The sequence below is a fragment of the Monodon monoceros genome, unplaced genomic scaffold (genome assembly GCF_005190385.1).
Source record: "Monodon monoceros isolate NGI ecotype Baffin Bay Population unplaced genomic scaffold, NGI_Narwhal_1 Super_Scaffold_2, whole genome shotgun sequence".
Taxonomy (NCBI): domain Eukaryota; kingdom Metazoa; phylum Chordata; class Mammalia; order Artiodactyla; family Monodontidae; genus Monodon; species Monodon monoceros.
In genome coordinates, this window is record NW_021703776.1 from 38,686,217 (window position 1) to 38,822,272 (window position 136,056).

The 136,056-nt window shown below is 36.9% G+C and overlaps 1 protein-coding gene across 7 annotated transcripts; it reads left to right on the forward strand.

The window, feature by feature from the left end:
* The first annotated feature begins 27,090 nt into the window (after window positions 1-27,090).
* On the forward strand, window positions 27,091-121,561 carry ETV1 (ETS variant 1). Of its 7 annotated transcripts, XM_029234226.1 has the most exons (14): window positions 27,511-27,545; window positions 27,644-27,840; window positions 27,949-28,107; window positions 28,920-29,007; window positions 30,377-30,424; window positions 39,721-39,774; window positions 77,904-78,033; window positions 81,612-81,800; window positions 86,104-86,351; window positions 103,639-103,707; window positions 105,297-105,365; window positions 108,859-109,028; window positions 114,707-114,808; window positions 119,652-120,107. In XM_029234226.1, exons 3-14 carry the CDS (start codon window positions 28,063-28,065, stop codon window positions 119,871-119,873), a joined length of 1,434 nt encoding a protein of 477 aa, XP_029090059.1. In that variant the 5' UTR covers window positions 27,511-27,545; window positions 27,644-27,840; window positions 27,949-28,062; the 3' UTR covers window positions 119,874-120,107. The 7 variants fall into 7 exon arrangements, with proteins under 7 accessions (XP_029090062.1, XP_029090060.1, XP_029090059.1 ...); XM_029234227.1 differs by lacking the exon at window positions 27,644-27,840 and having other exon boundaries at window positions 27,453-27,545; window positions 27,976-28,107; XM_029234228.1 differs by lacking the exon at window positions 27,511-27,545 and having other exon boundaries at window positions 27,829-27,840; window positions 27,976-28,107.
* Window positions 121,562-136,056: the final 14,495 nt, after the last annotated feature.

Sequence of the window (136,056 nt, forward strand, 5' to 3'; positions counted from 1 at the left end):
ACCCATGCTTATATGAACAATTAATCTAGGACAAAAGTGGCAAGAATATATAATGGGGAAAAGACAGCGTCTTCAATAAATGGTGCTGGGAAAACTGGACAGCTATGTGCAAAAGAATCAAGCAGGACTACTTTCTCACACCATGCACAAAAATAAATTCAAAATAGATTAAAGACTTAAATATAAGCCCTGAAACCATAAAAATTCTAGAAGAAAACATACGTAGTAACTTCTCTGACATCAGTTACAGTAATATATTTTTGGATTTATCTCCTCAGGCAAGAAAAAACAAAAATAAACAAGTGGGATTAAGTAAACTAAACAAACAAATGGGACATCAAACTAAAAAGCTTTTGCACAGTGAACAAAAAAAAAGTCCGCCTACACCTTAAAAGTACACAGAGCTGTAGTCAATTATATCTCAGTAAAACTGGAGGAAAAAATTAAATTAAAATGCCTGTTACCCCCCCACTCACCTTAGCTCAGGCCCATTGAAAACTGCTTCCAACTCCCCTTGTGTCTTCCTCATCTCTTTTCTTCCTGCATATAACCCATAGGAACTTTCTAGCACTCACTATGCACACTTCAAAATTTTTAGTTGTTAATCATCCTGTACATGATAAAGTCTAAGCTTCTGAACATAGAAATCAAAATCCTCAAAATATATCCCCTACCTCTCTTTTAAGCCATATATCTGCCCTGTCCCTGACACAGTATACTCTACTGAAAGAAAAGCAAAAGAAAAAACACCCTCAGCATTTCAAATAAATAGTTCTGCCCTGTTTCAATGCCCTTCCTTCAGTCAACAAATGACTTAAAATTTCTTCCCGTTGAAATCATGTCCACCAAGATCCAGTGTGAATGGCACTTCCTCCCAAGAGCTTTTCCTAATCTCTTCAGCTGCAAGAGATTACCTTCTTAAAGCCCTTAGTTTGTAATATTCTTAAAACACTTAGATTTTTCTTTTTTGTATTATGTCACCTGTTAGGTTTTTCACTTCTTACAGACCAAAAAACACATCATTATCTCTTTCTCTTCATCCCTTGTTGTGCTTGGCATAAATACTGGACTCAGGATGGTTGTTTCAAAGGAACCACTGAATGAATTAATGATCGTAACACGTAACTTGCAATAATAGTTTTCTAGAGACGCTCAACTTATGAAATATTTATCTTTGGCACTTTTTATTACTCTTGGAATGCAAGAGTGTTCTTGCTTTATCGACTGTATATGGACCTTAAAAACTACCCCATCCAACACTAGCACGACAGTTGAGAAATATGAGTAACACAATGACTTGCCCAAATCATACTGTTAAGGATGACACTGAGTCCAGAAGTATATTGGACTAATTCTCTGTTCAGATGATTTATACACTTATTTCATTTGTATATATGTACACTTATACATCAGTATATTTATTTTTCACATTTCTATAAGTGTCCTGTATAAGCTTATTCTATTGTTTCAACAATGCTGTATAATCATCACAGTTCTACTGGCATACAGCAAGAAGCATCGATCCTCATGTTTAGGAGATTGATGTCCACTGTTCTTCAGCTGAACTACACTGAATTCTGCATTAGGCTACAATTCAGCTGGGCTTAGCTACAGACTGATGGTTGGGTTCAGGTTTTCTTCATGTGTCTTCTTTCTGATGGGAAGCGAAAGGGGCAGCAGCTACCTAGGGCATGCTGTTTTGCGTTTTTCTGATTTGTCAAACTATCATTTCTGCCCACATTCCATTGGCCAAAGGAAGTAATTTTTATTATGTTTACATTTATATTTAATATCTGAAATATGTATATATGTCAAAATGGTTTAACTTCTAAAGATACAATTCTAGATATTCCTTGTAATAAGTGCAACTTGTAAGAAAATAAATGAAAATTAACCAATATAGAAATTTAGTTTCTGTATCTCCATTATGAAACTGAAAAAAATATATATATATATTCAGTTTTGTCTTCATACTTGACAAAATGTTTATATGACTGGCCTATACTGATTATTTTTGATTATTCATATTTCTACTAGTGTGAGAAATTACAGTGACTTCATTTAAATGCTAGCAATTTTTTTTTTTTTTTTGCTGTACGCGGGCCTCTCACTGTCGCGGCCTCTCCTGCCGTGGAGCACAGGCTCCGGATGTGCAGGCTCAGCAGCCATGGCTCACGGGCCCAGCCTCTCCGCGTCATGTGGGATCTTCCCGGACCGGGGCACGAACCCGTGTTCCCTGCATCAGCAGGCGGACTCTCAACCGCTGCGCCACCAGGGAAGCCCCAATGCTAGCAATTTAAATGAGTAAAACTATGTTTTAAAATATTGAGGGATTTGGATTTTGTTTTCTGTTTGCACCAAAGAGAAGAATGAAAAGGTATAATTTTTAATCTGCAGTAATAAAATTCATGAGAAAATTGCTTAAGATCTGAACTTTTAACAATTACTCAGATTAATTCTGGTACACGTCACCCAAAATCAGTTTCAGTCAACCCTTCTTTAAAAGGGAAACCTCATGAATCATGTTTATATAGATACACTCCAGAATATTTTACACATTTAAATTGACTTCCATGTGAAAATGTCATCATTAAACAAAATATCCAGCATTTATTAATTTTACCAAAACTTTGCCTCCCTGAGTGATTGCTAGTGATTGCCTGTAGTCTAATCAAAATATTATATGAGAAGCAAAATACTATATATCATACAATTTTATTTCAAAATTCCTACTACTTTGCCATGATACTTAGTAAGATCTACCACTATACATTTAGCTATATTTTTCATTAATAATACTGAAATGGTCAAACCCTTAAATTGCTTTTAAACCCCTTATATACAAGATGGAACCATTTTAGAAAGCTCAAAATAATGAGAATTTAGGGATTAACTGTTCTTTTTCCCCTTGGAAATTAACATGCAGCTAGTAATTATTGTACAACACTCACACTGAAGACCTGGGGTCTGAGAACTGAAAATATAAAGTTGTTTAAATGGTGTTACTGTAACTTAAAGATTCAGTACTGAAATTTCTCTCTCAGTTATTTTACATTTGTTTGGGTTGGCTATCCAACCCAGAAATCCTTTGCCCAGTTTTATTAGAAATTTCATGTCAAAATGGGCCTAACAATTCTGACTTTTTTTTCCCCCACAGTTTAATAATTGCTGTTCTCTCTCTCTCTCTCTTGTTTTTATAAGGAACTCTGAAGAGGGTAACCCATCAAGTATGTTATTTGCGCCCAGTTGCCATGGTTAGAGAAAAGGTAAGGCAGATTCCATAAGAAAGTGGGGCCCCCAAACTATCATTACATCATTAAAGAGGAAACACAACCACCGGTACTACCTATAAATGTGTTCATAATTCAGCTGCAGTAAAGGGATTTACTAGATGACAGTGTAAAAGTGGTTATTTTCTATTCCTATCTGTATTTTTTGAAAGACCTGGATTTTTGTGACCTATACTGTATGAATATTTGTTTCAATTAAAAGGTGCTTTCTCTTTCAAAAAAAAAAAGAGGAAACAAACAAAAAAATTCATTTTTTCATGCCTATTCGTGTTGATTTTCTGCTTTCTCTATAAGGTGGGGTGGAGAGGCAGGAAGAATGTTCTAATTTGAAGTAATTTGTAATGAAAATTAATTGTATATTTCTATGCATTTATTCAATGTTTTATTGATTGATTTTAACTAGAGTTTAAGTCTATATCAGGGAAGAGCTATGTGCAAATTACTCTGAAACTATTGTCAAGTTTGGCAGTGTTGGTGCTTTAAGAAATTCTTTGGTTTTCATTGGAGTCGTTTATTCCTATTGGTAAGGAAAAGTGTTTGAATTTCTCTAATAAAAAGTTGCTGCACTGGGAGTTAATACTAACTTTACCAAAGTATATGATGGTAAGAATGAAGATGTCTCCCTCTGGATCTTAGTTTCATTTCCTATAAAATGGGGAATTGATACTGTATCAGCTTCAGAGTCCCTTCTGATGATAGGATACTGGAGTAGTAAAGAATTGTGCTTAACCATTATTTTTATATACCAGTGTTTATAATGATCAAAATACAATGTACATTCATGGCAGAATGTGTGATAGGATTATTTATTGAAATATTAATTTGTGTTTCATTTTCACTGCTATGGAAGGATCAGAAAGAACAAGAATTATTTTTATTTTGACATTTCTATTACATTCCCGTCCTCATTCCAGTAAGTGACCAGAATTTGTGTTCCTTTTGTTATCTGAAGATAAACTCACTCCCCAGCTTTTGTTTTCAGTTTACTGAGGAGTTATACTAGAGATTGGAGAGACAGAGAGAGAGAGAGACAGAGAGAGAGAGGAATGGAGAAAGATGCAAGGTAGAGGAAGCATTAAAGGAAGGGAATGGATCCAGGCCTCAGGCCTTGCAGAAACCCCAAGAGTACGGAAGAAGCTGGGGGAGGTTGGTTGAGTACACGGGACTTCTAGGGAGGTTGCTCTTGAAGGACTTAACAAAGATTCCTTTCACTGGCACTACCTACCTTCAAGAAGAAGTGGATGGGGAGGGAGACGCAAGAGGGAAGACATATGGGAACATATGTATATGTATAACTGATTCACTTTGTTGTAAAGCAGAAACTAACACACCATTGTAAAGCAATTATACCCCAATAAAGATGTTAAAAAAAAAAAAAGAAGAAGTGGGTGGGTGGGAGGGAGGGAGACGCAAGAGGGAAGAGATATGGGAACATATGTATATGTATAACTGATTCACTTTGTTATAAAGCAGAAAGTAACACACCATTGTAAAGCAATTATACTCAAAGATGTAAAAAAAAAAAAAAAAAACAGAAGTGGGCTTGGTCACTAAATCATAAAAGAAGAAAGCAAGAGAAGAAGAAAGGAACAGAGAGGAACTTCAAAAACAGCCAGAAACAATTAACAAAATGGCAGTAAGCATAAATTGATCAATAGTTATTTCAAATGTAAATAGATGAAATTCTCCAATCAAAAGCCGCAGAGTGGCTGAATGGATTTAAAACAAAAACAAAAGCAAAACCCATCTATATGCTGCCTACAAGTGACTCACTTAGATGTAAGGAAACACACAGACTGAAAGTGAAGAGATGGAAAAAGTTATTCCATACAACTGGAAACAAAAAGAAAGCTGGAATAGCCATATTTAATCAGACAAACTACATTTTAAAACAAATACTATAATAAGAGACAAAGAAGAGCATTACATAATGATAAAGGAGTCAATCCACCAAGAAGATATAACATTTGTAAATATTTATTCACCCAACATAGTAGCAACTAAATATATAGAGCAAATATTAACAGACCTAAAGAGAGAAATAGACATCAATACAGTAATAATAGGGGACTATAATATCCCACTTACATCGATGGATAGATCATCCAGACAGAAAATCTATAAAGAAACATCAGCCTTAAATGATATAGACCTAATAGGTACTTACAGAACATTCCATACAAAACCAAGAGAATACAGTTGATCCTTATACAACATGAGTTGAACTGCTTGGATCCACTTATATATAGATTCTTTTTAATAAAGATATTGGAAAATCTTTTGGAGATTTGAAACAATTTGAAAAACTCACAGGTGAACTGCATAGCCTAGAAATATCAAAAAAATAAGAAAAAGGTATGTTATGAATGAATAAAAATGTAGATATACAAAATATAGGTCAATCATTTGTTTATGTTATCACTAAAGCTTCTGATCAACAGTAGGTTATTAAGTTTCTGGAAAGTCAAAAGTTGTATAGGAATTTTTGGCTGCACCAAAGGGTCAGCACCCCTAACCACTGTATTGTTCAAGGGTCAATTGTATATGTTCTTCTCAAGGGCACATGGAAAATTTTCCAAGATAGATCATATGTTATGCCATAAAACAAGTCTTAGTAAATTTAAGAGGATTGAGATAATATTAAGCATCATTTCTGACCACAGTGTTATGAAACTAGAAATTAATTACACAAGGAAAATTGGAAAATTCATAAGTATGAGGAGATTAAGCAACACGCTACTGAACAACCAATGGGTCAAAGACGAAATCAAAGAATACCCTGAGACAAATGGAAATAGAAAATTAACATACCAACATTTATGGCATGCAGCAAAAGCAGTTCCAGGAGGGAAGTTCATAAAGATAAATGCTTACCTCAAGAAACAAGAAAGGGGCTTCCCTGGTGGCACAGTGGTTAAGAATCTGCCTGCCAATGCAGGGGACACGGGTTCGAGCCCTGGCCTGGAAAGATCCCACATGCCACGGAACAACTAGGCCCATGAGCCACAACTACTGAGCCTGTGCTCTAGGGCCCACAAGCCATAACTACTGAGCCTGCATGCCACAACTACTGGATCCCACGCACCTAGTGCCCATGCTCCACAACAAGAGAAGCCACCGAAACAACAAAGAGTAGCCCCCACTCGCCACAACTAGAGAAAGCCTGTGCACAGCAACGAAGACCCAACACAGCCAAAAATAAATAAAAGAAAGAAAGAAAGAAAGAAAGAAAGAAAGAAAGAAACAAGAAAGGTCTCAAATAAACAACCTAACATTACAACTCAAGGAACTAGAAAAAGAAGAAGAAAGCCCAAAGTTAGTGGAAGGAAGGAAATAAAATGTCAGAGCAGAAATAAATGAATTTGCAGACTAAAAAGAAAATAGAAAAGATCAATGAAACTAGGAGCTGGTTCTTTGAAAAGGTAAACGAAATTGACAAACCTTTAGCTAGACTCACCAATAAAAAAGAGACTCAAATTAAAAAAATCAAAAATGAAAGACATATTATAACTGATACCACAGAAATACAAAGGATCATAAGAGACTACCATGAATAATCACTTACAAATTGGACAACCTAAAGAAATGGATAAATTCCTAGAAACTTACAACCTACCAACACTGAATCATGATACAATAGAAAATCTGAATATATGTTGATTATTAGTAAGGAAATTGAATCAGTAATCAAAAACCTCCCAACAAACAAAAATCCAGGACCAGACTGCTTCACTGGTAACTTTTATTAAACATTCAAAGAACACCAATCCTTCCAAACTATTCCAAGAAAAATTGAAGTGGAAGGAGCTCTTCCAAACTCATTTTACAAGTCCAGCATGACCCTGATACCAAAACCAAACAAACCACAAGAAAAAAAATTACAGGCCAATACCCCTGAGGATCACAGATGCAAAAATCCTCAACAAAATATTAGCAAACTGAATTCAAAAATACGTTAAAAGGATCATACGCCACCACAACCAAGTGAGATTTATTCCAGGGATGCAAGAATAAACCAACATCCACAAATCAGTCAATGTGATACACCACATTAACAAATTGAAGAATAAAAGTCATAGGATCATCTCAGTAGGTGCATAAAAAGCATTTGACAAGGTTCAATATCCATTTGTGATCAAAGCTCTCAACAAAGTGAGTAGAGAGAGAACATACCTCAACGTAATAAAGTCCATGTATGGCAAGCCCCCAGCTAACATCATACTCAGTGGTTACAAGCTGAAAGCTATTCCTCTGAGATCAGGAATAACACAAAGATGCCCACTCTTGCCACTTTTATTCAACATAGTTTTAGATGTCCTAGCCAGAACGATTAGGCAGGAAAAAGTAACTCACCCATGGAAGGGAAGAAGGAAAAGTGTCACTACCTGCAGCTGACCTGATGTCATGTATAAAAAAACTTGAGAGACTCCATTAAAAACCTGTTAGAACTAATAAAAAATTGAGTAAAGTTGTAGTTATAAATCAGTACACAAATCTGTTGTGTTTCTCTACACTAATAATGAACAATCAAGGAAATTAAGAAAACAGTGCCATTTACAAATGCCTCAAAAAGAACAAAATATCTAGGAATAAATGTAATTAAAGAGGTGAAAGACCTGTATATTAAAAATTATAAGACATCAGTGAAAAAAAATGAAAGAAGACCAAATAAATGGAAAGATATTCCATGCTCATGGATTGGAAGAATTAATATTGTTAAAATGTCCATACTACCCAAAGCAATATACAGATTCAATGCAATCCCTGTCAAAATTCCAATGCCATTTTTCACAGAACTAGAACAAAAAAATCTTAAAATTTGTGTGGAACCATAAAAGACCCCAAACAGCCAAAGCAATCCTGAAAAAAAGAACAAGGCTGGAGGCATCACGCTACCTGATTTCAAAGTATTACAAAGGTATAGTAATTAAAACAGTACGGTATTGGCATAAAAGCAGACACATAGATCAATGGAACAGAATAAACCCATACATATATGGTCAATTAATTTATGACAAGGAGCCAAGAATAAACAATGGGCAAAGGAGAGTATTTTCAATGTGTGGTATTGGGAAAATTGGACAGCCACAAGCAAAAGAATGAAACTGGAATACTATTTTATACTATATACAAAAACTAACTCAAAATGGATTAAAGACTTACAGACTGTAAGACCTGAAACCATAAAACTCCTAGTAGGAAACATAGGCAGTAAACTCCTTGACATAGGTCTTGTTGATGATTTTTGAATCTGACACCAAAAGCAAAAGCAGCAAAAGCAACAAAAGCAAAAATAAACAAGTGGGACTACATCAAACTAAAAAGCTCTGTACAGCAAAGGAAACTATCAACAAAATGAAAAGGTAACCTACTGAGAGAAAATATTTGCAAATCATGTATCTGATAAGGGACTAGTATGCAAAATATATAAAGAACTCATACAACTCAAGCAAACAAAAACAATTTTTAAAATGGCAGAAAAAATGAATAGACTTTTTTCCATAGAAGACATGCAGATAGCCAACAGGTACATGAAAAGATGCTCAACGTCATTAATCATCAAGGAAATGCAAATCAAAACCACAATGAGATACCACTTCATACTTGTTAGAATGGATATTATAAAAAAGACTAGAAGTAACAAGTGTTGGCGAGGATGTGAGAAGAAGGGAACCATTGTGTATTGTTGGTGGAAATGTAAATTGGTACAGCCACTATGGAAAACACTATCTCAAAAATTAAAAATAGGACTACTATATGTTCCAGCAGTTCTGCTGGGCATTTATTTAAAGAACACCAAAACACTACTTGAGAAAGATATGTAGCCTCATGTTCATTGAAGCATTATTTACAATAGCTCAGATATAGAAGCAACTTAAGTGTCCATCAATGGATGAATGAATATAGAAGAGGTGGTGTGTGTATACACACACTCACACACACACACACAATGGAATATTACTCAGCCGTAAAATACAATGAAATCATGCTATCTGCAACAACATGGATGGAACTCAAGGACCTTATGCTAAGTGAAATAAGTCAGATAGAGAAAGACAAATACTATATATGTGTGTGTGTGTTAGTGCATAAAAAAGAATAAAACTAAGTTTATAGGTCCAAAAACAGAGTAGTGGTTGCCAGAGCTGGGGATGGGAATGGGATAAATGAAAGAACTGTTTGTTTGTTTTTAGTTTAAATAAGTTGACTAAAAAATAAAATTAGAATATAATTTATTTTTTAGGAAAAAAACTGGGGTTGGATATTGAGCATATCACTAAAGTCATATTTGACTAAAGAACTGAGGCCTTCTTCCATGTTCCAGTCTTCCTATTAAATACGTGGATTTCTGTGTGGTCCTAGAGAGGCAGATGGATGTTGCCAAAATGACTGAATTTGGATCTCTTACCAGCCAAACAAGGAGAGGCTTGGAGTCAGATGCAATTTGATTTAACGACAAGAAAGATAATGTGACATTTCTTGCTCATGTACTTAGAAACTGAAAATTATAATGGCTGCAAGTATTGAGCAATAAAAATTCCTTTGAAAATTAACTATAAACATAACTGAATAATTAAATTAGAATTACTTTCCTCTGCTATAAACATCAAAAGGCAAAGTTCAAACTATATATATCAAATAAACATATATGATCCAACAGAATGAAAGTAGTGTTCTGTTTGTTAGAATGCATCATCGTAGGTAAAAACTCTCTAGGACCTTCCAATGCACAGAAAAATTTAAAGCTCTCAAATTTGTTTTTACAAGCTGAAGGGGTGAGACCTAACATAAAAAAAAATACAGCATTCTTTAGCCCTTATCTGTGTACATCATTACACATTCAAGAGATTTGCCTCTACAAAGCTTTGTTATTTTGAGAGACAGCCCAGTGAACTTGTCACCATTCATGATGCAGTGGTGCGAAAAAAACTCTACTGTGTGTCAGGTATCCTAACTCTAGTCCCAGTTTCTGATTTTACATCTGTGGACTTGGTTAAATTGCTTAACTCTTCTGATTCTCAAAAGTATCCTCTGTAAGTTAAAAAGATTGTGATAAGAGGCTCCAAAGCTTCAGCCAACTTGAATTTTCTATTATAATGGTAATTTTTTCCAAATACTTTGTTTCCCTGGCCTTTAGCCCAATATCCTAAGAACTGCCATCTTAACTGCCATTCATGTATTAATGTTGAAAGTTAAAGGAGTCACTACAATGATTCTCTCATCAGCTAACAGTTTTGGAATTCCCTTTTCTTATTGTCTTCAGAGTCCATCTGAGTTACACAACAGAGTGAGTCTCAATACTAGTACGTTAAACTCACATCAGTGTTTGAACAAAAGCAACATTACCCACTTTGTTTTGTTTTGTTTTGTTTTGCGGTACGCGGGCCTCTCACTGTTGTGGCCTCTCCCGTTGCGGAGCACAGGCTCCGGACACGCAGGCTCAGCGGCCATGGCTCACGGGCCCAGCCGCTCCGCGGCACGTGGGATCTTCCCGGACCCGGGCACGAACCTGTGTCCCCTGCATCGGCAGGCGGACTCTCAACCACTGCGCCACCAGGGAAGCCCCTGCATCGGCAGGCGGACTCTCAACCACTGCGCCACCAGGGAAGCCCCCACTTTGTTTTATTCACAAGATGCCCTCCAAAAGGTTTTAGTTGTTTCAAAGAAAATCCATACTCAAAGACTCCCTTATGTTAAAATTATTCAATAAGAATATCCTGCCAGCATTGATGCCAGCTACAAAGGATGAAATCTGAAAGTGCTTTAGGTGATGGCGGTGTCTTTGAAATAAACATCATCCTTTAGTCTATATATTGTATTCAACTCACTAAATATAAGGAATGTATAATTTGCCTTATTTATGATTTTCTTCAAGAAATGCCCTTTTCTAGAAGCATCTGTTAGGCATATGCCCACTGCTAACCAAAGAGCCAAAATATCAAAGCGCCAGCATTCTTTTGAATTGAAAGATCTAGAATGTCTGCTGGAAATCAGCTCAATAATGACACAATCACAATATGCATACATATTTTTTGTACATTAGCCTTTATCAATGGGAACTGTTTGCAATACTTTAACGAGACTAAAACAAGGGCATTCATTTGAACTCAATACTCAGAGGAGTCCACAGGATTTGAGGGCAGGAAAGAAAGCAGAGAAGGTAGTAATTCCATTTTATAGTTGGGAAAACTGAAGCAGAGGCATAATTGAGTTCCAAAACTTATGGAGGAGGTGATGTTAAATCTAGAACATAAAGAATTATTTTTCAAGTCATAGGCAGTTTTATTGCAAAAGGACCCTGTATACATTTATCAGTTCTAGTACCTTAATAGCTACCCAACGAGTCATTTTTTTGAAAAATATATAACTAATAAAGACATTTAAATTAACATAGCTCTAATATTGACTATGGCCTCTTTTTTCTTCTCTTTCTATCTGAGTTGAATATCAGTGTCCCAAGACACCTTAAATAAAATCTATGTAAGAACAGTAAACTTGTGAGGCAAATGCAACTGCCATGTTCCACTGCCCTTCCTCTCAGCCAGGACAGATTATTGTCTGGTTGTTGTCTCAAATCCTCCCATTAAAACATTCTGGAGCCCCTTTCATGTATCAGGACCAAAATATGAGACTCCGAGAAATCAAGAGCAATCAATGTGGACTTCAGTTAGCATGTGACATCAACAGAACTGCTGAAATTTTCAATGGAAAATCCACAAAAATGTACAGCAACAATACTTCCATTAAAAAAAAAAAAAGAATCGTAAGCCATTTATCTTACATTGGATGAAAAGAAATAAAGTTAGATTAAGTCTCGCAGTAAAACTTTCTGGCTATACTTTGTACTTACTGAAGTACAAGAATATTTAGCCAATAAGGTGTTTTTGCCCATTCCCTAAAGGAAAATTATACGACTAACTAACACAAAATAGATAATACGGGGGTGGGGGGGGAATGCAGTCTGTCTTGTGAAGTGTGTATGAAATTTTTACATCTAAACAGCAAAGAAATCATATCTTTGGTTTCTTTAACCCACAGAAAATAAGCAGTCAAATTGTAGAAACTTGTATGAATAGACAAATGTCATAAATATTTTTCTTTCTCCCCATATTTAAAAAATGTCTTTATATTTGTATATTTATCTATGCATACATAGACTTACCCTAAAGTACCCATATTTTCAATTTGTGATTTAAAATTCTCACCTCATGGGGACTGCCCTGCAGTCCAGTGGATAAGACTTTGCCTTCTAATGCAGGGGTGAAGGTTCGATCCCTGGTCAGGGAGCTAAGCTCCCACATGCCTTGGGGTCAAAAAAACAAAACATGAAACAGAAGCAATATTGTCACAAACTCAATAAGGACTTTAAAAATTGTCCACGTCAAAAAATCTTTAAAAAAATAAATAAAATTCACAACTCTTTTTTTTAAAGACTTAAAAATTATGTCTGTATGTATGACATTATTTGGAAAACAAATCTTTTGTAATAGTATATAACTACCTCCTGACAATATTAGCAGTCACTTCCTAAATTCTATATATTCACTTTACCAAATAGGAAATGCAAATTGCCCTTCTTTGTTATTCTTCCATTAAAGATATGCCATTTCATTGAATTAAAGACTTGTTGAACGTAAGCCAACCATTAGAATGAGGTTATGAATACCAAATGTACACATACGTGTCGTATGCCTTTTCATTCTTAAAAGTGTGGAAGAATAGAAGGGAATAGAAGAGACTTATGAAGCATCCAAGTAGTACTGTCCTTAGACAAGAGGGGACTCATACTTGACAAGGGTCCCACACTTATATAGGCCTTCACATGAATTTTTATCCCCAAATATAATTTTGCCCTGAAAAGATTGACTAGCTTGCATTTAAACGTCATTTCAGCCGCTCTTGGTAATGATCATACCTCAGAGATTCTTCTTTAGAACCAATCATGTATACAGTAAATGTCATTGGAAGTTACACTTAATATTTCCCTCTTACATCCTCATTCCTCACACTCCACCACTTTTGTACTTTAGTAATGGCTAAATTGATAATACAAATCAAAAAAGGATTTGTGCTTGTGGAGATCGGTGAGAAAATGGAGACAAAGAATTTTTTAATGACAAAAAGTTTGTATTTATACTGTAAAATTTCCTTAGTTTCATAGTTCCTTACACACTTTGGATCAAGGAAGCTACTCTAGGCTCCCCAACTACAGCTACTGCTGTCACTCCATAGAGTTGAGGCCAACACTCTGGATTCCAAGGAAAGGTGGAAGTAATAAGGGAGAACTAAAGTGCAAAACAGCTGGTAGAAAGTTAAGAAATAAAAATAATTGTTGGGCTTCCCTGGTGGCGCAGTGGTTGAGAGTCTGCCTGCTGATGCAAGGGACATGGTTCGTGCCCCGGTCTGGGAAGATCCCACAGCCCGCGGAGCGGCTGGGCCCGTGAGCCATGGCCGCTGAGCCTGCGCGTCCGGAGCCTGTGCTCCGCAGCGGGAGAGGCCACAACAGTGAGAGGCCCGCGTACTGCAAAGAAAAAATAAATAAATAAAATAAGTGTTGATAGTATGTAGCTGTTATTATAAGTATATCATAAACTGGTCATTTCAATTAACAAAGACCTTATAAACTGGATACTATTTTTATCTGCATTTCAAAAATGTAGAAACAGGGCTTAGAGAGATTAAGCAACCTGCCCAGGATCACACAGCTATTAAATGGCTGAAGCAAGTTTGGAATCAGGCAATGTAGCCCCAGGAATTCATCCTTCTCAATGTCCACCTCCCCTCCCATCTTTTCTCAGCTGAATGCAACACATTTCTTTATTATTATTTGTCTTCCTGGGCAAGGAGAAGCCTGTTTCTATTCAAAAGAACTTCAACTCCAATATCAGCTATTTTTAATTTGATAAAATAAATTGGTATAACCTACTAGAAAGTGAATGTGCCAAGCATTGATCTAAGCACTTGACAAGAGATAATTCCTTTTATCAGCTCTGTGATGGAGGTATTTAATTATCCCCATTTTGCAGAAGAACAAATAAAGGCACAGAAAAGTAAAATAACTTGCCCGAGGTCACACAGCTGCTAAGTAGAAAAGCTAGGATTTGCAACATGGCAGTCTGGCTTCAGAACCTACATTCTTAAGCAGGGCTGATTTCTCATTAGGCACATAGACATAGAGCCAAGGGCCTGCCATATTTTAGTGGACCATTAAAAATGTTTCAATTTAAGTTTCTTTTAAAATCAAAAGCAAAAAATGAATTTAATAATAACAAGTAGATAATAAGTATAATATCAAGTGTATAATATAACCAATATCATAACACTGAATATATAATTTCAGATTTCTTATGCCAAGACAGTCTTAAAATATAACAATATAATTTTATAGTTTTACTATTAATTTCTTTTTTTTTTTTTTGCGGTACGCGGGCCTCTCACTGCTGTGGCCTCTCCCGTTGTGGAGCACAGGCTCCGGACACGCAGGCTCAGCGGCCATGGCTCACGGGCCCAGCCACTCCACGGCATGTGGGATCTTCCCCGACCGGGGCACGAACCCGTGTCCCCTGCATCAGCAGGCGGACTCTCAACCACTGCGCCACCAGGGAAGCCCTACTATTAATTTTTAATGGAGGAAGGAGCCCATGAAAGCAAAGATATTCAGGGTTCGAAGAAGTCAAGTCTAGCCATGTTCTTAACCATTGTGCTATGCTGCCTCTCATTAAAAACTAAAGTTCACAGTCAACCACTCTTAAGTTTTGTTGTAGAAATAACTTTCCCCAAAAGTTATCTGCCTATTATTTAGCATCCTTCATATTTCCCAGGCAATGGCATGCTATTATCTTTTCCCAACCAAAACAAATTAAGAAATAAGAATCATCCTTTTCGTGCAAATATCACTTATAACTTTTAAACCTATACTGACAATCATAAGGAAAAGTAGACACAATAAAAGGTAGCTGAGGTCAATTTCACAAAGCCTAGGACTCAAGTCAAACAAGTTCATTCTCTAAGTCTGTGAGCCTGTTTCTCTTTTGTAAATAAGTTCATTTGTATCATTCTTTAAATTTAGATTCTGCATGTAAGTGATATCAGTGATATTTGTCTTTGTCTGACTTACTTCACTTAGTATGATGACCTCCAGGTCCATCCAAGTTGCTGCAAATGTCATTATTTCATTCTTTTTAGTGGCTGAGTAATGTTCCCTTGTATATATGTACCACATCTTCTTTATCCATTCTTCTGTCGATGGACATTTAGGTTGCTTCCATGTCTTGGCGATTGTAAACAATGCTGCAGTGAACATTGGGGTGCATGTATCCTTTTGAACCATGTTTTTCTCCACATGTATGCCCGGGAGTGGGATTGCTGGATCATATGGTAGCTCTACTTTTAGTTTTTTAAGGAACCTCCATACTGGTCTCCATAGTGGCTGTGCCAATTTACATTCCCACCAACAGTGTAGGAGCATTCGAAAAGGGCATCTTTTGTGTTCACGTGGTAATATTGAATCAGTATAATTAGCAGCCCTCATTGTAAACTCCTTCAGAATTGCTGCTTTTTTTTTGCTCTAATAATTTACGCAAGTATTTTACAAACTGTAACCCATAGGGCTTTAGTCCTAAAAATGTTCTAAGAGGGAAAAATGTTAGATGATCAACTACTTCTGGAAATTTTATTGTACTGTCTCAATCCAGGTCCCCACCTTCCCCATCTCTAGGGGGCTCTAAACCACCACCATGGAGATTTAATTCACCCAGAGCATTAGTGCGTTGAGGGTTCTGATAAGTGCCAAAGGGTTATTTGCTTTCTTTTGTTTTGTCATAAATTGATTTGTGTTCCCTTCAGGATTTCTCAAACTTTCAAATCTACCCTGGCAACTTTTTCCTCTCCAGATATCTATTAGTATTTCAAGATCAAGTCCTTCCCTCAAGAAAAACTTTGGGGAACTCTGTTCTGTTTATTGTGTAGTCACATTTGTCCCGACTACACATTAGAAAGTGCTTCAAACCAGACTTGAGCAATTATTCAGCAGCCAATTATTCATGGTCTTGAGGTGCCTGGGAGTCATATGAGCTGAGGTTTGCAGTTCTGTTCCTCCACTTGATGGCTCTGTGACTTCGGGTGATTCCTTTTCCTTTTTTTTTTATCAGTTTCCTAGACTGTAAAATGGGACACCAGTACCACTGTTGCAGTATTGTTCTGAAGATCTAGTGAGAGAAATCGTGCAGTATATAATATGCCCACTGCACAGCTTAGCACAGAGCAGAACTCAATGTTTTTTTTTTTCACAAATAAACAGTTAAATATTAACCAAAAATAATTCTGATTAAAAAAAGCCTTTCCCATCCCAGTTTTATAAATTCCTAGGTAATGGTTAATTTACTTATTTGCGTTAGTGGGCTACCTGGCAATTTCCATGACTACTGAAAAATAATTTTACATGAGACTAATTATAAAGCAGATCAATTTTTAGAACAAATGTCCTTGAAAACATCTCTTTAATTTCCATTTAATTTGAACAGATTCATCTGCAACCCTTATTGATGCAAAACTCCCATTGATGTCACTTCATTCCAAACTAAATTAGGTGATCCAAAGATGAAGTAGAATCACTGAACAGACACGAGAATATTGTGCTTGTACTGTGGCTCCAAAGCTTAAAAAGCCAGAAGAAGAGGACGGAGTGAAGGGAAAAAACAATGATCAAAATATTGAAAGGCCAGAACTTAAGTGAAAGCGTAAATGAACAAAGTAGAATTTTAGGCCTTGTCATGCACAGTTTGAGACAGGATTTATAGAAAAGCGTAACAGATCCCATCTTGCCTTGAACGTACCTCTAGTTAACTGTATTCATTCAGTGTGTATTTGGTGAACGCTTCGCTTGAGCTCAGTCCAATTCCAGGCAGGTTTGTAAATAAAATAATCAACAAGACCACCAGGATCCACCCAACTTTCCTGGAGTTACATCTTGTAGTGGGTAAGGAAGAGTCAGGGAACAAACAAAAACCAGGACCTGTATGTAAACAAGTGGGAATATTTTAAACAAGCTAAATCCTACGATGAATAAAGCAGATTAATACGTCGGAGAAACAGTGAGTTAGGGGAAACACGGGGTGAGTCACGGAGGGCCCCTCTAAAAGGCTGCTTGGCTGGGATATCTCTCCTTCTAGCTTACGTTTTTCATCTATTGGGGATGCTATGTTGTTTGTGTCTTCCTCATATAACACAGTGCCTGGTATGCTGTGATGATGAGTGCTGAGACCTGCAGCTGCACTTCTTCATTTGCTGAACAGAGAATTTAATAAGAGGAAATAAGTTTCCACTTCAGCATAAGGGATTTAGTTTAGCTATTACTAAGCACATCCCAATCCTGTAGCGGTAAATTCCTAAATGGCGTTGTAATTTGAAGTTCTTGTAGTTTTCTCGGGCTGCCACAACAAAATACCACAGACTGGCTTAACGATGGAAATTTATCTTCTCACAGTTGCGAAGATTGGAAATCCAGGATCTGGGTGCCAGCATGGTCATGTTCTGGTGAGAGCTCTCTTCCTGGCTTGGCTTTTCACTGTGCTCAAGAAGCTGTGAGTGGAGAGGGAGGGAGGGAAGGGATTTGAGAGAGAGAGAATGGGAGTTCCTCTATCTTTTCCTCCTCCTTCTTCTTATGAGGCCACTAAACCCATCGTGAGGGCCCTACCCCCATGAACTAATCTAACCCTAATTACCTCCCAATACCATCAGAATGGGGGTTAGAGCTTCAACATAAGAATTTGGGGAGGAGGGACACAAACATTCAGTCCACACACGCATCTTTAACAAGAGGATGTGTTTAATAAGTCCTTTAACAGTCATCCCTCAGAGATGACTGAGGTGATAGGAATACAGCCATGAGTAACATGAAGTCCCTGTTCCCTTGGAGCCTTGGGTCTAATTGTGGAAGCCACTTTGCATAAATTAAAATGGCAAGTAAATCTGTGTTCAATCTGTGATAGATTGGACATTTGAAAAGAAAAAAGTTCTTATAGTCAGCCTCTAAGATTGCCACCAGTGATCCCAGCTTCCTAATATTCACACCTTTGTGCCATCTCTCTCTCACATTGTATTAGTCTGTATGACCAGTAGTCTATGGCAGAACTGATGGTTTGTCACTTCCGAGATTAGGTTGTAAAAGACTGATTTCCATCTTGAGCTGTCTCTCTTGGATTATTGGTACTTGAAAGCCTTGTCATCAGCAGCCCTATGGAGAAACACACATGGTGAAAAACTGAGCTATGTGACCAATAGTCACAAGAAATTGAGAGCACCAGCCACCACATGAGTGAGCCTGGCAGCAGATTTCCTAGCTCCAGATCACAGCTTGACTACAGCCTCGGGAGAGACCCTGAGCCAGAAATACCCAGCTAGGTTTTTCTTAGATTCCTGATTCACAGAAATAGTGAGATAATAAATGTGGAGTAACTTAAGCCATTAAATTTGGAGATAGTTTGTAACTCAGTAATGGATAACTAACGCTGGTCTTTCACTGCAGATAATTTGAGAGACAGTGATCTAGAATGTTCTTGATCAGTGATCAGATATGGAAGGCTTAAGTAAGAATTGATAAGCTCTAAATAAGTATGGCTCTATGTGTTGGAAAATAAGAAGAGTAGTGATGGCATTGATAACAAACTTGATGAGCTACTGATGCCCCTTTGAGCTATAAGACTGAATTATCTAGAAACCAAGCACGGATATCTCACATTACGTCACGAATGAGTCAAATAACAAGAGCTATTTGTAATGAATGTCATGGCCTTTTCCTCTGTTTTAACTGATAACACTTATTATTTAAAGAATTCTGATATTTCAGTAGGAGTGGGTGTGAGAATATGTATAGGAAAGAATATCTTTGTTTGAACTCTGAATGCAAAATTATTTTTAGGTCTCATCCATATACATACCTGCTTCCTTCCATACATACATACCTGAATGCCTTTCTGATAATGCCTTCCTTTATGGACTCAAATGATGTCAAGAGTGTCAGATACAAATCTTTCCTAACAAAGGTAAGACTCTCATCATAAATAACTTATTTTTCTGGGTGGACTATGTTGCTCCAAGATATATTTGATAAACTTATGAGCATTGATATTATTTGACACAAGAGAAATAGGGAGTAATTTCAATTTAGAATATAAAAGTGAACCAAGAATAAAAACCTGAGTTGTATTTAGAGTGTGTCATACAGATACAAAGAAGATTTGTAGCTTTCTTTGATGTGCTCACATGAAATGCCTGTAGTCAAAGGGCTATTTTTAAACTTGAGAAGAAATTCAGGACAAAAGGAACATTTTAAATATAAAAGAGAATTCAGGAAGATCACAAAGAAGTGAAATCACTATTACAAAGTTCAAAGACACATTGTTCTTCAAATACCAAGAAACTGACTTAAGGATCATTGGTGACCCTCATTCAGGGAAGACTCTCTAGGTATTAAGGAAGTGAGGGACACGAGGCTCTTCTTTTCCCCCTTTGCAGATTTGGACAACTTTTCTGTTTTACTTTCTTGAGACTAATTCCTCTGTTGTGCACTGCCGTCAAGCAGCATTTTCTCTCTCCTTCAGCTACCGTGCTAGAGTTTTGAACTCAGCAAGGAGATCTTAACTGCAAGATAATTGGCATGTGGTGTCAGGCGTCACGTTGGCTGATCACTAGAGACCAGGGAGAGGAATCTGATGTGTCAGTCCCCTGCCTGAGCAGGATAAGTATTGGAGACCAGGAATTGACCTCCACATTGATAGGAAGCTAGAAAATTATTTTAAACATGGACAGGAAGTCCATGACAGGAAGTCAGGCTGACTGTTCTTAGGTATTAAGGACAGTTCTAAAAGTCATCTGGAAGGTCACAGGGATAGATCTGTGACATTAGGCCAAGGAGGACTGACCCAGAGAGGAGAAATCTTTTGTCTTATGTCAGAGAAAATCTCTAACACACAGGACAAGAAAGGCAACTTCTATGAGTACCAACTCTGTGAGGCAATTTAAATACATTAGCTCATTTCTTCCTCAGCAATTTTGGAAAAGAGGTTTTATATCCATTATATAGCTGTGGAAACTGAGACTCAGAGACGTGACATAATTTAGCCTGTGTTGGACCGGCATTCAGATCTATGACCATCTGATACAAAATCCTCTTTCCACTACACCACTGTTTTTTTTCCTCTGAGTGACTTTATCACAGTCATTGACTAAAAATAAGATAGGAGACTTCTTTCATAAGGGATCTCAAGGGTATCTATTACAAACCCTTCATTTAATACATTTAAAAAAGAAAGAAAGATTACATTGGTACAAGTTATGATTCTGAATTATGTACTTCAGATACTTTGCTGTCAGTCACAAATATCAGATCCTGAGAAATCACAAAGAATGTTTCTCTGTGTCAAAAAAAAAATGAAAGAAATCTATACATAGGAGAAATATATTTAGCTCAAGGCAGCTTTTAATTTTCTTTTCAGTAATAATTCAAGAACAAACTTTTATCAAAAAGCCATTTGTACTCAGGTAAATCGGCCCTTTTCAGTTGTCCAGCAAATTTTTATTTGTTTTCAGAACAGTCATTGCCTACAACATTGCTTAGTTAATATTTGAAATGTGTTTATATTTGTAGAGTGAGGCAGTTCAGTAGTAGGCTATCCATTCACTGATTCATTCATCCTACAACAAGCATTAAACACCTTCTATATGCCAGTGGCTAAGATACTTGTAATCAGGTCCTAAGTACTGAATGAAGGACAGTTATTAACATTTACACAGAATTTAGAGCTATGAAAAAATGCCAGCTCTGAGAGGCCACAAGAAGAAATTCTCCTAAAGCTACCTTGGGATTCAGAACTGGGGAAAACAAACTATTTCCAGGAGGACCACCCAGAGGAGGTACTTTGGGAAGCCAGCCTGGAAATAGTCCTCCCAATGTGTAATACACATAAAAGATTAACTTTATTGTTGGTGATTTAGATTGTTCTAAATCAAGTTGTGTCCCAGGAGAATAAAATTCCATTTCTAAAGTGGACTTTTAGAATCATTTTTTCCCTTTGTTACTAACCTCTCTTTTACATGAGGAAAGCACCTCCACCAAACCTGCATCTCTCACAGTGGTCCAGAAAACAACTACAAGGGTAGAGATTGGTGAACTCCGCTGGTGTCTTACTGTTTAATGTTACCAATGCCGTGCCTTCAAATGCAAGTAGTCCTCTTTCCAAAGAAAGGTAAAAGATTTGTTTTGTTCCTTGTTCATTATTTATTCTAAAATTTACAAATCACTCAAAGTTAAGATCCATGACTATCTAGATATATTGTTATTCTATAAATGAAAATTTCTATGGTTCTTACAAAATTAACTCTAAATTACTAATGTGTTCACCCTTTAAATGGATTAAAAAATGACTGATACATGCATGTTGTAACAAACCATTCCACGTGCTAAAAGAAAAATATGATTATCTTTTTTTATAAATTTCTTTGTTTGGTTTTTTTTTTTTTGGTTGTGTTGGGTCTTTGTTGCTGTGTGCAGGCTTTCTCTAGTTGCTGCGAGTGGCGGCTACTCTTCATTGCGGTGCACGGGCTTCTCTTGTTGCGGAGCACAGGCTGTAGGCACGCAGGCTTCAGTAGTTGTGGCACGTGGGGTCAGTAGTTGTGGCTTGCGGGCTCTAGAACACAGGCTCAGTAGTTGTGGCACACGGGCTTAGTTGCTCCACGGCACGTGGGATCTTCCCAGGCCAGGGCTCGAACCCATGTCCCTTGTATTGGCAGGCAGATTCTTAACCACTGCGCCACCAGGGAAGCCCCCATGATTATCTTTTACCTCACACCTCCAATCAGACCTACTAGAGGTACCTGTAACTAATAATAAGAGATGGATGTGCATTCTTTGGGATGATAAAAATCAATATTTTTAGCTAAATATAGTACCTATAGAAAGAGAAAAGTAAAGGTCTATATTATACATTCTCAATGGGGGTGATATTGCCCCCAAGTGTTGAAAATTGGTTCTTGGAGGGATAAATGTTAGATATTACACTAATTTGTGACCTTCCAAAGGATTAAGGATATAAACAAATATATAGTATATCTGTAGTATTAAAATTTAATGGGAGGGGGGCAATTAGAAATAAAAAATGTCCACAAAGCCTCTTTGGGGAGGCAGTAATGAAAAATTGTTGACAAACACTGGTGTATAGGTATATATACACATATGTCTCCTATATGTATATACAGGCACCTTCATGCACACTATTTTTTCTTTTGAACAAAAACAGAATATATGATACTCTATATTCTGTCCCTTGCTTTTATTAACATGCTATGCCACGTGTAATTCGGGATTGACACATGCAAATGCTTACAGGGGTCAGGTGGATAACATAAATAACATAACATAAATAAGAAAAACAGGGATTAGGGAAGAGTGTGGGCCATGGCAAAACTGAAACCCATGCTCCTTCACAAGAGCTTCACAAGCTCCAGCTGATGGTTGCTATTTGGGAATTTAGTCTCAGTGTTATCATATTCTCTGATTTGTCAAGCAATAGTGGAAATCGAAATTTTACGTGTTGATGATGAAATTTCCAAGCATGTCAACATTATGTGGGCCAAGCAAAACATGTCCAAACTAGTAAACCTTGCAGGTCTCCCTTTGGATTTCTGGTAGAGGTCCAACCCAGGTTTTCCCCAGAAAGATTCAGAGGCCAACTACAACAAAATCCTCTGCAACAGAATTTTCATGTGATGTGCTTGCTGGGCCCAAGTTCAGGTCTACTGAATCGGAAACTCTGTGGGTCCACGCAGGAATCTGAAGTTTTAACAAGGAGTTTCTTAAGTAATCTCAAGTTTGAGAACCAAGAACACAGCATACTTTTTAACAGCTATATAAGCACCATAATTGAATTCCAAAGTATGAAATGATCATACTATGTTAAAAACCATGTCCTTATTGGTGGGTATTGAAGTTGCTTCTAAATTTCCCCCTCTATACATAATACTTCAGTAAATGTCCTTATGCACATTGCTTTTATTTTTATAGAACAGATTTCCCAAATCAGGATTATTGGGTCTAATTAAGGTCTAATAGATACTGTACATTTTGGGGTCTAGTAGATACTGGCTTCATACTTACTTTAGACATTTTAGGGTCTAGTAGATACTTGCTTTATAAAGGTTGCAGAAAGTCACATTCCAACCAGCAATACATGTGAGTGCCCTTATCCCAACACTAACATCCCTGGACATTAGAATTTTTTTCCAATTTGATGGGATAAAGATGTTTTAAATTTTTTTAATGAATAATGTACTGACTTCCAGTGCAGTTAACAATTTTTTAAATCACATTTCCTCTACAAGGGAATATTGGAGATATTCCCCTGCTGAGAATGGCAGGGTTAGAGTGGGAGCTAACACCTTGTACACAGTGTCAACTTTCTTGATACCCTTACTTTCTTCCTAGGGTCTACCCTCCTCTCAAATCCCTGCTTCTCTTCCCACAGGGAGCCCACTATAGCCACTCATTATCTTTCACTATTCTGGCAGGTTTCTAAGTTTTCCTTTAAAATTATATTCACCTGTTCATTCCTATGCCCACTTGTCTATTTAATGGTCTGTCTTTTCCTTATCTATTTGATGTAGCTCTGTGCAAACTAGGCCATTAACAGTTTGCTTATAAAGAATTCAAAAAATTATACAGGTTACTCTTTTACTTAATAATCAACCCAATTTGAACAAATTTCATTTAATTTTAATCATATTAACCATTTCAAACTATCAGTAGTACCATTTTAGTTTGTTTCTGCTGCTTTTAGAAATGTGCTTTAACATCAGGCATTTTCAGTATAATGCTATAATAAGTTAACTGCAGAAAAGCCACTAATGAATTTCATTTTATTAAATAACAGCAAAGGAACTATAAAGATTTAAATAGCTTTTTGTGCAAGTTAAAAACTTTCCAAACTCAGAAATGGATTTTTATGGGGGGCGGAGGGGGGGAGGTGGCCTTTCTCTCAAGAGCTCTAATTTCAAAACCCAAATGGAATTTCAAAATACAAGTAAATAAATGTCAAAGCCTCTTGGCCTCTGCTCTGCCATTCTATGCCTGAAATCCTGCCAAAATGAAATTTTCCATTCAAGAAGGACTGGCGTTTACTAAGCTGATTTTTAAAGACTCACTTTCAAAAGTAGTGGAAACTTTGTGCAACTTTTGACGTTCCTCTCTGTGGATAGAACAGCTGCCTCTGTAGACATTTTCCACAATGGTAACAATTTCTGAAAAACGAATTTTTAGCCCTTCCAATGCCTTCTACTAGGTCTACTGGTTTTTCCCAGCGCCAAGCAGAGAAGATAAACAGAAGCCAAACTAAAAGCTAGCGTCTCACTAAGTATCACGGCACAAAAAGGACGGAAAGAGAAAGGACAGAAGAGAAAGTGGGAGGGAGGAGGGAGCGTGGTCCGATAGTCCACTTGCTAGAGGGAAACATTAATCTCAAAACTGTGTGCTGTTTCAACAAAACTGAGCTGTAGTGAGACTGGCTTGTCTGCTTATTCACATATTATCATATTCAGTTACTGTTAAGATCAAATAGTTAGAAAAGCTGAGTTCGTTTAAAGAATACAAAGGGAAAATATGGAGCCCCTGCAATACGTAGTCAAATCGGAGGATTAAGGCTCAGCTTCTCTTGGTCAGTCCAGCGTAGGTGGGAAGTAGGGGTAGTGCTTTTGGGGGCCGGTGAAAGAGTGAAGTCTTGGCAAATGGAAACTAAAACTGTCAGCCAGTGAAAACCTGCAGTGTGCCTAAAAGAAGCTTTAAAAAGTTAACAAACTATGGGATAAATCTAAGGTAGGAATGAAAATTAGAATGTTGTGAGAAAACTGAAATCCATTTACTCTTTGACAGTCTAAAAGCAATGACTTGAAGCAGCAAGCCTAAGTTCCTAGTTTGTCCTTAAGGCTTTCTCCCCACTCCTTTATTCTCTTCCTTTCCTCTTTCGCAGCTTTTCTCATATGCAGTGTATGTACCCCGTAATTATCTCCCTGTGAGTCTTCCTTTAATTTCGGACTTATTTTTTTTCCCCCGTCTTTGTTGCTCCCAGACCCAAGCCTCCTTTTCCTCATATTCTAGTATTTGTTCGTTGACGGAACAGAGAGGGGGGTAGCGAGGCAGAAAAGTTTTGCGGTTTGGAAAACTTGGGCCTTTGTTGTGTCATTTCCCCTGCCCCGTCACGCCCCCAACCACGTGACCAAGAAAGGCCGGAATTTTGTGAATGGAGCCGAAAGGTGGCTGCAGGGCGGGAGAGGCTCCGCCTCTTTTCCTAAAGCGGCCAATCTCCTAGCGGAGCGCTGCGGGGTCAGCAATAAACAACAATGGGCTGGGAACAGACGGTAAATTATTGGCTACCGAGAGAACCTCGCGGGGGCTGAGTCTGAAGCTCCGCCCCCTCCCGGTTACCATCGTTACCCGTCAGGCTCCAGCCGCAGAGGTCTTTGGAAACTGTTGGTCAGGTTACGGGGGCTGGGTTATCCCGGGAGTGCTGGGCGGCGGGACACACTTGCCGCCTGACTGCACCCTCAGAAAGTACCCTAGAGCCTCACGATGCCAGCCTCGAGGCCAGGCTGCGCCCGAACCCCTCCCCGACTCGGGTAAATGTGCAGTTCCCGCTCAAAATACTTGTAGGTGCGCGCCTTAGGACGGGCTAACTGATTTACTACTTTCAGGGAACGCACGGTGTGTGTCCTTGCTGTCCACAGTTACTGGGTGTTTCCCCAGTAATAAGTTTTTTTTTAATATTAAAAAAATTTTTGACCCATGACCTCCATGGGTCCGGAATTGAGCCTTGTGCGCTCACACTCCTGTTTAATACGGCTCCATAACGTTCTATTTAAGGAAGGAAACTTTAAGTTAGAAATAAAGAACTGCAGCACGTTTCTCCAAGGGCTGAACAGCTGCCGGAAACATCCTTTGGTCTCTAGCTCTGGTCGCCATCAGGATCACAAATGAATTTCAACACCATTGAGTCCCTGGTCCCATCCCCGAGGCCTCTCATCCCCGGTTGGGCCGAGGCTTCTTAAGTGACTCTTTACAGCTCTAAGCCCCGTAGGAGGGTCAGGGCAAGTGGTTTCAGAATTGCAGCCCTCACTTTTTAACGTCCTAGTCATTGTCCTTGAAACCCGACCCCCCTCGCCTCTCTCCCCCAACTCCCGGCTCTGGCTGTTTAAAAGCTGGAGAGGAAGTGAAAGCTTCAAGTACAGTAAGTGATACCCTCCGCCTCCGTGTATACATAACAAAAGCTCAGGAAACGTGCGGGTCCCTAGGATATCCGAGCCACCCCAACCTATCCCTGCTCCTCCCCACCTCCACCAGGGACTGGAAACACCTTGTCCCAGTGCACACGTGGGACAAATTTTATTTTAATACTTTACCTCACCTAGATCGCTCTGTAGTTCTCCCTTCCAACGCAACCACTCCTGAAGCAATTCCTCTGCTTCTCCCAGGTGCTTTCCCCATAGATTTTACTGTCCCATGAAAGATTTACTTGAGGATGACGTTAAAAAAATAATGTTTTTGATGCCATAATGGTTATGGTGGGTGTTGAAAAATGGGAAGAGAACCTGGGCCAAAAACTTAGTGGGAGCGAGGCTATAGTGTGAGGTGGGCTCCTTATCAGGTTCAAAGTAGAGGGGCTGGAGATCTTGAGGGAGGGGTGGTGGGAGACTAAGGAGGCACGGTCTTGGTGGATCGCACTTCAGAGTATATATCTGACCCGAACGAATGTGCTTTAGGAAATCAGCCCAATTAGTGGACCAAACACACCAGTAAGGAGAACTGGCGACTCGAAACACATGGCTTCGGTGTCCCCGGGCGCCTTAACAATAAGCAGCGGGTTAGGACGGCAGTCGATTTGCTCTGTGGCGTTTCCAGGCTGTGGTCACCGCGCCAGCCGGCGGAGCACGGGTATGGGCAGAGGGGCGCGGGAGATTCACGAGCAGGGGCAGCAAGCCTCCTGATTGACAGCCCGAAATCCGATCTTGTGAAAGAGACGCGGAGCCAATGGGAGGCAGCGATCCATCAGTTTGGATTGGAGGCCCCTGGAGGAGAAGTAGAGGAAAAACCACCGAATTGAGCTCTGTCAGAGGCGCTTTCGGCTTCCAAGGGGGAAGTGCTGGGCAATAATTAATGTTTTTATTAAAATTGGAGGGAATTTTTTGCAGCCGTTCGCCTAGCGTGGCCTTCAGGTGGGTCTTTCCAACAACTTTTTATGTCTCTCCAGATAATTGCATGGTTGTGGGTTGCAAAAACTATCCTTATGAAAGAGGTGTCTCCGTCTCTTTAGTCCCGTTAGGTGCAAAGCAAGTCTCGTTGATCGCCATTGCTAGTTTTGCACACGTTTGCGAATCAGAGCTGCCCGGGGTACACCGACCGCGCAGGGAAACATCGAGAGTGTAAATAAATACATCGCCTCTGGTTCGGATTTTTGCTACTGCCGAAAATATGTAAATTGTGAACTCTCTTGTCTCTCTTTGGATCCAGGTGAAGGAGGCGGTGTAGGGAGGGTTATTTTTGTGAATGGGACTGTCGGAGGGTAATTAGCTATGCAAATTCAAGAGCTTCATTCATGATTTTTTTTTTTTTTTGTAGCCTAAAAGCCATCTTGTTCCCCTCTAGGTTGATAGAAGTCCAGATCCTGAGGAAATCTCCAGCTAAATGCTCAAAATATAAAATACTGAGCTGAGATTTGCGAAGAGCAGCAGAATGGATGGATTTTATGACCAGCAAGTGCCTTACATGGTCACCAATGTGAGTGATCAGTTCGAAAGTTGCTGTTTATAAACTTGACTCCGACGGAGGGGGTGGGGTGGGGAGGAGGGAGAGAATGAGGAGGGAGGGGGCAAGGGGGCTGGGATTGCAGATACTTTATCTGCTTTGTTGCCACTGTAGGGCGACTCTGCTTCTAGAAGCCCAATCTTCAAAATGAGCTTACCTTTCAGTGATTTGGATAAGGCATAGTTTTGTTTTTAAGACTCCTTTTTCTGATTAAAGTGCTCAAGATGAGTGGAAGAGGAGATGGGGGGCAGCAGCAGCCGCTGCTCTCAAAGTTTTTGGCTGGGTTTGTCTGCCACATTGAAAAGAATGAAGTTGAGACAAATGCTGACACTTTTTGTTTATATGGGGTGTTTATTTTTTTCTTTTTTTTTTTCATTGTCTCTCTTACGTTTTTCATTTCACCACTCTGTTTTTGTTCTTTTTTTAGGGGTGTTTCAGGGAGAATAAAATTCACTGCGTTTTAATCTAGCGTTGATCCAGCCTAAAACGACTTTAAGTGTAATTGCTTAATGTTGTTTTGATGTTGAGATACCATGAATATATGACTGATAAATAGTGTATTACCATCGGCACAGGAGAGCAACTCTCTCTGGCTGTTGAGTTCTCAGCATAAGCTTTCACTGTCAAATGAACACAGAAAATGATTATTGGAATTGATACGATGGACTTTTATTTTTCTATTTAGGGAGAAGATCCAGTAGACTTTTGTATGCATGTGTGTTTCTATGTGTGTGTGCCATGTGAGGTTTACATTCTTTTAAAGGATTTTATCTTTCCCTTTGTAGAATCAGCGTGGGAGAAATTGTAACGAGAAACCAACAAATGTCAGGAAAAGAAAATTCATTAACAGAGATCTGGCTCATGATTCAGAAGGTGAGGTTTGATTTTGGGCTGAATCCCCCCTCTTTACCTATACTTCCCACCCTCATAAAGAAGAGAAGCGCTTCAGTCTTACCTTAAGAATAATACACTTTCAAATTGCTGCATTTAACCAAGACTTTTATTTGGAGCAATTAACATGATGTGACAGTTTGCGTTGAGAGATATTTTATGGCTCTGTCACAAACTAATGCAAGAAGGAAATAAAAACAGTGACAACCTTCTTTTAATCATTCTTTTGTGTTTAAATACCTTTGTCCATATGGCATACAAGTAATCCCATACACTAAGGTAACAATTTTGAAATATCCAACACAGTGGGACAAATTAGGCAGCTGTGCACACTGCTTAATTTCTCTTTTCTCCTGTGCTAGAAGTTGAGCAATGTAAGTGATTGTTTGATTTCCCATCCCCTTACACTAAAACCATATACTGTTATCAAACTTTTCATTGATGATTTTGATGACCACATGGTGAGGCCTTAAAATGTTCAATGAATCATAATCAAGGTCTAATTAGTAATTATAATACCTATTTGGGAAGTTGGGTCACAGATTCTTTTTATGAACTGTTGGTAGGAGGTCAATATATTATAAATTATTCCAGCCCTATGCAGGCATTCATAATAAACTTACCATACTTAGATTTAATTACCAAAGTTCAGTTTGCCATTTAGATTAGGTATATTGGATTCTGAAACATCCTCAAATCTTCATATAAGTATAAATAAGTTACACATGCCTCTCCCTCCCCACTATGACAGAATACACAGCTTTGGACTTGATAATAATCAGATACCAGAGAATTATCTCTCTGACTTTTGTAAACCTATTCCTGTAGAAATTTTCTTCCAAAATCTTGTATTTAAAAGTTGTCCCTTTTAGTTTTGAGGCGTTGAACTTCAAAACATATAGTACTTTGAGAATTATACAATGTACTGTTACATGTTTTATATAAGATCCGGAAGATAGAAATAAAACGTTTTTCAGTCGTTCTGATTTTTCCCCTACTACTGTTTTAGCAAGAGTTGAATATATTTAAGAAAGGTTTCTGTGGATAGACATGCCTTTACCTCAGCCTTTTTGAGTTCTAGTGTATGCGTGTTGTTTGAGGTCCCTAAGCTTATTTATCAAGCTAACTGTTAAAAAGGGGAAAAAAAAGATATTGAGAAGTATTGCTTAATAGGCATCAAAATGGGCAGGATTATTGATATAATTAAGTTATAAATCCTGATTTCTTTTTATATTGACGCCCCTCCCCAAATTAAATTGATCTATAGTACTAATTTCATGACAAACATTTCCATTTAATGTAGGCTAAAGGTTTGCAAATCTTTTGTTTATGTCTTTGACTTGTTTTTTAGAACTCTTTCAAGATCTAAGTCAATTACAGGAAACATGGCTTGCAGAAGGTAAGGCAAAAAAATTGCTTTCAAAGGAGGGGAAAAGCAACTCTAGAAGGGGAGGGAAAAAAAGTCCTGAACTTGCTGTCTTAATGTTCAGCCCAATTAATTGAGCTCTAAAAGAGCCACCTCATGTGTCATGCATACATTAGAGCCTCTGATGAGTTTGTCTTCGGGGAATCTGGGACTGCACTACCCAGTGTCATCACAAATTACCAGGAGAAATTGCTTCCAGCTCACAATCACATCTGCTTTTGGCAAGAACTAATGCACCAAGACTTCAAGTTCTAAGCCTCTGTTCAGATTTTAATTGCAATTGATCAGGTTTATATTATTGTACCTCGAGAGACCTCCTAGAGCCAGAACTCGGCTTGCTGTTTCCTTTAGAGCAGCGCATATCATTATTTGGTGTTCTGGCGGAGGACTTTTCTGATGGCAGAAATTAGTTTCTCTGGGTTCATCAGGACGGGATGCTTCAAGATTTAAGTGCAAGTGTCTTCTTTCCACCTTGTTCACAACACAGAACGTTAGGTGTGTATCCAATGCTAAGGAAATCCATGGCTTTAAAATAAATCTTGGGGGGATTGGAGGATTTTAAAAATGTTTTCTGTTTGTTACTATGATGTGATGTTTGTTGAAATTGACCTTTGCTATTATAACAATTTTATTAGGATTTATTTAATATAGCAAGGAGATATTTAAAGGCATTACTTTTATTTTTGATTGCTTTTGATTGCTTTTTGATAAAATTTTGTGTTGCAGTCTATTGTATCTTTTTTTGTGAAACTTTATTTTATAGGAACAAGGAGCTATTGCGTTAGTACAGCTTTATACAACTTGAGAAATGTCTAATGTTGAGGGACTTTTGTTGGCGTCTATAATTTGAAATTTTTCTTTTGGATTTGGTACACTAAATGTGAAATAATAATTTTATCCTACGATGTGTTCTGTGGGAAATACAAAGAGAAAATTATAGATATTTAGGTATTGAGTATAGTTGTGTTATTTCTGTCTTTGCATTACATGGGAAACATGCAATTTTTGCAACAGATTTTTAAGATGGTTCAAAGAAGAGAGAGGGTCTCTTTAAATGGAACCCAAGCATTGCTGTTGCTACTTTGAGGCAGACTGCTGTGTTTTTTCTAGTGGTCTTGCTTGCAGTTGATCAAGTTGCTGTTAGCATGTAAAATAAGTTTCTTTGTTTTGCTGATATTCTAGTTCTTCCAAAGGGCTTCTGCAATCTTTAGAAAGCTTTTAAGTTAAATAGCTTTTCCAGTATCCCTTTGCAAGGGTGATTGTATTTGTATGTTAATGAAAGGTAAGTATTAATGAAAGTTTTAGTTACATTTAAAGGTCATTTTGCTTGTCACTGTAAATGAAACTTATTGCAATAGATTACTTATTATTGCAACATAAGCCATATATTCAAATGTAACTTTCTCAAGAAAAATCTGCACAGAGGCTCTTGCATGAATTTTATCTGTTAGTTTTGCAAAGTTAAATGTTGTGAGAACATTATGTTTATGAGGGAATTTATTCGCTTATCCAGAATACCTTCAGATATCTATTTTAATTGTTCTGGAAGGTTTGTTGGTTCTTAAGATGTTTAAGTCTTATTGATTCCAAGTCAGTGCACTTGCTGGCAGATTTTGAATGTGCACAGCAACTCTGTTCCTGGAATTAAAAAATGTGGAATCTGTGACAGACTCTTACCATTTTATAATCAGTTTCAGTGCAGTGTTTTACTTTTGACTTGTTTTGTTTCTTTGTCCCTCAGATAAGGGATTTGGTAATTTATCCAAGTTTATTTTAAAACTCTGCACTGAATATTCTTACCCATGATAATTAACTTACCTGTAAATCAGATCTGAAGATTTAGCTTTATATAAAATAAACCTAGAAAATGATTGATGTATTTGAAAGAACATGGACTTTTACTTAGAAAAGAATTTATAAGCTTAAATAAGTTCAGGAATTAATCCTCGGAGTGTTTTATTGAATACCCAGGTGGGCTCCTATTTACAAACCATGAGTAAGATTGCATTTGAGGATAATTTAAACATTTGTTCAGAATACTTTACGTTAATTTATCCTGTCATGATACAAGCATAACAATTAATTTTATTTTTAAAACTCTAAGAGTAAGAAGAGAGGTGGGTTTTTAAAATTATCTGTTAATGAACTGCACATTTATTTTTAGCAATTTTATATAATTATGCTATTTGCATTAGCATGTTAACTTACCCCACATCTTGAACAATATTAGCTAAGAAGAGATCTCAAAATTATACTAGTTTATTTGTAGCTAGATCTGTTCATTTATGTTCTTCTGGTCATCCAGAAATTAAAACATTGCCAAACTGGCAGACTATAAACTGTTTACATATTTCTTTTCATAATTCTTTATCGCCAAGGAAGGGACCATGGAATTTTAAGGCATCTTGACCCTTTTTAAAAAGACCATTGGCAATTAACCAAGTTTCTCCCATAAGAATCCCACTGGGAAGTTAAACAGGTCTAAAAATGTTACTAGGCAGGAGAGTCAAGGTACTTGTAATGTGTCATATGAATTTTTAAAAAATTATCGAAGTCCCTAAATACTTGGGAAATAATATATTGTTTCAGGTTTAATTTATTTTTTTCCTGTAAAAATTTTTATAAGGTAGACCCGAAGTGTAACATGGATTGGTCAGAGGTAAATTATTATAGATTATGAAATGTGTTTTATGTCCAAGGAAAAATTTGGATAGATAAGGTAGGACTTATTTGAGGGTGGGGTTGGAACCAGTATTTTCAATTCACTAAAGTCCTCTCCAAAAAATATGCTTCCATTCTTCCTCCAAATTTCTAAACAGGGATCAAAAATATGTTTTTGAAGAATATAACTTTATATTAGTATCAGTTTTGAAGTACTAACACTGCAATTTTAAGGTTTTTTAACATATACACCACAATTTTAAAAAATCACATCTTATTCTGAAGAAAATTGAAAAGGTAATGTTTTCAGTGACCAGAGTAGCAGTTAAAAAAGTGAAGAATGTGCTTATTTTAAATTTTGCCATAGCCACTTTATATTGTCATTTTACTGTGTACAATGCTTTATTTATTGATTCTTTGACTTTTGAATTAGATTGCCACTGACAGAAAGGCAATTCCAATTATTTGATCCCATGAAATAATGAGTTCAAATATCAATTCTATCAACATCCTGGTAACGTCCTGTTTTTTTAAGTGGTGCTTTAAGGAAGGGCGTCCTAGAAATTCATAGTTAAAATGGAACCTTTTGTGTGGGGGGGACAGAAATGGAAGGATGTAAAATTGAGTTAAAAGAGGATCACGTTCTTTTAAAGTTGCTTGTTAAAGTTTACCTTTAACACAACTTAAAGAAAAATAATACATTTCATATGTATCTAATATAAATACATAGCAACTTTTGAGTGTTATTTTTGATGTCGGTCTAGATGTCCTTGAGGTTTCTTTTCATCAGTAATATTAAGGAAAATTGTCGATAGTGATTCGCTGCCATCAGGGTAGAATGTTTTTCAATTGTGTGGTAAGTCAAGTTTCATGATGCCAGGACGCTTTAGTCAAAGTTGTGCCTCCAAGAATAACCTTTCTACACTAAAGATTATTATTACCTCATGCCCTCATGCTGATAAGCTTTTTTCCTTTTGTTTTATGTGACCTTCTATTAATAGTCAGGTTTGCTGAAAAGTAGAGATGTCATTCTATCTCCTCAGTTCACTTTAGTGGCTGATACTAAATTTATAATCAAAATCATTTATTATGAATTTCATCAAATAATATGTGCTCTTGTTACTCAATATACATAATGCCACCCATAATACACAGTAGTCATAATGTACTCATTTTTATTTTTTAAAAACTAGACTGTTTCTTTTTGAAACGGAACATAAATTGGGTATGTACTCACGATTTTTTTTTAAATGTGAGGCAGTAAGGAGAAAAAGCTTTAAAAACGACACTATTTTGTGTGGTTTAAATAAAAAAGGAATTGAGAGTTAGGCATTAAATTACAGAAGTCCATACTATTTCTTAGAGTTGAGCAAGAGTCATTGTATGGGGGGAGGGGGGAGCTACTATCCATCTTTTTCTTGTACCAGGAAATACTCTAAACTATGAAACAAAGACTTCTTGTTTGGACTTCATTAAAGGATAGCAGGTAGAGTAGATGTATTCTGTTTCTCAACATTTATTGGAAGTATATAAATGCATTTTCATCTAGGGTCTATTTGCAAAATAGAAAAATTTGTTAAAAATAGAATTCGGATTTGATGTAGCCTAGATGTCGGTTTTCCAGAGGGTCCTAATACATGTTAATGAAATATTGCTGAACTTTTCTAATTCAGTTACAGAAAATGTATAATTTCTTGAATTTCATAATATAACTTTATTTCCTTTGATCTGTGCACAGCATTGTAATTAAAATAATAATAATGATAATAATAATAGAAGTCAGACCTCAGTAGCATTAGAGAAAATATATGGATAATAACAACAGCTCTGAGCTACGCTTAAGTTTTCAAGCCTCTCTATAGGTTAGTTAGGAAATTGAAGTTGATTTGAGACTAAAGACAACTAAAACTTACTGTTTTCTTTCTTTTAGAGCATACAGAAAGAATGCCTTTATCAATATTAAAGATGTTTTTGTCATGGGGAAAATGGCCCCCCTTTTTTCATCTGTTTCAATGTATTTATACTTCTGCATTAATTAATGTTTATACATTGGTACAATCATTTTAATGTTAAAAGCGATGTGGTATAAAACCAGGCTTAGCGGCCTCATGATTATTTTCTTCCATGGCCTGAAGCTTCATTTTAGGATTAAACAAAATATGACTGTGTGAAGGTTGATTTTCTTGTTGTTTTACTCTTATTTAAAAGAAAATTTAAATTTCTTTAGAGAAACTTGTTTCTTAACCCTGTGAGAGTGAAATGCTACTAAGTTCAGCAATAAACTATTATAATCTTAAGATAAAAAGAGCATTTGAATAATAAGCAAGAAAAATAAGGTATTTCTTTAATGGTTTGGCTTTTTTTCCCCCTTCCTTCTTTCCTTCCTTCCTTCCATCCACCCATCCATCCATCCATCCATCCATCCATCCGTCCGTCTATCTTTACCTCTTTTCTTTTTTCCTTCTTAGTTTTATACATTCAAGTTTCTGTGACAAATTACCCTATAAAGCAGGATGGGTTAAACATATGTAAATATATATATGGATTTAATTTTGTCATTTATTTAAACGTGTACCTTAATGGATTTGAGCTGTATTTGAGACAGAGCAATAAAACTGGTATGTTTATACTGCAAGTTCAAGTTGACTTGCTTTAGCTCTCTGGAAGGGTGTGACATGAAAAGATTGCGGTTGGGCCCCATGGCTCATGCTGGACTGTGTTTTTGTGAATGGAGGCGGAACTCCAGCTCTGCCTGCTTGTCTGGAGGAATTGCTGAGGAGATCAGCTGTCTCATTCACTGGCAGAAAGAATGACTCATACATCTTCCGCCTTGTTTGGCTCCAGGTCATTGTTACAGTGGATAGAACTGGTTTTAATTAAATATTAACCCCTTTTCAACTTGACATTTGTTTCAGTTGTAATTTTCCCACTTTTTCCCTAGCTTTAAAAGAAAACCTGACAGGCGCCTAGTTTGTAAGAAAAAGGGGGTTTTTACTTGTTTGCAGCCAAACTTGGAAAATATTTCAACACTCACCTTTCCTTAAGTAATGATTATTACTTTATTTGAAGGTTTAAAATAAGCACAAAAGACAGACAAACTCTGTTTAAAAATTGTCCACTCCCCACCCCAGCCCCGCCCAAGAAATGTTAGTTAAGAAAGTATATTAAAATTCAAAATAAGGGTTAGTGATTCTGTGACATCAAGATTGTGATTAATATTTTCATGGGTTTCTTTCTCATAATATGTATTGCGATGTAGTAGAACTAGAGAGAGAGAGAGAGGGAGGGGGAGGGGGAGGAGGAACAACTTTGGATAATAATGTAGGTAAATGGCTGAGAGTGCAAATACTTCCCTTATAAAGGCGAAGTCCTGAGACTTGATGGCAACTTGTCTATTAATGTGTGATGAACTGATAGAAGCGCTCCAGCTATTACCAGTAAAATCCACATGCTTCATCTTCTTGAAAGCCTTTTATTGGTCTTTTGGTATATACTTTCTCTTCTCCTTTCTTACTCTTTCCCCTTCCTCTTTAATTACAGAGGGTGGGGAAACATTTTCATTCCCCAAAGGTGATTATTCCAAGCATAGTTTATTATAGATAGCAGTGAAAAAACCAATCTATTTTTAGGTTGGCCTCTATTGTTAATTTTCCACTTTGGAGTTGGTATGGCTTGCCGCAAATTTTCAGGAAGCTGTAGTTTGCTACTTCACAGAATTCCCCGTGAATGGAGGAAAAAAAGGAAATGTACGATACGAGTGTGGCAATACTTTGTCATATTTTCCTTGCCCAGATCCAACTTGTGTTTTTCGTTAGCTGCTTTCCTTTGACTCTAACTTCAAGTTAGAGGTAGACTTCAGCTTTTGTCCATTTAAGTAGCATGCTGCTTCATTTGGTCTATTCAGTTTCTTAAGATTAGCTTCTGTGAAAATGTGAGTCATATGTTTTTTGTTAAAATTCTGGAATATGTTCAGGCATAAGTGTGAAGTATTTATTCAGTATGTTAAGGAGTTAGAACAGAAATAGCAGTTCTTATTCTTTTTACAAAATTGTTGGTATGTAGCTATTTTCTGTATTTGTGAGGTATAACTTTTGGTTTCTTCTCCTCCTGAAGTTTTCCCTCCCCAGCTCCCATCTCCCAACATACGCTGCTTATCCATCAGCGATTTTTACGCCTTTCTTGCAGTGATATATATCATTGAATTGCAACTTTGTCTTCTGATAGTAAGAAAAAAAAAGTCTGGCCTTTGGGACAGTCATACCAGCATATTCTGTTACAAATACATTTTTGTTACTCACCCGCTATTTTTAACTATTCCTGTAAAGGGATATTACGTTTTTATTAGATTCTTGTAAATGTTGGCTTTTTAAAAGCATAGTAATTGCCGTGGTTGGTAATTTTGCATCTCAGTAGTTATCTGGGTTTAGCTGTTAATTTCAAAGGAAAACCAAAACCTGTGGATATGGTGGGAAAAATGTGTAGGATTTGATTCTGTCTGCCTGCTGTTATTTATTAAATAGATATTAAAAACACTTTTTGTAATTTTTTTGGTGAAAAGACTTATTTCAGTGGTTACTCCTCCACTTATAATTTGTGAGTCTTTGAGAAAAATCAGGTTTACTGTACTGTCAAAAGAATGTTTATAGCTAAGAGAATGCTAATGTACAAATTTTAGCTGCGATTTTTATCCGTCTCCAATATAATTCATTAGAAGTAAAGATATTAAACTTGCATTGTAATGATTTGAGTAGTACTTCGTGTGTGAATTGAAAAAAAGGGATGGGTGGTGGAGGTTTGGAAAGAAGAATATAAGTAATGTTTCTTGAGTATCTGATATTGTGTCTGGCGTTGTGTTTAGACTATTCCATTTAATCCTCATGAAAAACCTGTATTATCACTATTAAACTGTTGAGTAAAATGGAGTTCAAAGAGGTTAAATAATGTTACACAGTTTACACAGCGTAACATAGAACAATGATTTGAAGGTTGCTGGCCTTTAGTTAACCTTGGTATCAGGTATTAGTGGAATCGGAAGAAAAAAGTACCTCTTCCTCCAGTACAGGCTGATCAAATAGGTATCAGTTCTAATTTGGAAAAAAGCGCTTAATTTGTTTGGTTTTCTTAAGTGGCAGAGGATGGAATTTGTCTTCAATAACCTAAGTATTGGTGTACAGAAGAAAGTTGTTAGAAAATAATTGAATGTCAAACTGCATATGTCTTGGTAATAGGCAAGATTATCGTTTGTTCCGCTCTTAATAATATAACATAAATTTTATTCAACCAAATATTTGTTTTTTTAAATCCTATTAAATAAGCTGACACAACAGACATTTTAATTCTATGTATGTTGTGTTCCTTTTTTATACAGAATTTTTAAAATGTAGAATTACTTTTTATATGAATTTTTTTTCTTAATTACCAACACAAAACTTTTTCAACAAAGACTGATTATGTTAATAAGAATTCCCCATACAGAATAGGCACTTTTAAAAAAATTAATTGACATCTGTTTTAGTATGACTTGATTGGATAAAAAGTTTCACTCTCAGATAATACTAGTAAAGTAATACTAACTAATCAGGTTATAGCTAAAGTTAATTAGGATTATAACTCATTATAAACCCAGCTTTTATGTAGCTTGTATGTCGGTAAGTGTGCATATTTGTGTGTGCAGATGAAAACTCATTTTTTTAATATGTCAATTTGGAATAGGTTATTTTGACATCTAAATTAACTGTGATGAAAATATTCTAGAAGTGAAAAATATACTTGTGTTTTGACTGCCGAATACATTAAGTTCTTGCTCTTTAGAATTTTTTTCCTTTACTAAAAATAGGGTAGTCATTTGACATTAGGACTGATGAAATAGTGATATTCTTTTGTTAGTACTAAATAGTCACCTGGAAAATATTTTGCATGAAAAGATGGAGTTTGTTTTTATTATTTATTATTTTTATTATTGTGACCATAATCATTGAGATATAATATTTTATTATATATGACCAAAATCAATGATAATCTTTTCATGTAAAAAACTTTGTCACATATTTTGGCCAAATTTCGGGCAAACACTTTTAATTATGGTAGTCTAATTGGCAGTAGACCGAACATATCAAAAGCAGATATTTCTAAAAAGCAGAGGGATATGTGTAGTAATTACACACCATGTGGAAAAATTGTGTGGTTAATTTAAATGGGCCGCTTAAGCACCGGCAGTAGGTGAATTGAAATACTTCTTACTCCATTCTTGCAAAAACAAAAAACAAAAAATACCCCACTGCATCTAATGGAATTCCTGTAGCTTCTTTTATTTTGCATGTTTCTTTTATTTCCACGTGGCAGGTGAAATTCAGAGGGACTACAACTTCCACCATTTTATTTCTGACATACGTGTTTTCTGGGTGACATTGATGATGGCTTCTATTTCTCCTCCCAAATATTGCTGTCAATGCCATTTTAAATATGAGCTCATTGGCAAATAATCATAGATTTGGTCTCAGTCTAAAAAGCTCTTCCATGAGAGATCTTACTTGACATTCTTTATGGCAGTTTCTCTCTTAATTTTGGCAGTTTCTCTCTTAATTTTGTTTTCATTTTTTTTTTCTCAGCTCAGGTACCTGACAATGATGAGCAGTTTGTGCCAGACTATCAGGCTGAAAGTTGTAAGTATACTATGACTCATCTCTTGAACTTTTCTTTGTCTTTGTTTCCTGTTTTTATCCTTTCTCTTTGGTTGGTCTCCACTTCCAGTGTCTTTTCTTGCATTGTGTCCATGCCTTTTTAGCTTACAGTCATGAGGTGATTGTATTTGTCAGGTTGTGACCTCAGTAGAACCCCTGTAGGATCTGAAAAGAGCTTAGGAAAACTGATTGGATTGAAAGAGGGTCCTGTTCTCTATTTCGTTAATATCCTTGGAGAAGAAACAGGGTGTGATCCATGAACATGCAAGTGTTTACTTCCAGCTTTTCAGTATGTCCAGCAGGAAAAGTGTGTGTGCTGATGGGAGACGGTCAGTAGTTCAAATCCTCATGAGATTTATTGTATAACATAAAAATCTTAGACCACACATCCTCTGGCTTATTGTATTATTTTACACTCATGAACTTTCACCTGCTTGGATTTAATTTTTAGCCTCATTATCTGCTTCCCGGTTGCAGTCACACAAATGCAAGTAGCCATCGGCTTCTCTTAGGATCCCTTCTGTGTTTCTTTCCCCGAGCCTTGCTCCAGGGCTTGTCATAGCATGCGAGAGGAGTGATTCAGGGGTTCTCCCCTCCTCTAATCAAAGAATGAGCATTTTGCCTGTATCAACATGGTTGCCTCGGGGTTTGCTTCCGATATTTATGGTTTGCCTCTATCAGCAAACTGCAGCTATTGACCTGAGGTGTGAATAGTAAAGATAAGGGTATAAATGCCATCCTGATTATAAAACTGACCTAATACATTCTTGTTCTTTTAGCACCAATTAAAGCTCTCACTTGTTTCATTTTTCCAGGCCATTGACGGTTTCACAGGAGGCAGTAGCAACAGCAACAACAGATGCTTTTAATACCTTACAACTTATCAAACCCATATTTTCACACCTAATATCATAAATCTAACACAAATACCTACGTTACTTTGAGTAACAGATGTTCGTGTGCAATGTTTTCAGCTTTTATGTTTGCTATCTTACATTTCCCAGGTGTCAAGGGTTGTAAGAGGTTTCTTCCAGATTCTCTCCCGTGTTACATATTTTAGTTCGGCGTCATTACAGTTTTTTTTCATTTGTGGTAAAATATATATTACAGAAATTGTATCATTTGAATCATTTTTAAGTGTGCAGTTCAATGGCAGTCACGTTGTTGTGCAAACATCAACACCATCCATTTCCAGAACTTTCTTATCATCCCTACTGAAAGTCTGTACTTACTAAAAACTAACTCCCCACTTACCCTGCCCCCAGCACCTGGTAACTGCTGTTGTGTCAGCTTGATTTTTGATCTGAGAAGAGAATTTTCTGTACTGTTTGATATATTTATTAGACATAGGACTTCAAGAAACCTGTTCAGCTAAGGTTTAGACCTTGATTAGAGACTCTTAGAAATTCCCGGAAGGATGATGGCTAAGGATGACAGCTAGGCAAGGTCTCCCTTTCTTCGGTGAAGTGTGGGAAGAGAATGGTCACATTTCCACATGTCCCTTCCTGTGAGGCACTGGAGTTCTTTCTAAAAACTAAACCTGTCATCTGAGTGGGAGAGTTAGTCTCATGGAGTCATTTTATATCTGAAGAAATTGGTAATGATTTTAATACTCTACCAAATGCCTAAAGGTAATTTTTTATTCCTTTTCTTATTTGCCGTCTTTTTGTTTTTTCGTATTCTTGATTAATTCGTCTCCTTGAACTCACTTCTCTAGGTTCACAGCATATGATTTTCTCTTTCTTTCTTTATTCCTTTGATTACTCCTTCTCAAGTCACTCATCTACTTTCTCTGTCTTTCCCAGGGTTCTGTCCCCAGACCTTTCCTCTTCTTTTTCTTATGCCGTGCCAGCACAGTCCCACAGAACTTTCTGCGATGATGGGAATAACCTATGTCTGTACCGTTCAGTATAGGAGCCACTAACCACATTCCTCATTGAGCACTTGAACTGTGGCTAATGGGACTGAAGAAATTAATTTTTAATTTATTTATTTTTTATGACTTTAAATGTATGTGAACACATGTGGCTATCAGCTACTGTGGTCAGCATGCTTCTGTTGAGCTATGTCTCCTACGTCGTTCTCTCTAGTGCGGGTCTCCAGTCTGTCCCCGTCTACTGAACATCTGGTGCCCCTGATCCACCACTGAGGTCCTGGTGCAAATTAGAAAAACGCAGCACCTCTGCACTCACCCCCTCCGCCCTCAGCTGAGCATCAGCATAAAACACCATTTACATAGCACCCCCAGTTTTCAATGTGATTCTCCACTGACAGTACACTCTCAGTAAGGCCAACGGTGAAATCTTTACTTTTTTTCTGCCCAGCATCTCTCTTCAACTTCTGTTGCCCTTCTAAGTTGATGGCATCACCAGTCCAAGCTGAAAACCTTTACCTTCAGTCCGTCCCAGTTCTTTACCATTAACCTCCCTTTGCTTACCAAGTTGTTAATTCTGCGTCTCAAAAGTGTCGTAATTTCATGGCTTCGACTCCATTTCTAATATTTCACTGCCTTAGTTCACACCCACTTTCTGCCTCCACGGAACTTGTGAATCAGCCTTTCTGTTGGTGTTCTTGCCTTCGGTTTCCCTCCTGCCAGTCTGCTCTCTGCAATGATATTAACACACAGCCATGTGACCTTGTTAATTTTCTCTTTAAACATCTTTCAGGACAAAGTCCTAATTCTTTAGCTGTACAGAACATTGTTCTATAACCTGGGCCTTGGCTATCTTTTCAGTTTTAACTCTTGCTATCCCAGCACCCTGTGTCTCTCCATTCTCTAAACTTGAGCCTTTCTAATTTTTCAGTCCCCCAAACAGAGTGAGCTCTCTTATGCCTCTTTACCTTTGCACGTGTTCATTTTGCTTTAAAATTTTTAAAAATTTTGCTTTGCAGTCTGGTGTACCTCCAACTCCAGACTCAGCTGCGCGTTCACCGCACTGAGGTCTTTCTTGACCTTTCTTTGCATCCTTACCCTGCAGAGTTAGACTCTATAACATCTTGTATCTTCTGTTTATTATAATATTGTAGATACATGTCAGTAAGACGGTGAACTTATTGAGGATTAGGAGCATGTCATAGTCAGTATGCCTGGCATGTTTCAGAAGCACAATAAGTAAAATTGTTGTCATAACCATGATCAGCTTCTTAGTGCTGATTTTCTCCTAAGTATTTTCGAAGTCCTAATTCCCTTCTTAAGGTAGAAACATCTGATCATGCCTTAAGGCATTATATATAGTGTCCTTCTGGAAAAACATGCTAAAACCATGAATGTTTAGCCAAGCACTTTCAGAATGCTGAAATTTTATTTTACTTCAATGAGTATTTACAGTTTAACAAATATGGCTCTAGGACTTGTGAATAAAACACCTAATTATAAAGGGAAACCTATAAACACACGTAAAAATAAATCTGAAATAGTCTAATAAGAAGAAAGTGGAGATATGATTTATTTTAAGTTTCACTGACTTAAAGGACTATTGTTTGGATGATGGTGACCAGCTAATTTCAGTCTTCACTGAGGATGGAGAAAGAGGGAAATAATTTAAATAGAGGAATAGGGCATATGGATTAGACTCTAAAGAGCATTTCTGGATGGAGAAGGTTATCAAATATTGGAATTGAAAGGCCATCTTGTCTCCTAAATGCCCTTTGCAAATGTTTGATACTTGTCTGTCTGGAAAAGCTTAGTGGGGCAGAGGGATCCTATCTCTAGGAACAGAAGGAAACTCCATCCCCTCTGTGTGGCCCGTCTATAACTTCTATGGGGCTATTTTTTTCCAATGGGAATAATCAGATTTCCTTACATACCTCAATCGAATAAAATGCTTCTGTTTTTGCTTTTATTGCTTTAGCCCTTTGGTAAATGTAGGTTAGGAGAATGAATGGCAAGTTTCTGCCCAGCACTGTATTACAGAACATACATTCGCGTGTAACGTGTATAAACATACGTAGAAGAGTAGTGAACAGAGCATTCAAAAAATCTGAAAAATGAAATTAAACCATAACACTGGGGTATTGCCTAAAAATTTTCCTGAGCACCTCTTATTATTTATAAAGTTTTTCTGTTGGAAACCTGGAATCTTAATGATGTCATGCTATAGTTTGGTAACCTTTGAAGGATGCTGACGTTTGAAGCATGTATAGACATTAAAAACAAATGAAAACAAACAAAAACATCATACAAGCCCATCCTAGGAATTGAATGGAGGTTAAGGAAAACAATTATGTGGCTCAAACATACTGTTTCTTAGAAATGAATCTTTTCAGAATTCAGGCACTGTGGAAAAAGATAGAATAACTTTAGGATACGCTTTAGTCCAGAGGAAGTAGAATTATATCTCTTCAGAAAAGAGAATTAAAAGAGTATTTAGAATAATAGATGAGCCTTATCTTTCCAAAGTAGATACAAATTTGTGTATAGACTGAATTTTTGTAAATCATGTGTTTTAAATTCAGTACATCAATAATCTTATAAGTCATATACTTTATATTTAGTTATATCACTAGTCTTTTAAAATCTACCACCCCTCATTTTCTTCATTTACAAAGTTGTGTGTTACTATTTTTCTAACTTGTTCGTTTCCATTTGATTACATTAGTTCCTTTCCATGTTTCCTCTACAGTGATTCACATGATAGATGATATTCACATTTACATTTTATGTTCTCCCAGAACATTCCCAGGGGTTTAGCCAGGGTTATGCAAAATTCCCAGTAGGATAGATCCTTGTAACTCTACACCTTTCTTTCACACCCGAGAAAGAACACTGGAATGCAAATCAATTAGAATGATGTCATTAAAGGAATAATAACCTTGACTCTTCTCTGATATATTTATGAAAGTAAATATAAAAAGTTTGCAAATTTCTCTACTTTAACTGAAGTTTGTAACACAATACTAGTGACCCATTCTGAAAATAATCAAGACAAACCAGTGTGTGCGGACTCAACTGTTTAAAGCCATTATTACACGGGTGATACGTTGTCTATGTAAATGGAAGTCCTAGCTGCACTTCATCTTCGTAGGAATTTGAAAAAAAAAAATAGCACTTGGGGTGCTTTTTGCGGTGAAGTGGAGAAAAAAAATACCTTAACAGATTCATGTTACAAATCTGCTTCTGAAAAAAGCTGAAGTTAGGTCTATGCAGACCCTGACTGAATAATTCCTTTTATATTAACATGCGTTTGTCCTGGGTTGGAAAGTTCCACTTAGTGTTTGTGTTTCTTAATTTTCTTCCTTTCTACTAAGCTACCTTCCTGCATTCTGTTCCTTTCTACACAGACAGTGAGTACTTTATAAAATTTACTTTTTGTTACTAATTTTGAAACCTTTCTTACCTGATTCATGTTTTGGATGTGACTGGTGAGGAAGATTTTGTCTTTTATTTCTCTAACTGCTTTTACCAGAAGGTGAGCACACATTCACAGAGGAATTCCGTTTCTGAGATTTGAGGAAATGAGTTTGTTACTGTGTTTTGTCTTCTTTTTAAACATTTTTGGAGGTAAATTTAAGCATGTCACCGTCATCAGACTTAAACTATCCATTTCAAGGATGAAGTGTCTTCTGCCTTTCTCACCTGCGATCATACATATGTGTACGATCTCAGCCATTGCCAGCCCTTGAAGGTTGATTCCTTTGTGTATGGTTTTTGTTGTTTTTGGCCTGTTTGTTGCTTTGGGTTATTTTATTGTTTTTTTTTTTTTTTACAGTTTAAATATTTTATCAAAGCAATATATTGATAGAGTAGGAAAACACAAGTAAGATCATTCCCCATTTTTCACAGTTCTCTTCTCTAGAGGCAACCATTTTTTTTTCCTTTGTAGTTGGCTCACATACTAAATAATGTAATTGTACTGCAACTTATTGATTTATCAGTTTTAGGGTTTTTTTGTTTGTCCTGTTCAGATAGATAATCATTTTGGGTAGGTTTAAATTATTTTCCTGAAAGTCATCAGCTATGTAATTTTACATGAGTCCAGTAACCTTATTCACACTTGAGTGTGAATATGAGTTATTTGGGAAGTTTATTCAAATGCAGCTTTATGGTCCCTATCTGTGAGAGTTTGACCATTTAGGTCTGGAATTGGGCCCTGTAATTTCTAACGAGCTGTTAGGTGATTCTGATGCAGGCCTTCCAAGGAGCACAACGTTAGAAATTTTACTATCCTGTTATTTACTTATTTGTAGAATAAAGATAGCAGCATCAATTTTTTGCAATTAAGTTGTAAGATGGACTTGGCTATTCATACACAATTCATTAAGTAATAGATACAGTTTCTGAAGATGTTATTAAGTAATATATTGTCATCTAATTGAAATATACTAGGGAATTAAATCTATATAAAAATGATACCGTTGAAGTGGTTTCTTCATTTTTATCATTTTTACTTGAGTTACTTGTGTTTTCCAATTGCAAAGACTATTTTCTACTTATTTTCTCTTACCTTTAGCTATAAGAAAGTCATGGCTCATTGTAGATCCCTGTCATCCTTCAATCAATTCTACTTTAGAAGGCTACCTAGTAAATTGTGAATTTTCCCAATCTGGTTAGAGAGAACCAAGCATTGGGGGCCCCATCCTTTTCCAAGTACATTCATTAGGGATTCTTGTTATTAGATAGTTTACTCTTCCATTGGTAGTGCACATCTGCCCTATCTATGCCAGTTTTAAGTCCAGCAGCCACATTTTCAGCAAAAAAAAATTTAATTTGGTGCTTGATTGTTTCACAAGGAACGTATTTTTCAAACCAAAATAGAAACCCAGTGAAAAATAAGCTGCATCTTGCAATAATTTTCATTTTAGATAACCTCCCAGGAATCCACGAAGTTTTAGAGAAGAAAGAAAATCTAAATAATACACCTTGGGCCTGTTTCTTAATCTTTATTTACTTATCCGTAAAATGACAAAGAAATAATCTCTCAGACCCAGGCCACGTTGTGATTGTGACTCTTTTTCCACGCTCAAGGGAAAGAAGGAAGGGTAACATCTAAATATGGTAAATGCTTGCTTGAATTTGACTTTAGAAAAACATAATGGGGAAGTGTATAAATAGAAATTACAATAAATTACTATGTACTTATAAGTAAACAGTTGGTTCAATTTTATTAAGATCTGCTCTAGGAGAGAGATCCCTTTCACAAATTTTGGTTCTACCGGTTTATTCTTCATAAGGTAGATAGTTCAGACTCAGTGCCAAAGTGAAAACCAAAAGACAAAGGAAAACAACCCCACCTTCCAAAAAAAATTGGAGTTTGTTTTTTCCTTATAGCTGAAAGCTAAAATTACGTATCTCAACCCAAAATTTTAGCTTTTTGTTTCCTATTTTCTTTATCGTTCTTTAATTTTGCCTTTAGTATAACAAATTATCCTAGAAATTAACTTCAGAAACATGCTCAAAGGGAGTACGTCAACAAATGCTTTCCACTTAGCCTGCCTATAATTAGTAACAAATTATTTTGAGAAAAGTGATCTGTGCCTTCTTTGGCTGAACGTTACTCAGTATTAAATAAGTATATCGTTATGCAGTAACTGGATTTATTAGTCTGAAAGCCAAACAGTATTTATTGGAAAATTTAGGTAAGGGATGAAGGTGGAAAAGTATTTGCAGAACCAAAGTTATGTTCTTTGTTCTAGTATTTTTAATACATACAGAGATGCGTATATATATATTGATGAATAAAAAAAGCAAAAACAACATTTATTAGTATTTGCAAATAAAGCCAAAGCAGTCGTGAAAATGAGGACATTTGGGGGCCACCAAATGTATGTAAATTTCATGAAATCAGATATAAAGGACCGATGAAGAGATAATCTGAGCTAAACTAGTACATGAGAATCTTTATGTCATAATTGTATGTTTAGTGTTCTTATGGGGTTTTATTTATATCATTCTTTCTTTTCCATTTTTTCCCTTTTATAACATTAAACGTCTACTTAATATGCACAGTGCTTATTTGCTTCTGTCTGTTAATGAATTTTCTCCTAATGAGAGTTTGTGCTGTGTCTCACTAAGTAAAAATGGTTGGTTTGATGTGGTTGCTTTTTAAAATCTAATGAATTGTGCCCCAACAAGCACTACTTTGCTTTGGCATTAGCTGAGGCTTTTGTGAACTCAAGAACGTATTTATCGACAATTTATCAGGAGTGGCTAGATTAAAAATCCTACTTATATAATGTCTGATTAAAGTTTAAGAAAAACTACTTTTGTGTGCTAATGATTTTGTATGCCATCTTTAAATCTTATTTAAATCTAAGGTTAGCAAAGTTCATTTTGCCATAGATACTACATTGTTAAACCGTTCAGGTTTGTTTCATAATTACTCCTAGTTGTTGAATTTACTGTGCTTTTAAGAGCGATTTTTAGATCCCATGGGAGAGGTTTGAATTGTGATTGTTCCTTTATGTTTTATAGGGAAATATTATATTCATATTTCTGTTTGCAAAATTGGAGTGCTTATGTACGCTTACAAGCGTGAGCCATATCCATTATCTTCATTTTTGTTATTTAAAATATGAATAATAAATCTTAGTATAAACATTTTTATTTTACTCATGAGATTTTAATTTAACTTATTTACTGATACATACGTCTATACAGTTGTATATTAAGGATGCTAAGTAAGTTTATAAGACACTAAAAGTTTATTCATTCAGCGAATGTGTTTTGAGCCTATTATATGTCGTGTTTTGTTCTAGGCATTGCTGATACAGTGGTGGGCAAACCAGAAAAATACCTCTGCTCTTGTGAAGCTTTCGTTCTTATTGCATGTAACTGATAAAGTCTTATTCATCCCATGTTGAGGGATGTGAAATTGTATCGGGATCAGTGTGTATTCATAGTCATTGTCTGTTCAGACTCTGATCTGTTATGTTCTGAAGAAAATGTACTTAGGTGTTTTTTTTCAAATTTTATGTTTATTTCCACAGAAAGCACTCTGCTTAAGGGTGTAGCCACTGGATTTCCCAGTGGATGACTCTCTGTGTTCATACCTCTTTAGCCTAAGCCTAAATTCCTGTGATGGTTGACTAAGAAGAATATTTTACAGCTTTTTAAAAATTATGTACTCTCATGTTAATATTGGGTTGGCCAGGAAGTTCGTGTAACATGGTACGGAAAATGCCGAATGAACTTTCTGGCCAACCCAATACTATACATTGTATATTACTATATACAGTGTATTAACCTCTACATTTTGAGATCATACTCGTTCTTTAAGATTCCGTTCATATGTCATTTATTCCTTAATTATGTTCGAATTAATGACTTCTGTGTGCCCATAAATGCTTTGTGTGCATCTCAATTTAAACACTATTTCAATTGGCTTGTAGAGGATGGATCATGTCCTACTCATCCTTGTATGATTCACATGTTGTGGCGATTGAATGAGTATTGAAATGAATGAATAGCTTCTTGGGTGCTTAGACTCTTTTTAAAAACATATTCATGCACAGGTGGCTTAAGTTGTTTGAAATCTAACGCAGATACCTTCTTTTATTTTCCATGTTTCATTTTTATTTGAAGGATAATGGAAAGCTGTTTGCATTTGGGTAACATTAGAGCCAAGTCTCAGTTATCAGATTAGGGCTCTCTGATAAATATTATTTAAGACTCATATCTCACATTTCTCAGTAATCTCTATTTAGCACGAATACTCTGAAATAACTTGGTATTGTTCCAGTTTTATACAGAGAGAAACCTAGGATGTAAAATAATTCAGCAGGTAAAGCATGTGATGACTGATATCACAGAGGTCAGACCCCAACTCATACTTGCTTTCTCTGTGGAAATCTTCCTTCCCTGAGAGCCCTTCCTTAGCCCACTTGTAAAGATTTCAAAACTCTTATTACCCTTGGGAAAAAACCTACATTGCTAAAAAAGAATGTTCTTCATATGGGACATCAATATTGTTTGAAAATTCTTCTTATCAAGGCGTGATAAATTGACAGAGACCAAGAGAGCCAGGCGTTTGTCCCAAGAAAGATAGTCTGTGAACTGATACGAGCTAATTACCTAGAGGAAAGCAAGATGGGAGGACTTGGTATTTGGGGACTATTGCCAATCCTTATCTAGGCTACAGTGCTTTTTTTCCTCTTCCTCAAATATTTTATCTTACTTTTCCAGCATTTGAGAGGTTTATGACAACACTATATATTTTCATGTTTATGTGCAGGTTTTGACTTCAGAAATGTTTCAGACCTGGCATATTTTCCTCGCAGGAGGTGGAGGGAGAAGAATAGTTTGGGTAATTATGACAGTAGTAGTAGTTAGCAGCAGCAGAATTAGTAAGAGTACTAGTCACAGTCGTAGTGTCCATGGAATTGCCAAAATAGTAGTAAATATTCATGAAAATCCCAAAGCTGCAGCTTGAAGAGACATTATAGATTAGTGATATCAACATTCTTATGTTAAAGATGAAAAACTGAAATCCAGAAATATTATTGGGCTGTCTCTGGTTTTAAAAAGAGTATATGCTCTCACTTGTGTGTAGGTAAAACAGCAAATAAAAACTCTATGAACCTAGACACTGTCACTTATATGTGACCTTTTCTTTATCAAATTCTCTGTTTGTAACCCTGGAATAAAAAATATTTTTCTCAACCATTTTCTCGTTCAAGAAGGTACTTTTAAACTCTGCAACCTTATTAGCACAAATGTGTATTTTTCAGATAAAGGAATGAATTTAATTCAATACGTCTTTATGGTAGGCTTTTGTTTATCTGCTTTACCAATTTTAGTGTGTCTGTATTTAATTCTTAGTTTACTATTATTTAGGTTTTTCACATTAAGTATGATCAACATCTATAAACTGCTACAAAATTCTGGATACATTTTGATCAGAAAGAAATATATACCCTGCTTTGTCCACTTTTCCCTCTGAACTTCTCAACACTGACATTTAATCCTAAACCATAATACGCTCTTCTTAGATTGTCTTCCAGCTATAGAGTTGCCAGGAAAAGTTCTGTCAGATACTCTCAAGGCAACTGGACTCGGTTAAAAGTGGCTCTTTCTTATCAAGATGTATGGATAATATTGAAGCAAACCTTTCAATAGTGTTAGCTTTTCCTTTGAAATGGAGGTCATGCTGTGAAGTGAACTCTTACTGCTGTTTGAGGTTGTTTTCCTCCATCCTCATGGACACAACAGCCTTATTACGTTGATTTGATTTGATTCTCTAGTCCATGGCACTGGGGCTAGAATGTCAGGTGACTCAGTTGTCTCAACTGACAGGGCTGCAGGGAAAGCCAAGTAACTGGATGTCATTGCTCCCTTTTTTCTGAATGTTTTTGCCTTCCTCAGTCTCTCCACATTCTTGTTTTCTTCTAGGGTAATCAAACCTTATTTTCCTTTCTGAAAGCTCTACGTTCGTTCACTGTTTTATTGCAGATTAAAGGCTGGTGCAGTAGAAGGTTATCAGCTAATCAATAAACTTCAGGCATCCCATCTTGTGATAAAACTGTTTCATTGATCAAAGTGGAAATTAGGCCCTTAGCCTTTAAATGGCAGTTTCTGAAGGTTTGGAGAATGTGCTTATGGAATGTATAGCCCAATCCTCTTATGTATATTGAGAGGTAGTCGTATGAGTTTAATGTGTGTGTGATGTACACAGAAGCAGATCCACATATAAAAATGTCTTTAGGGCTTCCCTGGTGGCGCAGTGGTTGAGAGTCCGCCTGCCGATGTGGGGGACACGCGTTCGTGTCCCGGGCCGGGAAGATCCCACATGCCGCTGAGCGGCTGGGCCCGTGAGCGTCTGGAGCCTGTGCTCCGCAACGGGAGAGGCCACAACAGTGAGAGGCCCGCGTACCGCAAAAAAAAAAAAAAGTCTTTACCTGTATTTTATTTAACATATCGTTCTCACTTTTCTTAATTTTTTTTTTTTCAAATTCTGATCAGTAAACCTCTCTCTCCCTATCTCTCTAAATATATAAAACCTATTTTTGTTAAGACTGGTATTAAGATGTCTTCTAAACCCCTGAAGTGAATTTTCAATAATTGCACACATAGTAGATAAAGGTTCAAATGCTGATTGTGAAATCAGAAAAATAATACTCTTATTTTCATATTAATTACGTAGTTAAATAGATAATAGCTTAAGAATCTTAAGATTTCGCTTCTTTATTTTGGTAAATCGAAGCTTGCTCTTTTGTTTGAGTTCCTACCATTGCTTTTTTTTTTTCCGTAATGAAAAGTAGGTTTTGCCAACAAATATTCATAGTGCCAGGCATTATGCTAGGCGCTATAGAATGAAATTTAAAAACAATGTTTGTGATAGTACTAATCTCTATTTGTTTAGCAATTTAGGATTCATAGATCATTTTCACACCCACGTTTCATTTGTACCTCGCAGTGGTCCTGGGATGTAGGCAGAGCGGACAATGTCATACAGGTTTCGTGAGATTCCCAAAGTCTCATAGATAGTGAATGTCAGAACCAACTCATCTTGTAGCATTTTCTCTTACACGCATCTGAGCAGAATGTGATAACCCGTCATTCCTTGAAATGCTAAGACTAGACAAGTGAATAAAAAACATAAGTAGTTTTTCCATTTGCATGTATACATACATAAATTTATGTTTGTATAATATAATAAATTAAAGGAAAAATGGAAAACATCCAAAAGTTTCTTACTGTTTATAGATTTCTTCTAATTTATAACAATGTACAAAATAACATATATGGAAAGCACGGGTGGAGTAGACAGTCCTTGAAGTTCCCTATTACTCTATGAAAATCATGCTCATACTTTGAGTTGTAGAGAGGTATGGTTAACTCCTGTGTATACGTAAGCCTTCAGCTTCAGGAATCCTGAATGTTTGATTAACAAAATAATGAAGCTCTCAAAAGAGAATTTTTAAATTTTGGGTTGGAACACTATTTCTCTTTGGGCATTGTATAATTTGGCCAGAAATAATTCCTAATATTGTGCAGAAATTAATTGAACATTATATTTGACATTTTGTCTGGTACAACTTTTTTATGTCTGTTCATGCTGTTTTATAGTATTAATGCTATAGACACTAAACCCATGTAATATAAACATGGGATCCTTTCAGGGGACCAAGGGCAGTGTACTACATAAGAGCAAGGCATTGGACCTAGGATGCTTGAGTTGAAATCTCTATTTACTAGGTGTGTGGCTTTGTATAAGCAACTTAAGATCATTGTGCCTCAGTTTCCTCCTGTTTAAAACCTGGATAATAATGTTCCCATCCCTTAGGGTCACTTGTGTATGTTTATATAAAATATGTAAGTAATGAACAGTGAGTAATAAACTACTATTCCATTTTAAGTAAGGACTTGAGCATTGGGATTTTGGTATCCGTGGGTGGGAACAGATCCTAGAACTAATACCCTGAGGGTGCCTAGGCAACAACTGTATGTCTGGCACATAGAAAACACCATATAAGCTTTTATTCTATATATACACAAATATATATGAAATACACAAAATACATAATTCATATTATAATATTTCACAAATGCATTTATTTTGATCAACTTACTTTTCTGTGTTTTGTTTGTTTGCTTTTGCCATATTCAGAAGTTATCTATACCTCCCAACTTACAGGCTTATCTACACAAATTGTAAAATAGTAGAAGAATACTATTTTAAAAGGTCAAAAGAATAGTATTTGACCTTTTACTGTTGGTCACACTAAGCAGTTCAGTGCATATCCACAGTGATACTGTCAGAAGACACTCAGAAGTGTTGTTTGTTAAGATCTACTGTCATTTTGACTCTAAGGATTCATAAACAGAAAGTTGACCTGGAAACATTCGGTACTTGAAAAACAGACCTGGTTATAGGATCAGTTAACATCTTACATTTAAGATTATGGGTTATGCATTCTGGTTGATCAAGGACACCCTGATTTGTGGGTCTAGCAAAATTGCCTGCATCTTCAATGTTTTTGTTGATTTTGAAGTTGATGTATTCATTGAAAGGGAAAAAAAGTGTTGATTTTTCAAGATGCAACCTTTACAGTGCAAAGCGATAATAATTATAGTGTTCACTCAGCCTGAAGAAAAAAGTTCACCAGTTAAATAGCAGTAATCAAGATGAGAACTATATTAGAAGGGTGCTAATTTTATGATCCTCTCTTATTTAAATAATAAAAATTAATCCCCAGGACCTTTGCTGTAACACTACGTGCTATGAAAGGGTATTCAGCTTTAGATGTGGCCTGTGGAAGCCCATTTAAAAGTAATTGGTTGCTTAAGTTGTGAATGACCTAAGATCATCCTTATCAAATAGGATGAATGAATTAGTTAGGCAGTGGCTGGGCTTCTACCAGACCAGTTGTGTTCGACCTAAGAATTGGACTCTGCGTGCTAAATTTAAGAAAAGTTGATTCTAGCTGTACCTAAAACAGAACTGGAATTACTAACGTTGGATGCTTGTTCAGCACTGAAGTAAATAATGATCTTAAAGTAGCTATAATCTCACAAGGCAACACGTTGGCTTTAGGTTCAAATCTTAAGTTCCACAATTTACCGTATTTGTGATCTTGGGCTAATTACTTAACTTCTTTAACCCTTGTAAGTAAGAGGAGAAAGTAAATGGATTGGTGTAATGATTAAATGAGATATTTTATGTCAAGATTTTGGCATGCAAGTTAATATTTGATAACTCAGTAACTCTATAGAAGTAAGGTGTTATCGATGTCTATACTCTTTTGAGGCCAGAGGATTTCATAAACTACAGTGACAGTTTCAGAATAGTAATGCTAATAATACAGTTAAAAACAATTGAAAATGACTGCATTTGATTGACCTAGTGGTGAAGAAATTTGGTTTGTGTTGTCATTCCTGCTACCTAACCACCTGTTGGTAATATACCTACTCTAGATAGAGATAATCAATAGATGGTTCTTTAAAAAGTAAACCTCACCCTCCTTTCCATTATGCTCCATTACCAACCCACAAGGAAGAAACACTACAGATGTAGCAGCATATACATTGCAAAATTGTGTAAGATCCTGCTCTTTCTCTAGTTGGCGTGGTAGGTTGTCTATGCCCAGTGCTTGAAGTTTTTCCTGTAGGAAAGATAAACACTGTATTCGTGACTCACAACTGGGGGGGGGAAAAAAAAGGTGGTTTGACAGACCCAACCATTTTTATTTATTTTATTTTTTATCGGCAGAGGCACATTTAATTTACAGTGATTATACTATCTATTATTCAGCACAGTTTTAAGTACTACAAGCTCCCTGGAGAACAGGGGGGAAAAAAATGCATGTAAAAAGAACCCAACCCTCTCCAAAATCACACAATGCAGAATCTCAGTGACGAAATACAATTCATGGCACAATACTGTATTTTAAAGTACTTTATATTTCTCAATTCTGTATTTCATTCCCATGAGGAACTCAGTTTGTGTATTTTTTTTGAATTTTATTTTTTTTATACAGCAGGTTCTTATTAGTTATCCATCTTATACAGATTATATATGTCAATCCCAATCTCTCAGTTCACCACACCACCACCACCATCCTCCGCTGCTTCCCCCCTTGGTGTCCATACGTTTGTTCTCTACATCTGGGTCTCAATTTCTTCCCTGCAAACCGGTTCATCTGTACCATTTTTCTAGGTTCCACATATATGCGTTAATATACCATATTTGTTTTTCTCTTTCTGACTTACTTCACTCTGTATGACAGTCTCTAGATTCATCCACGTCTCTACAAATGACCCAATTTTGTTCCTTTTCATGGCTAAGTAATATTCTATTATATATATGTACCACATCTTTTTTTTTCTTTTTTGGTTCCACATCTTTATTCGTCTGTCAGTGGGCATTTAGGTTGCTTCCATGACCTGGCTATTGTAAATAGTGCTGCAGTGAACATTGGGGTGCGTGTGTCTTTTTGAATTATGGTTTTCTCTGGGTATATGCCCAGTAGTGGGATTGCTGGGTCATATGGTAATTCTATTTTTAGTTTTCTAAGGAACCTCTATACTGTTTTCCATAGTGGCTGTATCAATTTACATTCCCACCAACAGTGCAAGAGACTTCCCTTTTCTCCACACCCTCTCCAGCATTTATTGTTTGTAGATTTTCTGATGATGCCCATTCTAATGGGTGTGAGGTGATACCTCATTGTAATTATGATTTGCATTTCTCTACTAATTAGTGATGTTGAGCAGCTTTTCATGTGCTTCTTGGCCATCTGTATGTCTTCTTTGGAGAAATGTCTGTTTAGGTCTTCTGCCCATTTTTGGATTGGGTTTTTTTTTTTTAATATTGAGCTGCGTGAGCTGTTTATATATTTTGGAGATTAATCCTCTGTCCGTTGATTCGTTTGCAAATATTTTTTCCCATTCTGAGGGTTGTCTTTTCATCTTGTTTGTAGTTTCCTTTGCTGTGCAAAAGCTTTTAATTTTCATTAGGTCCCATTTGTTTATTACTCTAGGAGGTGGGTCAAAAAAGATCTTGCTGTGATTTATGTCAAAGAGTGTTCTTCCTGTGTTTTCCTCTAAGAGTTTTATAGTGCCCAGTCTTACATTTAGGTCTTTAATCCATCTTGAGTTTATTTTTGTGTACGGTGTTAGGGAGTGTTCCAGTTTCATTCTTTACATGTAGCTGTCCAGTTTTCCCAGCACCACTTATTGAAGAGACTGTCTTTTCTGTGTTGTATATCCTTGCCTCCTTTGTCATAGATTAGTTGACCATAGGTGCATGGGTTTATCTCTGGGCTTTCTGTCCTGTTACATTGATCTATATTTCTGTTTTTGTGCCAGTACCATACTGTCTTAATTACTGTACCTTTGTAGTATAGTCTGAAGTCAGGGAGTCTGATTCCTCCAGCTCCGTTTTTTTCCCTGAAGACTGCTTTGGCTATTCGGGGTCTTTTGTGTCTCCATACAAATTTTAAGTTTTTTTGTTCTAGTTCTGTAGAAAATGCCATTGGTAATTTGCTAGGGATTGCATTGAATCTGTAGATTGCTTTGGGTAGTATAGTAATTTTCACAATATTGATTCTTTCAATCTAAGAACATGGTATATCTCTCCATCTGTTTATACCATCTTTAATTTCTTTCATCAGTGTCTTATAGTTTTCTGCATACAGGTCTTTTGCCTCCCTAGGTAGGTTTATTCCTATGTATTTTATTATTTTTGTTGCAATCGTAATTGGGAGTGTTTCCTTAATTTCTCTCTCAGATTTTTCATCATTAGTGTACAGGAATGCAATTGATTTCTGTGCATTAATTTTGTATCCTGCTACTTTACCAAATTCATTGATTAGCTCTAGTAGTTTTCTGGTGGCATCTTTAGGATTTTCTATGTATAGTATTGTGTCATCTGCAAACAGTGACAGTTTTACTTCTTCTTTTCTGGTTTGTATTCCTTTTATTTCTTTTTCTTCTCTGATTGCTGTGGTTAGGACTTCCAAAACTATGTTCAATAATAGTGGTGAGAGTGGACATACTTGTCTTGTTGCTGTTCTTAGAGGAAATGCTTTCAGTTTTTCACTATTGAGAATGATGTTTGCTGTGGGTTTGTCATATATGGCCTTTATTATGTTGAGGTAGGTTCCCTCTATGCCCACTTTCTGGAGAGTTTTTATTATAAATCGGTGTGGAATTTTGTCAAGAGATTTTTCTGCATCTATTGAGATGATCATATGGTTTTTATTCCTTAATTTGTTAATGTGGTGTATCACATTGATTGATTTGCGTATATTGAAGAATCCTTGCATCCCTGGGATAAATCCCACTTGATCATGGTGTATGATCCTTTTAATGTGTTGTTCGATTCTGTTTGCTAGTATTTTGTTCATGATTTTTGCATGTATGTTCATCAGTAATATTGGTCTCTAATTTTCTTTTTTTGTAGTATCTTTGTCTGGTTTTGGCATCAGGGTGATGGTGGCCTCATAGAATGAGTTTGGGAGTGTTCCTTCCTCTGCAGTATTTTGGAAGAGTTTGAGGATAGGTGTTAGCTCTTCTCTAAATGTTTGATAGAATTCACCTTTGAAACCATCTGGTCCTGGACTTTTGTTTGTTGGAAGATTTTTAATCACAGTTTCAATTTCATTACTTGTGATTGTTGTGTTCATATTTTTTATTTCTTCCTGGTTCAGTCTTGGAAGGTTATACCTTGCTAAGGATTTGTCCATTTCTTCCAGGTCGTCCATTTTATTGGCATAGAGCTGCTTGCAGTAGTCTCTTAGGATGCTTTGTATTTCTGAGGTGTCTGTTGTAACTTCTCCTTTTTCATTTCTAATTTTATTGATTTGAGTCCTCTCCCTCTTCTTCTTGATGAGTCTGGCTAATGGTTTATCAATTTTATTTATCTTCTCAAAGAACCACATTTTGGTTTTATTGATCTTTGCTATTGTTTTCTTTGTTTCTATTTCATTTATTTCTGCTCTGATCTTTATGATTTCTTTCCTTCTGTTACCTTTGGGTTTTGATTGTTCTTCTTTCTCTAGTTCCTTTAAGTGTAAGGTTAGATTGTTTATTTGAGATTTTTCTTGTTTCTTGAGGTAGGCTTGTATTGCTATAAAGTTCCCTCTTAGAACTGCTTTTGCTGCATCCCATAGGTTTTGGATCGTCGTGTTTTCATTGTCATTTGTTTCTAGGTATTTTTTGATTTCCTCTTTGATTTCTTCAGTGATCTCTTGGTTATTTAGTAATGTATTGTTTAGTCTCCATGTGCTTGTGTTTTTTACGTTTTTTTCCCTGTAATTGATTTCTAATCTCATAGTCTTGAGGTCAGAAAAGATGCTTGATATGATTTCAATTTTCTTAAATTTACTGAAGCTTGATTTGTGATCAAGATGTGATCTACCCTGGAGAATGTTCCATGCACACTTGAGAAGAAAGTGTAATCTGCTGTTTTTGGATGGAATGTCCTATAAATATCAATTAAGTCCATCTTGTTTAATGTATCATTTAAAGCTTGTGTTTCCTTATTAATTTTCTGTCTGGATGATCTGTCCATTGGTGTAAGTGAGATGTTAAAGTCCCCGACTATTATTGTTACTGTTGATTTCCTCTTTTATAGCTGTTAGCCGTAGCCTTATGTATTGAGGTGCTTCTATATTGGGTGCACATCTATTTATAATTGTTATATCTTCTTGGATTGATCCCTTGATCATTATGTAGTGTCCTTCCTTGCCTCTTGTAGCATTCTTTATTTTAAAGTCTATTTTATCTGATATGAGTATTGCTACTCCAGCTTTCTTTTGATTTCCATTTGCATGGAATATCTTTTTCCCTCAGTTTATTTCTAGTAGAGGAAAAAAAGTATATCAACAATTTAGAATTCTGAGACCCAGCCATTTTTAAACCATGGTTAAGAGTCATTCCATTTTAGAAATTGTGTGAATTATTTGCATAGATGTAGTGCCAAGATAAAGATAGACAAATATTTAAGTCTTTATTTACATGGAATACAGTTCTTGTGCATAAAAATATGTTAAAAACCAAAACCATGATCCTTGAATTCAAAAAACGTAGTGGGAAGTTTGGAAGAAGAGGGTGAAATATGCCTGGGATAGTTAAGATACAGTAGAGTGAGGAGTTAACATAGCAGCTAAGAGTACAGGTTCTGGGGTCCTACTAGTTAGGCTCATAACTCGATCTACTACTTTCTAATTCAGTGATCTTAGTAAGTCACTTAGTCTCCCAATACTTCCATTTCCTCAGCTTACAAAAAGGCTCTCAATGGTAAGGATGCTATAGATGTGGAACAAGGGAACAAGCATACAACTAATCAGGGCGTTCATAATTATTGACACTATTACTATTATAAAATTAATAAAAGTCCTGCATGACTAACAAATTAAATAAATGTTACATAACTTCTATAGCTTTTTTAAGAGATTAATGTAAATTGGAGTAGTTGAGAAATGTCTTCATGAAGCAAATGAAACATGACCTGGAACTAGAAACCCAGATTCATGGAATGAAATGATCCATGAAATGAAATGAACCTAGAGATTATCCACCCTTCATGGGCAGTAGTAGTGAATACTTGTTTAGTGCTCCCTGTGTGCTGCGTACTTTCCTAAGCACTTTTTATATATCTTCATGCATCATCCAATCTTTACAACAACCTTGTGTACTGCAAACTATTAGTTCCTTTTTTTCAGGTGGGAAGATTGAGGCACAGAGTGGTTAAGTGGATTGTTTCTGATCACACAGTGACCAAGTTGCAGATCTGACTCTAGAGTTTACACCCATAACCACTATCCTGTGCTGTTCCAGATAGAGTTTTTTGCCAAAACTAAGGTTGGTGGGGGAAAACAATTTGCTCAAGGTGACTAGTAGTTAGTGCCCAAGAAGTTAGGCACTTAATCCTTCTTAGCGCCTAATTTGCAATACTTCTGTGCATCCGCCACCTCAACTGGCTCTTCGTGATTTGTGTGATTTCCCCAGTCATGATGGGAGGGCCCGTGAGGTGAGATGAAGGCCAGGTGTTAATTTCTCTGAAGAAGGCCTGAGCATTTTCTGTCCTTTGGGGAGAAAGGCAGCAGTATTTGGAGATTAGGTGTGCATTGGATAGTGGGAAGATGAAATTTGATAGGTCACAGTCAACATTTGTGAGTCAGCAAAAGTCCGTCAGGTACATTTGGGATTTATTCCTAAGGACAAACGGGCCAGCCTGGAAATTTCTAAGCATGAAATCAGATGTCATGTTATTGAGGAAGAGAAAGTGGAGAGAAAAAAACAAAGGCGCATAATATATTTTTTTTTCTTTTTTTTTTTTTTTTTTCTTCCGTACACGTGCCTCTCACCGCTCTGGCCCCTCCTGCTGCGGAGCACAGGCTCTGGACATGCAGGCCCAGCGGCCATGGCTCACGGGCCCAGCCGCTCCGCGGCATGTGGGATCTTCCCGGACTGGGGCACAAACCCGCGTCCCCTGCATCGGCAGGCGGATTCTCAACCACCGCGCCAACAGGGAAGCCCTATATTTTTTGTACATATATTTCAGCATATAAGCACACTGTAGCTAACCATATTTAAAAGAGATACATACTAAGTAATGCACCTGTATCAGAAATGTTATAATTATGTCGGTGGAATCTAATGTGGTAAATTTGAAGAAATGTGCAGTGGCTAAGAATTTATATGCATGCAGTTGTAAAGGGAGAGGGGAATCAAGCTTAATCTGACAATATTTATCCCTATGCACACCCTCAGTTTACAAAGCTTCGATTAACTTCAAAGGAACGAGGTGGAGAATGCAAACCAGGCCTGTTTTGTTTGTGATCATACACTTGTTTTGTGGGTGGTATCCTTGTGTTTCTCCAAAGTTCATCTTTTCTATTTGCACACACGGAAGGAGAGCCGAGTCCTCTTTCATCTTCATATTTTTCTAGTTTCTTGGAAATGTCAATTACAAAGGAGGGCTGTATAAATCTTCTTTGTGTGGTTTAGGTGCTAATATAAGCTGCCGAACATATCAGCTGGCTACAGTATTTGACGCACTTAATACTGACTTTACACCTGCAGTTATAGCAGACGCATTGGTAGAGCTCTGTGTTCTAAAGAATGAGATTATATTTCAGAATACAACATACAAAAGAAATAGAAAAAAGTCCATTTTACTCATGAGTTTCCTACATTGTGTTACATCAGTAAAACATTAAGCGGCTTGAGAAAACGCTGTTTGTTTTCATTGTCTGTCATCCTCTGATCACTAAGTTGTAGAAAAATGATTATTCCTGTATAATTTGTGATCTACAGTAGGCATTATAATATCCGTTTATTCACAGGGGCTTGCTGTTAACATCTAAGCATCTCAAGAGGCAAATTTTAAATAGGTGCTTTAGGTTGACACAGCAGTAAATCTAGTTTTGACAGTTTTAAAAGAAAGCAGTTAAACCCGCGAATACATTGATTGTTTGGATATACCAACTCATTTGAGCATGGAGATCCATTTATATATACCTTACATCTTTAATTTTTTAAATCCACAAGGAGTATTAGTAACTAATATTTATTTAAGTGAAATTTATGTGAAAATACGATCCAATGCAGAATTTATTTCCCAGTTAGTGCATCTATATATTATGAATAACATAAAGACTTGCATTGTGCAAAGATTAGTATGATTTGATATGTATCTTGATGTTACCACAAAACGCTTTGTCCAAAGTAGAAGTAAAAAGATTTGTAATATACAAATATTATTGCCTCCGTGCTGTGATTTTCTATTTCCAATAACACCTGTACAATACTGCTACCTAGTTATGCTCTACCTTTTATGTTTAATGTGGTAATCTAATTTCCCCTTATTTGCAATTAGCAAGTCAAAGTAAAAAATGTACATTGGAAAGTTGCCATGACACTATTGCTCTGGAGCCAAATTTAGTAACTGGTGAAAAGTCTTAGTTCCTATCAGACAGGGCTGGTTCCTGAAGGACCAAACAGAATGATCTTATTACATGGCGTTTTCCCCTGTAATGTAACCTCAAGGATGCACTTGTGGGATCATGCAATAGGAAGGCTCTAGAGTAGGGGAAAAAAGGAACAGACTTCCTTTGAGCTAGCAGCTGTGAAGTTACATCAACAACTCTATGAAGTGTAATAAAAATTTGGGGATAATTTTCTATACATTTAAGAAGCCCTTCTGGAATACTGTGAATAGGGTGAAAATTAAGGAAATTTCTAAGGTTATCAGTGTGTGTAATTAATGAATAGTTGTATAATACTTGATTTCGTATTTTCAGCTATTCTCATGATTATATATCCCTAGATCATAGCAAGTAAGTCACCTATAATTGTAAGTTTATATAAATATGTCTTGAGATAAATTGGGCTGCCGGGTATAAAAATCATATTTAAAAAGTATATCCATGGTTAAAGTCTTTCTCAATAACTGTTCATTGTAAAGATTGTGAAAGTGGACAAGAGTAGTCTCTTAAACTCTTTATGTAGTACCATAAACTGACTTGGTGCATTTGTGATTCATAACTCTCAACTATTATGCCAATTAAAAATTAGAGATGTCTTCCTGTAGAAAAAAATTAATTTGATCCATAATATAATACATTTTTTTAAAAAAACTTATATTCAGAGGAAGCAATCTATTTTTTTAATGAATTTATTTATTTATTTATTTATTTTTGGCTGCATTCGGTGTTCGTTGCTGTGTGCAGGCTTTCTCTAGTTGCAGCGAGCAGACTTCTCATTGCGGTGGCTTTTCTTGTTGCGGAGCATGGGCTCTAGGCGCGCGGGCTTCAGTAGTTGTGGCACGTGGGCTCAGTAGTTGTGGCTTCCGGGCTCTAGAGCACAGGCTGAGTAGTTGTGGCACACGGGCTTAGTTGCTCCGTGGCATGTGGGATATTCCCAGACCGGGGCTCAAGCCCAGGTCCCCTGCACTGGCAGGCGGATTCTTAACCACTGCGCCACCAGGGAAGCCCTGGAAGCAATCTTTTAAAAATAAGTATGTTAAGAAATCACAGAAACCACTTAAAAAATGCTAGTGTAATTCTGAAACTCTTCATCCCAATAACAGTTTTCTTGGGATTATATCCTTTAGCTGTGGAAATGCGATCTGTGTATACACTGATTGTTTACATTTGCTTTCTGAAACATTTGCAAAGTAAAATCAGCTCCTTATACACTGTATCTTATGTGGTATCTCTTGACTGTTTATTTCATGGCCATGTTTAAGCCTCTCCAAAGCTCCCTTCATCCTTTGGCTTGTTTACTTATTTTATTTATGAAGGCTGGGCCTGTGTCAGTAGAGACTTTTTAGAGTTATTCTGATATCATTCGTGCTATAGATTTTTTAAGTTAATATTTACTGTTAAGAAATGACAAAAGGGCTTGATTGGCATCTGGAGGTGCTGATGGCATTGTCACAGTTTAGGAAGCAAACGCTCTACTTAGCTATGAGTCTCATTTTTTAAGAAAATCTTATGGATTTTCATAAGGAAGTTTGGTCAGCAGTATTATCTGCTGTATGAAAAACAACATGCACTTTTCTAAATGTTTCTACGTAATAATGAAACATTTTTTTCTTCATAAAGGCTCCTTTGGGGTTAAAAATGTGGCTCCCAAATCATAGTATTTACTTTTATATTTCATGAATCTCCCTTTTCTTGGAGAGAGTTCTTAATCTGGTACAGTTAAATAACCATTTTTCAAGATGGGCAAAATAGTTTGGATAAAAGCCTTTCTGTAAGAATGGTAATTTCTCATGGAAAATGCTCTAGTGTACCTTGAATTCAATATTACAGGGCATATTTAAAGAAAATCCCCAAATTTATTTTGGGGAAGAAATTCTAAAAATTTTGTACCAAATTAGTAGTTGGTTTAAGTAAGATGTGTTTGTGGGATTTATCCTCATTAGTAGTAACATCTGTAACAATTGAGGCCAAGTGACAGATAATTTCTTTTTTAAGAAGGTGTTTATTGTCAGGAAAATTACAGTTTCCTTTGTAATTACTCTTTGTTTTTTTGGCAGCCTGTAAAGTTTTATTGGCATTTACTGAAAGGTACTTTTTTTGGCTCTAGGCAGCTGCCTTTCTTTGTGGGGTAAACTTTTCTAGCTCTGGTATTCACAACGTATTTTCAACTTTGTCTCCGGATGGTGTCTTTTTGAACAAGGAGCCAAGTGGCTAATAATGTCTGAATTGTTCTCAATCATGTCTTCAGGAGAGTGACATCAGAATACTGCAGGTGTACTTCAGCCATTTGAGGGTTGTATCCTACTTATCCCGTGTATCATTTTGGAACTAAAGTGGTCAATTTAAGACCATGCAAATTACAGGCTCTTTCACATACAGCCTGGAGGAAAAGTATGTTGAAATTATGAATCGAAAGTGAGGATTCACTAATTTGAAAGAAAATAGAATCTTTCAAGCAGTACCGGGTCACCAAATCAGAATTGAAAGATTCTTTTCAAGAGGTGAATATTAAAAGAAGTAAAGCCCAAACGTTGAAGAAATGGTGCTATAATAGAATTTTGTTAGACTTGGGAGTGTGACATATACGTTTGGAATTTCAGTTGTCTTGGTGGTGGTATTCACTCTGTCGCCCATGTACCATTTCTCTTACCTCTGGGCTCATTTAAAGACTTTTCTAGTTCAAGCCATTACATGTGAGATGAATTCTAAATTTAGAATTATACTGCTCTAGTTCTGAAGACCACCAAATTCGTTTAAGCAAATCTTTGCATCACTAATTACTTATTTCATTGCTTTGAAAATAATACTGGAGAAAGTGGTTATACTTTATTTCATAAAAACTTATTTATTTGACTACTTGTTCTTAGCGAGTAAGACTTACAAATCATAGAAAACTGCTGGTCTTTTTACTAATTATTATTCCAAAGTGATGATAGGCATGTTAGTAATTGGCAGTCTTCTTTGGCAATGAAATATCATCTTAATTTTGTTTTTTATGTTACTATGGTCTATAGAGTAATTAATGTAAAATTTTAGGTTGGAGCTTCTGTATTTGTGATTTAATAAAAAAGGAAAATTAAAGATTACATTAATTGTTTGCTACTTCTAAGTAAAAATATCCTTAGATGCTAGTATCTGCCTTCGTTCTTCTCTACTGTCATCTACTTTCTTTTTTTAATCAATAGATTTCAAAGAATATATTTACCACCTTTTATCTGAACCACTTGTTAGAGATCTATACAGATAGTTTGCAGAGGGTGGTACTCTGGGGTTTGTTCTGGAGAGCTGGACGAGGCAGGGGGGTGCAGGATAGAAGAAGCCCACCTTTTACATGTCCTTCCTATGGGAAGGAGCTGTCTTCATGGTCACACAGTATCGAGGACAGAGCACTCTTGGTGTCTGGGTATTCAGCAGGGCCCATCTGTCATGGCCTTCTTCAGAACTTCTTCATGCTAGACTGAGAAACACCAGGTAGTGTTGGCATCTTCCAAGTCAGCTAGGAATAATAAGATACTGGTCAGCCTTTTCCAAGACAGTGTTGTCCATTATTTGAAAGAAATTACAGAATTACAAGGTAGAGAAGTAATATTAATTTTTGTAACCGTATAGGTCTTAACGAGTATCCATATCAAAGCACAATGGAACAATTTCTGCAGAAGAGGTATCTTGTGTATTTATAAAGGTCGTAAGTAGGTAATTGATGAAGTAGGGCAGTTTTTGAGGGGTGTGGGTTTGGGTGGGCATCTTGATTCAGAACTTCATTTCAGTTTATTAGATCTGTTTCTCAAATAGCTGCAGCTTGTTCAGGTTTGACTCCTGCCAGCTGGATATGAAGTGCTCTCTGTTTGGGCTCGCTGTACAGAATCTCTTTCCAAAAAAATAGTGTCGTGCTGCTTTCCATCTACTGGACCAGTAGGGGAAGGAAGATCTGATTTGAAGCCAGTACGGAATGCAAAACTGCTTCGATTTGGATTGTTTTTACATTAGGTCTTCTTTTCCCTGTTCTTACCCTTTTCCAGATGGAAGAACCAGTTTCCCACCAGGGCACTTTCTCCTGGCAGTTAAATTGTGAAGGTGAGGATCATTTAGCACCACTACTGCTGAAGTACTGTTATAGTAGGATTAGGCTTTAAAATTCAGAGGAATGAATCAACACTGTCCGAGGTCTCTCTATTTTTAAATTAATGGTGCTTGTGATGCTTTTAAACTAGGAATATAACTTTTTGTCTTTTGCTTCTGCTTTTTATTTTATCAACATAATAACATTACTTTTCATCATCAGCTGGAAAGAAGGTGGTCCATGAAATGCCTTTTAAAGCATCAAGTGTTTTAAAATGTTAACCATATGTACACCTTTCTAACGTGCATTATGCACCCTCCTTTCTTGAATATAGTAGATTACACCCAATTTTGCCTTTTCTTGGTGATTAAGTCTCATTATGAATTTCAGTGACCACCATTTGCTAAAATCCAGTAATGCCCTCGGGGATTATTGAGGTGCTTAGAGCTGTGTGGCCTCAGAACGTTATGCCCTCTGAATTCTTGCATCAGATTTTTACATTTTTCTTTGACATCAGCAGCAAGCACGTACTTAACCCAGAGTTACATTTTAGAACTACAAGATTGCTTAGTCTGATGCTTTCGTTTTGGAGATGAGGAACAGAAGCCCAGAGAGGTTGCACACTGTGCCTGGGGTCACACAGCTAGTTAGCGGTGGTAGGAATTAGGTACAGAGTACTTGACTCCTTATCCAATGCTCATTCTGCCAGGCCACACTTTGCTTTTTCCTCTCGTCAAGGTACCTTCCTTATAGATTCTTCTCCATGTGTACATTTTTTGTTCTTAGTGAGTAGTTGACTTGACGTAACTACTGTGAAGTAGTATGTGTAGTATGTGTGAAGTTTCCCTATGAAATTGGAAACAAGATGAAATAGAAAACGTAGTATGGTAACACTCTGATGGTTGAAGTCCCGTTCCTATCATTGGTCACTTTACTTTCTTGAGTTTCAGTTTATCTTCTGTGAAAGGAAGTGCTTGGAGTAATAATGGTAATAACTAACGTTTCCTGAGTTCTTACCACGTGCCAGGTACTCTTCAGAGTTCTCCTGTGCATTACCTCATTTAATTCTCACACAAACCCCATGAGGAAGGTCTATGATAAGCCCCATATTACACAGGGAGAAACTGAATCCTGTAGCAGCTACCTAGTTGACCAGAAGTCCTTAAGCTAGTAAGTAGCAAAGCCAAATTTCATCTCCACGCTCTTAGCCACTGCTGTCATGTTTCTGAGTGATCTACGTGTTCTCTTTTAGCTGTCATGTGTAAATATTCTGGGTTTGAATCATAGCAATGCCAATAGCTAATATTATTGAGCACTTACGTACTTTACACGTAGCATCCCATTTAATCTTAACAGCGACTCCACAGGGCAGGTGCTATTATCATGCCGACTTTATAAAAGAGGAAAGTGAAGTACACAGAGGCTTGCCCAGTCTTACAACTGGTAAGTAACAGTGGCAAAATTTGAAACCAGGCAGATTTAAGTACTTGTTACCTTTACTGCTCTGCCCTATTGCCTGAGAACGAGTACTTGAGTACCTAAGCCAGAGCGTGTTATGAGTTTTGTAATAGTTATTTTTGCTGATTAGAGGTAATGTGTGTGTGTGTGTGTGTGTGTGTGTCTGGGCACATGCACATCCACATGTGGAAACACACTGACTAATGATTTCTTAGCTCTGTGTTTGATGAGGTGTAGAAAACTCTCATGCTAAGCATAGAAATGAGGGAAGTGAATTTAGTGCCAGAGAGAATGGGGTGTGGAGTGGTAGCGATGGTGGGAACTGTGACAAATAGGAAAACACGGGTTGTGGCCAAAGGGGAAGCTGATATAGGGCTCAGTCAACTGCTGTCCTATTTTTCAGGCTGGAAAGTGGATTCAGTGTTGCTGGATATTGTGGTTTTTTTCTAGAGAAGCCAGAATTTTAAACCAGAAAAAGATTTTTAAGCTGATTTTTTAATGATCACAGCGGGGGCTTCCCTGGTGGCGCAGTGGTTGAGAGTCCACCTGCCGATGCAGGGAACACGGGTTCGTGCCTCGGGCCGGGAAGATCCCACATGCTGCGGAGCGGCTGGGCCCGTGAGCCATGGCCGCTGAGCCTTGCGCGTCCGGAGCCTGTGCTCCACAAAGGGAGAGGCCACAACAGTGACAGGCCGGTGTACCGCAAAAAAAAAAAAAAAAAGATCACAACGAATTGAAATTATTTGAAGCCACCATGTGAACCAAACAGAAACATTGGCAACCTCTGGTTTAGACCATCAGGACTGGTAGATAAGTGACCTTCAGGACCTTCAGACTGGTAGTGACCTTCAGATGAGTCATAGTTGGTTGTGTCTCGTCTAGCTATCACCGCTAGCTTTTATGAGGGAGGGTTCCAAATCCAGAATACTTGTCCATTCTATTCTGTCTATTAAGATGGCATAACGGTAGTCTGTGGTGTAGAGAAAGTTGAATTATGAAGTGTACTTTTAAGAAATAACTGTCTTGCGTGAGGCTTTTCTCTGTAGATTGTGAGGATTCCTGGCTTCTGATTTTGGCTCTGTCCTCAGCACTGGTTTCCACGTCTGTAGACACCACACCAGATTCTGGATGGGGCTGTGGGGTGCAGGATGACCTCCGGGACTTTTTCAAGCTCCATCCCCTCTTTTGTTCGGGTATGTACACCCCTGGCAGGACCATTCAGGAATCCCTGCAATGGAGCATGCAGTCCCTGTTACTGATAGGAGGAGTTTGCGATTAGGAAAAAAAGTTTGATATGCCCTTCTGAGAAAGGTGTGGCTTCTCTGAGATTCAGTTCTGGTTTTCAGACTGCCCAGGAAGTTCCTTGCATGTGCCGAACATTTACTTTTGGGAGCAATGCAGGGGCAGTTTGATGACTGTTTGCCTTCCTCCAATTAAAGTAGCTCCTCTTGTTTATATTTTTACCCATAGGGCGTCCACTTATGGTTCCTTTAGCACAGAGGTTTCTGAGTACAAACACCGGCTCAATAGCTAAAACTTGATCATATCTAATGTTTTCAATTTAAAAATTCTGAGATTGATAACAAGAGGTGAGAGTCTCCCTTACTTTACCTTTGTGATTACTACGGGGCAGCATTCTATGTGTTGCCAAAATAATATCAAAGGACCAACTAGGTATGGGATCTATCCCCACTGATAATATTCCTTTAAGAAACATTGTATCATCTTTTTGATAACTGCTTTACTCATAGAATATTCTTTCAGAAAAAATATATATCAACTTGCTGTGCAGTGGTCTAAATTTTTGTCTTGGAAATATTATAGGTTAATCTATTTCCAGATGCTGCAAATAATGGAAAATCATGGAAAGTGGAATCAGGGTCTCTGTCCTTAAATGTGTTTCAGTTTGCATTTTGATAGCAGTTTAGAAATGTTATCGCTTGTTTTGTCACAGACATAATTCACATCTTTCTTCGGGCACTGTAAACAAGAGAAATGGTTTAATGGCCCCATAGAGGCACTCTGCTGATAGCTGAGATTAGGCCCTTTAGTAATGGATGTTGGTGTGTGTATGTGTGAGTGGTATGTGTACACAGTGGGGGTGGGGAGGGCTTGGAAGAAGTAAATGTACTGGAAAAGAATCTTTGAGAGGCTCAGATGCAGCAGAAGTGCCTGCCGATTTTCTGTAAGACTTGGAAGATGGATTTACGGAGTGTGTGACACTATTGTCTTTATTTGTACACAAGCCTTCCCCTTTGCTTCTGGAATTTAACCCAGTACTAATTGAGGTCACTGCCACCCATTTATCACCTGAAATTGAAGTGATGTTAACTTAAAGTGAATGCTTTTCATCTAGTGAGTGTATTCCCAACTATATATATTTGTATAAAAGGCTACATGCATTTTTCATGCCATGCTTGTATCTGGTCTTAAATAACCTAATTTATGTATACCATTTACTTTTTCCCCTTTTTACAGAGTTTTTTTTTAATTTGCTCATATAGCCAAGTGAAATTATTTTACAAACACTTTTGTGTCCACAGAATGATTTGTTTTGACTTCCTCAGCTATATTTTGTAGACAAGTGTAAAAAACTCTCTGCGTTATACATAACCATGGTCTAAGTAAATGCCTTGAAATACCTCAAAACACATAAATTTCTAGTGTTTTAGAGCCTGAATATCATGTCATGTTTTTCACCATCTTTTTTGTGTATATCCCTTTAAATTGGCTACACAGCCAGAGTAAACACAGGGTTAGTGAAGCAAGATTAAATATCCATTGTTAACTAATTTAGCTGTTCCCTATCACTAGCAGGGGTCACTGTACCAGATCTTTCTCCTTTCTCATTGCAGACCATAATCTAGACTAGGGATCAGCAGACATTTTTTTTCTGTTTTTCTATTTTCAGATAGTAAATGTTTTAGGCTTTGTGGGTCAAAGTGTTTCTGTCACAAATACCCCATTGTTACTCAAAGTAGTCCTAGACTCTACCTAAATGAATGGGTAGAATGGTGTTCCAATAAAACTTTATTTACCAAAACAGGTGGGAAGCTGGATTTGACACATGGGCTGCAATTTGCTAACCCCTGTTCTAGAATACTGTACAGTAGACCATTCTAAAACAGACTTTTTGACCAGACCAGAAATCGCAACATCAAACTCAGGAGACTCTCATGAAGGCTCTAAATTCCCAGCTAATATTGATTCAAAAACTACAGATGTGATTCAAAGACATAGTTTTGTTTACAGAAGTAGTAGTTAAAAATCTGATGTGCTTCTCTCTGCAGGGTAATTGTTTTGTACTCACAGAAATTACTGCTCTATTTCACTCTTAGGATAAGAGTTGGGAGGAAAGCAGAGTGAAAGGTCAGAGCTAAGACAATTTATCACCGTATTTACATTCAGTGTCCACATAGAGAAGGGGACCCATCACTTGTGACATTTTGGTTATCAGAATCAAGGGGAAGCTTTAGTTGTTGGATAGCAATGTTTTTCCTTCAGTGGAATATGAGTGGTGTGAATTTTTAAATGCCTTTGGCCACAGCAATAAATTGAAAGAAGGCAGAATGCCTAAAAGCGAGCGTGAATGCTCTAAGTGTCTTCATTTAGATACAAGTGCAAGAATATATTATTAAGGTCATGTATACAGAAATATGCATAGCATGCACATGAATTGATCAAACTTAAAGAAGACTGGCTAATTTATTTATTAGAACTTTTCTTAAGAAAACAACTAAATAAAGCTCTAATTGGACTTCTGTGAGCTCTTGGTGGTTAGGACTGTGTCTACTGTTCAGCTTCTTCTATAGCTCCACATTCCCTGTCCCTTAGCAACTGGCATCATGTCTGGGCTGTAGAAAATGAATGAATTAATGAAGAAGTAAATGGATAAAGAAACATCTGATATAATGTTGTAGTGGTGCTCATGCATGAAGGAGATCTTAAGTGTGCTTATTCAAAAATATATTTGAATTGTATGCTCAAGGGTTCAAGAGTTGCTGCCCAAAGCCCATGGCTTTAATTCCTAGCCTGTTATAAGTTAGTCCTCGGTCTTTAGTTGGACATGAAGCTTAGCTTCTTCATGCCTTTAAAAATTCTTTTTGCAAAATTGGAATGCTAATGTCCTTATCTTGAATGATGAGAATCGAGAGTTGGTGAAGATTCTTTGAAAACTTTATAATACTATGTAAATTTGAGTCTTTTTTAAAAAAAAAGCATTATAGCTGGTGTTTTCTAGCACTATTCCAAACTCAACCAGAGTTCAGTATGTTAATACCTACAGTTTAGCATATTATCTTTCTTAAATTTATATCATGTTCACTATAGAAATATAAACAGAAACTCAATTCATAAGTTTCATTGTTTATTCTCTGGACTAACATGAACCAGTAAGTCATCACATGGTCTGTTCTCAATTTAGTGGTGCCAAAAAATACTCCAGGGTCATGACTGTTTAGGAAATTATTCTCCTATGAGCAAATTTTTAAATTCATTATCTCCATCTCTAATATTGTAGGTGTTCACATATGACTTATATGTCTACCCTGAGCCAAAGAATTGGTTGTATACCAGCATTGTTGCATTTGTAAAGCCAAGGGGATTTCTGTGCTCCAGGAGAACGATGACAACAAGAGTGGGTCTCTGGTCAAAAATGTGGGCAGAAAAAATGGAATCCAAGATGATGCCTCATAGTTCATAGTTCTAAAATGAAAACAATCACTAATCTAACAAATACTTTATGATGAATACCATAAACCCAAGTAAACTGTGTGAATTAAGAAGTGGTTAAGTTTATTTTGGAAGTGCATTTTTTAAAGTCCTGGTACTTTGGAGCACTTACATTTAACCATTAGAGGAATTCAGTCATTGTAAGTCAGCCTTAAGATGTGGTTTTAAAGGTCACGCCTCCATCAAAGAAAAAATGCAAGAGTCATCTCTTGAGAGTTCTCTTGGCTTCTCCTCCTAAAAATCTGATTGTCCAGAGGAGTTGCAGGTCATAAAAGTTTGCATGGAAACGTGTTTGAGGAAGACAGCAGATTTCATAGATAAATGATCTAAACTGTCTGAAGTCAGGGATAAGGATATAATATAATATCATTGGGAACCATCACTTCTTTGTAAATGAAATGAAGGAGTTAACTCACTTGATTTGATACACTTGAAGAAGGAAAGATTCACTTTAATTAAAACTACAAACAATGCCGATTCCTGTAGCCCTGGTTCCAGAGCCAGCCAGGACAGTACAGTAAGCGAGATGAAATGTACCTAAGCAGCCTCGGCAGCAGGCTGGAGCCATGTTCAGCGAAAGTAATTTAATTAGTGTTGATCATGACTCCAGATGATGGTGATTTGATAAGGAATAATTTAGTACTTAACAGCCTTTTACATGCACCAACTCCTTGTGGGAAGGTAAAGCAAATTGCACAAAATGAATGTGCTGCTTCCACTTGTGACTGTGCCAGTGAGCTGGAAAACTGCCTGTTCACAGACGCTCAGGCTCTCAGCCCTGTGATGAAATACCCAACAGGGTCTCAGCTCAGCCCTCTCTGGTGGGAGTCTCTGTACTACCCTTACTGAAGAATAATAAATAACGGAAGTCATTTTTGTGATCTAAAATCTCGAGGAAGCAGAAAAGTGAAAATGAGGAAAATAAAGTAGCTCTGGTTCTTGTGCAAAAGGTTGACGATCTTAGGCTGGCTTCTTTTTTCCCCTCAACACAGCAATTAAAAAAAAAATCCTAGCATTTGGCTTACGACTAGAAAAAAAAAGTCATGATTCCAAGGGCACACAGTGATTAAGAGGCCCACACACGGAGAGAGTAGGGGAGCCCTAAACTTCTTGGAGAACCTGTGAGAATCCTTGAGTGTTGGCATCTAACGAAAAGGAAGACATTGTTAGTTTTCTTAAAAACGTCTTTTCAAGTACTGGACCTGTTTCAGTGCAGCACACACTGGATCCAGGTGTTGCCAAGCATCATAGTGGATTTGAAATTTGCCCGGTTATGAGAATCACCTAGAAAATTTTATAAGATACAGAATCCTGATCTATATACCAGCTTTAGTGAATCAGTTTCTGGGAACAGGGTATGAGCTTGCTAGGGCTGCCATAACAAGGTACCACAAACTGGGTCCTACCCTAATGACCCCATCTTAACTAATTTTCCAAATAAGGTCACATTCTGAGGTGGGGTTAGGACTTCAGGATAAAATTTGGAGGGGACACAACTGAACCTGTAACATATGGAGTATGGGAATGCCTGTTTGCTTCTTTTCAGAATTTCCCTCGGTAATCTGATGATTGGCCAAATTTGGGGAACCCCTGTTTAGGGATCTACTAGCCTCTGATAGCACTTTGGGAATCCTTATGTGTTCTTTCTTCTAAAGTCACTTTGGGAAACTCATGGGGCCAGTCTGAAAGCACTAGAGCTCCAGATGGTGTATCTACAAGGATGGGTCATGCCTTTTGCTTCTAGGTTGATATTAATGGACATTTTGATAGGAGGCTACTGTCCTGCTAGCAACCATTCCCAATGGTATCCCAGACTTGTCATTCCTCCCGTGAGTCATCTGGAATTATTTATTATGTGAAGTTGAAGCACATTATCAGATGTCTCTGCTGGAAGAGGAGGCCACCAGACATTTTCAAACATCTTAATTTGTATAGCATTGCTTGATGCTTCTCATACTTTTAAATCTTTTTATGGAGATACACATTCATTACAATGCAAAAATCTTAAGTGTATAACTTGATGAATTTTACATAGGTATATACTCATATATACACCGCCAAGAGCAAGATATAAAATATTTACAGCTCTGTAGTAGGTTACTAGTGCCCTTTCTCAGTCATGAACACTCCCATCCACCAACAGAAGGAGATTCTTTCATTATCCATTAGTTTGGTCTGTACTTGAAATTCATATACTGTGTACTCTTTGTATACTCTTTTGTGTTTGTCTTCTTTTACTCAATTTACCATCTGTGAGACCATCCACATTTCTGCATGTGTCATCAATGTGTTCCTTGTTAATTCTTGTGGAATATTCCACTGTATGAATAAGCCACAATTTACTCATCCATTTTTCTGCTAATGAACATTGGAATTTTTCCAGTTTTTGGTATTGTGAATAAAGCTGCTATGAACATGTACTTTAGTAAACATATTCAATCCTTTCTCTTTGATATCTACCTAAGATTATAGTTACTGGATCATAGTGGAGATTTATATGGAGACTTGGTAGATACTTCAAAAAGTTTTCCAAAGTGTTTTTGTCAGCTTATACTCTTAGCAGCATATATAAGCAGTTCTTATTGCTTTAGGTCTCCTTCATATCTTGGTAATGCCAGTCTTTTTCAGTTTAGCCATTCTAGTGGGTCTATAGTGAAAACCTCGTGTGATTTTATTTGCAGTTTCCTGATGAGTAAAGATGCTGAATACTTTTCCATATATGCTTGCTTTGTTGCTCATTTGTTTGTCATTTGGGTATCTTCTTTTATGAACTGCCCGTTTGAGTCTTTTGCCCGTTTTAATTGGGTCTCTTGTTTTCTTTTATTAATTTGTAGCAATTCTTATTACGTTGAATATGATTTCTTTGTCAGATCTTTCTATAGCAAGTATTCTCTTGGTGTCTGTAACTTAGTGTCTTGATGAAGAGAAGTTCTTAATTTCAATGAAGCCTAATTCGTAGATTATTTTCTTTTATGGTTAATGCCTTTTGCATCCTGTTTACTAATCTTTTCCTACACTATGGTCCCAAAGACTTTTAAAATATAGTAATGTTGAATATGGCAGTCTCTGGTATGTTTGATATTTTGATAAATATGATAAACTTTGCATCATACGTGGCAATTTATTAGCTTTTAAGTTCTTATCCATTTTCATTCATATAATTTAGATCTCATCTCTCAGGTATAATGATTTGTTACTTAGTTGAATGGCAAAGTGAGTTCCTTTGATGTTGCTACTGCTTTTTCTTAGGAAAATATAAAACCTACTACTTAATCTAAAGTGCTGAACCAGGGTATACACATTTTGTTGTATATGTTCAAGTAAGTAATAAACAGTGGAAAACTATTTGTTAAGAAAGCAACAAATGCATGGTTAAGATATTACAAGATTGCATCATACAATATTTGTCATTCTAAGAAGTAGCACACACACACACACACACACACACACACAGGGAGAGAATTTTCTTATAGAATACTACTTTAAATTTTTTGTGATTTTTTTTCCCCACATTTAAAAAACATTTCATCTTGCAAATTCAGGTAAAAGTAAAGAAAATAATGTAGTGAACTCCCACCTATCCATCAGTCAGCTTTTAACATTTATCAACATTTTTCTATTTGATTCTTCCCTCATACATTTTTTTTCTAGAGTATTTTAAAGAAAATCCCAGAGCTTATTTTTTATCTGTAAATATTTTATGAAGCTTTAGCTTTAAACCTTTCTTTTTGGTACAACTGCCATTTCATTATCACATCCAACAAAATTAACAATAATTTCTTAAACATCTAATACCTAGTCCACATTGAAATATCTTATTTGTTGGAAAGGTGTCTCTTTCAATTGGTTTGTTCAAGTCAGAATCCAAACAAGTCCTCATGTTACAATTGATTCTTGAGGTTCTTAAGCCTCTTCTATCGCAACGTTTTATAAATTATAACTTTCTGACTTGGTAAAGTTAATGAACATACGTACCCTTTGCATATGAAGAGACATGTAATCTCCCCTTTGTTTCTAACTCTCTACTTTGAGTAGGTATATTAAACACACATTAAGTTAGAAAAAAATACTTTGAAATAGACCACTCAGCGAAATAATTGTATTATTATCTATTAAGTTTTCCTTAGACAACTAATTTAGATGAAACTTGTTTACTTCTGTGGCACATTTGTTTTCTACAATGTTTCAGACGTCTCTTGAGTACCACTGAACATTTTTGTCAAAATTATGTGCTTATGTAAACAAATAGCATTTATCTTCCTGGAGCTTGGTAGCTCTTGATATCAATTTCTTATACTAAAATTATATATGACGTTCAAGTTAGTACAAGTTCATAATGATGAAATATCATAATCAAGATTGAATGGCGTCATAAGCCACAAAGCTTCTCTTGTAATATCTTCCTTTATAGTATATACACTTAATATTTTGTTTTAATCCCAGGTTTTATAGGACTTGGAGTAACTATCCACAGTGTGTCCTTCTTGTGTTTATCCTTGATAATTCATACCTGTGCAAATTGTATGAAAATAAAATTCATTCTCACGTCTATTTTCCCCTTATCTTTTTATTCATTTTCCATTTATATTAAAACTTCAATTATTCTGAGGATCTCTAATATGCATTTATTCAGTTTCATATAGAAGAATAAAAATATATAATCTTATTTATTTATTGGTTTGAAAGCTATGATTCCACCCCAAATATACATATTTCTTCATATTTTATGATATTGTCTTTATATTATATTGAACAGTAATGACATATGACACTAAGTCATATGAAAAAGGAGGAAACATCATTTCATATAGAATAATTGTTTTCTGGTAGATTATATATGAAAAATAACTTTAACATATTTCTCACAATGTATCTTCACACTTGTGGTAAGTAGTTAGGCAAATAGTTTTATGTGTATTTTTATATATGAGCACTGGCCTAAAAAGAGGTCGAGTTTTTTGTCCTTTTGTCCGAAGTATCATTAGTTACCCTGAGAACTGCATGCATCTGGATTTTCTTTCTCATAGTCCAGTTGTTATTCCATTAAACCATTACTATTGGTACATTTGAGATATTTTCCTTTCAGTAATACTTAAATTTATGTTCCTGTCTTCAGTTAATTCTTGGATAATCAGCTGTATTTTTTCTGCTTTAGTCATTGGAAACCTTTCTGAAATGTTTTCAAGCTTACTTTCTGAAAACTTCTAGTATTGTCAATATCCGCTAAACCAATTACAAGTAGTCCATCTGACTTTAAGTAATGAGAGAGAGTTTAAGCATGCATTTCGTTATGCAGTAAAAGCAAACAACGAGTATATGGAGATCCTCCAGAATCTTTTCTTGCATGAAATTCATCCAATGTGATTTTTCTTATGTATGAAAGTTAATATGAAATGTTAGTGACATTTTAACCGAGAGGAGTAGAACAGATTAGTGTACTGAATTCCTAACTGTATTTCATTTTTGTGGGTATTTGTGTTTTGTTTTCTAGTGGCTTTCCATGGCCTCCCACTGAAAATCAAGAAAGAACCCCACAGTCCATGTTCAGAACTTGGCTCTGCCTGCAGTCAAGAACAGCCCTTTAAATTCAGCTATGGAGAAAAGTGCCTGTACAATGTCAGGTAAAGCCATCAGGTGTATAGAGAAGGCCTGGTGGTTCTTATTGAAACACAATTCCAGCATAATATAAAATCTCAAGTCATATTTTATGAGTTACACCTGCAGCATATAACAAGCTAATTAGGTTATGTGTTTAGCAGAACTCGGAAGGACCATTTACTGTCTGATTACATACTTTCAGAATCATTTTAATTAAAGGTCAAGTCAGAGACCTATTTTTTTTTTTTTTTTTGGGTCTTTGTTGCTGTGTGGGGGCTTTCTCTAGTTGCGGCAAGGGGGGCTACTCTTAGTTGGGTTTTGCAGGCTTCTCATTGCAGTGGCTTCTCTTGTTGCAGAGCACAGGCTCTAGGCGTGCAGGCTTCAGTAGTTGTGGTGCACGGGCTCAGTAGCTGTGGCTCATGGACTCTAGAGCGCAGGCTCAGTAGTTGTGGCGCACAGGCTTAGTTGCTCCGCGGCATGTGGGATCTTCCCGGACCAGGGCTCGAATACATGTCCCCTGCATTGGCAGGCGGATTCTTAACCGCCGCGCCATCAGGGAAGCCCCCAGAATCATTTTAATGCAGTCATTTTTATCCAGATCATGAGTTACTTTTCTACTGTAGTGATGCACTATGGGATTGAAAAGAGGGACTGGGGACTTCCCTGGCCGTCCAGTGGTGAAGAATCCGTACTTCCACCGCAGGGGGCACTGGTTCAATCCCTGGTCGGAGAACTAAGATCCTACATGCTGTGCGGTGTGCCCAAATAAATAAATAAATAAATAAATAAACAAGTAAAAGAGAAAGGTGCTTCCTGTGTCTATCTTCACTTAAAAAAAAGAGAGAGAGAGACAAAAAAAAAAAGAGAGAGAGAGAGAGAGGTTCTTACTTTGCATGCATGAAAGTTCTCATTAGAAAGAAAGCATTATGCACATTAGATAGAGTGTGTAGGAAAAAATGAACCATTTGGCAGGTCTAAGCAGTACATTAGTTATCTGACAGGTTTTGCAGATGATCTATAAGATGCATTCATGGACAATTGCAGTAAAGTTAGAATTTTATAAGGCTTAGCAGAGGCTATTATCTATTAAAAAGCCAGTTGTTCCTTCGGATGATAATAAAGGGGGGTGGAGCAGTAGAAGTGCATTGTTCATTTGTTGGAAAATTTGATAACATGTATGTTCATTAAGAACCCTTCATAGTAAATTGCATTCTGCTGCTTTTCATATCGGCCTCTAATTGCGTACAGAAAAAGTTGGCTCTGTATATTGTATGTTATTACTCTCAATTATAGTAGAGACGTACGTAGTTCTTTAAAGGAGTTAGTTTAGAAACTTATAAAAATGATTACAAATATTTGTGGGCTTATAAATTATGTTGATTCCAGTTCATAATACGTTATAATCCAAAGGAGTCTTTTATTTCCTCAGATTTTTTTTACATATATTCTTTTTTCTTTTTCGTGGAATAAGTTTTTTTCCTTTTTTTAAAAATTGAAGTATAGTTGATGTACAATATTATATAAGATAGAGGTGTACAAGATAGTGATTCACAACATTTAAAGGTTATATTCCATTTATAGTTATTATAAAATATTGGCTATATTCCCTGTGTTGTACAGTATGTCCTTGTAGCTTATTTTATGCCTAGTAGTTTGTACCTCTTAATCTCCTACCCCTGTGTTGCCCCTCTCAACTTCACTCTCCCCACTGGTAACCACTTGTTTGTTTTTTATATCTGTGAGTCTGCTTCCTTTTTGTTATATTCACTAGTTTGTTGTCCAAGATAGTTAAGATTTGAGAAACTTCGATTTGTGCAGTCTCACAGTACCTGACCAGTGCTTGCACATTCTATTACTATTTGTTCTTGCCAACTTGTCTTTTATATCTGTTTTTCTAGGAGGTTCACCAGAGCCTGAAATGATGAGGCAGTTCAGTTGAACTTCAAAGCTTTTATAAAACAGATCTCTTGTAGAAGCCAACTAATAAAACATACTGAGTTCAGATAAAACAATATTGATCAATCTGAGTTTTATTTTTATCATGTTTTTAATTTTTGCATTTTCTCCTTAAGAGTACTGTGTATTCTCAGAGTAATTATTTAACATATGGAGGAATTTTAAATTAATAAACCAAATAGGTATAGAATTGCCATTGCATTTTAGCATTGATCAGAGGTGTGACTGTGAAATAACTGCTGCTTTATGGACTTAGAAAGAAGAAAGACATATCTGACTTTCATAAATTAATGGTAGAAGAATTACCTGAATATTTTGAGGTTCTTCTTGGGGACCAGTAATTCCCACAGTGATATATGTATTAAATTTTGTTATTTCCATTTCTATACAAACAGTGTAACTCAATACAGCATTTCATAAGGGAAAAAAGTAATATTCTAGGACAGGAGATGTATCATTTTTTCTTTTTATGTGGGAATGAGACATGTGAACCATTTTATAAAAGAAGTGGGTTCACATTCAGAAATATTGGTAAGTGAAATAGGTAGGACCAAACATAATATGAGTTCCACTGACTTTGCTTTAAAGCAAGGAAGACTTATGCAGCACATACTCCTTCACTTCTATAAAGTATTTTTGCGCTTGGATGTTATTCTGTTATATAGATGGTGCAACAGGGTAAATTATTACATAAGTCAGTTTTTTTTTTAAGTTTCTTTTTTAAAGAAAAATATACATTAATGAATGCTTTTTATTTTAAAATGAAATACAGTATTTTAATCTAGAACATCTTTTTTTGTTCAGAAATTTAAGTACAATTCGTTTTCAATAAAATATTTTTTAGATTACAAAAATTAGTTAAATCATATTCCTGAGAGCTACGCTAAAGAAAGCAACTTAAATTCATAATGTATATAAAAACAAGCTTACTCATTGTATTATTTTGTAACTGTGTTCAGAAGTTAGACGATAACAGGATTTTACTCTTAAGAACATTATTTTGTACCTATTCTTATACTCCAAGAAAGTTTAAAGATATCAGAGACATAAATCTTTATTAATTTGCCTCATAAACCTTTATTATCCTATGTGAGGAAATTAACGCCAGGCGTCATTTATTTTACATTAAAAAAATGACAATAAGGCAAAAGCATGGCCTTCTTAGAGTTCTACCAGAAATAAAGGCGAGCCAGGTATGATCCGCATCTCGTTAAACTGATGTGAGTCCTTATTCTAAAATCTTATGTAATATAGAAGGATTATAATATCAGAAATATTTAATGATCTAGAAAAGATCTATGAAACTTGCTTAAGGAGACATATCAAGAATAGATAGAAATAATATGCCACTGCTTTCATTGACAGAGATGTTCCTTATACTGTGTTGTTTGTATATATATTAAAAATAGATGTTTTATATTTATGCTGTTACCAAGTTATACATTCATTATCCCATTTTCTTTTTAAGTGTGTGACAGTTTCAAAGATTACGTGTTCTAGAGCTGCGGAAACCAAAAAACATGCAATTCCAACTTCCTTAAGACTTAAGCCTAAAATATTTTTTCTACCCTTGGGTTGGGGGAAAAAAAAAGTTTTAATTGCTCCCAAGAAGCACATGTTCTCTTTTCTTTCATTCCTTGGGTAGTGCCTATGATCAGAAGCCACAAGTGGGAATGAGGCCCTCCAACCCCCCAACACCATCCAGCACCCCAGTGTCCCCCCTGCACCATGCGTCTCCCAACTCAGCTCACACTTCGAAACCTGACCGCGCCTTCCCAGCTCACCTCCCTCCGTCGCAGCCCATTCAAGACAGTAGCTACCCCATGGACCACAGGTAACTGCAAGCACCATTTAAAAAAAATTTTTGGTTAGAGTATAGTTGATTTACAATGTTGTGTTAGTTTCTGCTGTACAGCAAAGTGGTTAAGTTATACACATACATATATCCAATGTTTTTTTAGATTCTTTTCCCATATAGGCCATTACAGAGTACTGGGTAGAGTTCCCTGTGTTATACAGTAGGTCCTTATCAGTTACTTATTTTTTATGTAGTAGTGTGTATGTGTTAATCCCAATCTCCCAATTTATCCCTTCTCCCACCCTTACCCCCTGGTAACTGCAAGTACCATTGAAAAAAACAAAAAACAAACCAAAAAAACAACTGTTTTTAGCATTCTTGGAAGAAAGTCCTATTACTACCAATTCCTAAGACCTATAGTAAATTCAAGGGGAGTGTATTAATTTTGCACATCTGTGCAAAATATTTTTAGGAAGAGCTTGCTCTATCTGTCTTTAGCTATAAATAATTTGTGGAGAAGGTCATTTATAAACATTCCTTTATAAACATTTAAATTGGTTGCTAAAATGGAAAATTAATCTATATACTGACATTTGAACATTTCCCTTTCACTTTGCTTGAATTAAATTGCTTCACTTAAACTTTAAATCAGATCATCCCATTTTTATGAGCATATGTGTGTACTTTTTCTATAAAGTTAGGAGACTAATTTTAGTAGGTGGCTTACAGAATTAGGTTCCTTACCTTAGATGAGTGGTTTAGCTGTACATAGTTTTGCAGAAGAAAACTTATTTGATAGAACTCTTTCCTCCTTTCCAAGTAATGAATATTTAATGTCAGTAGAGGCATGACCCTGAACGCTGAGAATATAAAGAGGTAGAGACTCAATTAGTATTACTTAGAAAGGAATAATGCAAGACACATCATAGAGCTAAAGAGAATGCTACGGTGGATAATTCTCGACTCCTAGAGATGAAAAAATTCATATTGAAATAAAATATTGGAGGACCTTTAGAGGCCTTAATAATACAACTTAAAACACAAGTCAATTATGTATAGCATCCTTTCTTCCCCTTCTACCTTGTACTTATATAGAGTGAGTGGTGTGCTGGTAAATGGTTAACAACAGGCTCTATGGGAGTAAACCCAAGGACCTTGATCTATAGCATTTGATGCGTCTGTGATGTAAATATTGCCCCCATGGCAGACTCCAGGGTATCACTGTGACAACCCTGAATGTGGAATTGCAAAGAGATGTGTAGTAACATGCCATGAAACAGTATTTCTACCAAACAGATACAATAGACATAACCTCTAGAGCATAATTAGTATAATTAGTAGTAAAATGTAGTAAAAGAATTTGGAAGTGATGAGTTTTGAGTGTTTTCTGCCTTTGTTTTAAATATAATTTTTTAATAATTTTAAACTTACATAATTTAATTCTTAACAATGGCTGTGTTTAAGAGTTGGCTCCCATAATTCCTGAAAATTTAACAAGAAGCCCGTGCAAATTGGCTCTGACACACCATTATAAAAATAGCTCAGCCAGAGGAATCTCCCAGATCAGCAGAGGAAACCAGAAGATGTGCCACTGGCAACTTTCGGAAAATAAGGGAATACTCAGATCTGCTTTTTATAGGTTATTTAATGGGACTCAATCTCAAGTTCAGTAACTCTTTTGATATGAAGGTAAGATGAAAGCATTCTTTCCAATGTGAGACCAAGTAATAACTTTCCTACCTTGGTTTCCATCCCTGAGTCCTCTTGTGCGTTAGTTATGAAATGCTTCCCATTATCTTTCCCTTCTCACCCTGTGGACTTGAGACTTTGTCCGAGTGTAATGGTATGTGCATCTGTGTAAACAGTTTTGTAAATACAGATGAAAGACATCTTATTGCCGGGTGGGCCATTAACAGATGCACATTGTGCAGGGCTGAAAGGGAAAAAGAGGGCGACCAAAGAAAAGCAAGTTTTGTTTTGTCTACTTCTGGTGACTTCCCAGAGTTCTTGATAGCGTGTCTCACACCTCAGATGAGGGCCAGAATTAGAGACTGCATAGTCGGTGCTCTGTGCAGAATAGTTCTTTCTTATGGGAGGTGACTGCTGAACAAGCAGTATGGCTGTTTTTAGGTGACCTAACTTGAAATGCTGTAGCCAAATCCATTTTAGTTTCTCTACTTGAACTCAAATATTTGAGACTGAGAACAGCCGGCCCGGAACTAGAAGAGGAAAGCTCAGGGTCTTTTCCCACTGCCCCCCACTGAGTGTTGAGGACAGCACCAGCTGGCCGATCCCAGGAAAATCTCTGGAGCCGTATGCTTCTGAGGAGGATTTCTTGGAGAGCTCTAGCCAACAAATGACAGTCCCTCAGTTATAATTGGCAAATTTGCTCTGGGAACAGATCCTTTCCCCCAAATAGCCCCATCCAGCCGAGGCACCCCACCTCACTCTGGGAATGCTTCATGGCCAACTGGGCTGCACCCCGCTTCCTTTCCTCAGCCTCATTCTGCTCCTTGGGCCAGCCCTTTGGCACTTTTTCCTGAACCCACTGTGCAGGAGCCCTGTCTCTTTTTCTCAATGTTTCCCACCACTTAGGCACTGTTTTTCTTTACCCAGGAGCTCATCAGCACGCCCTCCTTACCCATGAACTCTCTCCAGAAAGCTTCTGGAGTCGCTTTCTCTTTACAATGGGTCATAAGAATGATACCACAAACTTGTAGTTTCTTATGAAGCACGTGTGTTTGATATATTCCTGGTCCTCAGTGAGTACCAACTGGAATCATGTTGACTTGTGAAAACAAATGGCTTGATTTTTCAACAAAGCTTTTAGTAGAAGTATTATTGTCTTCTTTTGAAGGCTTCCCAAGTGAGCTGGTTTCTTTTTTTAACTTCAACTTACAGTTTTCTTATTCATTCCTTGACAGTTCTTAATGATAATTTGTTTCTTTTTTTGGCTAATGAAATAAGCAAGCGAAGGGAAGTGAATGCAGTGCCAGTCAGCCTATTTTGCTATATCTGAGTTTCTGAGTTTATTTTCTGCAGGTGTAGGTGGAATTTCAGTGCTTTCCATGGCAGCCAGAGAGGCTAGAGTTAAATCACAGGGTGGAGTGTTCTTAGAAATGCTAAAGCAATTGTCTTGCCATTCTTTCGCTTTTACCTTGTTTTCATTTAACGTTACCAAAATTAAATGTTAACTTTCCAAATTAAAGTCTGAGGAATGCTTTTGGGGGCGGGTGCAGGGGAGTTAATAGGCTTACATTTGCTCATAGAAATGTTGGATAGGTTATTTTTAAGCACTCCTGGGCATGTTTAGAGCGGTTAAATCTTTAATTAATCCACATCTTTGCGGTGGGTCAATGATATTAGGATGAGAAACACAGAACTGAACTGATGAAGTGGTTAGCCAAGCAGTACACAGGACAACCAAGAAGGAAGGAGCGTAGAGCTTCACTCTCAGCCTTCTGCCAAGGCCTCAGAACTTCCCCATGACCTAACAGCACGACCTGTCCCAAAGCTATGTGATGCATGCATGTTCCTTCCATCATTGGAGGTCTGCTGTAATATTTTATGCTTATTTTTATCAACTTGATATTTTGTTTGAAAATCTTGGAAGCCAGTGAGTTCTGTGTTGCTGTTTGACAGTAAAGAAGTAGTCTTTTACAACTAGCTTGGATTTCAGTCTCTATAATATTTCCCAGTTTAATTTCTCACTAGAATACAGTGTTATTTAGGACATTGTTGAATATGTAGGAGTCCTGCACATTTGAGAAGAAAGTCATTCCCTTCTCGCTCCCTTGATAACTGATGGTAAGGGAAGGAAAACCAATAAGGAGGTTTTTATGTGGTTGATTTTGTTTGTTGGTTGGTTAGTTTGATAACAGAATTAAAAGCTGGAGGCTGCAGTTTGAAATCAGATTCTTTCTGGTTCCCCTGTTTTGTTTTGTTTTTCTTGTCTATAATTAATTTGAGACCCTCTTAATAAGGAAATCTGGTAAATGATCCAGTTGATTTCTAGTTGGGCATTTTAACTGTTAGAGTGTGTTATTTCTTGCAAACACTACAATGCTCTCCTAGCCTTCCCCGAAGCACATCTTTAACTTTTTGTCAGGTACTGAAATAGTGCTGAATGGAACCAATTAGAAGGGGAACACAAGGTGTATTATGATTAGAAATCACAGTGCTACTGACCCAGGAAGGAGATATCTAGTCTTTGGTAAAGATTTACACTTCGGGTCAGCTGGTGTCATGTTCATTAACTAGAAGTTAAAAATCGTGCCAGTATTTTTAAAGGGTATTCCTTGTTACTATTTTATTTGAAACATGCTCTCTTATTTCCCAGATTTCGCCGCCAACTTTCTGAACCCTGTAATTCCTTTCCTCCTTTGCCGACAATGCCAAGGGAAGGACGTCCCATGTACCAACGGCAGATGTCTGAGCCAAACATTCCCTTCCCACCTCAAGGCTTTAAGCAGGAGTACCACGACCCAGTGTATGAACACAACACCATGGTTGGTGGTGCGGCCAGCCAAAGCTTCCCCCCTCCTCTGATGATCAAACAGGAGCCCAGAGATTTTGCATATGATTCAGGTAGGCCTATGCTTTAAGTTATGCTTAAGATAAATCTTTTCACTTGCTTGTCAGTTTCATTAGTGTTGGCCACAGATTGGGTGGCTCCTGACCATTTTTTGGTGGAATCTTTCTGATTTATTCCTTCTTTGAATCTTTCTCTTTATGTGAAGGGTTGGCCTGTCAAACCATTTTGGCATGAGCCAATGGATGAAATAGTGTCTAGAAATGAAACCTGCCCAAAGAAGAGTACAATTTGTAAAATTACTCACACTCTCAGCCCAAGAGAGTAACATGATCATTCTTTTCTTGATTCTGGGCTTTCTTTCCATTTGCTCCTGCTGCACTGTTTAATAACAATATTTACAGAAAGCAATATTCTTCTGTACTGAGTAACTTATTGCTTATAACTGTTTGTTTGTTTCTTTATTCTTGTGGCAAGATTCCAAGGGTCCGGAAGTAAGGATTCTTCCATATTGGGAGAGGGATAGCAAAAATAGCAATAATAGGCTTAGCTCTAGTCTCACTGAGCCCGAAAGATCTCACTAAGTAGTACGTCAAGATGGAGAATTGGGGTTTCCCGAAAGTAAAAAGCACTTATGTCTATTGTTAATGTTACCACCAACTTTGCCAATGTTTGACCTTAAGAACTCAGAAAAATTACTTAACTATTCTGTGCTCATTTCTCTTGTTATAATCTCAAAATCAGGACACCTGCCCTTCAGAAATCTCAGGAATTTGGGGAAAAAGTATGAAATAAAAGCTAATGCTTCTAAGAAGGGCACCAGGCAAAATATTACTAACGTTATTGTAAGCATGGTCAATAGATGGTTGTGGACTTAAAAGTATTTGAAAACAATGTGACTTCCTTTCATCTGGATACAAAGTTGTGGATGTTCTTTAGGAAGGAACTATTGCTTCTCTAGGCATAACTCTGCTGAGTTTTTCTATCGGTTCTACTTGAGGAAAGAAAATTGTCTCCTGGTCTTAAGTTGCCAACTTGCATAAAGTTACCTGTTTTCTTATAAACTGGTCTTAAAGCTCAGCAAGAAGGAGCCCTACCACTGAGAGTCTCCCTCTGGCCACCCTTACTCATTGGCCAAGAAGTTGAAAAGGACTAAGGGGAATTGCCCACTGAGAGGCTATACCTCTACTTCTGGAAGGTATACCAGTTACCCAGGGCCCATGAATTCCCTGCCCAGCCAACCTTGAGTCCACTTCCAGGGCCTGAGCAAGTTTATCCCAGGCCTAGTTTTCTGAAGGCAGAGCACACTGTTCCTGTCTAGGTCCAAGGAGGTGGCCAAGGGACAGCTGCTTGTGGGAGGATGAGGATGAAGCTTGGTTGTGCCCATACGTTTGGTGTGTGAGGCCCCCGTGGTGTGGAACAAGGTGGGGTTGAGGGATAGGGAGAGAGGCAGGAAGGGGGTGTGGAGGGGCCGGGGTCTGAAGACTGAAAACTGGCTGCATACCATCCTCTTTCAGCACTAATCCTAGAGATTTCCCCAAATTCTAGGTTTGGCCTGGCCTTCCAAGTTGTTATGTTTTTATAGTTTCAAGGAATAGGAGGAGAGGACATATTTATTTATCGTTTTGTTTGGCTGGTTTATAGTTTAAAAATTTAAACATATGGTGTGAGGGACTGTACTTGAATGCTTGTCCCAGGCCCTGTAATTTGGAGACGGTCCTAGAATGTACCATAGTGTTTACACTTTAGAACCTTTTATGTTTGTCCATGATTTACGGGCATATTTAAGAACTCTGCACTACAATGGGCTTTATTATAGACACGATTCATTTTTCTCTGCAAATTTCTAGTCCCGTTAACTGATGTTATCCTTACTCTCCAAACCACATTTTAATTTGCTGCACAGTTTCTTGAATTCATTGTGATTTCAAGAAACTTTACGTGGAAATCAGTTAAAATAGCCCAAATAATTGGTTGAAAAGGACTTGTAGGGCATAGCATTTTTAGAAAATTCTTTGTGTTTTTTAGAAATGTTTTTATATGTATAATCTCGGAAAGATTATCATTGAAATCATTTTCTTGATTCTGTGGTTTTCCATACATATATATATACATATACACACACATATATATATTCTCCTTATATTTATATTGTATATAAAATTATATATAACATGATGTTGAAGACGTGTAACTTTTCCTGAGAAGATGTGAACCAAACAAGAAAAAGATTTAGATAATACATTGAGGGCAAAAAAATAGGAACTCGGGCTGTGAGGTTTAATTGCATTATTTGTGGACCATATATAATATGAATTCCAGAGTCAGCTATGGTCTGACCCTCAAAAGCACAGATTCAGTCACTTCTAACCTAAAGAAGGATAGTCCATTCCTTAGCTCAATCTGCTATAATAAAATACCATCATCAGTGGGAAAGCTGAAGTAACAGACATTTAACTTCCACAGTTCTGCAGGCTGGGAAGTCCAAGATCAAGGTTCCAGAAGATTCATTTCCTGGTGAGGCCTCTTTTCCTGGCTTTGCAGATGGCTGCTTACTCACTGTGTCCTCATGCGGCAGAGAGAGGGCTCTGGTCTCTCTTCCTCTTCTTTTATGAGGACACTAATTCCACCGTGGGGGCCCTACCCTCATGACCTAGTCTTATTCTAATTACCTCTCAAAGCCCCCGCCCCCCTCCAAATACCATCACTTTTGGCATTAGGGCTTCACAGTGAATTATGGGGGACACGATCATTCAGTCTATAACAGTCCAGTATCCTGTTTTAAAGGTACATAGGGCATCTCTTTTGGAAGTTGCCATAAAGCTTGCAAATGACTTGTGGAATATTTGTTTAATATTTGAGAAGCTGTTAATTTATGTTACTTTCTCCCCTGTAAATTATATTTCCGATTGCTAAAGTTGGACAACACCTTTGAATTCTAATTTCAATATTGCCAATAAGATACACTTCAGTTTCGCTTGAATAGTTAAATAGTAAAGTTGTATCTTCTGGATGGATGTGGTCTAAAGAACTGTAGTTACTGTGTAACCAGGGCAGACGAAAAATTAACCTGTGTGTTTCAAAATATGTTTTACTGGCCACCAAATTGCTGCAATTAAGTTGACGCATCTGTATACGTCATACATTGCCGTCAACAAGTACGATCTCCAGATGTTTTGTTTTGTTGTCATTAGTTCTTTCATCCTTGCTGACAGAATATTAAATAACCTTTTTAGGAAATCTAATGTATTTATCACTGAATCATTAAGTTCTTTGTTCACTTATTGATGTTGAACAAGTAGCACATTAGAAAATACTTTATGTGATTTAAAGACAATGCAAAAAACGTTTCATAGTCCATTTACTCAGCATCTGTGATCCAAAGTATGTCCTTTAAGAAGGCCTCTAGAAGGCCTCGTTATTGCTTAATTCAATATAGCATAAATGTTGTGAAAATAAAAGAAGCTTTGTAAGTGAAAAGGTAGCATGATTATGCTCTAATAAAGCCTGACATTAATTATGATATGGGAAATGGAAGGTCTATTAGGTATAATTATAATTACAGGAATGCAATTTCAACTGCTGAGTATTTAAGCTAAAAAATTGCAAAATATTATGTTAGTAGAGTAGAAATTTTATTCAGGAAAAGGGACAAATCTTGGATCAGAAGACGCTGAGGAGATTAAAAAAAATTGATATTTAGGGCCAATTTGGTGAACCAGTACAGTGTGATCATGATTATATGATATTAAGTTCTCAGCAGTCCAATTGCATCTATTATTGTTGTTTTCCTCCTCTGCTTCTTTAGCCTAATAGTGCTGCATAAAGCAGGACACAGGTTTTTTGTTGGTTGGTTGGTTTGTCTTGAATCCAACCTGGTTCCTCTCTTTTGCCCCTATGGCCAAGTGACTATGTAAAAAGCGTTGAATAAGCATTGTGTGCTTCATATGGATGCAATGCTCCATTTTCATAAAATCGTGGTTATTTTCCCATTTTCATGCTTGCATAAGAGGTTTTGCAGATTCAAAATGCCCAATGAGGTAAATATTTTAGATACTCACAACAACATATTTTATTAGAATTGTATGTGTTCGTTGATTCGTCTTTTGTTTTTGTTTTTGTTTTGGATAGCTTCAGGTAGTATTTTTAGGAGGGTGGTGGGCACGTGAAACTAAAGTTTGACTCAAGAAAATATCAGCACACAATGTTCATGCGCTTTGATTAGTAGGTATTTTCACTCTCAGAAAATTATCTTAAGGAAGGGGAGCTGCAGGATGAATGTTTGGGGGGGGGGAGGAATATTACAGAGTAATTGAATGGTAATGTAAGTTATGGCTGCCAATAACAGAAATACTATGCAGCCATTAGAAGTCAGGTTTTAAAAAATATTTAGTGAAATGAGACTATTGAGTAAAAAAAATTATAAGTGTAAAGCCCGACTTATGCAAAATAAGACTCAGGACATAAATACTGTGGTTATATATGCGTGGTGCTATTATAGGCAATATTTATTTTGTCTGTAAAGTGCTTTGTCCTTCAACAGTGCTTACGTACTGCTTTCCTATTCAGACAGAGTACGTATTATATTTTAAAGTATCAGCCAATTTAGAATTGAAGAAAAAAAGTGTCCAAATTAATCACATCAGTCCTATAAGTGAAAAGAATGCTAATTTAAAGATGACACAGTCTCATTCATTGCAAACCTGACTTTCTATTCGTTTGTTTCCAGGACTGCCTTAGAGAGGGAGGAGAATGAATATGCTACTTGGTGGGTTTCAGGTTCATCCCTGCACTGTTCTTGCAGTACTATCATTTAATGCTATTATGTTCCTTTGCATTTTGGGGTGTCTTAAAAATCTTAAGTCGATTGGAGGGGGTGATACATTAATAAGGTGTTTTTAACACTCAGCGCCTATTCTATTACTTTAATTAGTTTAAAAGATACTTCCCAGCCCTGTGGTGGAGCAGTTTAAGCTAGGAGCTGGGAAGGAAGAGGGGAAAGAGAACTTTCAGGGACAGAATAAGGTTTCTGAAATAAGAAAAAGGGGGAAAGCGTGTGCTTGGAGCTTCGGGAGAGGAGGAAGTAGTTGTAGAGGGTAAGGGAGAAAGCTGACATCATGTTTTCTGAAGAAAAAGTTTCTGTACTTTTTAATTGTGTTTTTTAGGGCCATGAGTCCTGGTACTGATGAGGCCTTCTTTCAGTTTGGAGGCATGTCGCGTTTATGTGGTAGTAAATGTTAGCATTATTTTCAGTTGGGAAATTGACACAAATAGCTGTTTCATAGAATCATAAATCTTTAAACTCATGAAAGCGCTGGGGTATCACCTAATTCACATTCCTTCTTTACACCCTATTATACAGATAAAATGTCCGAGGCTCATTCAAGTTAACTTACCATCAGTTACAAAGGTGTTTTGTGAAACAGCCAAAACCAGAACCAAGGTTTTCTTATTCTTAGTTTAGTGCACAGTCCACAGCCTATCTTTCTATATAATTGTCCAAAATAAAGTACTTTAATCTACAATTTGTTAGACCCTTTCCTCTAATTCTTAGAATGAGTATTTGCCTATGTCTTTTCGGTACGCGGGCCTCTCACTGTTGTGGCCCCTCCCGCTGCGGAGCACAGGCTCTGGACGCGCAGGCTCAGCGGCCATGGCTCACAGACCCAGCCGCTCCGCGGCATGTGGGATCTTCCTGAACCGGGGCACGAGCCCGCATCCCCTGCATCGGCAGGCGGACTCTCAACCACTGTGCCACCAGGGAAGCCCTGCCTATGTCTTTTAAAAGCTCTATGTGACCCAGGGCAAAGAAAGCATTTGCATTAAAACTTAAGTTGTGCTTTTCCTAATTTGGGGGTATTTATTTCACATTAGACAGTCCCCAGATTTTATTCTGTTAGGTGCTCACTGTTGTAAGGTAGGAAAATATAAAACTTCAAATGATATTTCAGATTAAAATGTGTTCTATTTCCTTTTTAAAAATACACCATAAACATTATCAAACATTGAGATTGTCAGAGAAGTAACTTTTCCTAATAGTTCTTCTGGAAAAGGCTGAACAGTTATTAGAAGGAAAAGTATCAAATTGATGGCCTAGCCAGCTCGAAAATTCTTTGATTGATTATATAAACTTTGAGTTTGTCTGAGCCTTCTTTCTTATTGGACTTCACTCTCTGTTAAAACACTTGATAGCTTGATGGCTTAAAATTTAACTATAGGAGTCATTTTCAAACTTTTGTCAGCTGAGGCTATTTTTCAGCAGAAAGCTTATGAAGGACTGTGGTATCTAAAACAGATACGGGACTTCCCTGGCCGTCCAGTGGTTGGAACTCCACACTTCCACTGCAGAGGGCGAGGGTTCGATCCCTGGTTGGGGAACTAAGATCCCACATACTGTGTGGCATGGCCAAAAAATTAAAAAACAAAACAAACAAAAGAACATATAAGGAAAGCTTACATTTGGAAAAATAAGACGGACCTTTTCTATCTTTCATTTTTAAATCCTAGCAGCCCTTTCCAAGTTTCCATATACTTCATCACCTTAGGGCTTTGATGAAGGCCAATAGACAAACCTTCAAATTTAGAGAGTAATTATCTGTACTTAGCATGTAGAAAAATAATATGTAGGCAGAGAAATGATAAAATAGATGCACAATACTTAGCTCATGTTAAGTATGTTAAAACTAGGAATACGTTTAACTTTCCTCTGTGAGAGCTGACAAATATATCTGGTACTCACATAGGGCCAAGCTGGCAATGTAGTCGTAAGAGTTAAATAGTTTTGCGTTTCTGAAGTGGCTAGAGAAGATTTTTATGTTGTCAATGTTATTCTGTGTTTTGCTGTGTTGATGGGTACTCATCTTAAATAGCAGAGAAGATAGTGAAGTAATTCCTAATGCTGCTCTTAGTGAGCATTGCTTGGGATTCCCCTTGCAGAATTTAGAATATGGTTTGAAGGTTAAAGTTATAGGATGAAATCAGTAGATAATAGAGCAAGAAAAACGTACTTGTTTTCTGCAGCCACATGGAAATATGAGTAAATAGTGCTTTATGTGTTTGGAGATGATTTGTCAGGGCCTCAATCAACTGGCTCAACTTGCACAAAATTACAAAAAAACAAAAACCAAAAAACACCAAAATTCAGAAGGCAAGATGTACTCAGTAGTTTATTTCTAAACTGTTACTACTATGATTGTTACTACTACTCCTGTAGTAATAGCTCAGAAATTCTGTCATCAGGATATATTATTTTTTAATGATTTCTTATTATTTACTTTTTAAGAGGGGATATATATTTTAGGGAAACTAACCTCATATATTTTATAATAAATGTTCTTATATGTCTTCTGAACAATTGAGTTATACATAAGTGAACAACCAGAAATATTGTTCAAGAAATACAAGGAATGCAGTGATGACAAAAGGAAACTGTTGAAAAATGCTCATTAAAGTTGGATGGAACAGAGAGAAGAGAAGTAAAGGCTATTGATATTTATTTTGAACTTCCAGGCTTGCCATAAACTAGCTTCTTCATTTCTGAAATGGAAGGCCCCATGATTGATAATTATAACTTTAATTTTTAAAAATATGAAATAAAAACATTCAGAAATATTAAGCTTTACTTCATCACTTTTACTTACATATCTTTGAACCACCTTAAAAACTAATTCTTAAAAGAATACTGAAATTTTTTAAAGCCAAAAAAAGAGAATGTTATTTAAGAATTAATAATTGAATGTACGTTGACTCTTCAGTGGTCTTTCTCTGTTCCATGTTTTCTCTGGATGATAGATTATAGGATTCCTTATCATCTCCCCTCCTGGCTGTGTCAAGTATTTTAATTTTAGTTTAATTTTAGTTTAAAGTTAAATATGGTAGTAACTTGATTTATTCTCTATCATTTTATTAGCCAGATATTAGAAATTGGAAGATAAATATTAAATTATCACGCCATAGTAGAAAATCTTGCACACATTTAAAACCAAAGACCACGCATTTTTCATGTTTCTCCTCATTCCTTCTTCTATAGGCATAGCAAAGATCCTATGAGAAATCAGTTAGAGATGTATTCAGGGATTGTTGACTGCAACCATTTCCCAATATGGCTTCAGGTCACTGGAAGAGAAAAGTATTTTCTTCCCTCTGGAGTCAAGGACCAAGTTACAGATGGCTGATAAAACCCATTATATGTTTTAACAGTGTTTGGTATTGGACCGACTCTTTACAAATCATTCCCATAATTGCTCATAAATAGTTTTCTTCCCTCCTAAAAACTCTGGATATTTTTAAGCGTTACCATCTTTAGTAATTTCCAGCGCAGTGATGATTATGGTTCCATGAACTTTGGCTTTTTGTACCTGCCATTTAACACTCCCAAAGGCCAAGCCTTGGCCCTACTCCATTACTAACCATCATTTGCTTATGGCCACATTTTCTCCTAAAACATGGCAGCTGATTTTTTTCCCTCCTAACTTTGAAACCACTGCTCCAAAAGTTTCAAGTGGAGAATCACTTGGGAATTTAAAGGAATGAGCTATTGATCCTTCAGAAAAAATTAACATCTTACCTGTTTCTCTAGAATCCAAATATAATTTTCTTTTTCTCAGTGTGTGATTTGTGGACTAGTAGATCACTTAATCTCTGATATTTAGGTGCTTAAATTATGAAAAGTGACGGTGATGCCTTCCTAATTGATTTTGTTATTATAATAGAGCTCACAATTTGACTTTGCTTTTTATTGCTTAGCAGATCAGCAGAATGAGTTCTCCTCATTCAGTTCTGGGTTAAAATAGCAAATCTCCCCAAACAGTACTTTGGTCCACTATATCAGTTTTTCTAAGAAATACTTCAGTATGCTCTAAATCTTCAGTTACAGTAAGTGGCATTGGCTAGTGATTTGATTTGAGAATTGAGACTATGGTCTGGATTTACTCTTTATGCATTAACACAGGTCAAATGGACAGGGACTGTATTTTAAGTCAGTAATGGAAGGCTGAAGGCTGTCTTAAACCAATCATATCAGTTTTACCCATGACTGATTGATCCCTAGGGGCAGAGCCCTGTAAGCATTTCTCTTACATGAATGGACTCTATAGAGCCTGGAGTTTCATTCATAAAATGGAGACTGAAAGGACACACACACACACACACACACACACACACACACACACACACACACACACACACACTCTTTACTCTCTGGAATGTCCATTTATACAGAGCTGAAGGGTATAGTGTTCCATCAGCTGCTGCTTTTGCCAGTTGACTGGAAGTAATGATTAATGCTCATTGGTCCTGCCTGCATGTAACCTGACACTATTTATGGCCTTGCAGTGTTCCTAATGTATAGTGAATGAGAAGGCAACATTCTCAAATCAGAAACATAAACAGGAACTGGTGGGTCTGAATTCCATTCAAATATGTCATTTCAGCCACACAGTGTTTGTCTAACTGGGATTTTACAGGCAGGAAAGGGGGAAGGGAGGGATAATCTGCTTGTGAGTTGAACTAGCATGAAAAAAGGGAATTAGAATGGGGAAGGGGGTGTACATTTTTAGTGTAGGATTTTTAGTTTCTTTTTAAAGAAAACAACCAGGATGCTTAGGCCCAGAACTGCTTATTGCGAGTGGGTGAGATGAACATACAACTGTTTTCATATGTGCAACTAAGATTTGCAATTAAATGAGACAGTTTAAGGATGCGCATTTGGATTTCTCCCTCTGTGTGTGTGTTTCATAAACGTGAACAAGAGAGGGAAGATAAATATTTATTTTTTACAAGTATATATCTGAGTATATATGTTTTAGGTTTAGAATAGTGTTATAGAATATTTTACACTTAAAGGATCTCTATACTTAAGTGACTTAACTATTTAATAGTTTAAAGGGAGACTTTTTATTTCATAAAATATTTTTACCTAACATAGGCATAACTTAATTGAAATCTTTTCAAGGAATTTTTTTCAGATTAAATAGATTATGGATTTTATCATGTGTGTACATGTGTGTAAGTTTTCTATTTAATTGCTTCTAATACAGTCTTGAAAATTTTACAAAGATAGCTATTCAAAAACACATGTGAAAAACAAAGCAAGGCAAAACTGAAAGAATGACACGCATATATCGTTATGATTTATTTACTATTCTCTTAAGTTTAGAAAAGTATCTTTGAACATTCCATTCTGCTAACCCTTCTTTGCAGTGTGTGGGCCCTCACAGTTCACTGTTTTCATCCACATGTTTTTGTTATTCTTAGCATTAAAAAATAAAACCACCCACTTGGTATGACACTGGAAACATTATACTGAATCCTGGACCTGTTACCTATTTACTACTAATGTCATTTTGAGCATGTTTTGTTACCACTTTTGTCCTCAGTTTCCTCATTCATGGAAAGGGGAAAATAATTCCTATACCTTTTGTGTTTTTGTGAGGATTAAATATGACTATGTTTTTAAAATTGCTAATATAGTGTTAGGGGTCTAGGCAATTAGAATAAGGATTTCTGTTGATATGATTTTATCTTAACTTCTAGAGATTTCCTCAGACTGTTGCTAGTTCTTGAATGAGGTGCCACTATTATAATATTTATAAATACACTTCAGTGCTAAAGGATAAGACAAAATAAGAGAGATATTCTTACGTTAAAACAATCATATTGGGGCTTCCCTGGTGGTGCAGTGGTTGAGAGTCCGCCTGCCGACGCAGGGGACACGGGTTCGTGCCCCAGTCCGGGAAGATCCCACATGCCGCGGAGCGGCTGGGCCCGTGAGCCATGGCCGCTGAGCCTGCGCGTCCCGGAGCCTGTTTTCCGCAACGGGAGAGGCCACAACAGTGAGAGGCCCGCGTACCGCAAAAAAACAAAACAAAACAAACAAAAAACAATCATATTGTGCATAGCTAGCAAGATGGTGTACAATTATGCTGTTTCTGACGTAGTGAAACAGTCATACTGAACTTACTGCTAGTGTTATTCATGTTTAAAGCAAGGAGACTAAATCATCTGAATATTGAGGTGATCCAAGGAAAAATGAGTGAGAGGACAAAGCAATTCATGATGTATTTGTTTCAAATTGTGTAGGTTCCAGAAAGGGAACAATTCAGTATTGAAGCTCATCATGAAAAATTCCCCCACTTCAGAATTTTTTTTGTGGCCCGCTTTGGCAACTAATGGCATCTTTTCTCATATATATTTTTAAACTTCCGTTAATTGTCAGAGTGCAATAATATCTAATAAGTAGTCAAAGTTAAAATTGTGCTTATTTTGTGCAATTGTGTTTCCTATCATTGCAACTTTATTTTCAACTCTAACTTACTGAAACCTCCACAGGCTTGTAAAACTTGTAAAACTGTGAGCCAACTAGATCATAATAAGCTAATCCTCTTTGAATGTGGTGGTTATTTGCGTAGGATACTGTCCCCTGCAAAAAAAAAAAAAGCCAAAAAACCCAGATGCTTACAAGAGAAGTCTGTGGTTTCTTAGGTAAAATTCTATGCTGTTGTTTTAGGTTATATAGCCTTTAAGTTTTAAAAGCATCTGAATGCAGATAACTGTGTTACTTTTGTTTTTCTTTTTTAAGGTTTTGCAAGCACTATTCTAGGCATACAAAGACTGACATAGTTCTCTTTCTGTCCTCAAAGTCTGTCAACAGTAGATTCAGTACATCTGATCTGTGGCAAAAGAAATATCTCTGCAGATTTTACATTATTTATATTCACAGTTTACTAAAAATCCTAATGACAAAGCTCCCATCTAAGTGTGAATGAAGTAATACCAAATGCATCACTCTCTTAGGATTTCAGCCACCTCCAACTTTTCTGCCTTCTTTACATGTTTCAGTGACTAAGTTGTTATATTTATATAGAGCTTTTGTGACTGACAACAGATAGATCTTATAAAACTTGACTTAAAGCCTTCACACTTGAATTCAGACATATTAATACTGGGCCTTATTTTTTAGAGTTAATTACTTTCAGGTTTGTTCTATAAATAGCTTGTATGGGTGTAAAAAAAAATCCTCATGTTAGCCTCCTTTTTAGAACACTTTATAAAATATATTTTCTTGATTAGTTACACGAAATCTCTTCATGTGGCAAGTAGAAATGCAGAGTACAAGGATGCTACACTAGTATGTATGTGAAGACCTGTGCATTGAAATACATCTTTATGAAGCTCATTTATTTATGCACTCTGGAAAACCTTTGGATTTTAAACATTAAACTGAATTTGCTAGGAAATGAGAAGAAACAAACAACTTAAGTTTAAGAAAGACAAAATTTAGGCAACATCTGTCATAATGCTCTTCTTTCTTGAATGAGATTGATGCCATTAGTTCTTGGTACAGCTCAGTATTTGTTTAGATGATAAATAAATGTCTTTGAAAACTTGTTTAAACTCCTGTGTTTACATTGAAATACACACACACACACACACACACACAAGCACATTTTTCACCAAGTACCTGTTAATTTCAGATGTATGTTGACTCACACATTTTGGCCCTGGAGTTTTAATTTCCCCCATCATCATTATACCATAAACAAGTTTAGGTGGACTTGATCTTGTTACATCACCTCTTCAAGGAGTTAGTTAAGTGTGTAATCAATCCATCTCTGCAGTGTACACTCACATGAAAGCAAAATCACATTAAAATACAACATCGAACTTATTTCTATTTTACTGGGATTTCTCATTTACTCTCAGAGATTTGAATGCTTAATTAAGTTATCACACTGATTGTTTCTCCAGGAATTTAACTAGAAGCATCAAATGAAAGAAAGGTGTTTTTTCCCCCTTATTTAGAGTTTACAATCTGAAGTGTTTTCAGCTTCGTGCACTATTTGATAACAAAGAATTTCAGCAAATCATAGGGATGTCTCATACAAATGTGGCAAATAGTTTCTCTCTGATCCGGCCTGTTATAGCTCCTAGAAACTTTAGGCAAACCATGCCCTGAAGAAGAAACTTCATCCTGTACATGGGGCAACGCATATGCAAATCAGAAAAGTGCCTAGCAACTTCAAAACTGCACTTTGTGGGCAGACCTTTGGTAAAGCTTCCCGAATCAGTATTATGTTTCCCAATACAGTTTTAAAATGCAAGTCAAGAAACAGCTTTTTAGTTTCATACTTGCTTATCTTAATTTAAAGGAAATTTTAACTGCGTTACTAAAGGTGAAGACTAATCAAATCAGGTAGTTTAGTGTGTTAGTTTACTTCTTCTTAACTTCCGCCACAGTGACTATGACTAGCGCATTAAAATGACAACAGTGCTTTGCTGCTTTGAATTTTTGCAGCATATTAGATCAGCTTTCATCACCAAGAACTCATCTGTGACAAATTATAGGCAGTTTAGTTTCTGCAAGCTGATTTGGCCCCGTCCTAAGGTCATGCTGAAGAGCTCTTTGATCCATAAGTTTCCAAATAATAAAAAACAATCCTTTACCCTAAATTAAATATACATAATTCAATTTACAGATTGAATTTAAAACTTTTTAGACTAAAGCCATTTAGCATCAAATATCAGGGAGTAATACTGTAAAAAGAAGCTCAAAAGAGGTACCTCCAAATATTTTGAAAATATAATGGAGCTTCTCACTTAAACCTTATTAATTTATAATGAATTTAAAATCAATATATTTTAAATATCATAGGTTAATAGATTTATGAAGAATATTACTGAATAAGTACACGAATAAGCAATGTTAACCATCTCAATAGAAACATGATTTAAGAATAGCAAATTAAGTTACAAAAATAATTTTGATACGTAATTATTTCTAGTTTTAAGTACGGTGATTCACACAGTGTAAATACCTGTGAGGTTCACTTAAAAGTAGATTCTGTTAATAATAAGTACCTTATATTGAATCCTGAGTGTTAGCAGAAAGTGGGCAGAATGTTGCCCGTGGCTTACTCCATATGGTCTTCCAAAAACCCTTTGAAGGAAATCACTGTTATTCCCATTTTACAGATGTGGAGGTTGAGAGTTAAGAGGTGTTAAATAACTAACAAAATGTTATACTCCCATAAAATATCAGAACTGAGATTCAAAACCAGGTCTCTTAGATGACAAGGTGAATGTTGGTAATCACTGCTGTACTAATGATCCTAAGATTATAATTATGGATGCATATTAAGACAATGTAAATATGCTCTCATCTTAACGTTTGTGAATAGGATAAACTGCAGCTTATTATTGTCACTGAATTATGTAAGTTTTATTTCATGGATAAACATAAACGAATGCATATGAAATGCCTCCATTCCCTGCTACAAAACATTTCCCTTTGAAGTCGCCACTTAGCTAGTTTGGATCTGAGTTGAGCATTTAGCAAAAGTTAAAATGTAATGCCAAACTTCATTGGTTGGATTTTTTATTAGATAAGGTAGAAATGAAAGCAGCAGGCAATTTAATTAGCAGTAATTTTTCTGGGCAAGTCATTACTTTGATGAACTTCAGAGCAACGTTTATGGCTCCTAATTAACCATGTTAGTCATTTGATTGAATAATCACTTTGGAAATGCTTCTACAATTTGATTAGAGTCTGACCCACTCTGATGGTCATAAATTAACTGATATCGCTTTAGGATAACATGACTTTAGTTACTTTAGGGGAATAAACTTCTCTTAGCCATATTTTTTTCAGGCTTCTCTGGACCATACAGAGGGCACCGATTTTAAAGATAGACTGGACTTAAACGATGCTGGCCAAGTGTCTCAATTTCAAGAGCTAGATGTTAATTTTATTTACTCTGGGGTGTAATCAATAGTATTAAGAACTGGCATAATCACAAATATATTCTCATGTATGCATTTTTTTCTAAATTGCTGTTCAGTGCTTTTTTGTTTAGAACTTAGGCCGCAAGTTGAGCCTTTGGAAACGTAATGGAGGCTGCGGCATTAGCCATATTTTATGTCATTAATTTATGATGAATTTTAAATCAGTATACTTTACATGTCATAGAATAATAAGTAGAATTTATGAATAATACTACAGAGTAAGTACAACAGAAACCAATAAATCAGCTAGTTCAATAGACACGAGTATTAGTGAAATTATCCATCGAATCCTATCTTTGATGTCAAATGTCTAGTTTTCCAGGATTATGATTATTTCATATGATGTTAGGGCACTTTTATAAGCCGACCCTTCAACTTTGAATAGTGGGTTTCTCAGAAACGCTTGCATTTTCTTTCTTCCGCTTTTTCTCCCCCTTTGGGGAGGAAACTACATTTAGTCACGCTAAATATATAATAGAGTTTAACCTATACATTTCCTAGCTGCCTCCAGAGCCAGCCAGCTGTTTTTACAGCCACACTCCAGCTGGGCAGCAGTCAGTAAAAGTATTTTGTGGCAGGGTGTCAACATTGGTACAACAAAATGCTTGCCTCTGAGCAGCTGCGGAGCTGATGGCAGAGTCATTAACACTCTCCTTTCCAGGCCCAGCTGCCTGAGGGAACTTACGCCTTGGTAATAAATCAAAATAACATGAAAAATTAATTTGAAGTACCATTGGTTAAGGAGTTGGGATAAAATGCATTGCTAATCATTTGTTAACCCAGAAGATCAACTCCACTGCAACCCTATTGTAAGCACTGATATCAGAGAGCACGGTTTAACCCTGTAGGGTCAGAATTATATACTACATGATACTTTATATAAAGAAGGCGCAATGTAATAAAGTGTTTGAAAATGAGTTTTACACTATTTTCGGCTTGTAAGCTATTGATTGCCACATACTTTTCAATGTTACTGCTATTAGGGATCGCCATTAAGCTATTTTTGACTAAAACCACATAAGATAAGCTTTTTCCTGTGAAATAATATCTCATATTTTGGTTGATATTTATCACTAGAAAAAATTTTAGAACATCAGGTAGACTTTAAAAATGGAACATTCCAGACCAAGAAAGAATGACATCTGGGCTAAACAGTGCTCATTATCTATTACAGCCTGAAAGTCTATAGATGGATAGTTAAAGAGAGATAAGGGCCTTTGGATTCCCATTCATTTAAATGTTATTACTTGTTCAGAAGTTAAGTACTTACTACAAGTGGTGGAAAGGAAGATATATTCTTATATTAAATAGCACACTTGTCATATATATTTTATACATTTATTTTTGTACATGTTGTTTTAAAAACTTAAGTAATACATACAGAAGGTAGAATCAACTTAATCACATGTGTATATATTCCTGTGGAACCTATATATGTTATATGTAGGGTTGGGCCCAGGTTTTTGGTACCTAAAACTTATAAAATTTGGGGAACCCTCTGAAAGAAAAGGAAAAGGAAAAGGAAATGACATATGCAAAATTAGGCATAGGATTTCAGTAGGGCTCTTGCAAGTAGAGGGTCTTGAGGTTGAAACTACACTCTCTTCACCATGAATAGACCTCTGGTTATGTGAGTGAACTTCTATATTCAGAGTTAAATAACTAGGGACGATAACAGACTCAGATAACATCTCACCCAACCCTTTGTTTTATATAAACTTAGACACAAAATGGCTTATCTAAAGTCATGTAGCTTTATTAGTAGTAAATGAAGGACTTGAATTTTAATCTTTTGTCTCTTAATCTATATATCTTTCCTTTTCTCCATATCTAAAGCTACTAAACACATTAGATACACAACCATCACTATGACTCAAGTTTAACCATTAACCAAGTTTATTTTCTCAGGGATGAGTTAACTTGGTCACACAGGCAAGGCCTCACTCTTAAGGTAACAATGGTGTTTGCTAAAAAGTTGTTGGATTTCTCTTTTATAGCCTCACTGGATTTGAATCTGACCTGTGGGCTTAACAAAATGAAAAGCCAGTCTTGTTTCTATCTGAAGAAAAAAGAGCAGTCACCTTACTAGGCTGGAGTAATTTTAAGAGATATAACAATTTCGTCTTCTCATAATAATTTCTAGCCAGTGTTCATGAAATAAACTATGAATGAGTCTTTTATTGATCTTTGCTTTGGATGACATTGAGTATACAAAGTTATTCCATACATGTCCTGAAATATTTTTTAAGTCATGACACTGTTTGAGGACACAATCACATTTATGCAGGGTTGCTGGTAAAGCCACCTTTACTTTATTAAGGTTGGTGTGGGTAAAACTTTGAATTCACCTGCCTGTTCAGGAGAATCAGTATCCACCATGATATGCTTCTCATCCTTAAGTTTCTTGTGTGGGCCCTGCCTGAAATGTTAACTATGTGTTGACAAGTTCCCCTCAAGAGACTCGTGTCAGTTTCTGTTACTTTTCCTTTCTGCACTCTGTCCACTGATAACAGCACATTTTCAGCTCCAGACATCTTTGACCACTGTTGTTTCCTCTTGCAGAAGTGCCTAGCTGCCACTCCATTTATATGAGGCAAGAAGGCTTCCTGGCTCATCCCAGCAGAACAGAAGTTAAGTTTTCCACTATTGAAATTCTTGTAAATACCTGTCAACATAATTGGACATCCTAAGGATGCTGTCAGATTATCATTATATTACATGGGGAAAATCACTTATGTCCACTAAACCATTATTTTAAAACTTTTCTTTTTAAAGTAAAAGGAAGATTTTTCAGGTCATGATCTCTTATATTTGGTTGTTAACATGAGTCATGTGCATATAAACAGCTGAAAAGTGGACTTCTCTGTTCTTTTTTGCCAGCAACTACATCCTTTTGAAAGAGAACGTGTGCTTTTATAAGATCACCTTACCTTACTGCTTTCTACTGAAATGTATCTTTTAGGAATTTTCAGTTTTGCTTTAGAGACCTAAGTCATTGTTTTGAAATAAAGCACCGTTGATTTAAATACATTCACCTTTAAATATCCTAGATTTTACATTTTGGGACAAGTAATTGTTAAGAATGGACTTTCACGGAAGAGACTTAGAAAAGGAGTTTTCTGTTGTGGACGTGTTATGGTAACCGTGGGGGGAAGGTTTTGTTCTAATGGGCATGATACCTGCAAAGTAATGAATGAAAATGATTTTATCTGGATAGACTCCCCTTTAAAGTATTTCCGGAATTATGTGCATGGTCCTTGATGTCAACACTATGTATCTTCAGTGAATGACTTAGATCCATCCTTCTAGGTTGAGTCCAGCATTGGTTGTTTTGTTTAAATAACATTAATAGAAGTAAATCCCCATGTTTAAAGGGTAGTATTATGAGATGGTAAATCCAGAAAATATGAGGCCAGGAATTTTGCACAAATGCAATATAATGTTGCTATTTTTAATATTATGTACCTACCACAGAGACCAATACTTTTGAGAAATAAAACTGTGACTAAACTATGGGAAATTTCTTCCTGGTGATGAAAGATAACAGCAATTAAATGAAGGTGCCACAGTCAAGGATATTTGGGGGAGAAAATGATTGTGAAAAGCTGTCAATTTATTTTGCATTTTTCCTATGGACTTAGTTATGTTACAGCAAAAAAGGAAAGTTTTTTTTAACTGCCTTGGCTATTGAAGATGGAAACATGAGAAAGTTAACCTAGCTAAATATTTCTCCAAAGAAGTAAGGGGGTAAACCGTACCTGTTTCAGTTCATCAGGGTCATAATGCAAGGTACATGGCAGTAATTCACTCTGATTTCCCTCTCATCTGGTTGAATAACAAAACTTGGAAGAAAATGGAAAAGGAAATGATACATTATACATCCCAGGTTTGCCAGTGTTTACGTAAGCTCTATGCTTTGGTTAGTAATAATATAAATTGCTAACTCTCATGTATTACCATGTGCTAGGCAGTGTTCTAAAGTTGCATATATTAAATCATGTAATCCTCACAACAACCCTATAAGGTAGATGCTTTGTTATCATTCCCATTTTATAGATGAGGAGACTGAGGCACAGAGGTTAAATAATGTGTCCAAGGTCACGGAGTGGAAAAGTAGAAGAGTCCTTTTCTACCTCCGTTTTTGCCTTAATGGTTATATTTTGATTTATTTGTGAGTGTTATTTCTGTCATGAGTAAATGTATTTCATTTCCCCCCACAGGCTGCATGTTTGAAAAGGGCCCCAGGCAGTTTTATGATGACACCTGTGTTGTCCCAGAGAAATTCGATGGTAGGTTTTTCATTGTGTATCAAGTTTTGATTTCTGTAAGAGGGCGAGGAGAGATCACCTTCGCCTCTCCTGAAAGCAGTCAACATCGCTACTTAACGATCTTCATGCCCATCACTTACGATGCACTCAAGTCTCGCTAAACTTTGCCTCTTATAAATTCCCTTTCCTTTGCCCATTAAGAAGCTTTTTTCTTTTGTCCTATGAGAGATCCCGTTTTTAGAGTTAGACAGAGTGTCATTCTTGCTGGGCTTTATGTAGAATAAGGGGGCCCTTTCCATTGCCTGGCTGAGGACATGCAGCTTGTTGCTCGAGATTTATTGAGAGCTGATCCCGTAATTAACAAAGCAGAGGAGAAAGCATGCTACTGTGGATGCATGGATGACTAATGCAGGCTCTTGCCTTTTATTGTTCACGAAAAGATGCATTATGGAACACAGGAACAATACAGCTGCCCATTTAGTTAGTGATTGTGAGTCCTCCTTTTTTGTTTTTCCCCTGGGAAGATGTTCATTACTAATGTGACATTACTTTGTAATTGCTTCAGATGGAGTTAGGAAAGCATCACTCTTTTTTTTTTTTTTTTTTTGCCGTACGCGGGCCTCTCACTGTTGTGGCCTCTCCCGTTGCAGAGCACAGGCTCCGGACGCACAGGCTCAACGGCCATGGCTCACGGGCTCAGCCGCTCTGCGGCATGTGGGATCTTCCCGGACCTGGGCCCGAACCCGTGTCCCCTGCATCGGCAGGTGGACTCTCAACCACTGCGCCACCAGGGAAGCCCTGCATCACTCTTTTAATATCACTTGCTGTGGCAATGAAAATGAAAATATCACCCCACACACACACGTTAGAAAGGGGTGTCAAGTTAGAATCTTCTTTTCTTGACAAAGGTGGCAGCAGTCAGCATCTACCCAGAGGCTTGGGTAAAAAGTGAACAGTTGATTGACTTAGTGGTTCTTCAGAGCGGTCTCCGTATTTCCTGCTTTGATTGTTTAACAGGAAACAAGCAGGGGCCCTCTGATTAGCTGATTGCACAAACTTTAGGGATCATGGCTGTAATGGCCTGGTAGCTCTCAGGAGTTTTTAATTGTCATTGTTTAAACAGCAAAGTGTATGTGCAGATTGCTTCTCAGTCTCTAATTAGTTGCTTGAAGTCTACTGTGTTCCCCAGGCTTTCGCTGCAGGTAGACGTTTCAGAAGGGGTGATATAAGTCTTGGGAAGATCTGTTTCCTTAGCCTCCCTTTACATTGCTAAATTCATGCCAAGGTCACAGGGTTAAACTCCAATAGGGATCACTTTTTCAGCCTTACTCTATAATAGATGTTACTTTTAACCTTAGAGTTTCAGAGGTGTGATCTGTGTTATTTTCTTTGGCTTCATTCGCAGAGCATCAAAATCCTTAAAGTCCAGCTTTTTCTCTTGAGATAAAGCATAAAGTCTACTTTTTGGCATGACCTTCATCAGTTTCTTTCATGCTTAGTGAGCTTAACATTTTAAGAAATCGCGATGATTAGTATGGGCATGTAAGGAAGGAAAATAGCTCAAAACTGTAAACAGGATTATGATATAATCTAACAGGGCAAAGTCTAAGTCACTTACATGTTTGGGGAAGCTAACTGTCTTGATTATATTTTCCCTTTGGCTTTGAAATACTCCTCAATTTTATACTAAGAAAATATTTTTGGGAAGATAGTATTGGGCTTACATTTTGTAAGGAATAGAGACCAAGAAGAAAGAAGAACAAAGGGTTATTTTTTCGTTGTACAAGGCCAGTATGGTCAGTCACATTTATAGGCAGAAGAAATCTAAAGGTTAGAAAATCTGAATCTGACAGTGTTTCACTCTATCTGCATAATTGCTCAGTTACCCCCCTGAAAATTTCTAAATCTCAGAAGGAAAAACGGAGATAAATAAACCTGTCATTGAAATCAGTATGAAGAGACACTTCTATATTTTATAGCTTAGACCAAAACAACATAATGATTTTTAGCAGCTGTTGAGTGAATAATTTTATTTTGGTTTAGGTTTTTCTTTTGCGGTACGCGGGCCTCTCACTGTTGTGGCCTCTCCCGTCGCGGAGCACAGGCACAGGCTCCGGACGTGCAGGCTCAGCGGCCATGGCTCACGGGCCCAGCCGCTCCGCGGCATGTGGGATCCTCCCGGACCGGGGATGAACCCGTGTCCCCTGCATCGGCAGGCGGACTCTCAACCACTGCGCCACCAGGGAAGCCCTGGTTTAGGTTTTTTAAGTGTTCTTTCTAATTATTTTAAGAGGTGTATTTCTGTCTCTTGACCAAAGGAAATTTTTAAAAAGCTCATGATTTGGTCTGGTTTATAATTCACACTTAATGTCAGAAAATCGGCTCAAATATATTCTGTCTGAATTGTTTCTTTAGTGCAGGAGAGAAATTCATGCATTAATAGTGATATGCTTGTAGGGCCCTAGACATTCAATCCCCAATGTGACTAATTCCACATATTTTTGAGACAATTTGCTGGAGATAGAAGTAAATAATCAGTAGTCATGAAACTGAGTTGTGGTTTTTTTTTTTTTGGTTTGTTTGTTTTTTGGTAAAATCAAAATATCTGGCCAGATATTCCAAAGAATTGGAAACTAATACCTTTGCTGCTGTAATCTATTTAATAGAGTTTTTTACACTTTGTATGAATAACAAATAAATGTAGCACAAACAAACCTTTCTTGTTTAAAAATATAGATAACAGAAAACTCTGGTGTATTCTTTTTTGTGTGTGTATAAACATTATAAAATTGGACTTTTAGAAAAAGAATAGCAAGCTAAACTCAAATAAGTGCAATACAAACAAGAGACAAGGAAAAATGAGAGAATTTTCATTTGCTGCCAGTTGAGAAAGCAGAGTGCCAGCGAAGGTGTGGAAGAAAGATGGTATACCGGTAATCCAGTATGCCCTGAATTACCCATGACATTGTCCTAGTTTTTCCTTAACTCACAGAGTCTAAGATGCTATTAACTTTGCTTTGAAGTATTTGCATTAAAATTTTCACTAGTTTGTCATGTGCAGGTCAATGAGGTATTTATAAATTGCAGAATTTAATTTGTGCAAATAAAATGCACAGAGCTTAAAATTGATTACTCCCTCTGCATTGTTACTTAGAGCAGTAAGTAATAGCATTAACAATGAAGGCAAGAAGTATGATCGGATACTACAGTTTTTAAAATAGTATCTAAAGAGAAAAAAGATATACAGCATTTTTATAAGTAAATGACCTCCATGGATTTATTCTGGCCTTTGTGCATTTATAGTGACCTTTATATATACAGCTGTGTGTAAATTTGTAGATTCCTGGGTTATATTCACCCTTTTACCTATTTTAAATCCCTATTTAATGGTAACAGTATATTTCATAGAGACCCTTAAATTGGTTGTGGTGTAACCATTTTAGTGATTGGTTTAATATAAATTTTATGTAAATATCATGGCTAATCATAGAAACTTAAAATGTTTTTAATTTAGGAGATATAAAGCAAGAGCCAGGAATGTATCGGGAAGGACCCACGTACCAGCGGCGGGGATCACTTCAGCTCTGGCAGTTTTTGGTAGCACTTCTGGACGACCCTTCCAATTCCCATTTCATTGCCTGGACCGGGAGAGGCATGGAATTTAAATTGATTGAGCCTGAAGAGGTGAGTTTAGTAGATTCTACTTAGGAAGATCAGATATGTTCTAATATAAGGAAACATAGACTTGATTAATATGCCAAAGAAGTATCTTTTAATTTTAAAACTATAGGGAAACATTGTGAATTAAAAGGTGGGCCAAAAAAAAAAAAAAGCAGGAATGTATTTAAAATAAGACATGAATATGTTGCAGGCTTTTTCCAGTTGCATCCCGTCCTACAGGAATTGAAGGAAATCAACCAGATTATTAGCATAATCCTTTATTCAAGAGAGCAGGGCTTGGGAAGTCTCTAAAGGTGCATCTAAGTTGGGCACGTTTGATGGTCTTTGAGGAAGAGAGATGTCTATCAAAGTTCAACTAGTTTTGGGTGTGGAGGAATTGTTCTTGAGAATTAGCAGTTATTATTTGGACAGTCTTGATTTTTGTCAAGAGGGTTAGAGAGGAACATTTAGAGAACAAAGTCATGTGTGAGAGGGTGTAGGGGAGACGTAGCTGTGGGCAATAAAGGCACACAAGGGCCACAGTGGGAAATTCTTACTCCTTAAGTGTTTCTTAGGAGACACAGACCTGTACAGCCATTGTTTCCCTTTGATTATTGGTGACATCTGTTTTGAATCAGCTGGGCTGTGTACGCTCCTTTGGAAGGTAGGAATAAAGTTTAAAATGTCACCATACCTAAGAAGACTCTGGATAGAGAGAATACAGGTAAATGGAACACCTTTCATTCTGTTCAGCTGTCTTACTTCCTCCAACCCTTCCCCATGCACATACCAATGGAGTGTTTTCCTGAAAAACCTCTCAGTTCAATTTTTATTCTGCCCAGGACTAACTTTAGGCTTAAGCCTACTTTTTTTTCTATTCTTTTCTTTTTTTGGTTGCGGCCCATGGGATCTTTGTTGAGGCATGCAGGATCTTTTCATTACGGGATGGTCTCTTCGTTGCTGTGCTCGGGTTTCTCTCTAGTTGTGGCATGCAGGATTTCTCTTTCTCGTTGACGTGCGTGAGCTCAATAGTTGTGGCACACGGGCTTAGTTGCCCCACGGCATGTGGGATCTTAGTTCCCCAACCAGGGATCAAACCCGTGTCCCCTTCATTGGCAGGCAGATTCCTTACCACTGGACCACCGGGGAAGTCCCAAGCCTACTATTATTATTACAACATAACCTACCGAATAGCATTTTGGACCTCAAAAGAAAGGTGACTTTTATATGAAACGTTTGTGTCTTATTAAAGATGCTTTTTCTGCTGCTGTTAAAATTGACTTCAGTTTACGTTAGCTGAGAAAGCAATGGAAGACTTTTAGCTAACGTGCCTATGACTGATCATATTGGCTATAGGATCTAAACACCTCAGAAAAGTCGAAAAATTCAGAGAGAGATATCCAGCTATTTTTTAAGTCAAAGTGATTAGTTTCACGTAGACTAGACATCTACAGCCTAGACTAGGCTACTGGGCCTATACATCTTGCATCTTCTGCTCTATGAGACCATGTACTTAATCATCATCAGATAACGTGTCCTAATTTGATTTCCAGAAGATAAGGTGACATTACTTATTAAGATTTAAGAGATTATCCGATTCACATATGTATTAAATAAAGTATGAAATCAGAGGAGACGGTTAGGACAATTAAGTGTACTCCGGGTTACATCAATACCCTGGTAGCATTTGAGGGCTCAAGTTAAATCAGAAATTCAATTGAGTATAGGCTAAATGTTTGGGTGTTTGAATTTTGTACTGCATCTAAAACTTAATTTGGCTGTCGAAAGAAATTCATTTTTTATGTAGGTGTACTTAAATGGTATAAGTGAAAGAACCGCAAAAATGTGAAGCACTAAAAATTGAGACTAGAAACACTTAACGTAAAGTAATTTGAAAGCCCTTTAACATGATGGGAATGTGTGCTCTTCACCTCATGAAAGATGTTAATAATCTCTGCAAGAGTTGGTTCATGCTAGAACTGAGGACATTCAACAGGGATTTATATCAATTACTTCCGTCCATCTGTGGTTAAAATAAGTGAGCAGAAACAGAATTTTTATTTTTGCCATCTATCTGTTAAGATGGGGGAAATGACTGAATTATGTCTGTGATTATTGATCCACTCAGAAGTGTAAAAATACTTAGGCACACGTGATTAAGTTCTTTATATAGCAATTGTTGATTTTTAAGCTGATCATGTTTGAACAAGTAGAATAGGAGACTTGACCAGGGGACCATTAAGTTACATCAAATTGTGAATTTCTGTGATTTTTTGTTTTTTAAATGCCGGGAAGGAATACAATTATTTCTGTTCCATACAACAAACCAACATTTAGACACCTTTTCTGTATCAGACTCAGAAAGTAAAAAAGGACAGGGGAATTCAGAGTCAGCCTAACTCCCTGGCAATTGTGCAATAAGCGCTCAATGTCTCCTAAGGCCCTTTGTTCAAAATGAAACGTTCCATTTCTGATTGCTGCATTGCTCACTGCTACAATTGCTTCCATCAGGCAATGACTGTGCTGCTTATGTTTAACTTTCTTCTTTGGAAAATGTTTGTGAAATTTCTTTAGTCTCTGTGGCCCACGGTCACCCTCTTCTTTCAACTACACAGCAGTTAATTGAGGATCTGTGACAGCACAGCTCATGAAAGGTGGCTCTGAAGCCATCCTTGTTGGAATTACTCATGAGTTCCGCTTTTTGTATTTCCTCTTGCAGTTTAAAATGATGCTGAGTGAGACTGCAGTCTTGTGGCTGATTATCTGCTCAGTGTGTTTGGATAACTTTAGCAAGCACATAATCTTTAACATCTCTTTTTGAGATATTCGAGATAACGAGATGTTATTTTTTAATTAATCATGGGTTCTGGGGAATTGTTCCAGGGAACAGTTATTGACATAGTGAAGCATCTGTAGGAGGCAGAGTAGAAGTCTTCTGCTAATATGCAAGCTTGTTGAGCTGGAAGAGTTATCGAGAAGTCTGATAGCCAGGCCCTGATTGTGGTTTCTAGGTTTTCTGTTGCATATTCAAGCGTGATTTTAAAAATAAATTGAATAATAATTGAACGATTGCATTTTCCTGTTTAATTCATTTGGTGATAAGGATAAATGCTAGAGTGCTATAGAGATCTTTTCACTCTCCTCATTAACATCCAAAGTTTTCTTTTGAAAGAGTGTTAAAAGGAATTTACTGAAAGTATTGCCATCATCGTACCCACTCCATGTTGAAAGTGGTACCTTGGCTTTTTTTTTTTTTTTTACATCTTTATTGTAGCATAATTGCTTTACAATGGTGTGTCAGTTTCTGCTGTATAACAGTGAATCAGCTATATGTATACATATATCCCCATATCTCCTCCCTCTTTGCGTCTCCCTCCAACCCTCCCTATCCCACCCCTCTAGGTGGCCACAAAGCATCGAGCTGATCTCCCTGTGCTATGCAGCTGCTTCCCACTAGCTATCTGTTTTACATTTGGTACCTTGGCTTTTAGTGGCGCCGGGTATAGTGGTGATTGACGGGGTCATATGTGAGGGCTGAGTGGACTTTCTTAGTTGTTGGATGGTCTAACCTATCCTGGAAATTATTTATGTTATCTGTTCATTTTAAGTTGCAATCTTTTAAAAAAATTTTATCATGATAGGAACACAACATGGGATCTATCTTCTTATCAAATTTTTACACGTTCAATCCAGGATCATTAACTATAGGAACAGTGCTGTACAACAGACTTCTGTATCTTATTCCTTCATCTTGCACAACTTGTCTGCATCTCTCAGGCATATGAGTATCCATTTCCCTCAACTTTATAATGAATGTGATATTGAAACAGCTCTAAGAATAAATTTGGGGGCTTCCCTGGTGGCACAGTGGTTGGGAGTCCGCCTGCCGATGCAGGGGACACGGGTTAATGCCCCGGTCCGGGAGGATCCCACATGCCGCGGAGCGGGTGGGCCCCTGAGCCATGGCCGCTGAGCCTGCACGTCCAGAGCCTGTGCTCTGCAACGGGAGAGGCCACAACAGTGAGAGGCACGCGTACCGCAAAAAAGAAAAAAAAAGAATAAATTTGATTGTTTTAAAATGTCTACTGATACCCATGGTGCAGAGAATTAACTGGCATCATAAAAGTCAAACTCTGCTTATGGTATTAAAAAAACATCTTTCTCTCCCCAAAGACTTCCACTGTGTTGTCTTGAAGTGTGTTGCAGGTATTTTACTTTCTAGGTGCCTCCTGGTGAGCCTCTAGAAAAGCATGATTTACAAATGCATAAGTGTTCAGAAATTGTTCAATTTCAGGAGATACTAATAATTTATTTTCACATCCCCTCCAGGTTCGCAGGCTGTTCAGTTGTCATGTCTATTAAAGATTCACTGATGTCCATTGTTAGCTTTTTAAAAGACATTTTATTTAGAAATTATTGCTTTCACTTCTTATTGCCATCAGCCCATTTTGCTATTGCTTAGAACATTTACATTAAAACGAAGATTATCTTTGGAACTTTAAGATGTGCCTGTCACAGTGACTCTGTTTTGATATATAGTCACGTCCCTGTGACGTTACATCTCTCTGCTCTTCAAAAATTATACTGATATATGTGACTAAATTACATTGTATCTTCATTCAGGAAGTAGAAATTAGCGAGAGAGAAAATAGCAAGGATCAGTGTTTTTAAAAGAGAAAAAAAAAACTCTGGAGAAAGGTTATTGCTAATGAAGTAGAGAGAGACAGAATGACCTCTTTGCAAAGCATTCTGTTTTAGTATATTACACGTAGCAACAACTTGGAATTCTGTGAACATGAAGGAAACGTAGCAACAACTTGGAATTCTGTGAACATGAAGGAAAACTCTAACCCTATTTAAAAATGGTGTCTCAGGGTTACCTAGGCGTGCATGGCAGCTGCAATTTCTGCTCAGATGAAGCAAAAGTGGAAATTAATGCGAAGGTGACTTTAGCTGAGGTCATAGAAGCAGGCCACCCTGTTCTGGATAACGCTGCATCTAGCCAGGGTAGTGGTGAGGTAGGGGATACAGACATGTTGAGGAAGGAGGTTTTGCTGAAGCTCTGTTGAAGCTCGGACATTGTTCACTGAACAGCAAAAGCGGATATCCTGCTTTAGAGATTTTTGTCTGTGGACTCATACACATGGCGGCCTCCTTATTTTTAGCATCTGATTACTACTGTTCTTTAAATGAACGCTTAATTCCCCAGTGTAGTATTGGCTGCAGTTTTATCCTGATGCTGCTTCAGGCAATAAAAATTATTTGCAGTTCAGCTTACTAATTGGTATACTGTTTCCTCTGCTGTACACGCTGTGCCACTTGTTCACTCTTTTATTCAGCGTCATGCAGGATATCTGTTTTCCTTTGGTTTATCGTGACCTCGAAAACACCTTTACAAAGAGATCACGAAGCCACTCTTGATCTGTAGATTTTATCTGAAAAGAAAAAGTAAGAAGGAAAAAACAGGGTACCTCAGCATGCGAAGCATGCCTCGGCTTCAGGGTGATCACTGAAGGCCTGGTTTAAAAAGCAAACCAGGACGCAGGATATGCAGATCATGATAGCTTTTGTGTCTTTACTTACGTTTTTGATTTGGATGTGTTTTAGAGCGCTTGGAAGTAATTAATGAATTAACTGATTTTTATGAGATATGTTGATAAGTTTATACTTAACACTACAATGTAATTCTGTTTTGGTGGCAGGTGGCCCGGCGTTGGGGCATTCAGAAAAACAGGCCAGCTATGAACTATGATAAACTTAGCCGTTCACTCCGCTATTATTATGAGAAAGGAATCATGCAAAAGGTGAGCAGCTAATACAGCATTAAAATTCATTGAAATGTTGCGCATTTATCCGCGTGTCATACTTTAAAGCCACGTATCATTACACTGCTGAAGCAAGGTTTCCGCCCACTTTAACATATGCTTAGCTGTTTGCTTTGCTATTACAAGCCTTTCTGTTTATAAATGCATGGGCATTATAGACAAATGTGTAATAATATCATATACAAAGTAGTAGACTTTCTGGAAGTCCCCACTTTCTTGTGTTTGGTAGAAAAACTGTTGTTTTCGTACTAATATGGCAAGCATATATCCCCAGAAGTCGTTGATATTTTGCTACATTCTCCACAAGTATATAATTTTGAATACTATCTGAATTATTACCTTTTCCCTCTTGTTCTGGTTCTTAAAACGTTCAGAACATTGCTTGTTCTCATTCTGAAAAACATTTTTTCTTGGCTGATTTCATTACTTGACAGCTTAACATCTTAAACCGTTGATTAAAAATAAGTATTTGATCTTATTTCATTGGTATAATGAAGTTACATTTATTTTATTTCAAATGAGTGTCTCTTAATATTTCCAGGTAGCTTTTTTAAAAGGTGTGAGATAAAACAAATGAATTACACCTAGAAACAAAATATAAAATTTTTGAAGAAGGTAATGAATAAACGAATAAATAAAGATAAAACATGTGGGTATTTGTTATTGTTACATCCTTCAGCCTTGCATGCATATTCGATCTAAGAGTATTGACTGTGAACAACGTTTAGGATTTATTCATCGTGAATATTACGTTATAGTTTTATTATGCATCCTTTGTTCATTTGGGGGGACACAGACGTATATTACAGATTGTGGCATAGTTTTATGTCACCATGGTTCTGCCAAGAAAAACTAGACCAGTTGGTCCATGAAACTTACTAGAAGACAGGGAAACAGCATCATTGAGTTTTCTAGACCAAAGGGAATCTGTGCTCTGGAGTTGGCCAGCCTGCAAGTTAGAACTTGGAAGATCCTTAAAAGATAAGGCTGAATTAGATTCTTAATTGCTTCCTATTTCCCTGAATCTCACCTTCAAAATGTAAAACCAGTTACTATCTGCTCTGTCTTCTCCATCTCAACCCCGGAGGCTTTTTTAATTCCTCCCTTTCTCTCATCCACCACTCCCATTTGCAGCCAACCCCTTTCACATACATCCCATTCTTTTCGTTTTCATCACCATCTTCCTAATTGGGCACATCAAGTGGGCTGGCACAGTAGGTGCTCTGCAGGTCCCCTGGGCAGTGTTACACAAAATGCAGTCATGACTTTGGTTTGCATGCTACCTTCTCATTAGGTCACCTTTTTTGAACAGATTCTTCTGCTACTCAGCAGTGGTATTCTTACCTCGTGAAGCTGCTGTGATTATTAAATGAAATAATGTACTTGAGACACTTGCATTGTACCTGGCGCAAAAGTCTTCAACAAATGGTAGCTGTGAATGCATCTCACACCCTGAATCCAAGGCATATTTAGCTTGTGTGTCTTGACCAGTAAGTCCCTTACTAAATGGAGCAGTCACAGAGAGCTAAAAAGTATCGTAAAATGTCTAATCATACCTCAGGTTTTAGACACAGTATTTGAGGGGGTATCTTCAGGATGACATGTCTGGTCTTAAATATTCTCAAAGGTGTTCAAACTTATGCTTATTACTGATACCACCGCTTCCATGTTCCTATTTATTTATACAGTTATCACATATCCTATTTATTTACCTCTTACTTTAATAAATTAATAAGGCAAGATGCTATCAAATAGTCTAATGACAGCATAGATGTTGAAAAAATGTTGTGGCTCCTCACGTTTTTTCTATTAGGTTGTAATTGCCAAAGGAAACTATTAGCAACCATTTATTTGTCAGCTAATATAGGAGAGCAAAATGTTGTACATCACAGGCCTTTTGGGGTATTGCATACGATATAAGGAAAACCAGGTCGTTTAAAGGTGAAAAATGCAAAAGTTGAAGTCTACTTATAACTAGCACAACAATCAAGACTTTGGACAATTTTTACAGACGTACATATACTTATTCTTCCTTCCACGTGTTGAGCCGTTCTACTTGCCACTCTCTGACACACCTGTGACTCTCTCATTGCTTCACTCTTTTTAGAATGTCCTGCCATCTTGTCTTTACCTATTAACATAATGGTTAAGTAAGTTCTAGTATAGTCATTCAGAGAAAAATTATGCAGTCCTTTAAAAAAAGAAAACTCTGATGTAGAATTATATATTTTAATGTACGGGGAAAGTGTTTATCTGACCACGCTTGTTCATGAACTTAAAACTCTGTGTGTATGTGGTGTATGTAAAAGAAAATAAAATGGAAAGATTAGAGAATAAAATAAAACCCAAATGGATCTAAACATCAAAGAAACCCTGAGTATTTTAGTAGTTACGAAAGAAATAAGAAATGAAGTAATGATCATTATACCTTATAGACAGTACATGTATGAATTTCAAAATTTAGAAATGATGGGAAAAGTATATACAAACATTTAAGCATTGGTTATTTCTGGTTGATATAATCAGATTATTATTTCTTTTGGCTTAATCTGTAATTTAAAATTTTCTTCCAATACCCCTGTATTACTTCTGAAATTTTAAAAGTTAACACATAATTTAAATAGCTAGTCTTTCAAAATTCATGTTTTATCTATCTAAGCATTGCAATTTGTGTATACTGAATGTATAGCATTTTCCATATTATAACTGAATAACAGAAGACGTTCTGTCCCTTGGTTGGTTATCAGCCCTCGTTCTAAACTTTGTGGCATTTAAATAGGCCAGTAATTATAGTAGTAGCCCTAAATATGTTTACTGCAAGGAAAATAAAACAGTGAGTCAAGGCAGAGTCCTTAAGAGGTTTTATAATCTTGATTGCATATTATACATTTTAATTCCCCGCAGTGATTTATCGAATCATTTCTAATTATAACCAATAGCAACAGGTTGTACAAAAAAACTTCCAGTATCCTAAAGCAAATGCCTCCTTCTCAGCGGCTGCAGACAAAACAAAGCAGGTTATTAAATGCTCTGAGGTATGCAGGCCATTTATTTTATTTTTATTCTCAAAGTGCTTTGAACAAAGAAACACGGGAAACGAGGATTTAGTATAGTTAAGCTTTGTTTCTGATATGGTCTATTTTTACTTTTATGGTAGTTTCACCATTTCACCTTTACGAACTTAATTTCCTTTTTATAAAGGACTAAAGTGAATAAATTTATGCCAGACTCCTCTGTTTGCCATGCCCTGTGTTAGAGACTTCCATCTTAGTCTCGCAACAGGCTTTCCAAGAAGCCATTCCTGACTCCATTTCACAAAAAAAAGGGGAACTGGGGGCAGTTTAAGAAACATGTCCAAATCCATAAAAACTAAGTCTTGGCTGTTTTCAAGCCTAAGGATATTCAGAGTATTTGAATTCTCTAAATTGATTCCTCTTACAGGGTAAAAAAAATCCAGGGCAAAAAACATTCTAAATCTGAGTCCAGAACAGCAGTGCTCCTTGGTAATTTTTTTTTTTCTTCCCAAACATGCACAGATAGTTTATAAACTATGAACTCACCATACCCCCACATCACACAGCAAGTAGCAGAGGAGTTGAGTAATTTGCACCTTTCTAAAATTACTGAACTCTACATACACACAAAAAGTTACTGCCAAACTTAATACAAAGAACTGTATTCATCCACTCCTGCCCTGCCCAACCCCCCCGTGGGTTTTTGAGAAGCTCAGCATTGTCTATTAATGGCAGCGGGGGCAGGGCTGTATTTGTTCCACTCAATTGTTTATAATTTCCTAGAGAAGCATTACTCTTCAAAATTTAAGTTTGGGACATGTTATTTCCTACAAATTACGCCACTTCTCCTTTATTTCAAGCAGCTGTCACATTTCTTTCTTTCATTTCCTCCCTATGCATCGTGTATTTTAAATTCCTTTCACTTTTTTACACCTCTTACTTCAATTTGACACTTTATATACATCCTTACCTTCTGTCTAAGGCATCTTGCTTTCATTTTTAAAAGTGATGTACCCAGGATAATGCTGCCCTCTCGATCTATCTTTCGTTTAAATAAGGCTATGTATCTTTTTTTTCAGGTGAGAATATACAGTGCCAAAGAAAATAAAAAATAAAAAAAGAACAGTTCACCCTGCGAATCAGTGAATCACTAGTCTAGTCTTATTAGGAACACAATACATTTTTCTTCTAAGCTTTGGAAGTTTAGTTTTTCTACAGTTTCAGAAATATAATGTTAAGAGGGAGACACTACACTTTAAAGGCCTGGTTATTTTATAAGTACTGTAGATATTACCTTTTCAAACAGAGGGGAAAAGATTGTAATGTGACGATGCCTGCATGAAATCATTGATTTTTTTTTCCCCCCAAATAGCAATGTAAGTTTACACTTACATGAAAACAAGCAAGCTGCTAAGCTTTCTAGCTATATCTGGAATGAATGTAATTATTACTCAAGGTCAACATTTTGCATTTCCCTCGATTGAACCGTAGTTTATCACACAAAGTGAGGATTTTTTTTCTATCTGTTAATAGTTCATTGCTTCTTCTTTTGTTATTCATCCTTTCTGGAGTATTAAATCATGTTTTTGTTTATTTCTTTCTCTGCCCTTCCAATCTGGGATGGTGAAGATGAGTTGTTGGGTTTTTTTAAGCTGAGATGTAGTTGACATAACAACCTCACATTAGTTTCAGGTGTACAACGCAACGATTGGATATTTGTATCTCTTGCGAAATGCTTACCACACTAAGTCTAGTTACCATCCGGCACTGCACATAAGGATGGGATTTCTCTTCCGTGTTTCCCTTAGGTGGCTGGAGAGAGATACGTCTACAAATTTGTATGTGATCCAGAAGCCCTCTTCTCCATGGCCTTTCCAGATAATCAGCGCCCACTGCTGAAGACAGACATGGAGCGTCATATCAACGAAGAGGACACGGTGCCTCTGTCCCACTTTGACGAGAGCATGGCCTATATGCCAGAAGGGGGCTGCTGCAACCCTCACCCCTATAACGAAGGCTACGTGTATTAACACAAGTGACAGTCAAGGGCCTCCTCGCGCCTCTCCTCTTTTGCGAGATGCAGAGAATCTCTGAATTCTCTTCAATCTTTGTCTGATTTTTGTTGTTTGTATTTTATTTTTAAATAATAATACACAAAAAGGGGCTTTTCCTGTTGCATTATTCTATGGTCTGCCATGGACTGTGCACTTTATTTGAGAGTGGGTGGGAGTAATCTAAACATTTATTCTGTGTAACAGGAAGGTAATGGGTGAATGGGAGGGGGGGATTGGGGGATTACTTTTTACTTAGGCTTGGGATGGGGTCCTACAGGTTTTAAGTATGATGAAGCTCTATCATGTTGATTTGATTTCATAACAACCTAGAAAATGTTCATTTCCTCTGGGTGTCTATAGTACACAGTTAATTCACATTGTGTAAATATCCACTTGGAGACTATTTGCCTTGGGCATTTTCCCCTATCATTTCTGAGTCTCTGCAAGGTGTACAAAAAAAAAACTACTGTAAAAGGCAGTTTAATTGTTAGAAATGACTGTTTTTGCACCTCTTGTAAAAAGGTATCTAGAGATTGCATTTGCTGCTTTTTGTTTCGTTTTGCTTTACATATGACTCTTAGAGGATAACCATAAAATGGGTAATTCTCTCTGAAGTTGAGTAATCACCATGACTGTAAATGAGGGGCACAATTTTGGACTCTGGCTCCAAACTGAGTCACAGGCCAGTAGCAGTATACGTATCTGGTGCCACCTTGCTCTTTAGATACAAATCATACTGTTGTTAAAGTATTTTGAAGCTCATTTCAGTTAAATAATGATATTTTTCATGGTCCTTTGAGATCTTCATTTAAATGGTAAATCTGGGATCACAATGAAGCAAAAAATATCTGTCTCCTTTCGCTTCCTTCAGTACATAAAAACATTATTTAATCAATAAGAATTAACTGTACTAAATCACATAATATGCTGTTCTAGATACAGCAAGCACTCCTTAAGAAAAATATCCAATACACTAAATAGGTACTATAGTAATTTTTAGACATGGTACCCATTGATATGCATTTAAACCTTTTACTGCTGTGTTATGTTGAAACATATATAAATATTAGATAATGCTAATGCTTCTGCTGCTGTCTTTTCTGTAATATTCTCTTTCATGCTGAATTTACTATGACCATTTATAAGCAATGCAGTTAACTACAGATAGCATTTCAGGACAAAATAGATGACTCGAACCATTTATTGCTTAAAAAATAGCTTATGCCATGCTATGCTATAAGCAGCTTTTATGCACATTGACAAAATGAAGAGTAAGCTTCAGCTTGCTAAGGGAAACTGTGGAAAATTTTGTAACTTTTGGTGAAATGGAAAATTATTTACAAACTGTCAAAGAATATGAGGAAGTTGCTGTATGACATAGTGCTGGCGCTGGTACTATCCATCATCTTGTTTTGGACACTCGTGTAAATGTGATTGGATTGTTTGAAAGAAGATTTAAAGATTTAAAGTTTCAAAGGTTTTTGTTTTGGTTTTGTTTTGCATTTGGAGAAAATACTGAAATTAGGGTATAACAAAGCCATAAGTAAATGGTGGTACAGTATCTCTGAAGAGCTTGCTAAAATGATTCAAGCAAGAAACACGAATTTTGTTCCCTCCATCAATATCCCAGAGGAACAAAAATTTTTAAAGAGTCAGTAGCAAAATTTTTAAAAAGTCCTAAACACAAAGCCAAAATCGACTTATAAAAGCTTTTCATGATGAACACAGGGAAAATTGTTGAAAGATGATCTCCTGGCTACCCATTTTCCAACATGACATGGATCACAACTCATGTCTTTAAATTGAACAGTTACTGGGAAACCCACATACCATAATCAATACTACTCACGTTTAATCCTACAAAAAAAATTCTAATTTCAACACATCTATGTAACCTGCGATTTCAAGGCTTGTTCTACATTTACATTATATAGCATTAGGCCCATTATGGGCTAATAAATATGCCTTAAAAATCAGAACTTTTTTCCCCCACTTTGCTCATGTGGCCATTTACAGCACGTAGAATAAAAACAGATTTTAAAATATTCAGCTAAAGTTTTACTGGAAAGAGAATTGACACATTTGGAGAAATTGAAAGTGGGTCCTTAAAAATATGATCTAAGTGAAAATTATATTGAGTATTCTTTTTTTTTCCCTTTTTCTCTTATTCTTTTAAAACTTCTAGTTCTACTTTGACAGTGAGAAAATTGGGCTATGAGTTATTTTAAGGAATCAAGGAAGAATTGGTATTGATTATATAATATTTAAGGACAAATATATTTTGCTGTTTACGGTACTAACTCACTGAATGCAGTAAGTAATTGGCCAACATTAAGTATATTTCTCATACAGAAGGGTTCAAGACATTACATTATAAACTCTTGGGAAATGTATCTAAATTTTTTTTTTTTGGTTCTGTTCTTATTCTACTTTTTGTTTGGTTGTATTTTTATTTTCAGATAGATTAATAAATCTGGCAGCTGATTTCTGCAAGATTCTTGTGTTTTGAATTTCTAATTGAATTGGCTATTCAAACATAGAAATCAACAACATAACATTTTCCTTCAACTTGGTAAAGGAAAATAAAAGAATTATCTCCCCTCATGTTCGCTGCCTTTTGATGTTAATACCCAAAAGACTAATTACAACAAAGAATGTCACCTCTCCAATAACTAATGAAAGATGATTTTCTTTAAGTTATGCCTACAAAAATGCTTCAAAATAAAAATTCACACAGCTGACAGAGCAGAGCAGTTTTCTCAAATTATAGAAAGTTCTTGGGGGTCACTTAATTGAAACTCCTTTTTATAGATTTTTATCAGTTTCCTGTAGATGCTATAACAAATTACCACAAGTTTAATAACTTAAAGCAACACAAATTTATCCTTTTCTAGTTCTAGAGATCAGAAGTCCAAAATGAGTCTAAAGGGGCTAAAATCAAGGTGTCTGTAGGGCTGGTTCCTTCTGGAGGAAGCCCATCCTTACTTCTACTTTTAGAAGCTGTTGTCATTTCTGGCTCCTGGCTCCTGCCTTCCTTACTCCAATCTCTGCTTCTGTGGTCACATCTCTTTTTCCTCTACTGTAGTCAAATCTTCCTTGGCCTATCTCTTATAAGGATATCTGTGATTACATTTAGGGTCTACCCAGATAACGCAGGATAATCTCCCCATCTCAAGATCTTTAACTTAATCACATCTTTGACGTCCCTTTTGCCAGGTAAGTTATCGTTCACAGGGATCAGGACACAGGTAAGGGGCATGGAGGAAAAGGGGTGGCTGTTATTCAGCTTACCACACAGATGAAGACACTGTGTATTAAAAATACTGATTGACTTACCTATGGACAAAAATGTTCTTATTGATGGATCTAGGGTGAGAAATTACTGAAGAACATTTTTGTTTACCATTGAGATGGTCTCACTTTACTCTGCATAAAAGGTAATGAAGGCATTCTATGTTAAAGTTCACCTACTCCATTAAAGCATCTGATAATCACATAGAGCTTTTAGATTATTTAATTCCCCCACATGTAAAAATTATGTAATGAGAGAAAAATATAGTGTGATAATTACAGAGTTATAGCACAGTTAATTATGTTATCCAAGTCGGATTATTTTTTTTAATATAAATTTTGATGCTAGTATGGGTTGTTACTCTACAGCCTTAACATCTACAAGTTATTACTGTTTAAGAAAGAATGATATGTAGAATATGTTTGTTACTCAAAAGAGCAATTTTAAAATATGAGTCAACTTATGTTTATATGACAAGGAAAGAAATCTATTACCAGATGTCTTAGCATTTGCCCAGATCATAGGTGCTTCTAAAATGAATGTTCTATCAGGTAGCATTTTCAGAGCGTATAATGACAAAACATTACAGAGGGGAAGACCATTTGAATGTTTCTTACTTGGTATCTCAAAAGAGAAAAGCTGAAATTTGAAAATAAGAAATGAGTGAGCTATTTTCCAGTTGCAGTTTGATATGGGGAAGGGGAAAAATAGAATTGTAAGAAAAAAATAAAGATGGGTAAAAATAAAAGAAGGAAGTTGAAGGCAAATGAACATATTGAGCAATTGTGATAAGAATTACATCAAAGCCAAGTTTCCATAAGATATCAGTGTTGGACATGATAGTGAAGAATTCGGCTCAATTTACTCAGAACTCAACTAGTACATACTTTTAAGACTTAGCTTTTTTTTTTCTTCTTTTTTTAATATATGAGACTTCTTTAGAAAGATTTATTTATTAAAAAAAATTTTTATGGAAAGATGTAGTTTAAGAAGGGGAGAATTTGATCAGAGTAGTGGATGCCTTTACTGAAAAATATTGACGATTTTAGAACGTTCCATTAAAAGTATTCATAGAATAGCTGTGGTTTATAAACTCATATGTAAGATAGGGTGTTTTTTTTTTTCTTTTTGCATATGGACTCCAATATTCTTATTTAGTTCCATCCTAAAATTATGTTTCTATGGAGAAGAAATTTTTAATTCACTTGGATATATTAAAATTATACTTACGGTTTGAGAAAACATTCCATGAAGTTTATGTGATCATAGCAAATAAATATGCTCAAAATTTAAATCTAAAATAAAAGCCCAGAAGCTGAAAATATTGCACTATTGTGATCACTCTGGGAGGTGGCACGTGTAAAACTGATAAATATCATCTAAGATGTTGACTTGCTTTGAATCATTTTAATCATTTAATTTATGACCAGTGTGCTTGAGTAGTGTTTTGCCCTCCTGTCAGTTCCCACGTGTTATTCTTTTTCTGGTAATTTAGGTCCCAGGACACCTGATAAATATTTTTCTAGTACTGTGTTCTAATCTCTTTCAATACATGGTTTCACTTAATCTTTTCAGCAGCTACAGCAGGAAGAAATTTTGGGAAAGGAACTATCTAAATTATTTCAGTGACTCCCATGTGCCAGCCAGGGTGCATGCTTGACAGATGTTACTGTTTCCATCACTGACTGGCTTTGAGGAGAAGCTGAGGCTAAAGACAAAACCAGGATGTCATTGTGTTCAAAATGTCGTGATCACAGGCAAATTCATAAACGCTGCTTTTTTTTTTTGTAACCTGGACCTAGCTACTTTCTTGATTTAAATTTTAAATAACTTAAAAATGTATGTAAGTCTCTGCTCAGCTCAGAGAGGGACGCGGCGGCCGTGCAGGCCCCGGGGGACAGCGCTGTAGGGGCAGGGGGCGGAGTTGGTCAGCAAAGCTCTGGAACTCCTGATCGCCAGAGTAGTTCAGGTAGCCCTGGAGTTGAGGGTGGTCACCGGGGCTCAGAAGGCTGGGGTGGGCCTGGCAGAGGAGCAGGGATGGAAGTAGCTGCCGCTGGTCCCAAGGGTGAGCCGGCACCACGTGCCCTAGGACATGGTGGAGATGCAGCACCCGCGGCTGTAGGGCCTGGAAGTGGACTGCTGGTGTTCACGCTCACAGTGCCTTTCCGACCCCCCCCGGGGGTGGGGGCAGACATGCCCCGCAGATCTCTGATCCCAGATGCCTAATGCCACCAAGGCATGATTCATAAGGAATATACAGTGAATGGCAGTGCCCTGGCTATTAGATGGTCTGCTGAAGACCTTGTCCTCTTCTGGATTTCCATCAACTCATTCCTGGATCAGCTTTCCCTGGTGATTCGGAATATTTGGCGCTTTGGGCCCCTGCCTCCCCAAAGGCTAGGCAGAGGAAAGGGGGCTGTGGCCTAACCTTGTGTCCCCTACTAGGGAAGGCATAGGGAATTCAAACTTAGAGTAACTGCCACTTTGTTATTTGGGTTTAATTTTTTGCCTCTACTGGCCCTTGGTATCTCTTGGTTCACTTGTTTTGTTTCCCTGCAGCTTGAGGAGTGGGATGCTTCAATGTTTATTACTGCAGAAAATAAAACTTAGCTACTAAAAAAAAAAAAAAAAAAATTATGTAACAGTGACATTTTGCTGAAACACAGTCTTATTTAAAATGTATTTCTTTAAACATCTTTGATTAGTCTTTATAGAAAAATCTGAAAAAGAAATCAAGTACTACTTAAACAATAGCAATATCATAACATGAATTTTTTTTGAGTCTTTAAGCATTTAGAAATCAAAATGATTGATGTATCACTTTGGTTTTTCCACTGGAGGATACAGCTTAATGATCCCCAAAGAGACAGATCAACTTCTTCAGAATGTTGTAAACACTGCCCCCATGACTTAACGCTATTAGACATGACTTCTGAAAGTAATAGATTGCCCAGAAAACTTTTAAAGCATGGCAGTTTTGAAGTCACGTGATTCAGAAGAAGCAACAAATGAATTTTTAAAGTAGAACTGAAATCACAGCAACTATTTTCCAAAGAAATCTTAATTTTTAAAAACTATCACATTGTTTTAGAGGGGACTATGACATCTTACGTACGTTTAAATTTTCTGAAGAGCCAGTAAAACTATTTGTCCTATAGAAAATTTAATGTGAATTTAATTGACAGAAGACAAATATGGCACAAACAGATGGGGAGAAAATAAGATAATGCATGTGGCATTACATTTTTTAAAATTTTTATTTATTTATTTTCTTATTTAGTTTTTTGGCTGTGTCGGGTCTTAGCTGCCACATGTGGGATTTTTGTTGTGGCGTGCAGGCTTCTCTGTAGTTGTGGTATGCTGGCTCCACGGCGTGTGGGCTCTGTAGTTTGCAGGCATGTGGGCTCTCGCTGAGGCATGAGCTCAGTAGTTGTGGCATGGGCTTAGTTGGCCCACGGCATGTGGGATCTTAGTTCCCCAACCAGGGATCGAACCTGCGTCCCCCTGCACTGGAAGGCAGATTATTTACCACTGGACCACCAGGGAAGTCCTGACATTACATCTTAAACTGCACAATGCTCTCCTACTTTTAATACTTGAGAAATATTTTACTTGATATTTAAAAATATTAAATTCTTTAAATTTTTTCTATTTAAAAATGTTGTAGTAAAATATATGTAACATAAAACTTGCCATTTTAACCATTTTTAAGTGTCCACTTCAGTGGCATTAATGACATTCTCAGTGTTGTGCAACCATCACCACTAGTATTTCCAATCCATTTAGATTATTTTATTCTTAAAGTATTTTAAAAAAAATACTATAGGAGATACTTTGTTATATATTAGAATTAGAAATGTAAGAAATGCAACCTTATGCTTTCTAGTAATTCACATTACTTGTAGTTCCTTTATTAATAGGTTGGCCTTGATTTCATACTGTAGTTTAATGGCGTTATTAAAGAAAAAAAAGAACTTTATGTATAAACACTATTTCTACAAAGTCCCAATGATTGCAGGGAAAAAAAGTTCATTTAGACAAGGAGCTTACCGGATGCTTTGAAAATAACTCAGTTATGTACATCTATGTTAACAAATAAAAACGGCCCAGAACCTTAAAACAAACTACATCAAACAGAGAACTGACCTTTTGCACTCTTGTTTCTTTAGTTTGAATGGACAGATTTGATTAACACATCATAAAGACACAAACATACTGAAGCTATGCTCTTTAATACAGTGATAATTTCAGGTAACTTTTCTTTTAGGAAAATATTCCCAAACAGAAACATGTGAGATTTAATAAAAGTACTGAATTAATGTGAAATCAGGTTAACAAGATACACTGGGCATCACGCCACCACCCCCTCACCAAACACTAAGAACTTGCTAAATTAAAACAAATTGAATATTTTTCTGTGACTTTTCAAATCTCATATATTCCTTTCAAAATCTGTCCCCTGAAATATGGTGCTTAATCACAAGGTGACTTGTTTATAATCATTCACTTATAGAGTAAATTTTGGTTTATTATTGAAAGCACAGCATCTGAAGAGAGAAGTCTATTATTTATTTTTTCCTCAGATATATAATGCCAGGCCCAAATGTGATAACATTCCACATTTGTTTGTTGATTTTTGTCTGTTTCATGAAGAGCTTGTTTGCAGGTGTAACAAATCACCCATAAAATTGCCATTTCAATTATTTCATATGCCAACATTTGAAATTCACCATCACGAAAATTATGAAGGACTTCCCTGGTGGTCCGGTGGTAAAGAAGCCGCCTTACAATGCAAGGGACGCAGGTTCGATCCCTGGTCAGGGAACTAAGATCCCACATGCTGCGGGGCAACTAAGCCCACATCCCACAACTCACACACCTCAACGAGAGTCCACGTGCCCTGGAGCCTGCGCACCACAACTAGAGAAGAGAAAATCCTCACGCCACAACTAGAGAGAAGCCCACGCACCAAAATGAAGAGCCCGTGCGCCGCAACTGAGACCCGATGCAGCCAAAAATAAATAATAAATAAATCTTTTTAAAAAGTTATGAAATAGAATCAACCGAAAAAAGAATTCTTCCCTGGAATTTACTGTTTAGTTATTTTCGTAAAAATTTGTGATCATGTAGAAATCCTGAGGCAGTTTTCCAAAACCAAAACAAGGAGAAATATGAAAATAAATATTTGGATAATTTAGATCTCAAAGGAGAAATACATTGCTCACTAATTTATTCATTGAATGAGTATTAACTCACTCATATTAGAACAGACTTTGGATTATTCATTTCAATTTGTTCTTTGTTGGGAAATCCATTGATTTCATCCCTCAAAAATCCCCAATTATGAATCTTCTACAAATTGGTCTTAAACATTGCTATAAAATCAGTTGATTGTGTACTTACTGTAATTAAGTTACCCTACCCCATAAGTAGACTCTATGGAGGATGTAGTAGATTTATAAAAGCGATCCCTGCCCTCAAACTACATAAAACTAACCCACATGAATCTAACCCACACTTAGAGAACTACATATGATATATCAGTTAGGCTGAAATAATCCATTATTTAGTGCATAAAGTCTGTGGAGAAGGAGTATGGTAACGAAGTGGTCTTTAAAATGCTAGTGACAGTGGGAAGCAGGGATACTTTTATTCAAATATAATGAGTGTTTCAGGTCAATCATGCCTGTTGCTATAAAATGAAGCTTTCAGTTAATCACTACATGCAAGTCTATGTGGCCCATTATGGACAAGAATGCTGAAGATTTAACTAAAATTCAAGGCAGGGCAGACTACTGACTCATTAACTTCCAGACTGTCTTGACCCTGAGAATGTTGCCTAAAAGCATTTATCAAATGCCCACTTGCTGTGTATGTGTATCCTAGTAGTAAGAAATAATCATCAATCTATTCAGGTCACTATTACTGAAATCAAAGATTACCAGCTATCGTTCCATTCTTGCATTAGTTTACTCAAGATTCAGAGCCCAGGAGAGAGAACCCAAGGGTTTGCCCTTTGTTTGTGTCCTCACCCTTTGCCGGTAAAAGGGCATGGAATCTTACAGTCCCATCAAGCCCTTGCATGCTGGATGAGAAGTAATTCCCTCAAGTAACTGGCATAAACAAGAAGTGGAATTGCTAGCTGGGGGTGTTCAGTCTTTCACAAAGTCCCTAAAAATAATATTATCTTCCATCTTCAGAATGGGAAAACTGCTGAATATAGAATGTCCTTTTTGTTCTTCCATTTCCTTCAAGAGTATTTTTATTCCTATAGGTCCTTAAAGCCTGCTGACATGGTAATGTGCATAAAAGCAGTGATTAGCAAGAACTGGACGTATTTACCAAGTTCTAGAAGAGTATAATCTAAGAGGAATAACGATGAGAACAAACCAATATGCATATAGGACAGGTACTATATTAGTTCACTGGGGCTGCCGTAACAAAGTAGCATCAACAGGGTGGTTTGAACAGCAGAAATGTATTATCTCAAGTTCTGAGGCTAGACCTCCAAAATCAAGGTTTTGGCAGGGTTGGTATCTTCTGTGGAGCTCAGTCTGTTGCAGGTCCCTCTCCTTGGCTTCTAGCTGTTCTTCTTTTTCCCATTTCTCTTCATATCGTCTTTCCCCTGCATCTGCCTCTGTGTTCACTTTCTCCTTTTCAGGATACTGGTCATATAGGGTCAGGGCTCACCCTAATGACCTCACTTTAACTTACGTCTGTAAAGACGCTGAAACCATGGTTAAATCCATTTCACCTGCCTTTACTAATCAAGGCCATTTTAAGATTTGCATGCCCTCCAGGCCGCAGGTAGCCTTAACGATAAGTTGTTTGCCTGAGTTGTTTTCTAGGAACTTGGTGTCAGCTGCCTCTAAATCAATCTGAATCTAAGACCCTCCAACTGGGCATGCGCTAGCGTCCTCTCGTTGACCTGAACTGACAGAGGCCTGTAGCTTAGTTACGCCTGCGCAGAACCACACACCTTCCTCCAATCACCTTTCCCCATGCTCCCCAGGCCTCAAACCGCCGTGCTTTCTCATTTGTTATCCCATCGGTATCCGGAGCCCCTTGCCTTCAGGGAAGGCGGAAGGCGGCTTTGGGATTCGTTTTCCTGCCCCTCGCTGGACTGCCTTGCGAGTCAACGCTTTCTTCTCTGCAAACCTCGGTGTCTCAGCGCTTTGACTTGACAGGTAAGACGAGCCTGGCTCGGTAGCAATCTCATCTCCAAGTAAGGTCACTTTCAGACCTGTTGCAGTTAGGACTTCACGTTTCTTTTTGGGGGAGAACACAATTCAACCCGTAGCAAGTTATGGTCAAGCGAAAGTGAAAGAATCCATTAAAATGAAATTATTATCCATTACATGTGAGATTTAAACTTAAGAGAGAAATTACAACTGTATCTTTCTTATATTACATGACTAATGTGGTTAAAGATATTGCATAAATATAACCAAGGCATTGCCCTTTATTTTCAATGAGGATGTTCAAAATAAATTTTATTTTCATCGTCCTCTTGTCCCACTACCAATGAACACTTTTCCTAAAAAAATAGGAGAATAGAAGTAAAGGGATTGCTCACATAATAAAATGAAAATCTAATAAGAAATTGTAGGGGGACTTCCCTGGCGGTCCAGTGGTTAAGACTCTGTGCTTCCAATGCAGGGGGTGCAGGTTTGGTCCCTGGTAGGGGAACTTAACATCCCACATACTGCAAGGTGCAGGCAAAAAAAAAAAAAAAAAGAAGAAAAAGTGGTACCCTAAAATAATTAGTATGTTGTTTCTGTTCTCTGGTTTTTAAGACCTAGAAACTTGCTCTGTGCTAGGAGAAAAAAATCTATGAACAAAAACACTGTAAACTTTTCTAGGCTAAAATGAGAAGTTAGATGAGGAAATTTACGTTGAGCACTACTTATAATTTAAGCACCATTGAGCAACAAGCAGCCTGGGTTTACACAGAGCAAATCATGCCAAACAAACCTGATTGCTTTTTTTATTGAATTACAAGATTAGTGGATGAATGCAAAGTGGGAGATGTAATACATTTGGATTTTAGCAAAACATTTGATACAGTGTCTCATGAACTCTGAAATGAATTCAAAGAGTCAGGAATATTAACACTGAGGTAAGGAATAGAAATTCAATGAAGGATTGCAAAGAAAAAGAAGTCATAATCAACCATGATATGGCAGCCTGGGAACACATCATTATAGGTACTACAGCGATCACAGGATTTATTCAGTCCATATTAACATTCATACAGCTTTCTCAGGCTTGATAAAAAGAAATGGAATAAAGGATTCAGAATGCACCCCATGATTTCAGGCCGTATGTACAGTCAATCCAGATTTGGGGGAAGGAGAAAATAGACAGCCTCAAACGTTTTTGATGCCTTTAAAAATAGTTATTTATACCACTGGATCATTTAATTCACTTAATGCTCCAAGATTTTGTTGTGATGCTATTATTTGATCCCTTTTCTGTGTCTCAAGATGAGCCAGTTTTTTTTTTTTTTTTTTTTTTGCGGTACGCAGGCCTCTCACTGTTGTGGCCTCCCCCGCTGCGGAGCACAGGCTCCAGACGCACAGGCTCAGTAGCCATGGCTCACGGGCCCAGCCGCTCCGGGGCATGTGGAATTTTCCTGGACCGAGAGCACGAACCCGCGTCCCCTGCATCAGCAGGCGGACTCCCAACCACTGCGCCACCAGGGAAGCCCGGGATGAGCCAGTTTTTGACATCATCCATATTCTTACGTAGGGTAAGTCATAGTGTACTTTAGTATAAGTCTGGCTGGCCTTACACTAAAGATCAATGAAGAAGATAACACAAGCTCTCTTGGTTGCCCGACTTTTTAGCGTTCAGGAGACTGAAATCCCACCACCTGTGTGTGGACTTCACGTTAGATACCGCCCTCAAGGTGCAAGTTAAAAGGATACCTAATTAAGTAAATAGGAAGGAGTAGAAGCATTCCAATGAAATTCGCAGTTGATAGCTAAATTGGGAGGTGCTGCTAAAAGCAATGAGACCAGTAAAATTAAAGCTGGTCTTGTGGCACAGCTGAGAGATGTGTATGTGAAATGCAAAGCGCAAGAGTCGCTTAGAAAGGAGAAAAACATTCAGCAGAAATGCCGGAGGCGACAGGAAACAGCAAGTTGCACGTGAGTTTACAATGTCAGATATCACTCAAGAGATGTAGCAGAATGTTTGATCTATTAGATGAGTTTAAAAAAGATTCATCAGTTTCTAATATAATGCTAAAGTCCCTTCTGGAAGACTGAGCTTATTCCCTTTGGAAACATCCTTTTCCAGAATAACAAAAAGGTACAGAGGGAAATCAGAGCATAGCAACAAAAAATTATTATGAAGTGGCAGGATAGTCTCACAATGAAAGATCAAAATGTGTTTAGTATTGTTAAAAGGAAAAGGAATTACACAGTTAATCTGCGGATGTATAATAATATCTGTTAAGGTGAGTAGTAAAAGAGAGTCAGTATTTCCTAAAGAGCAGGAGGACAGTTGAAAAAACTGAGAATAAATTTATAACCACATTAATAAAAAATTAAAATCTTGAGAAGGGGAGACACTATATATCTGAGAAAGTCTTCAAATTTCACCCTTTGATTAAGTGACTTGAATATGCCAAAAAAGTTAGAAATGCAATGGATTTCTTTTTGGTTATCAGATTTTTTAATTGAAGTATAGTTGATTTACAGTGTTAATTTTTGCTGTATAGCAGAGTGATTCAGTTATACATATATAAATATACATACATTGTTTTTTCATATTCTTTTTCATTACGGTTTATCATAGGATACTGAATATTGTTTTCTGTGCTATATAGTAGGACCTTGTTGTTTATCCATTCAGTATATAATAGTTTACATCTGCTGATCCCAACCTCCCACTCCATCCCTTCCCCAGACCCCTCGCCCTTGGCAATCACAAGTCTGTTCTTTATGTCCTTGATTCTGTTTCTGTTTCGCAGATAGGTTCATTTGTGTCATATTTTAGATTCCACATATAAGCGATATCATATGGTATTTGTCCTTCTGACTTACTTCACTTAGTATAATAATCTCTAGTTGCACCCATGTTGCTACAAATGGCATTATTTCCTTCTTTTTTTATAGCTGAGTAGTATTCCATTGTATATAAGTACCACATCTTCTTTATCCATTCATCTGCCGATTGACATTTAGTTTGTTTCCATGCCTTGGCTATTGTGAATAGTGCTGCTATGAACACAGGGGTTCATGTATCTTTTTGGATTAGAGTTTTGTCTGGATATATGTGCAAGAGTGGGATTGCTGGGTCACGTGGTAGCTCTATTTTTAGTTTTCTAAGGAACCTCCATACTGTTCTCCATAGTGGCTGTATCAATTTACTTTCCCACCAACAGTGCAGGAGGGTTCCCTTTTCTCCACACTCTCTCCAGCATTTATTGTTTGTAGACTTTTTAATAACGGCCATTCTGACCGGTGAGAGGTGATACCTCATTGTAGTTTTGATTTGCATTTCTCTAATAATTAGTGATGTTGACCATTTTTCCATGTGCCTGTTGTCCATTTGTATTTCTTTGGAGAAATGTCTGTTTAGATCTGCTGCCCATTTTTCGATTGGGTTGTTTGTTTTTTTGTTGAGTTGTATGAGTTGTTTGTACATTTTGGAAATTAAGCCCTTGTCAGTCTCATCATTTGCAAATATTTTTCCCATTTTGTAGGTTGTCTTTTCGTTTTGTGTATGGTTTCCTTTGCTGTGCAAAAGCTTGTAAGTTTGGTTAGGTCCCATTTCTTTATTTTAATTTTTATTTCTTGCAAATCAAAACTACAATGAGGTATCACCTCACACTGGTCAGAATGCCCATCACCAAAAAATCTACAAACAATAAATGCTGAAGAGGGTATGGAGAAAAGGGAACCCTCTTGCACTGTTGGTGGGAATGCAAATTGATATAGCCACTATGGAGAACAGTATGGAGGTTCCTTAAAAAACTAAAAATAGAACTACCATATGATCCAGCAATCCCACTACTGGGCATATACCTTGAGAAAACCATAATTCGAAAAGAGTCATGTACCACAGTGTTCATTGCAGCTCTGTTTACAATAGCCAGGACATGGAAACAACCTAAGTGTCCATCGACAGATGAATGGATAAAGAAGATGTGGCACGTATATACAATGGAATATTAGTCAGCTGTAAAAAGAAACGAAATTGAGTTATTTGTAGTGAGGTGGATGGACCTAGAGCCTGTCATACAGAGTCAAGTAAGTCAGAAAGAGAAAAATAAATACCATATGCTAATACATATATATGGAATCTAAAAAAATAAGTGGTTCTGAAGAACCTAGGGGCAGGACAGGAATAAAGATGCAGACGTAGAGAATGGACTTGAGGACACGGGGAGGGGGAAGGGTAAGCTGGGACAAAGTGACAGAGTGGCATAGACATATATACACTACCAAATGTAAAATAGTGGTAAGCAGCCACATAGCACAGGGAGATCAGCTCTGTGCTTTGTGACCACCTAGAAGGGTGGGATAGGGAGGGTGGGAGGGAGACGCAAGAGGGAAGGGATATGGGGATATATGTATACGTGTAGGTGATTCACTTCACTATACAGCAGAAACACAACATTGTAAAACAATTACATTCCAATAAAGGTGCTAAAAAAATTTTTTTTATTTCTATTGCCTTGGGAGACTGACCTAAGAAAACATTGGTATGATTTATGTCAGAGCATGTTTTGCCTGTGTTGTCTTCTAGGAGTTATATGGTGTCATATCTTATTATGGTGTCATATCTTACAAGTCTTTAAGCCATTTTGAGTTAATTTTTGTGTATGGTGAGAGCGAGTGTTCTAACTTTATTTATTTACATGCGGCTGTCCAACTTTCTCAACACAACTTGCTGAAGACGCTGTTTTTTCTCCATTGTATATTCTTGTCTCTTTTGTCGAAGATTAATTGACCGTAGGTGTGTGGGTGTATTTCTGGGCTCTCTATTCTTTTACATAGATCCATATGTCTGTTTTTGTGCCAATACCACACTGTTTTGATTACTGTAGAGAAATGCAGTGGCTTTCTGAACAAGGGTTTGCCAAGAACTTAAGAATTTTCTTGATAAACTGAGAGATTCAATAACTTACTTGAATAAAAATTCAAATTCCAATACACATTTTTCATATATCCATTATGACCATAACTATTGGATCTGCATGTCCTTTCCTTCCTTCCTTTCTCCCTTCCTTCCTCCCTCCCTCCCTTCCTCCCTTCCTTCCCCCCTTCCCTTCTTCTCCCTATCTCCCTTTCTCCCATCTTTCCTTCTTTCCTTCCTTCCTCCCCCCTCCCTCCCTCCCTTCCTTCCTTCCTTTCTTTGTCCCTTTCTCTCTCCCTCCCTCCCCCCTCTTTCTTTCCTTCTTTTTCTCCTTCTTTCTTTTTCCCTTCCTTCCTTCCTTCCTTTTCTTTCTTTCTCCCTTCCACCCTCCCTCCCTCCTTCCCTCTTTCTCTTTCTTTCCTTCCTTCTTTTCTTTTTTCCTCCCTCCTTCCCTCCCTCCCTCCCTCCCTCTCTCTTCTCTCCTCTCTCTCTCTCTCCCTCCCCCCCTCTCTTTCTCTCTCTCTCTCTCCCTCCCTCTCTCTCTCTTTTGGTATGATTAACCATGTTTTTAAGTGGTTTGTGTGCTACCCTGTTTCTCAACCAGAACAGTGGGCATTTGGGCCAGACAATTCCTGAGCAGGACTCCCGTGCATTATAGCATGTATGGCATCTGCAACCCCTAGACACTACATGCCAGTAGGTCCTCCAGGACGATATCAGTCAAACCCTTACACACACACACACACACACACACACACACACACACACACACACACA

What these genes read in the sequence shown, in the direction of transcription:
- ETV1 (XM_029234224.1), top strand. Translation starts at nt 28,359, where the DNA reads ATGAGTGGAAGAGGAGATGGGGGGCAGCAGCAGCCGCTGCTCTCAAAG. An exon ending in GGAAACATGGCTTGCAGAAG is followed by an intron (nt 30,425 to 39,720) that starts GTAAGGCAAAAA and finishes TTTTTTTCTCAG; the next exon opens with CTCAGGTACCTGACAATGAT. An exon ending in AGACTATCAGGCTGAAAGTT is followed by an intron (nt 39,775 to 77,903) that starts GTAAGTATACTA and finishes TTTGTTTTCTAG; the next exon opens with TGGCTTTCCATGGCCTCCCA.